This window comes from Engystomops pustulosus, chromosome 5, assembly GCF_040894005.1.
Source record: "Engystomops pustulosus chromosome 5, aEngPut4.maternal, whole genome shotgun sequence".
Taxonomy (NCBI): Eukaryota; Metazoa; Chordata; class Amphibia; order Anura; family Leptodactylidae; genus Engystomops; species Engystomops pustulosus.
This window is the reverse complement of record NC_092415.1, coordinates 70,828,623-70,950,421: the sequence shown is the minus strand read 5'-3', so window position 1 is coordinate 70,950,421 and position 121,799 is coordinate 70,828,623. Positions and strand designations below refer to the sequence as shown.

General features: G+C 41.1%; 2 protein-coding genes across 13 annotated transcripts; one reads left to right on the top strand and one right to left on the bottom strand.

Annotated features, from left to right (window-relative positions):
• Positions 1 to 35,168: 35,168 nt before the first annotated feature.
• Positions 35,169 to 90,714, bottom strand: C5H18orf63 (chromosome 5 C18orf63 homolog). Of its 12 annotated transcripts, none has more exons than XM_072152331.1 (13): positions 90,460 to 90,714; positions 89,423 to 89,557; positions 85,368 to 85,446; positions 82,657 to 82,710; positions 79,340 to 79,451; positions 77,017 to 77,058; positions 75,438 to 75,514; positions 71,614 to 71,693; positions 53,950 to 54,046; positions 50,184 to 50,269; positions 48,468 to 48,651; positions 41,755 to 41,844; positions 35,169 to 35,489 (listed from the first exon to the last, which is right to left on the bottom strand). In XM_072152331.1, exons 2-13 carry the CDS (start codon positions 89,542 to 89,544, stop codon positions 35,367 to 35,369), a joined length of 1,146 nt encoding a protein of 381 aa, XP_072008432.1. In that variant the 5' UTR covers positions 89,545 to 89,557; positions 90,460 to 90,714; the 3' UTR covers positions 35,169 to 35,366. The 12 variants fall into 12 exon arrangements, with proteins under 12 accessions (XP_072008432.1, XP_072008430.1, XP_072008429.1 ...); XM_072152329.1 differs by having other exon boundaries at positions 89,423 to 89,589; positions 90,469 to 90,714; XM_072152328.1 differs by having other exon boundaries at positions 90,469 to 90,714.
• Positions 90,715 to 90,832: 118 nt separating this feature from the next.
• Positions 90,833 to 113,291, top strand: CYB5A (cytochrome b5 type A). Its single transcript, XM_072152342.1, has 5 exons — positions 90,833 to 91,046; positions 104,361 to 104,489; positions 106,140 to 106,169; positions 107,479 to 107,513; positions 110,884 to 113,291. Exons 1-5 carry the CDS (start codon positions 90,933 to 90,935, stop codon positions 110,963 to 110,965), a joined length of 390 nt encoding a protein of 129 aa, XP_072008443.1. The 5' UTR covers positions 90,833 to 90,932; the 3' UTR covers positions 110,966 to 113,291.
• The last annotated feature ends 8,508 nt before the right edge of the window (positions 113,292 to 121,799 follow it).

The following is a 121,799-nucleotide window of genomic DNA, read 5'->3' as shown; positions in this document are numbered from 1 at the left end:
CACGCTACACTAGGCATCATGTTACACAAATTAGGGGGTGTTCCGGAGCTCATTCCGACCCCGCGCCAGATTTATCATGCAAAGTCAGACATGTGTGTCGCAAGCCCTATGTTAAAGGTGTACAGCAAAAAATTTGATGAACTCTGTCGGGGCAGTGCAGGGAAGCACCAGATTTGTGATTTATGGTGCATGTTCTTCATGAATCTGGCCAACTCTGCACTATACACAGGCAAACCCACTTTTAGTGCAGTTTGCGCTACTCTTAGTAAATGTTCCCCATTGTACTTTGGAAGGAAAAAATTATCAATACATTAAAAATTATGGCCACACAAACGTAGCACAAATGTTTGATACATATTTTGTTTGATTCAGTTAATATGGGGGGGGGGGCTGGTTGACCTCTGATACTTTCTGGAAAATAATATCTTAAAAATGATAACCACAAACGAAAATTTCTTCTGCACAAACCTAGCACAAACGTTTGACACCGAGTTTGTTAGATTCGAACAAGGTAGGGCGGAACAACTTCACTGCCTTTAACCTCTTCACAATCAATTTACTCTCTCCATTAGGACCAGGCTTTTTTTATTTTTTACATTTTTTCATTGTCCTCCTAATTCCATACTTTTAAAATTATTATGTTTCCTTCACTTACTGTGTCAGTGGTTGCATTTTTGCAGGACTGGTTGTTTTTTAATGGTCCCATATTTAAGGCCACATGGAACTTATTGAATAACATATAGGAGGAGGGCCAAAAACCAGCCATTCAGGTGTAGCCATCGCTTGGCATAAATAACATTGTTTTATAAAAAAAAATGATAATTGCATTTTTATTAAAGGCCATAACTTTTTTAATTGTATGAAGATGGAGAAATTATACAATTTTTGGGTATATTAGACTTATTTCGGGTTATTTATCATGCGCGCTGCTCCGGCCTCTTGATGTATCTGGCAGGGTCCTGCGTACCGTTTATCTGGCATAGAAATAAGTGCAGCCAACAAATTTTCATTCGTAAATTCGCGGGTTGCAGAGAGTGTGCAGATGCGGGGACACGAACACTCTGCATCGGCCCACTCTCCGCTGGCCACTCCCACCGCCCCCAGATGGCCATGTCCCCCTGGTGTGAAGGTGACTGATTGGGGAAAGCTAGTATTTGTGATTATTTCAGGGCATTATTTCACTGATATGGCACAGAAGCCCTGATGAATATCCCCCATTATCTCTTGTATATTTTTTGGAGAAGTGGAAGGAGTAAAAATTATTTTGCTGCTGGGGATGGGATTCCTTGCATTATATAGCTCTTATTTCCTGCTAATCCGCAGTGCTGTAGTTTAATCAATTACAGTGTGAGAGCTGCTGTTCAGCTGGGAAGCAGGAACTACATGTCTCATATATGGATATACAGTAATGCAAGGAATTCTGTCCCAAGCACTCAGCGCGGTCAGCTAGTTACCCTGGGCCGGTCTGTGAACATGGATTAGGTAAAACAGCACTTAGTTGTGACTTTCAGCATTTAAATTGTCTACATTGGGTGCATTAATAGCTTACTTTACCATAAGGCAGTGGAAAAAGTTGTCCTGGTCTAATGCATTATATTTTGTATAATGCCAAGGGTATGGCCCAATGTGTGTGCAACACTTTCCTGGGAAAGAGATGGCACTATGGGAAGGAGCTAGGCGAGCTAACAATGTGGTTCTAGAAAACCTTGGGTTCTGATTCTGACCTACATGACTTGCTTTTTTGCTTTACGTAAATGTATAATATGCACAATTTATACTTTCTATGTATGGGTTTCTTATAAAAGCCATACCACACACATAGTCAGATTAAGAAAGCACATTGTAGCACTGTAATCAAAATGTATAAATGGGTATCCTCATATTAGTTGGCTAAACTAATCGTAAAAGTGTCTAAATTCTGTCTAAAACCGCTTGTACTACATCATGCCGCTGCTTTACAGTACAGTAAAGAACAATATGTACGCTTTGCTGAGCTTGCATAAACCACAGGAGCTACAAAAAAATTCAGCAGCCCCCAAAAGTTAAATTGTCAGTCAATTACATTTAGCTCTTTTAACATATCAGTGTCATCGATTTCTTCAGTTGAGTGAATGGATTGCACTTACACTGTAATTAAGAGTGCCTTATGATGGTTCACAATGTGCTTTGGCATTAAAAATTAAGTGATCCACAAAGCATTTAACTAGGCTCCATTGATTCAGTCATTTACTATTTCGAAGTTGATAGGAAATTCCGCATAATGAATTTATCAAAACTAATGTTGCTCATTCATGGGATATTAATATTTAACTTCATTAAACATTAAAGTAAATTAACCTAATTAAACATTTGTGTGTGCCTATAATTTGATCCCTTTCTAATGATGAGTTGTCTGTGTTCTATCTTCATATAAATAACCTAAAATTATGTTGTGATTATCATTATCTGCAATTCACTGATACCAAGCCACATCGATCAGATGCCAGAGGAAGCTAGCTGAATCCCCATGTTGACCTTGGAGCCTGGCAGCAAACTGTGCACCAATACAGCTTTCTCTGCAGAGGATTTCAGCTACAGCAACTACAGCAGTCCCTGATAGGGTAACCTTTTGGGGTCAACAATAGCAGTTATGTTGCATATCTCTTCTAAACATGCCAATGTAATTTCATGTATGCAGAATAAACCACCTGGGATCTTAACTCTTAAAAAAACGGCCAACATAAAAATTTGACATCCGGTGGCGTATGAAGAAGGCTGGCACTGATCTCGGCAGTTAACCTGTTAGCTTAACAATACTGCACATGGCACTACCTTATCTTGGATGGTTGATCGGCTACTGCCTGGGACATCGGTGGAGGGTGCCAATCGGTTGCCATGAGGCTCCTATGGCTGTGATCTGGCCTTCTCTATTACAGTCTGCTGGAGGAAAACTGTAATAGAAAGGCAGAATATTCATGACATACTGCAATACACCTGTATTTTTATGATAAGTTACCCTAGGTTTTACGTACCTTAGGGGGTTCAAATAATAGTAAAAAAGAGAGTTTAAAATAATGTAAAAAATTCCAATCACACCCCTTTCTCTAGAATGCATATCCCAAAATATCTAATCTATCAAAATATAAACAACTATTCCTTGTGTCTTTTCTATATAGGCTTTTATCTGATACTGATACCGAGGACCATCTCCTATCTTACATGTCGACCTGGGAAAAGGAGCTGGGGGAGAATTTTGCCAAGGAATCATGGGAGAAATCCCTTATTCTCACCCACAAAATGTCTGTGTCTGGTAAAATTCAAGAAACAAACTACAAGATCCTTACCCGTTGGTATAGGACCCCAGTTCGCCTCCACAACATGTTCCCATCAGCCTCGCCAACCTGCTGGCGTTGCCTCTCCGCCCTGGGTACTATGCGCCACGTTTGGTGGGATTGTAAGGTTGTGGCCTCCATCTGGTCTGCCGTTTGGGATCTTTATAAGGATATGTGTGGAGCCTCTGGGGATCTCTCACCCGCAATGGCGCTACTCTCAATGCTACCAGGTCGCCTACGCGACATTAAGAAAGGTATCTTAAGGCATCTCTTGGTGGCCTTCAGGTTAGTGATCCCCAGACTATGGAAATCTACAATCCCCCCTACCCGCTTGATGTGGGTTGAGGAAGTAGACCGTATCTGTCGCATGGAACAACTCCGCGCGTCGGACGGCAACCGGATGGAGACCTACTTCTCCACCTGGTCGAAATGGACACAGTGGAGGAACTCAGACTCATGTGCCACATGGCTTACGGGTAACCTTTGATAGTTGAAGTATTTTCCATATCATCACTCTCCCGATACACGTATATCTCTTTCAAAGACCCCGCTGAGCCAGGGGGGCTTCCTTACCCCCCCTTCCCCAACTTCCCTTCCTCCCCCTTACATCCTCCCCTAATCTCCCTTTCCTCCAGTTGTTCTTACTACTTGTTTTTGTAATAAGGTACCTTAAGTGCCTACGCCTGCGTTATTTGTCAATATACAAAGCTACACCTTGGGGCTGCGTCCCGAATATTTAGACCGCTATGTAGGTCTCTGGGCACTTGTACTTTGTTTTTACTGTTCATATTACTGTCACTTTTTTCACATCTGTGTTTTTACTCAATAAACTCTTATTGAACCATAAACAACTATTCCTAGCGGCAAACCCCATAAACCAATTGTTCGATTATACACTTTTACCGCCAATAAAAATTCTAATAAAAGGTGATGGAAAGTTTGTCAAAATTATCAAAATGGTATTAATGAAAACATACTCTTATCCTGCAAACAATGACACCTTACACAGCTCCGTACACAAGTATGAAAAATATATGGGTGTTGCAAGGTGTTTTTACAGCATTTTTTTGCATTTTTAAAGTTAAGACACAAATATACCACCGTATACAAAGTATAAGTCGACCCAAACATAAGCCGAGGTACCTAATTTTTCCACACAAAGCTGGGCAAACCTATTTTGAATCGAGTATAAGTTTAGGGTGGGAAATTTGTCACAGCCTCCACCCAGTATATAGCTATTCAGCCCCCAATATATCCCTAGTCATCCCCCTACCCCCAGTATATATTCAGTACTATTCGTTTTTGTGCTAGGATGATTTTACTTGTGGAACTTGTATTTAGCTGGGTTAATATTTCTTCAATATATATCCACAACAGGCCCATGGGCCATTTTTAACCCTTAAGTGCTTATTAAAATTTAACTTTTAATTCCTTATCTAAAATTAAACAGATTGTGTGCTCTCTTGTTGACTCAGTATTTTGTTTATAGGTCTATTTTTCTCCTGTCAGGTTGGAATTTGGGCTGTCTTAGTTAGTGTAATCCTCTGTTGCTCAGTTTGGCATTCAGGCACACATTCAGCAGTCTGACATAGGATGTTTTTAGGGTTGGGGAAGATTTAGGATTGGGGTAGGGTAATTCACATCATTCATTCCACCAATTCTCCCATTCCCCCTTTGCCTCTTCTATTCCCTTTAAAGAGTCCGTATTTTTGCCGGTCCTCTATGTCTATAACTCAGCTAGTGCACTGGTCGGCTGGTCTCGTTCCCTGGATTAAAACCTAGCATCGCCCCCCCCCCCCCCGACATGTTTCGCCACTTAATGTGGCGTCCTCAGGGGTTCGGGGCAATAGCGGACTCGGTTGCCGTCTGTGTGCCTTTTAAATGTTTTTTTAGTGACGTTGCTTAGTGGGTGTGCGCATTTCCTCCAATCACTGTCTCCGATTTGTGTGCCTCCCCTTGTTTGCTATTGGTTGAATTCTGATTCAACCATTGATTGAATTGCTATTGATTGAATTCTGATTCACTGCGCATGCGTTGATCTCAATGCGCGTGTTTGGAGTGTGTCGCAATCTCAGATCGGCGCGCTTCATCCCTCTCTCAGTATGCGCATGCGCAGATGTTCTTTACCGCCGATGTAGGGCTTGTCTCCATCTATTTCTCTGCTGTGTGCAGTTGTGAGTTTAAACGGATCCTTCTTTCAATCTATTTGTAGGTGGTCTGCCTATATTGTTAAGCGTGTGTGACTTATGGTGAGATTTTTAGGAAGAGTATAGTTTGGTGTTTTTGCCCTACGTTCACTTCTATATATTGGAATGTTGATACTCGTTGTTTACTCCTATTTGCTGGGGAGAATAGACTCAGAAGGAGAACAGAGGAAGTGAGTAGGGGGAGGGGGCTACATACGTTGTACTGTGTTGTGGGACAGATTGGAGGGTGCATCATATCTCCCTTCTTCGGGGTGTTCATTCATATGTTCTTTTATGTGTGTTTTTAGAGGTCTCATATTTCCTTTTTCTCGGGTTATGCGCATATTATTGGTTTCCTTTTTGTTCAGTTGTTTATGCGTTTTTAATTCTATTGATGACCATAATAGTCATTATTTCAAAATTAAGGCAGCCGAGTATTGTGTTGATACTGAGTCTTTCTTTTAATTTTTGTTGTTTAAACTACTTTTGATTCTTTTCGGGATTAGATGTCCCTTCTGTTTTGATTATAATTCTCTTGGGGATTTTTTGTGTTCCTCATATGGCAGGTTCCTAATTTTGATTGAGTGTTGGCTTTCTTCAGCCTCTTAGGGTTTGGTTTCATTATTTTTGTTCTTGATGTTTTTGTGTCTTTTTTCTGTTATTCACAGGTTGGTTTATAGGAAGGGTGCGAAGGTAAAACCCTCATTTAAGCCTTTTGGGCTCAGTGTGTGAAGTCGATAGATCCAGCGGGCTTCGATTTGTTTTAGTTGGTTGTCTATGTTTCCCCGTCTTGGACCTACCTTCAGTTGGTCAATGCCCCAAAATTTGAGCTGTTTTAGGTCGCCGTTGTGTGCCATTTTCATGTGTTTTGTTAATGTGGTTTCTTTATCGGTGCGTATGGTGCTGAGGTGAGATTAAATTCTTCTCCTTAATTCTTGTACAGTTTTTCCCACGTAGAGTTTAGGGCATTTGCATTGTGCTATGTATATTACCCCTGTTGATTTACAATTTATATATTTCCTTATCTCATAGGTATTTTGTCCCTCCGCATCTGTGAATGTTTTTTTCTTTAACATGTGTTGGCATAATGTGCACCCTCCACATGGATATGACCCAGTGATTTTGGGTTGGATTTTATTTAAGTTGGTCACATTTCTCTCTTGAAAGTGGCTGTGTACTAGCATTTCTTTGAGGTTCCTCCCCCTCCTGTATGTTATGCTGGGGTGTGGTGTTATTATTTCTTTTATATCTTCGTCCGTTGTTAATAAGGGTCAGTATTTTTTGAAAATGTCTTGTATTTGTTCTGTTTGTCCATCAAACGTTCCAATACACTTTATCAGGTTTTTTTTCCTTTCGAGGTGGTTGATTAGACAGGAGTATCTCCCTACTGGTTGATTTTGCCCTGTTGTATGCCCTGTGTAGGACTTTTTTGGGGTATCCTCTCTTAATGAATCGTGTGTATAGTAGTTCCTTAGTGAATTCTTCTTCATTGGAGCAATTTCTTCTAGCGCAACGGTATTGGCCTACCGGTATTCCTCTTTTGAGGGGCTCAGGGTGCCAGCTTTGCCAGTCTAAGAGGCTGTTAGTTGATGTTTCTTTTCTGTATATGGTTGTTTGAAGGTGACCATCTGCATCGACATGTATCCTAAGGTCCAGAAATATGGTTTTTATGTATCTCAGGTGTAAATCGCATGCCTATCTGGTTTTGATTTAGTTCCTGGACGAATTTGCGGAAGATGTCCTCATCCCCCTCCCATAGGATGAGGACGTTGTCTATAAATCTTCCCCAATAGAGTATCCTATTGGTGAAGTGTGAATATTTGTCTGTGAAAACTATAGTCTCTTCCCACCACCCCAAAAATAAATTTGCGTAAGTGGGTGCGCAATTTGTGCCCATGGCAGTGCCTTTCACCAGCAGGTAAAATAGTCAAACAAAAAATAGTTGTGTGTGAGGAGGAACCGAAGTAGTGTAATGGTGAACTGATTGTGTTTACGGTATTGTGTGCCCTTCATATTTAAATAATATTCCACTGCTTGAATTCCAAGTTCATGTTGAATGTTGCTATATAGTGATGTCAAGGATCGCCAGATAGGTATGTGGTGTTACTGTTATGTCTTGTAATTTGGATTTTACATCCTTTGTATCTTTCAGGTAAGAGGGTAGAGCTGTGACAAATGGTCTGAGTATTATGTCGGTGTACTCACTGATGCCCTGGGTGAGGTTATTAGTGCCGGAGACTATCGGTCTGCCTGGAATTGGGAATTTGTTTATGCACCTTTGGTACAGCATAAAACGTTGCGATAGTCGGTTTTGGATTTAGAAGATATTTAAATTCATCCTTGGATATGAGTTTCTCCTGTAGGGCTTCCAGTAAAATTTGAGTTAATGTTGGATCACCTGAGATCCTCTTGTATGTTGTTTGGTCTGATAGTAGTCTGTTGGCCATGTCTAGGTAGTCTTTCTTATCCATCAGTACTGTGTTTCCCCCTTTATCAGATGGTTTCAGTATCGTGTTATCCAAATTCATAAGTTTTTGTAGTGCTTTTCGTTCCAGTCTTGTTAAATTCGAGGAGATACATGTTCTATCTGGCTTTATATCTTCGAGATCTCTTGTGGTCATATTGACAAAGGCCTCTATTAGGGAATATTTGGAGAAGAGGGGGGTATTTTTCGATTTTGGTTTTAGATTGGTTAGTGGTGGTGTAATTTCCCTTGGGGTCATTTGCTTTTCTAGTTCTAGATCTATTAGTGTCTGTATTGCTCTTGCATCTCTTTTCCTGTTCATTCTCCACTTCTGTTTCTGACTGATTAAAGTGTTTGTGTAATGCTAATTTCCTCGCAAATAGATTTACATCTTTGATCCAGGTGAACCTATCGAAAATTGGTATTGGGGTAAAGGAAAGGCCTTTTCTCAGCACTTGTAGGTCAGTTTCGTTTAGTTCATATGTTGACAGATTAATGACTAGTTTATCCTGTTCATTTATCTGGAAAATGTCCCTTTCTATTTCCCCATGAATCCCCATTTCTCTCTGTCTCGGGGTGACATGGTGTTTGTTCCTCCTCCTAAAAAAGGTGAGGGGACTTGAGGAGTTATTGGTATTTGATTTCTGTTTTGTACTGGTTGTACTGTGTTTTGGATTTGTGTCACTGGTGTCGTACTTGCTGATTGGATTACCTGTCCAATGGTGGGGTCTGTTGTGGTATTGTTTATGGTATTCGGAAATTGATGTTGTATTACTGGATTTGTTTGGCATATTTGCCCATTGTTGAGGCTCATCTGGGATGTTGTCAGAGTTTGTTATTCCAGGTGCTGATGAGTAAGAAGAAGTGGAGAAGATAGGAAATAGGTTTTGGTTTGTACATTGTTGTGGTGTATTACTCTGTACCGTACTTATGGATGCTGTTTTTTTGTTTGGTTGTTGTTGAGTTGGCTTTTTGTAATAGTTCTTAGTTTTACGTTTGACCCCACTCTTCCCTCTCTTCCCCTGTGTCGTATCCCTATCGTCTGAAGCTGAGAGCTCTGATTCAGATAGGTCGGTGTAGTAATTCTGTCGTATGTTAGTTGTTAAGTTCGTACGTTTGTAGATCTGTCCAGTTTCGAAATCGTTATTATCTCGCACGTATTTGCGATGTTTTCTCTCTTTTATCTCGTTAGTTAGTATTGTCAAATTCTTTTGTAGTTTTTCCTCTAAGCTTTTGAATTCAGGATGCGTTTTGAATGTTTGAATGGCGAAACATGTCGGGGGGCGACGCTAGGTTTTAATCCAGGGAACGAGACCAGCCGACCAGAGTTATAGACTTAGAGGAACGGCAAAAATACGGACTCTTTAAAGGGAATAGAAGAGGCAAAGGGGGAATGGGAGAATTGGTGGAATGAATGATGTGAATTACCCTACCCCAATCCTAAATCTTCCCCAACCCTAAAAACATCCTATGTCAGACTGCTGAATGTGTGCCTGAATTCCAAACTGAGCAACAGAGGATTACACTAACTAAGACAGCCCGAATTCCAACCTGACAGGAGAAAAATAGACCTATGAACAGGCTGATCCCGGACCCCTGATCATTTTAAAACAAAATACTGAGTCAACAAGAGAGCACACAATTTGTTTAATTTTAGATAAGGAATTAAAAGTTACATTTTAATAAGCACTTAAGGGTTAAAAATGGCCCATGGGCCTGTTGTGGATATATGTGCTAGGATAACACACTATCGGATAAAATGATGTATCTGACACATTAAAAACTGTTGTGTGACCTATGACAGTAAGCACAAGAAACAAAACCCATGAAATCCTGCCATGATGTTGGTAACAGGCTGATAGTATAACTTAAGCTGGCTCTGAATGTGGAGAGTGGCCTATGGTCGGCCTCCTGGAAAGGAGGTGCGCTGATGCTGTGGTCCACTCTAGGAAGAGAGGTTGACTAATACTTGGTGGTATGAATGACTTCTCAACTTCCCGCTTGGGCATGGCCAAAAGTGATAATGATGAAGCGGAAAAGGAAGGGGTTTTAATTTGGGTTAAGTATTTTTTTTACCTCCTTGTTTGTTTATTAATTTATTAGTTTCTATATTTAATTTCCCCCCTCCCTTTCTTCGTCCTGCCTTCTCTTTTTTGTCCATCCCATGGTGTTCTCCACCTCTCCCTATTGTCCTCTTGGTTGCATGCTCTAGAAGACGAGTGCTTCTGGAAGATGAGGCTGTGGTATTATGGGCAGGAATTTATTAGGCCTCTTATCTTATAGATGACTTGTTTAAGATATAGATTTGCCTGGGCAGTAATGACAGCTACACAGCTTGGAGATTTGTGTAATTTGTTAGTACATTTTGAAATATGGATGTGAATATTTTTATTATTTAATTTGTGGAATTATAAATAAAGCTTAGAAATAAATTTCCCCCATGGTGGTTTTTTTTTTGTTATCAGAAGTGTCTGATGTAAAACTGTTCTAGTTGCCAATGGCGACCAATCAGAGATAAGCTGCTGTGGGAAAATGAATGCTGAGCTCTGAGTGGTTGCTAAGAGCAACTACAACAGTTCCTTTCTCAGACACGTCTGATAAATCTCCACCGTATGTTTATTTTGGAGTCTTGACAAATAATAATTGTCCTATAGGTGTTTGGGTGGATATGAAGTAGGGTGGTCCAAGTCCAATACTAGACTAACAAACTATACTTAGGGAGTCGTTTGTGTTCTTAGATATATAAACACATTTATTGGCCCTATAACCCAGTAGACAATTAATTAATTTATTATATTATGAGTCACCATTAGAAAGTATTCATGTTAATTAACGTAATGTCTATTATCATGTTCTGCATTTTTCTATTTTTAAACATGGCAATGTTTAGGATTTGAGTTGAACATTAGATGTGGTGAGTTGTAATGTACAATGTGCGTTATATAAGACATAAGTTTCATATCTATCTCTACAGATGATGATATTCTTAGCTGTAATAAACTTGAATAAACTTTTTCTTACCTTGCATCTCACTGTACAAAAATGTGAGTAATGTGCAATATATTTGCTAAAAATACAAAAAGAATGTTAACTGACAGAAAATGTCAAATTTCCTTTTGACTTTAAAATATAGTTTTATAAATCTCATCCATTTGTTATGCAGAGGACACTTCAGCCCTCATGAAGTTTTCAGGGCTTGTCTTAACATCCATTTATCAACTTTCCTTTATACAGGTTTACAGCTTGAGGTCTAGGGAAGAGCTAATTTTTTGATATATAGCAAAAAGCTTTGGATCTTATTTTAACAATTTGGAGATTATTCATCGAGTTTATGTGACATGTGAACTGCAGAACGGTGTGAACTTTAAAGCTGAACTCAGCAATAAGCTAGCATTTGCGATTATTTCAGGGATTCTACACCAGAGGCCCTGATAAATATGCCCCAATGTGTTGTAACTGTCCTCTATCTTTGCAGGATTACTCATTACTGATGGATTACTGATTCTGAGAAACCGCCTATATATTAATTATACTCTTAGGATACTCTTAGGATGACAACTTCTATAGTGGGTTTAGTGTACAAGTATGTCTCCAGTGTAGTTCCCTTCCTTACCACATTTACATCAAGAAATAAATGGACGGTACAAAGATCTCTCCAAAGATCTTTTTATACCTAAGCCTGTAGTCAGGACAAGGGGTCAACCATCGCCATGGACAAGGGTTCTTTACTGTAAGAGCAGTGAGACTGTGGAATTCTCTGTCGCAGAAGGTTGTTATGGTGGATTCTTTGTACAAAGGTATGGATGCCTTTCATGAGAGCAAAAATATCACGGGTTATGGGAAAAAACATTTATTTAATTCTTATAGGTTCAACTTGATGGACTTTTCCAACAACATTATATACTATGATACTTCATAGCCTTCATATTCATGATATAAACTGAGATACTCACCTTCCCCTGTTCCCCTGCAGCTCTCCTTTTCTGCCTTCTCTGCCGTGAAATGGCAGGCACAATAAAGTTATTTTGTGTATTTGTGCCTGGTGGTATGCAGCAGCAGCAGAGGCTCACAGGTGATGCAGGTGATGATGTTCCCTGCATCAATGTTGCATTCAACTCTGCATCCTGAGGAGGAAGCCTGGTATACCCGAAAATATGAAAATGTCTTGCTCAATTCAGGACATTTGGGAGGTAGGAGTGTTAAAGTGCAGTTCATACTTGAAGAAACAGCAATTTTCAATTTTCTAGATTATGTAGACAATGGTCCAGTCGCGATCCCGTGGCGCGTTGTCCAATGAGGATTCGGGTCTGTCGGGATTCACTAGGGTCGTGCGCCCGATATCCAGCAGGTGTTGCTGCTGCACCGAGGTCCGCCAGAGTTCACCTTCTTCTTCCCGGTGCATGTAAGTGCGTGATCTTGCGACACAAATCGTTTTTTAAATTCTGCGTTTTTTCCGAATCTGTCTGGTTGCCCGACCGCCATGCCCCCGATATCTGTCGCGTGCAAGCCGACGAAAGTGCGGTGTTCAGACCCTTAGCAAATGAGATCCAATGTTCACACACTTCAGATGAAGCAACTGTTAATTCAACTTTGTGTTCATTGATATACTTTAATCATTCACAAATATATGAGTATAATATAGTATAATGAAAACTAAAAAGTTTTCCATTAACATCCATTCCCCCTAGACTTCAAAGTATGGAAAATAACATTCTGTCACATTTCAATTATTTATAGTGAAAATAGAGCTTCTACACTGTTTTCACCATTATTAATTACAGAAAGTGTAATGGAACCTGCTGAACACAGATGTGACTTAACAACATATTAATGATGTACTATGTTTCTTTATACTTTTTCTAGGCTGGGGACACAGTAACTGGAATCCCATGTCTACCTTGCCTGAAATAGCTTTATATAAATCCATACATGTCATAGTATATGCCTGCAGGAGATGTAGTGAAGTTTTGATCCCTTAAGGAATGTTTGTAGCGTTCAGAATCACTGAAAAGATTAACTTCTTTACTAAGAAAAATAATGAATACTATCTGCCTCAGATGACATTCTGGAATGAAAGCAATCATAGGGTAAAAGAGGAGCCAGGATGGAAGGCACTCAAATGGTTTGGAACAATCATGGGTTGACCGTGCCCAGATCCAAACCTGTATAGATCATTGGGCCTTTATCAACTATCATATTACACTTTAATGTTACAACCCTTCACTGGAGCAGAACTGGCATTGGAAAACATGGGGTGTCAGCTTAAACTAACAGCTGGAATTCCTGTGTAACACCTGCAGTCGGAGTTACTCCAATTTTTGTGTTAACTGTTAAATGCTGTGGTCAGTGTGACTGCAGCATTTAAACTGCTTGCAGGTCTGTTTCCCCCATGATTGCCACCTTGCACCATTCCCAGTGGGTGCCAACCAGTGATATGGTAACCCCAGGGTCCGATCTAGGAGCTCGGGATTGTCCATAGCAAAAGCCGTAAGTATCATTTAAAAATGCATCTTTGACTGCAAAAAACAAGCCCACACATGGCAACATTAATGGAAAAACATATTTTTTATAGCTTACAAAAGTGTGCAATCTAACAAACTAAAAACCTCTACATGCAGTATGTTTGTGTGTTGTGTGTGCATATACTGTATGTGTTTATATATGCTGTATATTGTATAGTATGCATGTGTCTATTTGCTGTATGTGTACATATGCTCTATATGTGAGCGCACATGTGATGTGTATAAGCTGAATGTCTATGTATATGATGCATGGGTGTATATGATACTGTATTTATGTGTATATATGTTGTTATGTTTAATCCGATATTTATTGAAGAATTAATTTCTATTAAATATATTTGAGCAGGAAGAACCACTAATAAATTTTAAGAATAAATAATCATAAGTATGTGTAAAGGGAAGTGTCTATTCATGTACATAGGTATTTGTGTATATATATATATATATATATATATATATATATATATATATGTATAAAATGTCCCTCTGTCATATTCCATTCCCCTGGGAAAGAACACAGCTGCTTTCTTACTCAGGATGTGGTGAGGGCAATCTCACATATCTGTATCCTTGGACAGCAGGATGTCAACCCCCTTTTATTATGGGAATGTCACTCAAACTCTCCAGGGCCAGTTATCTAGAGATGCTTCACACCTCTATGCCAGTATGGGAATCCAGGACCTCTGTTATTCCTACCTGAGGGGGTCTGGATGGGTGACTAAATACACATCCTGTATTGGAAATACAGGATAGGAAGGGTTATACATCTGTTGTCCACCATCTTGGGGGAAGGGACAGAGGAGAGACTTATAAGGGGATGATAGTGGAGGACAGAGGAAGAAATCTTCCATGGAGACCAGCTAGGAAAGGAAGAAGGAAAATCTTCCCTACAGACCAACTAGGAAAGGAGAAAGAATCTGCCCTGAATACCAGCAAGGAAGGGAGAAGGAGCTAGGAGGATCATCCCACAGACTATATCACCTTCCCGGATTGGGCTAAGTACCTGTATCTCTGTACCCCTGCTTCCCTGTTTCCAACTATTAACCAATCTCTGTACCCCTGCCATCTATTAACTTATCTCTATACCCCTGCTTTCCTGTCAATCTCCCTGTCCCCCTTCGTTCTCTGTGATAATAGGGATAGTTAGGTGTAAGGATTATTATATTGTGTGTGTGTTTATATGCATTGTGGTGGGTTGGATTCTGTGGATTTGTGGGTATTGTGAGTAACATTGTATACTTCTAGTGTGTTAATAAATATTATTAGTATTAACCCTGAGTGTGGTAAATTATAGTGTACAATACAGAGACTAGAAACAGAAGATATAGAATATAGTAAACAGTACAAGGAGGAAAGTAGTGATATTAATCGTTATATTGCAAAACAAGTTATAGAACTACCAGCCTCCTACAACATTGGCGAGCCAGGCCCGACTGTTAATTAATTTGTTCTTATGTGTTCATTAAGTTTAGCTGTTTTATACTGTGAACTAAGATAGGTAGAAGCACGGACAGGTGACATTGGTACACGGTGTAGTGTCGTGTTATACTGTGTGCAAGGCCTTGAAGTTCGGACAGGTAACACAGCTGTGCTTGAGAGGACAAGGAAGAATTAATAACAGAGAACCTATTTTAATTTTTTTTGTGTACTGTTGTATGATTATTAATAATTTTCTGTTTTCTTTGCAAATCTGTGTGAGGCTCTTTGACAAGGAGTAGTTGGAAGAGAAATCCATCAGGGTGTCGTTCCACTGCATCAATGTTGGTGTTCATCTTGTACGGTTGAAGTCCAGCTGGTCGGGAAAAGGCGTTCCGGAAGATAAAGGACCTTTTTCAAGCAGCGCAGACAAAGAGGACAGCACCAACAGCGGAGATGGCCATGGAACAAGTAAGTATGGATCTTTCCACACTGTTGAAGTTGGCTAAGAATAGTAAATTTAACCCAGAGCCGCCCACATCATACAAGTCAGCTGAAACGCTGTGGTCTGATTTGTTAGAACAAATGCAGAATTATGACAAGGAATATATGAAGAAGCAGTCAATATTAAATAAGGCTACTAAACGGCTCCACATGCTGGCGAAACTTATTTATGTTTATAATGAGACGCTGTGGAGGCCAGAACATGGTGTTTTGGTGTCAAGTAATAAATGCCCAGAATCTCACTGCAAATGTTGTGTCTATAACGCTAAGCAGGTTTGTGCTTTACAGACACAACTGGCAGAGAGTGTGAATCTGGAGTCAAAACTGATAGAAATTGGAAAGCACAATGCGGATATTGAGGCACAGTTGACTCAGTCCTATACTGAGGTCAAGAGATTTAAGGATCAGGCAGCATCTACAGATGTAGTGATTGCTAAGCTCAATGATGAACTTGCAGCCCGGTCTCAACTGATATCTAGCTTGCAAAACATCATTAGTAATTTTTCCAAAATTGTGCCAGCCTTGTCTTATACCTTAAAGTCAAGGCTAGAGTCCTCAGAAGTTTTGCCCTCTGCAGGGCAAAAAGGGGGGAGTAGAGCTGGCAACAGATTAAACATCCCCAACAGTGATCCTAGCCAGAAAGGTAAAGGTAAAGCATTGCTTTCTGGTATAGTAAGGACCTGCAAAAGTAGGATTGTCAGAAGTGCATCCCTAGCTATGGAGAAGTTTAGAAGATGTAGAGACAATCCAAACTGTCCTAAGCCATGCATGAAATGTATTACATGTTTTTCTTGTGGTGGCTTAGGTCATATAGCTAAGGATTGTAAATTGGCAAATAGTGAAAGGCAGAAGAAACACTGCTTTGTGAAATGTTTTAAATGTGGCAGCTTTGGTCATTTTGCTAGACATTGCTCGTGTGCAAGTAGCTGTAAGGTGTCTAGCAACATCACCATAGAAAATTCATCAGTGTGGCACAAAGAAAATGGTTATAAAAGGGTTTCTTCCCAGCCACATGTGCCCCACCATGTGCTGATGATTCAAAGTGACCAATTAAAACTGGGGAGGATAATCACAAGTAGGCCCTAAATTACATTCTGTGGTCCTGTCTATGTGGTGTCTGTTTGTGATTACCTGTTGTCTTTGGTTTTATGTGTAACCTGTATGTGTAATGTTTGTTTTCCTGTGATAGATCCTTATATGTAAACTGCACCCTGTAGGCACATTGTATGCCGAGGGATTCAGGGGGATGTAGGCCTCAGACAATTTAAAGACCAATTGAAATGTTAAAGTTAAACTGCAACAACTCTGCTAGAATACTATGAAATGATCTGCAGCCTAGTAAAACTGGAAAGCTTATATAAATTAGCAGTTTGAAGGTACATACTGATGGACTAGATCAGATGTATTAAATAGAGGGATCTTCTTCCATACAATTATTTATGTTAATCATTATGGGAACAGTTGTGTACAGGAGGTGGCATAACACTACTTTGTCGTCTATGCACAATGGGTATTAGATACTGTAATGGTAATGGCAGATACTAATATGTAATGGAGTGGATTCTCCAATGGTTGTTGTATGGTAGGGACCCCTATGACTGAGGTATACTGTGGGTGAGATAAAAATCCTGGTGGGAAGTGTCCCAGAGGCAGATACATTAACTTTAGCACCAATATAGATGGTTTGTTTAAATTGCTGTTACAGACATTGAGGAGGGTGCTGGACGTTTACACAGTGGATTTATCTTGTCAAATGTAAACCAATTTGGAACCTAGTATGACAGGAAGAAACTAACTGCTCAAAAGGAGGAGAACTCCTCCCAGGAGGCCATTGTTACTTTTATTTATTTGTAGGTATTGATGTAGCAGATATGAAGGAAAGAACATCAATTAACCCTGAAAAGTGTGTGGATATCTGTCCAAATGAAAATCAAGGACTTTGACCAGATAAAGATTGCAGGGATTGTCCATGCCATGGAAAAAAGGCTCTGCGGTGTCCTGCTCGGAGAGACTGTTTGGATACAGCTCCAAAGCAACTTTGTTCTTTGATATGTTAATTTGCCCAATGACAGTGATTCTTCTATTCCTGGTCTCTGTTATGTATAATGGACTATTTTCAAGTTAAAATTAGAGAGGACTGATCAACGCTCACAACAGAGACAGAAAGAGCATCATGGACTCATAAGAGGGCAGACGTTAAGATAACTTGATGACTACAGACTACAGTCCTTACCCTAATCGAGTTAATTTTTATATTTTAATGATGGGAATTTGTGTGTTTTGTGGATAAGGGTGACACAATATTTAGAGTATGCCTGTGTTATTAATATGTGTAGAGACCTTAGGGACAGGTAAGGTATCCCTACACTACGGTGAGTAATTGCCTTTTAACCTTACATATGGTATGATTAATAACAGGATGTATTGAATGTCAGGTATTGGGGACATGGGAGGCAATGCCCCTCCCCACAATTTGACCTTAGGTTCTGAGACATCGCCTCCCATTCTAGTCTGCTGTTTTGCCTTGGTAAAGATCCAGGTTTTCTGTCCATGGATACCACTTCAATCAAGGTTCTTCATTGTTCTTCGTTTAATACCTCTGATGAAAAGTTGCTGCCTGTGTGACAGATTGGATGATGACTCTACATGACCATAACACCAGATCAAGGGTGGTGCTGCATGTGCTAAATGGCCTTTCTCTCAAACCTGCCTGTGGGAAGTATTAAAGAAGTCCTATATTGCTCAGGATGACAATTGAGATTGGCTACAGCAGGAGACTGGCAACACAGACAAGGTCAACCAAAGAGACTCATACCATAGTAAAGGACTGTGATTCAGAGAGGAAGAGACAAGAAGCAGATGACGTTCTCTGTGGGCAGAGGATACTGGGTTACGGTGACGGGCAGGAAGGTGGCTCTGTGGGAAAGTGATGTCTTGGTACCTAAATGCAAAATTATACTTCATTCCTCCTGAATCATTACCAGGGATAAATATGGTTGAATAGGCAAATACGGTTCAACACAACACTTCCCTCAAATTTTAATTGTCGAGTCCCCGACAACAGGGCGATTGTAAAGGGAAGTGTCTATTCATGTACATAGGTATTTGTGTATATATATATATATATATATATATATATATATATATGTATAAAATGTCCCTCTGTCATATTCCATTCCCCTGGGAAAGAACACACCTGCTTTCTTACTCAGGATGTGGTGAGGGCAATCTCACATATCTGTATCCTTGGACAGCAGGATGTCAACCCCCTTTTATTATGGGAATGTCACTCAAACTCTCCAGGGCCAGTTATCTAGAGATGCTTCACACCTCTATGCCAGTATGGGAATCCAGGACCTCTGTTATTCCTACCTGAGGGGGTCTGGATGGGTGACTAAATACACATCCTGTATTGGAAATACAGGATAGGAAGGGTTATACATCTGTTGTCCACCATCTTGGGGGAAGGGACAGAGGAGAGACTTATAAGGGGATGATAGTGGAGGACAGAGGAAGAAATCTTCCATGGAGACCAGCTAGGAAAGGAAGAAGGAAAATCTTCCCTACAGACCAACTAGGAAAGGAGAAAGAATCTGCCCTGAATACCAGCAAGGAAGGGAGAAGGAGCTAGGAGGATCATCCCACAGACTATATCACCTTCCCGGATTGGGCTAAGTACCTGTATCTCTGTACCCCTGCTTCCCTGTTTCCAACTATTAACCAATCTCTGTACCCCTGCCATCTATTAACTTATCTCTATACCCCTGCTTTCCTGTCAATCTCCCTGTCCCCCTTCGTTCTCTGTGATAATAGGGATAGTTAGGTGTAAGGATTATTATATTGTGTGTGTGTTTATATGCATTGTGGTGGGTTGGATTCTGTGGATTTGTGGGTATTGTGAGTAACATTGTATACTTCTAGTGTGTTAATAAATATTATTAGTATTAACCCTGAGTGTGGTAAATTATAGTGTACAATACAGAGACTAGAAACAGAAGATATAGAATATAGTAAACAGTACAAGGAGGAAAGTAGTGATATTAATCGTTATATTGCAAAACAAGTTATAGAACTACCAGCCTCCTACAACAGTATGTATATGCTGTATGTAGTTTCCTGCTCAGGTTTGTATATACTGTGGCACATTTAGTAAGGGCTTAGCGCCGGTTTTCTGTCTGACTATGCACGTTCTTTCTAGTGGAAATTGCTTGCACAGGAATATAAGAAGTGTTTGCACCACAAATGTGTCGCATGTGACCATTTTGTGACGCAGCTGTACTAGGCATGCGACACAAATTAGGGGGTGTTTCGGTGCTCAGTCGGATCGTGCGCCAGATTCGTCATGCAAAGGCTGCCACATGCCCTATGTTAAAGGTGCACCACAAAAAAGTTGGTGAACTATGTCGGCCAGTGCAGGGAAGCAACAGATTCATGATTTCTGGCACATGTTCTTAATGAATCTGGTGCACCGAGCAATATACACGGGCAGTGCACTTTTAGTGCAGTCTCCTACGTTCTTAGTAAATGTGCGTCACTGTGTGCGATTGTATGTGCGAGTATACAAATATGTATACTTTTTAAGGAGGAATGGGGCCCCATTCAGATGTCTGTTATGGAGTCCGGCCTCTCCTAGTCTTGCCCCTGTAAATATACTGTGTATATACGCATGAAACATGCACACATTATACAGTAGTATATACACACATGGTATTTATACATCATATATTTAGACATACAGTATAAACACATTTTGCATATACATACATATAACATTTATGCACACACATACATACAGCAAGTACACACACTAATATATATATGCCAGGCCCCCTGACACTGCAGGCCCCATAGCAGCTGCTATCGTTGCTATCCCTGTAGTTTCGTCCCTGGTCTCTTTAATTCTTTGGCAAGCTGGAGAGTAGGTTCAAATACTGTCTGCCCCCCCCCCCAATTTTTTTAAAAATAACATTAAATAATTGAGAGACACTGTGTCAGGGGAAGCGCTCAGAGATTAAGAACTACCATACAGTGGTGGCCAAAATTGCACCCCTGCAATTCAGTCAGATAATAATTTTTTTATCCAAACTATGATTGCAATCAGAAATGCTTTGGTATTATTATCTTCATTTAATTTGGTTAATGTACCCTAGGTGGTCTAAGAATTAGTGAAAAATAAGAAAAAAAAGGTTTAAAAAAGAAAAAAAAATTTATAAAATATAAAAAATTCAAATCACCCCCCTTTCCCTAGAACTGATATAAAACATAATAAACAGTAAAAATCACAGACACATTAGGTATCGCCGCGTCCCAAAATGCCCGATCTACCAAAATATAAAAACAGTTACGGACGGTGGTGACCTCTGAGACGGGAAATGGCGCCCAAATGTCCGAAATGCGACTTTTACACCTTTTTACATCAAATAAAAAATGGAATAAAAAATGATCAAAATGTCGCACAGACCTCAAAATGGTAGCAATGCAAACGTCGGCTCATTTCGCAAAAAATGACACCCCACACAGCTCTGTGCGCCAAAGTATGAAAATGTTATTAGCTTCAGAAGATGACAACATTTTTTTTTCTTTTTTGTACACATTCGTTTAATTTTTGAAAATGTATTAAAACACAATAAAACCTGTATAAATTTAGTATCACTGCGATCTCACCGAACCAAAGAATAAAGTAGGCATGTTATTTGGAGCAAAGAGTGAAAGTCGTAAAAACTGAGCCCACAAAACGTGAGGCAAGTGCAGTTTTTTTTTTAATTTTTCCACATTTGGAATTTTTTTTCAGCTTCACAGTACACGGCATGTTAAAATAAATAACATTACGGGAAAGTAAAATTTGTTACGCACAAAATAAGCCCTCACACAGGTCTGTACACGTAAAAATGAAAAAGTTATGGATTTTTGAAGGTGGAGAGCGAGAAATGAGCGAAAAAACCCTGCGTCCTTAAGGGGTTAAAGCCCATGGCATTGTGGCTAACCTCCCTAGGTGTGGACGGAAAAGAAAAATTTACGCGAGATTTCAACGTAAGATTGTGCGGATGGTGGATAAAGAACCTCGACCCCATCCAAACAAGTTCGAGCTGCCCTGCAGTCCGAGGGTACAACAATGTCAACCCGTACTATCCGTCGGAATGAAAAGGGACTGTGTGGTAGGATACCCAGGAAGACCCCACTTGTTACACAGAAACATAAAAAAGCCAGGCTGGAGTTTGCCAAAACTTACCTGAGAAATCCTAAAATGTTTTGGGAGAATGTTCTCTGGTCAGATGAGACAAAAGTAGAGCTTTTTGGGAAAAAGCATCAACATATAGTTTACAGGAAAAAAAGAGGCCTTCAAAGAAAAGAACACGGTCCCTACAGTAAAACATGGCGGAGGTTCCTCTGCTGCCTCTCGCACTGGACTGCTTGACCGTGTGCATGACATTATGAAGTCAGAAGACTACCAACACATTTTGCAGCATAATGTAAGGCCCACTGTGAGAAAGCTTGGTCTCCCTCAGAGGTCATGGGTCTTCCAGCAGGGCAATGACCCAAAACACACTTCAAAAAGCACTAGAAAATGGTTTGAGAGAAAGGATTGGAGACTTCTAAAGTGGCCAACAATGAGTCCAGACCTGAATCCCATAGAACACCTGTGGAGGGATCTCAAAATGGCAGTTTGGAGAAGGCACCCATAAAATCTCAGGGACCTGGAGCAGTTTGCCAAATAAGAATGGTCTAAAAATCCAGCAGAGCATTATAAGAAACTCATTAATGGAAGCGGTTGTTCACAGTTATTTTGTTTAAAGGTTGTGCTACCAAGTATTAGGCTGAGGGTGACAATACTTTTGTCTGGCCCATTTTTGGAGTTTTGTGTAAAATGATCAATTATTTGACTTTATTTTCATTACAAGCAAAATAAATGAAGATATTAATACCAAAGAATTTGTGATTGCAATCATTTTATAGAAGAAAAGGAGAAATACCTGACAGAATTGCAGGGGTACCAATACACCACATATGGACAGGTGATGTTATATCCCCGATGACGTGGTTCCTGCTCTTCAGACAGCTCAACACATCTATTAAAAGTCTGACCAGACAGATTGTAATAGAGGCAGTCCCCTACTTAAGGACACCCGACTTACAGACAACCCATAGTTACAGACGGACCCCTCTGACCTCTGGTGAAGCTTTCTGAATGCTTTACTATAGTCCCAGACTGCAATGATCAGCTGTAAGGTGTCTGTAATGAAGCTTTATTGATAATCCTTGGTCCCATTACAGCAAAAAATGTTTAAACTCCAATTGTCACTGGGGCCAAATTTTTTTTTGTCTGGATCTACAATTATAAAATATACAGTTTCGACTTACATACAAATTCAACTTAAGAACAAACCTCCGGACCCTATCTTGTACGTAACCCGGGGACTGCCTGTATAGAATTACTAATTACAGCTATGGGAGCTTCAATAGGCTCCCAGCTGTCATCGCATCTACAATGACATCGAGGGGGTGCCAACCCACAGCAAACCTTGTTCTGTGAGCCCTCTCCATTCTCCCATTCAAGACTGGCCGATGTGAAGGGGTTAACACCAAAACTGAGTGGCCAATGAAAATGGCTTATTTTTAATGGGAAAATACATTCAAATTGTTCTGTGGATCAGATACACAAGTACAAATAGGCAATACCTACAGAGAACTGTGTACATTGCACATTTTTGATTGGTTCTAAGTACTAGTTGTGCTTTAATGATTCATATTTCCAGGAATAATTCAAATCAAGTGCACTTTCATGCTCAGGTTTGCACAAAGCTAGTATAAATACCATTAAAGTCAATTAATTTTGTACATTGCAGACACAACATGTCACTGTAGCTTTATACCACATTGTCACGAAAATGTACTATCAGCAAGTGGAGCAAATTAAAATAAAGATTTTCTGTCTGAAGGGAGGCATTGGGGAGAAAGAAAGAAGATAAAAATGCAGAAATGTCTACAGCCATAATAAAACTTGTCAGATGTCTGCATTATGGCCCCTGGAGTAATGGAATTATGCCTTCATATTGTTGTTTTCTCTTTCCATGTCCTGCCGACTGAAGAATCTAGTAAATGTACAAAACTTTTTATTATGTGTGAAGATCAAGCAGGAGTAAATGCAGTCCTACCAGGCAATCTCAAGATACATACATAGTATATTTAAGGAATTCCTTTTTTCATTATGCACAAATACCTGTGGTTTTGTATTATCCACATATACTAAATTTTCAATACACTGGTTTACAATGAACATATACTCCCCTGGAACCAATGCACCCAGATGAGGCATTCCACAATATTCTTCCTGTCAGATTTATATGGAATTAGTCACAAAATCATGTATGACATCATATGAAATTCAATAGTAAAGGCGTAATGATAGATATAAATTATTGGATGAGATTTATCAGAAGTGGAATTTTTAAAGTGAGACCACGTTGTAGTAATTTGTGATCTGCTCAATGTTTGATCAATCTTTTAGGCTTCCGTACTTCTGCCCTGTGGTGTCTCTCCCCCTTATCTCCACTGAAATTTCTATGAGTTTTTGGAACTTTTTAAAAAGTCACATGTCAAGAAAGAGAAAAAGGTGCAGGCTCTGAGCTTACCCATGACCCCTGCCTACATGCCAGACCCTGCACTAAACCACAGGTGGCAACAGATCAATGTCCCCTACTCTGAGACAAACAAATGGAGAAACAGACAGACTGAACAGCAAAGTCAGGATAATTGGGACCAAACCAAGACGGTGAAGTACCAAATCATTTAACAACGATAAATCAGGAACGTAGCAGGGGTTGGAATACACAGCAATATCACAAAAAGTGTAAGAAGCCCAGTATAACTAGCACCTGAGTGAGGAGCAGTTATATGTATAGTTCCTAGACGGCGTGACTTCTGCTGGTTGGCTTGGCCATCCATCACTCAAAGCCCCACTGACAGACATACTCAGCTAGAAGATGAGCAACAGGAATGCTTTGCTCACAGCAGAGCAAAAGACCTCTGTGAAACAGCTAAAAAGTAGTTTAAACAGAACAGGTTCTGACATCACATGCTAACCATGTCTTCATTACCACCAATATTTTCAAAGTGGAATGAGCAGTGTAAAAATACAAAATAACAAAAGATGTCATATTTATCAGCAAAATCCGGAATGGAGCTGGATCATGTGAAAAATAGCAAATTTCGCTGGGATAATAAACCAGATTGTTTATTGGCTTTGTTTTTATATCAGCCAGACACAGATAGAGTTGACTGTAGTAGTGTTTAATTTTTGTGTGTGCGGCCACACCTTAATAATATTGGGTGCTAGTGGATTAGGGTACCCACCCTTAACTAAAATAAGTCAAAAATATAATCAAATCACAGTTATTAACAAAAATACAGCATTTCACAAATATTATTCCAACCTGTCTCTTTCAGTCCTGGTGTAAACAATTTCGGTTGCCTCGGGACCCAACCCTTGATCTTCTGACTTTAGGGTCGGGAAAGACATTTTGTTCTCCTTTCTGAAAACTGTAAAACTACAAGCTACAAACTGTTAAGGTCTTTATCCAGGGAGTGCTGCTATCTTTTTTTCTGTTGTATAATGTCTATAAATCCGTGGAACCAGGATACGCGCACTCATATCGCCTCATTTGTTATATCCAGTGCTTCTTAGCTAGTTGTGTATATTGTACAAGCCATTTTTGTAATATGGACATATGAGGGCTTATTTTTTTTTTTTGCAGGGTGAGAAGCACTTTTCACATAATTGAGCTATAGCCATCACAAAGTATGTGATTTTATTAACTCTTATTGTGCGCAGGGAAAGAAATTCTCAATTCTTGTTTGGGATTTTTCCTTTTTTTTGCCATTCACTAAAAAAATAATATGTTATCTATGGATCTATGGGTCAATATGAATGCAGAAATACTTCATGTATATTGTTTTTTTATATTGTGCCCGATTTTATGGAATAAAAAACAATATTGAGAAAGCAGAAGTGACACAAAACTGGTGGAGACACTTCATAAATACATGTGCAAGCAGTTTGCACAGGTACTGTGCAGCCAGTTTTATAAATCTGTTGGCATTTCCTTGGCTGTAAGCCATAATCATCAACATTAAGAAACACTTGAAAAAGTTCACTCTGTTTGTAATAACTCAATATAATATAGGAGTTTCACTGTTTGAAATGAACAACTGAATAAAATGACTTTTTGCTTTTATTCTATCTTATCAAGAAACACTTGTATTAGTTGGTCTTGTTTAATGCTCTAAATTTAATGCTCCCCGACTTTTCGATGTGAAGACACGCCCCTTTTCAAGGTTCATCCCTTTTCCACAAGCCGGAAAATTGGCTAAATTGGTGTAAAACCCTGAATAAATGGTTTTAGACAATTTTGATACTAAACAGGATTTGTAATTTTTTCCCACTAACTTCTCCTGTAGGCTAAGTAGAATTCCAGATTCCCAAACCTTATTTCAACTATTCTTTTGTAAACTGCTCAGGCTGTAAAAGTCCAGAATGGACAATTGATTATAATTCTATTTTTCTGACACCAGTGCCAGTCACATTCTTAAATGTAATACAGCAAAAATATTAACCGGAATAAGCGGAGAAAGTTTTTTTTTTTTAACATTCACATCTAAATACCTGTTTGGTAATTAAACAAAGTATGGGAAATGTGTTCTGTCTGACTAGCAGATAGTGGAGCCTTTATTTCACTTATTTATTTCTTTCACATGCGTTGCTAAGTTGCTGACAATGGTTCTAGTACAGGAGCTGCAGCTCATGCATACTAATGAGCTGGACTGTATCTTTGTTCATTACAGGCCAGACAACACTCATTAAACATTCTGTAAGGATTTATTTTATTTGCCAAACTCTCACTCATTCGTTTGCTGACACTGCTTGGCAATTGTAGTTTCTACTTCTATTGCTTATTTATTGCTTAGATTCTAGTAAAAAAAAAGTGAATTCCATCTTAGCCTTATTATTAATTATAAACCTTCTGCAAAGACATACAAAATGAATAAAGTAAAATAAGAAACAATATAAACAACAACAAAAAAAGGCTATATTGTAGAAAAGTAAAACATTTCCTATACTTTACATGCTATAGATCACTATGGATCACCTCACATAAACCATTTAACATTAACTGGGACCATTGGGTAGGTTTGGGGCTCTGGGACAAGATTTGGAGTTTGTGAAAGCTCTGATCTCATGGAACCCTCACTGGTGCCTCATACCGGTCACAGTAGAATTTCACCAAATACGGAAGGATCTCAAAAAGTAGCTGCCGTGCTAGAGCCCTATGTTAGCCTGGGTTGGCCAGGTCCTCTCACTTGTAGACATCGAGGCCGGGAGCATTCCTAGAGCCTTGGTCCAGCTACTTTTTTAAAGACTCCCAGTCTTGGCAGATATTTAGGACAAACCCCGGGCCATGGCGAAAAAGACTCCAGGAAGTTGGATAGGGTGTTCTCAAACTCCAGGTCTCACCATGGAGCCCCAAACTAGTCCCATTTCTCTTGTCAAGATGCAGATTTGGCGCAAATCAGCAGCTGTGACCAATGTGAGACATTTTGATGCTAGAAAAATTAACGCAACTACAGTGTTCCATGATAAGTGTAAGATATATTAATTTTATAAACTGCCCTGGGAAAATGAAAAGCTTAGCCTCAGATTGGTTGCCATGAGCAACTAGAACAGTTTTGCTCTCAGACAATTCTGAGAAATCTCTTGCACTGTTCTTGTGCCTCAATGTGCTTATGTAATCTACATTGTCTATGTAAGCTGCATTGGACCATTAAACACAATTACACATGCTGCAAAAAAGAAAGAATCTTAAAAAATAGAGTGGTATTGTAGAAAAACTCAGAGTCATCATGGGCATTAGTTTATTTCCCTTGAGCAATAAAGCCATTATTTTTAAAAGCAATACATTACTTAAAGTATAAAAAAATGAAAGAAATGTTTTACAATAAGTATAAATACATTACTAGCGTATGTCAGAGGACATGACATGGAGAAAATGTGATGATGGGAAGACGATGGGAAGTCAAGGATTCTCATATTCTCTGGACTGTATTGTATCAAATAATGCTAGGAGATCATTGAGTTCTCAGGTAACACTGCATTAGATGCTGGTACTTGTTAGGCTAATTGCAATGGTGTATCGTGAATACTTTCCATGCAGAATTTTGGTACGGAAATTCTACTGCGTATAACAGTATATACTGTGAGGAAAGTGAGGGGGAAAGTCATTGACTGCAGAGATATGTCCCATAGGTTTCTTTCTTATGTGTTTTAGGCTCCATAGAAGGAAGCAGGTTTTGGTGTTGGTTGTACCAAAGAAAACCTGTGTTTTTGTTTGCCGAGCTGAGGTGGATAGTTCCAAGCCGCAATTTTTAATTTTTTTTTCCAAAAAGGCAGTGCCAGCCCTTCACAAATATGTAGAACAGAAGGTGGGCCAGTCCTTGAGCTTATCGGTTCCCTCCAAGGTGCACGGCGGTGCAGACGTGTGGAGCTGTAACTACGGTCAGGGCCAGTCATGTCCTTTATGGCCCACTGGATGAATGTGCTTCCCACCCAGCCACACCAACAACTTTAACAAGAGACGCCGCTTTCTCCTCCACGTTGTCAAACTGCTGCTCCTGCGCCAGTGTGCCCCTCCTCCTTCTCCACCACCACCTCAGCCACCACAAGTCTAAGTGCTCCTCCATCATACCACATGTGCGGGGCATAGCAGTGTCATGCAGTTCTACACCTGGTTTGCCTGGGCGAACAAAGTCACACAGGGGAGGAACTGCTCCTCATTATGCAAGAAGATATCAATGTGTGCCTTTCTCCACGACAACTGAAAATCGGAACCATAGTGACAGACAAAGGAAGCAACATGGTGTCCACGCTGCACCGAGGAGGGATGGCCCATGCGCTCTGCATGGCGCACGTGTTCAACAGGTTCCTCTAGGTTCCAGGAAACTGTGCATGCACTTCAGCCATTCTTACAAAGCCAAGCACACCCTCCTCAAGTTGCAGCGTCAGAAAGGCCTTCACCAAAATAGTCTGATATGCGATGTTGCCACGCATTGGAATTCCAGCTTCCATATGTTAGACCTAAGCGGACCAGAGTACGCCCCTGTTTAACTTTGATGTCAGCAACTGGCAGCTCATGCGTGACACCTGCCGATTGCTCACTTTATTTGTCAGTCGCCAGGACTGCGGGATGAATAATGTCATTCCACTGCTTCATGTCCTGGAACTCATGCTGCAAAATCTGTCAGGTAAGGGCACTGGAGAAGTGGAGACTACATCTCATGGCCACATGAGGAGGAGGACATTGGAGCACAAGCAGAGTCTGGTGAAATCAGGGGTTTTTCCACTTAGGTGACAAGAGAGGAGGAGCAGGAGCATCCGGAGGAGGTAGAAGACGAGGCAGATGACCCAGAAGCACAGTGGCAGTATACAGTGGAGATGGAGGCTGGGAGTCCATCAGAGGGATGACTTTTCGCTCTCCACCCTCTTGGATAAACGCTCAAAAATGGTTGACTTTTTTCCAGCTGCCGAGAGAGAGGAACAACTGGCGTACTATAGAGAAATACTGCAAGGACAGTTGGCCGCTGCCTTTGTGTGCCATTGTCTATCCTCTTTCAGGTCTCACTGAGGGATTCCTGGCAGTGATCGCTCACGTACTACTGTGTAACAAATTCTACATCCTAGTGATGGTTTTATTATTCCATGCCGTGTACTGGGAAGCTGAAAAAAAAAGTGGTGAAATTGAGAAAAAAAAACCACATTCACGGAGATACCAAATTTCTATAGGTTTTAATATATTTTAGTAGATTTAAAAAATGTAAATCTTTTGTACAAAAAAAAAAGAACAATGGCGCACATTTGCTAAGAACAGAGCAAACTGCAACAATAGGGAAAGGGGCATGATTTGAACTTTTATTTTTTTTACTATCTTTTAAACTTTTTACATTTTTTTTTACTATTTTTTAGTATAGTAGTATATGTGAATTTTGCAACTGCTCCTCGCTCCTCAATGATGTCACAGCCAAGATCACAGACGATCACAGCCAAGATGGTGAAATAGGGTTAACACCCGCGATTGGTAACTGCACCGATTGGGGGTGTTAGTGGTCGGTGTTTGCGGCATTATGCAGATATTAAGCTTGTAGAATCTTTATTCTGTCTACAAATTCTGTAATTCTGCTATCAATATACTGCTTTCGACTCTTGCATTAACCAGGTGTGTCCCCCTCTATCTACTATTACCTCCATCCCCATTCCTGAATTACCTCTAGGGGGATACAGGCAGTCCCCGGGTTACATACAAGATAGGGTCTGTAGGTTTGTTCTTAAGTTGAATTTGTATGTAAGTCGGAACTGTATCTTATCATTGTAATCCCAGCCAGAACTTTTTTGGTCTCTGTGACAATTGGATTTTAAAAATGTTGGGTTGTCATAAGAATCAATATTAACAATAAAGCTTCATTACAGACACAATTGATAACTGTTACAGCTGATTATTGTAGCCTAGGACTAAAGTACAATAAATTACCAATATACAGAGGTCCGTTTGTAACTAGGGGTTGTATGTAAGTCGAGTGTTCTTAAGTAGGGGACCGCCTGTATATCATATGCTGGTGTTTAGTGTGGCGGCTTATGATAAAGGCCCCACCCTCCTGGACACATCCGGAGGCTGTAGCCTCCTGATGTATCTGGTGGCTGTACAATTGTGTATACACTTATTTACTAACTATCTCACTTGTTGCACGTGTTTTGCTTTTTAAACCCTGCTGTATTGGTAATGAAAATTGAATCCAGAATTTGCCCTTTAGTTACCTGTAATATAAAACACATGTAGACGACTTGATTAAAAGGCTCTGACCTTAATTACGTCTGAAATATAGACAGAGGGATTACCAGTCTGTCTACTGGAACAAAACATAGAAAAATGCAAAACAGGAACTAGACTTTGCTGCTATTACTTTACAAGTGGGAGAAATTCCTATAAAATAACAAAACAGCTATGGGGTAAGGACTACTCATGGAGCACTGACATAGTAGCATGTTCAATATGCAGCCAATCAGTGGCGTAACTAGGAGTGGCAGGGCCCCATAGCAGGCTTCGGCATGGGGCCCCCCTTCCCACTAAAAATTTTTACATATATGTATACTCACACATGCAAGTTACAATCACACATTTGTACACTTACGCACATATGCTCATATAGAGCATTTGCACACACATACAGTGACATATACAAACACACAGCATATATACACACATACAGTATATGCAGACGCCATACACCATATACACATCACAGATGCAGCATATATACATCACATATATGTTATATACATATTATGATGTACACAGTGCAGCATAATATGGATATAATGATGCGCATTCTTCACTCTTTAGTGTGTCAGGTCGGGTGGTGGGGCCCCCTGACACTGTGGGCCCCATTGCGGTTGCTATCGCTGCTACCACTGTAGTTACGCCCCTGCAGCCAATCTTGTAAAGGTTGGTTCACAAACATGAATATATACAGTATATTTATGGGGATCTAACACATCCACAGTATCATCTTGAAAATTACATTCATTACAAAGCAATTAAGTACCCTTAACAATAAAGTTGGCAAAGGAAGCTCAGATTCACAGTATACCATACTCTGCAACAAAATGACCCTGAAAAAATGGTAAAACAAAAAGAACAACAAACTTTTAATACTGGGGTCTATAGGAAACAGTCAAAAACAACTTGTTTCAGCTGCATTTTTGCGCAAGTGGCTTTAAAACTATGCATTGTGAACGTTGAAAGTAGAGATTACTCGTCCAAGCTTGATGCTCGTTCAAGCATTAGCGTACTCGCAACTGCTCGTTGCTCGGACGAATATTTCGCCAGCTCGGGAAAATGGCATCTTCCGCCGTTTTGATATTGGGGTCCAGAAACAGAGCCAATCGCAAGCCAGGAGACTCTGCAGTACACCCAGCATCACGTGGTACACTTACATGTCGATAGCAGTGGTTGGCTGGCCTGATCAGGTGACCCTGGAATATACTAGCCACTACCCGCAGTGCTCGGATCATTCTCTGCCTGGATGCCGTTATGGAGCTGCTGCTGGTCAGGGATAGCGTTAGGGTGTTCTATAAGATTAGTGTTAGGCAGGAGTGATTCTACAAGAACCCAACAGCCCTTGTTAGGGCTACAATAGCATAATTTTTTTTTTTTATTTGCTTGTGGCTGGGCTTGCTGCCACTAGTAGTGCATATTGTGACAAATTTGCAGGGAGACTTGCGAACGTTATTTTTGGCTCTTTGTGACACACATATCCATTTCAAACAGCTAAGTGAGACAATTTATTGGGCATTTGATTGAATTAGTCACAGTCTGGCGATTTTTTTTTTTTTTGTCAAAAGTAAAAGTGAAAGTCACAGCACAAAATCTTTTTGTGTGCTGTTAGTGGTGCAAATGCAATTTCATCTAGCTTAGTCTGCGTGCTACTTTTTAGCAAGCTAGTCTCCAGAAATCCCAATCCACATTCTCTCTGCCGGTGAAGCGTACTGTACGTCACGTGTGGCATAATCAAATACGGTCTTTTGTTCACATCAATACCAGAACATTTAAAAAAATTGTCTGTGTTGGTTAGAAACTAGCCATAGCAATCATCTTCTGAGGTTGCTGTCTGATTTCTTCTGCACGTTTTGTTCTTCTATAAATAAAAAAAAAAAACAAACATAAAAAAGTGACCTCCACGTGTCGTCTCGATAGCTGCCTCCACATGTCGTCTCCATAGCAGCCTCCAGACGCTGTCTCCATAGCAGCCTCCACATGCTGTCTCCATAGCTGCCTCCACACGTTGTCTCCATAGCAGCCTCCACATGTCTCCATAGCTGCCTCCAAAAGTCATCTCCATAGCTGCCTCCACCTGTCGTCCCCTTAGCAAACGAGCTGTGTCAGGCTAATTTTTCTAATGTGTGTCACCAGAAAAGTTATGGAACTTGATCACTCTGTCGCCGCCATGCTGTGTTATCGACTAAATATACCGTCAACCTTTTGTTCACATAGGAAATCATTTCAGCGTCTCTTGCTCACCTTCTTTTGGTTCCTCTCTGCCGCCATAACCAGACAAAATACTGATACGTACAGAGCTACACGTTATCCTTGGTTTGAAGCCTGAGTCCATTTTGGGTATGTCGCCATGCCACTCTCTGGCCTGCTGCTGCTGCCTCCATATGCAGTCCCCTATAGTGTCAGGGACAATTATTGCGTGTTTTGGATGCTATCTCGCCTCACTCGGTCACTCTGTCATCGCCATGCTGTTGCCCATAATTTTGGCATAATGGTGCGATTAGACAGCCGCAGAGGCAACCATGCATGCTGCCCCTGCTGTTTCCTGTCCATTTCCGTGGTGTTTCCATCATTTTCTTGAAAAATGCTCGAGTCTCCCATTGACTTCAATGGGGTTCGTTATTTGAAACGAGCACTCGAGTATCAGAAAAAGTTTGACTCGAATAACGAGCACTCGAGCATTTTAGTGCTTGGTCATCTCTAGTTGAAAGCCCCACCCAAATGTATAGCAGTGATTGACAAGCTACAGATTTAACAGCCACAGCATGGGTGTTTTTTTCATAGCATACTGATACTTCCAGTGGCAGATAAAGGCAGCCATAGGCCCTGGGCTATATAAAGATTCTGGGCCCCAAACCAGCCTTCAGTTGGCAATGCAAAAGCACAGGATGGGGCTCAGACAGATCACATATGCATTTCCAAATAAACACATGTCATTGGTAACAAACGCCCAGTGTTTTGCATGTAAATTATGGTGTCTTGTGTCATGTGTTTCAATGGAAATACATTTGCAATATGTCTGAGCCCTGGGCTTTACATTGCATTTCTAAACACAAAGTCCTCACTATAATCTTATACGGCACCACATTAACCATCCAGCATCTGGTTCATCAGAGGACTGTCTAGTTCTACTCTACACTGGTCTAAAGGCCAAAATATTAAAACATCTCTCCCAGTGCGATTTGACTGCATCAGAAATGCATTTGCATTTTCACTGAAAAACATGTGTACTGGAATGAGCACCATTATTTACATACAAACACTGGGTGATCATTCTAGAACAGATGTTTCAGTGAAAATGCATATGCATAATGACAAAGATCCTCCCTTTGTAATTTCTGATGCAGTCAAAACGCATCAAAAAATGCAATGCGTGAACCTGGCCTCAGGTTTTCACATGCAGTTTATGAAGCAAAAAGCAGGTGTGGATTATAATGGGCGAGAAAAATAACAGAAAGCTGTTACTCTTTTTAAAACTGCATCAGAAAACCTGAGCGTGCGGATGCACACTAAGGCTGCCCTCACATAATAACTTGCCACTGTGTTTATGAAATGCATGGGTCAAAACTAGAGATGAGCGAGTATACTCGTCCGAGCTTGATGCTCGTTCGAGTATTAAGGTACTCGAAACGGCTCGTTGCTCGGACGAGTATTTCCCCTGCTCGAGATCGAGCATTTAATTAAAAAAACACAGTGAAGAACAATGAAGAATAGAATAAAAACAGTGAACACAGTGAACACAGGATCATTTAAGTGAAAAACACAGTGAAGAACACAGTGAAGAATAGATTACAGATGTTCGGCACATCTGCTTACTTGTCGGGAGATACACGCGGAACGGTACAAACAAAATAGTATATGAAGAACAATATATATGTGTGAAGAACACATTGAAGAACACGGTGAGCAGGACGGAGACACCAGTGAGCAGCACAGAGACATCGGGGGAACAGCAGCACGGAGACATCGGGGGAACAGCAGCACGGAGACACCGGGGAGCAGCAGCACGGAGACACCGGGGAGCAGCAGCACGGAGACACCGGGGGAACAGCAGCACGGAGACATCGGGGAAACAGCAGCACGGAGACACCGGGGCAGCACGGAGACATGGGTCAGCACTGAGACATCGGGGCAGGGGCAGAACGGAGACACCGGGGAAGCACGGAGACACTGGGGCAGCACGGAGACATCGGGGCAGCACGGAGACATCAGGGCAGGGGCAGAACGGAGACACTGGGGCAGCACGGAGACACTGGGGCAGCACGGAGACATCGGGGCAGCACGGAGACATCAGGGCAGGGGCAGAACGAAGACACTGGGCAGCATGGAGACACTGGGGCAGCACGGAGACATCGGGGCAGGGGCAGCACGGAGACATCGGGGCAGGGGCAGCACGGAGACATCGGGGCAGGGGCAGCACGGAGACATCGGGGCAGCGGCAGCACGGAGACATCGGGGCAGCGGCAGCACGGAGACATTGGGGAGCGGCAGCACAGAGACACCGGGGAGCAGCAGCAACAGTCCTATGCTACATGCACAAGAACATGCTTTTCGGAGGTGTACAAGCCATTGTTGCAACAGCTTGCTCGTGTCCCCATATCTTTCTATGGGGTCCACATGGCTATATAGTTTCTACAGTCCCATGTGTGAGCTAAATGCCCGAGACACAAATTATACAGCAGGTCCTATTCCTGAGTTTGTGGCTCAGGAAGTCTTCGGCACATGAGAAGAGCTCACCTCCTTATTACACATGGGTAGGAAACAACAGCCCTCGTTCATGTGCAGGTAACCTGAGGTTCTAAATTAGAGGACTGAAGGGGAGAGGATGCCGGGACTGTACTACAGGAATTAGCACAATCATTTAAGGAAGTAAAAAGGTAATAACTAAGACCAGAAAACGTGGCATTTAATTGGAACAGGAAAACAAGAACAAATAAGGTTAAGATACCTCTACATTATAACTAGAAATAAACATTTCAATATTAAGAGCTCTGAAGAAAACAGCTTCAAAATTGTGTGTCCAATATAGATGGCAATACTAGAATACAATAATAATAATAATAGGTATTATACAACTGAATAGAAACTTAGGATTGCTGAATAAACTGCATAATCTTTGCCACAAGTTGTTCTTTTCTCTCTCTGGTCCTCGTGGGGATATCATGCTGCTTGAGCCAGTCCTGGAGATCAGCATTATTTAGCTTAAATAGCTACAAAACAACATGTGTCATTAATGTTTTACAAATAAGTGATAGTGATCATTTTCAACTAAAACAGTAAAAATTGCAGTGGATCTGCACAAACCACTTTTTCTACTTTTTAGCTAGTGTCTCATTAACAAAGACTAGGACCTGACGTGAAAAGCAACCTGAACCACCTTACCTTAAAGGGAACCTGTCACTGCTGTTTGAAAAAAATGAGCATTAGACAGGTTCCCATACAGCCTTATGGCTTAAGGGCACCCTTTTTTAACTAAGTTGATCGATGGTCACAAGTGGAGAAAATGGTAACCAGGCAGAGAATCCAGCGAGTCGGACTGGGCGTAAACTCACGCTTGAGTCTAGCAGCCGCCTCCTCAGCACGTCATAAGTTCCTCCTCATTCCAGTCCCCCTTTCTGATATGTCACTTGGGTTTGTCTTGTCCAAATCTTGCGCATGCGCATAAGTTGCTTGAAGCTGTGATGCGCAGTGAGTGTCTGAGCGGTCCCCGCCCTCCACCGCCTCACTGCGCATACAGAACGGGAAAAGCTGCGCACATGCAGTGAGGCGGTGGAGGGCGCAGACCGCTCAGACGCTCACTGCGCATGACAGCAGCAAGTGCTTATGTTCATGTGCAAGATTTCTGATACCGTACAGAACTGTTTAAGGTGTCATTTTTTGCAGAACTTGATGACATTTTAATTCCATTACATTTTGTGGACTGTATGACCTTTTAAAATTTTTTTTATGTCTTGCAATATTGTGAAAAAATGGGGTTTCAGATATTTGGGTGCTATTTTCATTTATGGGGTATATCGAACAATACACACACCAAATATAAAAACACTTAAAAGGATGTAAACCAATGTTACATCACATCTGGGCACCCACAGAGAAACTCCCCTATACCCTACCTAAGCCGGTTCCACAGTTGCGGGTGTGATGCGATGAACTTGCATCACACTCGCAACACGTGCTGCCCGGGTCCCACTGCGCATACAGAACGGGAAAAGCTGCGCACATGCAGTGAGGCGGTGGAGGGCGCAGACCGCTCAGACGCTCACTGCGCATGACAGCAGCAAGTGCTTATGTTCATGTGCAAGATTTCTGATACCGTACAGAACTGTTTAAGGTGTCATTTTTTGCAGAACTTGATGACATTTTAATTCCATTACATTTTGTGGACTGTATGACCTTTTAAAAATTTTTTTTTTTATGTCTTGCAATATTGTGAAAAAATGGGGTTTCAGATATTTGGGTGCTATTTTCAATTATGGGGTATATCGAACAATACACACACCAAATATAAAAACACTTAAAAGGATGTAAACCAATGTTACATCACAGCTGGGCACCCCCAGAGAAACTCCCCTATACCCTACCTAAGCCGGTTCCACAGTTGCGGGTGTGATGCGATGAACTTGCATCACACTCGCAACACGTGCTGCCCGGGTCCCACGGCCCGAACGCTGCAAACCAGGAGTGAATTAACATGCTGAGTTCAGTCCCGGTTTGTAGCATTCGGCCCTGCGATACGGGCAGCACGCGTTGGGAGTGTGATGCGAGTTCATTGCATCACACTCGCAAGTGTGGAAGCGGCCTTAATGAGCATAATCAGTAAACCTATAGATGGGTAATACATACCATCAGCCATGTAAAAACTAAATATTGCGCAGACCCCAAAAGTAATAGTAAATATTGTCTAGCAAACCAGTAAGAAAAAGTGACCCTGATCAACACGAAAAAACAAAGGGGAATGGCAAACCGTGGTAGATATCAAAGTTACATCAAGTAAGTGGGGAAAGGCAGGGAGGGGGGAGACAAACCCATGCGTTTCGTCACCAATGTGGCTTCCTCCAATGTATCAAGTATTGGTGTGTCCAAGTATGAATAGTGAAACATATCAGCTGTGATGGTCACGCTACATTGCAGGTGAGCGATATTTTCAATCTTGGAGAGGAAGGGGTGGTCTCTACTTCATTTGGGGGTGATAGATTCACCAGTCTGCACTTTATTACATGTATCATCACAAGTTGCGATTATGTGCATAGTCTCCGTTGCACTGGTCCTGCTCCTGCAGTCCCATTCCCAGGCCTATATTTACCACTTCGCGCTCCTGCTCTGGATCCATCTGGGCCGCACACGCGTCCCCGCTCCGAGGGCTCACCTGCGCCAGCTCTTCAAGACTTAAAGGGCCAGCGTCCTCCTAAAGGTTAATCTGGCTCAGCCTTATAATCAGGGACATCCCTTCCTGCTTTTCCAGATCTTCAGCATCATTTCCTGCTAAGTGAAAGCCCTCCAGTGTTTCCTGTGATTCCAGTGTTCCTCTATGTTCCTGTGATTCCAGTGTTCCTCCGTGTTCCTGTTATTCCCGTGCCTGCTGTGTTCCTGTCATCTGTTCCCTGCGCTCCTCTACTGTGTGCCAGCTCCTGTGTCCTTCAAAGCTGTTCTACTGTCTTCCCAGGCTTGGACTGTGTCCTGCATCCCTCCACTACCTTGGCTGCCACCGCGGGCCTAGTCGCACCCCTGGAATGTCCTGGTGGCCCCCGCCACAGCATGACCATCCAGCTTTGTAGCAGGCTTTGGTGAAGACCAGGTGCCACTTAAACTCCGGTCCCGGGTGTTGGCTAATACCGTCATCTCCCGCGGTAGTCCAGAGGGTTCACCACTCCAGTACCCTTTTGCCTGTGACAGTCGCCTACTCCAGAATTGTACCTTCAGAGCTTTGTGACATCAGTTCATTACTTCTTTCAGAGTTTTTGAGATAAAACGGCTCCCTGTAGTATTTTAGGTTGAAACATAGAGGTGGAGCGTACTTCTCCCATAATAATGTATATCCAGCAGCATAATGATCGCAATCACAGAGGTTGCGACTGTGACTGAGGATGGAAAGAGCCTGCAGCCTGCGAGCCGGTGGGTCCATGACAGGGGAAGATATTCAATTGTATGCATGTCTTACACACATACAATTGAATATAAGAGCACACAGGCATGTATGTACATTCTGCCTGCGTATACTTTGTTACATCATATAGTGTATGCTGGTAAAGCACACATACTTGTCTCTGCCCATGCAACTAAATTGGACAACACTAGATGAAGAGGAAGCAAGAGCGTGGTAGGTAAGTACTTACATTTATTTATTAAATGACGACGGGCCCTGTGACTGCTGCTGGATAATTTATTAGTGAGTGGAGGCTGCTGCTGGAGATCTTATTAATCAGGGGAGGCGGCTGTTGGACATTTCGTTGAGTGGAGGTTGCTGCTAGACATTTCATCGAGTGGAGGCTGCTGCTGGTCATTTCATTGTGGGGAGGCTACTGCTGTTGCTCATTTCATTGCGGGGAGGCTGCTGGTGGACATTTCATCGATTGGAGGCTACTGCTGGACATTTTATTGAGGGGATGCTGCTGCTGGACATTGCATTGAGTGGAGGCTTCTGCAGGACATCTTATTAATGACGGGGGTTGCAAGACAGAATTTTAATATGGGAGGCTACTGCCGGACACCACGTAGTAGGTGTAGGAATATGGTGCTGCAAGTATAATTCTGTGTAGCATATATGTGTATATTCAAGTGTAATGTTTAGGACAGAGTGGTGGCACAATTTTAGTTATACGGGGGCCAGATCCAAAGTTGCATTGGGGTTCACTGGTGTCTTATGTGTATATCAGTTTGCTCAGCTTCTCCCTACCGACCGACTTTTCATCGGGTTTCCCGATCGCGGGGATCGCGTTGGGCATTGTGTCGCACGCGATTGTTTTGTGTTCGATCGCGTCGGCAACACAAATCAAGGGGCGGGCCGTCGGACAATTCGGCGGATTCGGACTATGCACGGGATTTAACAATTCAAATTGTGTCGCAAGACATGCACTCACATACACCGGGAAGAAGAAGGTGAACTCCGGCAGATCTGAGTGGGGAAGCGACACATGCAGGATCTTGGGCACACGATCTTGATGAATCGCGGCAGATGCACCTCGGGGATCGCGCAGGGACTGGGTAAGTAATTGTGCCCCAATGCCTACAGATTGAACTGCATCATAAGCTCCCACTGCTGAGAGCTTGGTGACGTAACTGGCTCTCTGGCTGGGCTGGAGGAGGGAAGAGACGGGCAGAAAGGACTGCAAATGGTAATACATATTGAATTTTTAGGTTTTTTTATTATAATTTTTTTTTTTACTTTTTTTATTTTTATTTTTACTATTTTTCAGACTCCCTAGGGTACTTTAACCCTAGGTTGTCTGATCGCTGCTATCATATACTGCCATACTACAGTATAGCAGTATATGGGGATTTTCTCTACTCATTCATTACAATGTGCTATCAGCACATTGTAATGAAGGGGTTAAAACTAAATAGCCTCGGGTCTTCCGAAGACCCGAGGCTACCATGGAGACGGATCGCCGCTCCCCGATGACGTCACAGGGAACGACGATCCTAGGCAAGATGGCAGCTTCCATGTGCCACCATCTTTTTGAGTCTGCAGGCAGCTTTGCCGGCAGCGATCGCTGTGATAACACCCGCGATCGGTGCTAGCAAGACCGGTAAGTCTTTGCTGCAATATGCAAGATTTATCAAGCTGTCTGAAAGTCAGAATATTTCTAGTTGTCCAGCTCAGCTTTCATTTTACCAGTGCTCATGAATATTTTACAGGGGAGCTGTGATATTCTGATATTGAGACAGCTTGATAAATCTGCCCCATTATAATGCACAAATAAGCCATACCTCTCCTTCATACAACTTACTAAAATTCTTATGAATGACAGAAAGTTCCATTATTGAACTGCCATTACAATGACACACATTTTACATTATGTAAAAGTGACCTTTGTATTAGTACATATTTTAGAGGATATTTCGAATTTTCATGTAATGTTTGCATTTTATCATATTTTGCTACATTAAGCTGGTGGTGTGTATTAAATAAAACATTATTTTATACATGTTAGGCTACATTCACACGATGTATGCGCGCCATACTGTCGTACGGCGGTCATACATCAGCCCTGGGGAGTAACTCCATAGAGTAACATGAGGCCCTGCACCGTATTCCGTCAAAAGATAGGACGTGTCCTATCTTTCTACCGGCTATGGAACGGTACGATGCCGCACATGTGCTGCACCGTACTGCTCCCGTACGGCACAAAGAGGCCATTTAAGTGTATGGGGAACGTATATACGCCGTGTATACCCTAGCCATATATATGTAGCCTATACAGTACGTCCCCCATACGTTCATGTGAATATAGCCTTAGGGTTCATTACATGCGACCTCAAATTCTCGCCTGCATATACGTCCCCAAAGACGGCAATGGCGCCACCATTCCGCGCCGCACACCAGAAAAAGATAGAACATGCTCTATCTTTTCCCCAGTGTGCGGCCGGGCACCGCTGTTTTCTATGGAGGGAGGAGGGGTCACCTCCTCTCCAGCACACGGCGGTATGCCCACATGGTGGGCATACCACGTGTGAATGCACCCTTAGGATGTGTTTTCAGAAATAATTCTTTTATAGAAGTAGGAGCTTTTTACTGTGTGTGTTATATATATTTTTAAACACATTTGTGGATTGCAACCAAATATTACATGGTTTCTGATTTATCATTTTTATCATTATTATTTTTGGAATGTTAATTATTGTTAATGTTGTGTGTTGTGGTATATATAAATCTTCTCACTTTGACTTACATCTTTATCTATGTGTAAACCTCAACTTCAATATGAGTTTTATGTATATTTTCATTGCATTTTCAAAGCATTTTTTAAAATAATTTGTGTTTGTCACAAAGTTGCATGATAGTGGTACAGACTGTCAACTGTTAACCAAGACTTTCAAAAATATATAGGTTTTTAAGGGGGCCTTTACGTTTAAATCTGTTTAATTGCTATATTTTGCCTGTGACTGTCTTAAAATTTGTAGCAGTTTTTTATTTAGATTTTATTTTCATTTTCGTGATATTTTGATGATTTAATCAAGTGGACATAGACTATGGGTTATCTATCTCTTCACATGTTTATCTACTGCATTTAGGAGGTGTGAAGCAAAATATTTTCTGTTTAGAGCACATTTTTGCCATCAAATTAAATTTTTATCCATTTTTTTAATATCAAAATAAAAAGAAAATCTAAATTGCATGAAGCCTATGTCTATAAATAAAGATTATTATTTGTACTCATCAAAATTGCTCTGGACAATCATGCAACAAAAATTTAGAAATGCCTGCACAGAAAGGGTTAAAGTAGTAGCATAAAAACTGTATCACCCTGTATGTACCTTGTTATCTCTTGCATGCTGTTCTACATCCACTTTCATTCCAGTTTTATTTATTTTACATTTCTTAAGAGGAACCACCATTTTTTCTTCCTGTGAATACATTTGAATTAGAAAGAAAACATGCACATATATATTGCAATAAAGCAAGCCAAAATAAGCAATTCTCTAATTTACACTCATTAGCTATGTGCAGCCGTTGGTCAGCTAGCAGGCGAGTAGCTAGCAGTTACCTGTTCTCTCTGACTGTCTTTGCTGGGATGGTTGCCATGGCTAGATGGAGGAGACTAGGGTGGGTGAGTGTTATTGGGAGGGGCACTTGCACATGCACGCTACTTATCAGTAGCAGGAGAATATAAGTCCCAGCAGCATGTAAAAAGCTTCAGGTCCTGCAGTGATGTCATAATCATGTGACTGATAACATGCTTCAAGTCATCCAATTAAATACCAGGAACGGTATGTTGCAGAGCTGTTTGTGTTAGTAGAAATGTGTATGTATAGCTCAAACATTACAATCTTCTGTATTACAATAAAAAACACTATCAACAGAGCTCAAAGGTTTGCATTTTCTGTGCTTGGTTGCAATTGGTTCTGCATTTCTGATAAATCTCCCCTAAGTGTTTTTTAACACGTAACTCCAAAACAAACTTGTAGGATGATTAGATTGTGAGCCCCATTGGGACCAATTTGACAAGTTTTGTGCAGTGCTGTGTAATCTGTGTGCGCCATATAAATAAAGAATTATTATTATTATTATAATTATTATGTTACACACGTAGCTTGTTCCAAATCGCATCCATTTCAGGCAAAACGCAAATGCGATCAGGCCAAGCTCAAAACGCAAGTCAACCACACTATGTAAACTAAGACTAAATGTGGAGACTGCTAGTTTAGTGATTTAAATTATCTCCCCAGAAATATTACTTACAAATGTGTAAAAATAGGGAACTTTGTAGTTAACGTTAGAAAACACTGACAGTACACTGCTGCTGTCACCTGCTCGTCTAAAGTTGTGCACTGTTCAGGGGAAAGAATGGGGGGGGGGGCAGAGCTGTGCTGTCAGCCAACCAGCATTAGACATCGTGCCACATACTAACTAAAATATATAAAATATTTAATAATATGCCCTGTCACAAATAGGGGTCCGCTGACCCCCATCCTATAATGTGGGAGCAGCTTTAAAATTGCCTACTCCCAACCGCATGCAATTACAATGCATGTGTTTTTATAGGAGCGGTTCAGTCAGCGGTCCCTGGCCGGATAATTACTGTGCATGCGCGGTAACTATTCTCTGGTTTCTATGGGAGCACGTAGTTGCGCCGCTCGCATAGACAAATTTAGATGGGCAGCGGCTTAACGGCGACGGTACGCGTGCCAACAGAAACGGCTTTGCGTGCTGTCTGTTCCATGCGTGCCATAGGTTCACCATCGCTGCTCTATATGGTTAGAATTTTTGAACACTGTTACCTATCTAAGGGATTATGAGACTGTTTTTCCCCACATGTTTTACTTCATTTTAGTGCTTTATTTTGGCTGATAAGTTTTGAGTTTATTTAGAAAAAAAGAAAAAATGATGAATTTTTTAAAAAAGTTGCAAACATTTTCGAAATTCGAAATCAAAGCGTTTTCAGGCAGATAGATTTATCACTTAAATAAGTTGCTGAATAACACTTCCCATATGTCTACTTTACATTTTCTATATTTTACAAAAAGAAGACAGATGTAATTAGCAAATAATATAAATTTTATTCAAATTCACAATACATGATAAAAACACTTAAAATACCCAAAAAATGGGTAAAAAACTCTAAAAAAATCCCCTAAAAAAATCCCCTGAGGAAGCCCGTATAGCGGGCGATACGTGTGGGGCATTCCTACCTCCTCTCCCCCAGGACCCAGATTATTGGTAATATTATTCTACAATATTTTCTTGATTTATGCACTTTATCTATCTATTTGTTCACTTGCACTTTAGCTACCAATTGTCTTAATGGCACATTTAGCACTTTAGCTACCATGCAGCACTCTGTGAAACTTGATATACTTTGTACATAAGAATGTTTATAAATCATGAAATATTCCTTTATTGTAAAATCATGAATTTTGGTGATACCTGTTCATATACCTGGGGGTCCTGGGTTTTTTACCCATTTTTAGGGTATTTTAAGTGTTTTTATCATGTATTGTGAATTTGAATAAAATTTATATTATTTGCTAATTACATCTGTCTTCTTTTTGTAAAATATAGTTACTAAATTACAGATGTAGCATAAAATAATCTCGCTCTACACCCCACACTCTTAGTATATATACTTTACATTTTCATAATTTTGGAAATGTCTGGATAATATATATCGATGTGATGCGGCTTACAAATCAAATATCGCTTTTCCGTATTTTAAGAATTGACTATTTTGGGGATAATTACTGTTTTGAATAAAATTTTAAATATTTAGCTTTAAAAAACCCCAATACAATTAACCCATTCTCAAACTATCAGAAACAGCTTTTAGGAAGATTGTAAACCCCTTGAGATCTTCATAGTAATTAAATTACAATGGAGGTGAAATTTAGAAATTTTGTCGGTTATATTTAGCCCTAAATTTACACATTTCCAAATGATAAAGGAGAAAACCCATCTTACAATTTGTACAGAGACCCCCCACATGTGGCCGTTACTTGTTTTATGAGTGCACAGCGAGGCGCAGAAGGGAAGTAGGGCCGTGGAGCTGCCATGATTTTAGTTTTCTCATTAGCCCCTTTTGTAGGCTATAAAACATAAAAATAAAATTTAGCTTTTTTGTTAATGGGGTGTTACAGCATTTTTTGCTGCGGTATCCCCTATTGTTGAAAATGTATGAGCTTTTTTTTGAGGGCAGGAGTAGCAAAGTATCAATTCTGTACTGAAATTTTTCCTTTTTTTGGTGTTCACTGTATAACCTAGTAGTCACGTTATCTTTATTCTATAAGTCAATACAATTATGGGGATATCATACTTGAATATTTTTTCTTATGTTTTACTAAATTTGCCAAATAAAACCCTTATCTGAGGAAAAATCTATCATTTCTTCATTGCCGTCTTCCAAGTGGCATAACATTTTTCCTTTTTTGTCTTTGGAACTGGTTGATGGCTTGTTTTTTGTGGGACATGTTGTACTTTGCAACACTATCATTCTGGAGTACATATGTTTTTTTAATCACTTTTTATTGCAATTTTTGTGGGATTAAATAGGTAAAAATAATAATTTTTGTCAGTTTTTTAACAGTTTATTTTTACAGCGTTCATCATGTGGGTTCAATAATTACTTACTTTTATTCTACGTGTTGTTATGGACGCGGTCAGAATATTTGTAGTTGCCCATGGCAACCAATCACAGCTCCCCTTTAAAATATTCATGAGCACTGGTAAAATGAAAGCTGAGCTGTGATTCGTTGCCATGAGCAACTACAAATATTCTGACTTTCAGACAGCTTGATAAATCTGCCCCTATAGGTCTCTTTATATGCTATGGGTCTTATGGGCATTTGTATTGATTTATTAATTTATTTTTTATTAAATAACATTAAAAAAAAACTTTTTTACTAGTTACACCATGGGACATGAACTAGCAATCATCTCATTGCCTGTTCACGATAATACCCTGCAATACTGATGTATTGCAGGGTATTAGCTGTGTCAGCCTATACACATGCATAGACTGGCACTGTGCCTTTAAGATGACATCATAGATGCCATCTTACAGGTACTGCCTGCAGACAGCCCTGGAGTCCTGATGGGACCTCAGGGCTGCCATAGGAATGATCCGCACCCCTGATTGTGGGGCAGAGACCCCTTACAGGCAGTTGTAATGCCGCAGTCGCGCTGACTGCTGCAATGACCGCGGGTGTTACACTGGGGTGTTGACTGTTAGTTACATCCCGTGTATCCCAATGCCAGCTCGGCTGTGATCTCGAGCTGAGTCGGCATCAGCTCAGCATCCAATATATCAGACGCTGATCGTTAATGCCCAGTGCTCTGCGTCCAAAATATCGCCAAGGGGTTAACACATGTGTTTGTTAACGTTGTGTTGACGCATGTGTTAGGGTTTTGTGAACACAATGTTAACAGCTATGTAACCAGGCAAATCTCCTCTTCTTAGCTGTTCTGAAACGCAAGCGTTACTACCACGTGTGAACGCACTTTCACTCTGTGTGTGTGTGTGTGTATATACACATACTGTGATGCCGCCATGTGTTTATCTTTTTATTCCTATGTAGGTGTTTTATGGTGTAGTTGGACATGTTTCAATATATCTTTTTCTTTGTGATGTAGTAGCTCCTGTATAATGCAGCGCTCCAGTGCTCTCCCCTGCCTTGCTCTGCACTAGATCTCTGTGCAAGTAGTAACACTGATTCTATATCCTGATTGGCTGAGCTGTTTGTGCATATTCACGTGAATGTCCTGAGTGCTATTGGCCTCATTGCCCATAGCTGATGTCACAACCAGGAAGTCCCGCGCATTTCAGGAAAAAATGAGTGTATTATAGAAAGCCTCATATATCTTAATAAATTGTAATTATAAATTGTGTACCCAATAAAAATGTATGATCTGTTTTTGATTGTGGGGACAGGCATCTAGCCTGAGCTATTGTTAAGAGTTGTACTCTACAAAAGCCACATGGAAACAATGGGACACATTTTCTTACTTGTCCTGCGCGAGCCCACTCCATACACCGTACCTAACCCAGATCCATAATAGTATGGTGCACGCCAAGAAGGCATTAAAGACTAGAAGAGGGTACTGCTTTGAGTACATATTTTTGAAAAAAATATGTGACAAAATCTATGATTAGTGTTCTACTTTATCAAATATTAACATTTCTGAGTAGATCCCAGCACTGTGAATAGAAAGATATGTTTATTGGGAGCTCTGCTCCTTTAGTTTAATTATAAAATGAACCTTATTCAAATTAAGTACAAGTACTACATGTTCATCATCACAGCCCCTCTGGTCTCCAGGGCCTCTGGCTGCTACACTCCCAGCACTTGTGACCCGCCTCCATGCTCCATCCTCCCACTCTGTGCCGGGAATATTGTGGCAGCACGGACCTTTGCAACGGGGTGAGGGAGTGATTTGGGGGGATTGTACTAGCCAGAGTATTAGATCCTGGAGGGGCTCTGTTGATGACCCTGAAAGCACCTTTGCTTCATTTGAACAAAATTAATTTAAGTAAGCTACGGGAGCAAATCTCCTAATAAACATATTTGTATTCACACTGCTGAGATCTACGCTGCTGGAAACTTGATGATAACATTTCCTTTAAAGGAAACCTACCATTTGACTTGACACATTATGAACCAAACATAACTTGAGAATGTTGTAGCTACACTGATGCAGGAACATACCTTGTTTAATCCCTGAGTTGAGTGGTTTTGCTGATAAAACAATTTTAAAATTATGATAATGAATCTGTCTCGCTTCTGTGGGTGGGCTCAGTGCTTTTCCTAGCACATTAGTTATGCACTGCTCACAGGATGATGTAATCCCTGAGTTACATCAATTTCTGCACCATCCCTCAGCTGATGTGTATGAGTGATCCAGCTCAGGTTGATTAGTCATGTCTTGACTGAGCTACACGTGTAATGACAAGCTCCGTGTATACTGTGTTTATATTATGAATATTATGATTATTTTTTCTTCAATAAAACCACTCAACTCAGGGATTAACCAAGATATGATCCTGCATCACTGTAGCTACAGCAGTCTCAAGGTATGTTTGGTTCTTGCTGTATGAAATCAAATGGTAGGTTTCCTTTAGGGAATCAGGCATATTTATGGACACAGCATTTTTGTTTTTTATTGTTGCATTCTGAGCCACATTTAGTTTCATTTTTTTCAATGTAATAATTTTGAGGTTCTAATAACTTATTGCCTTACCATAATTTGTATTTGCATCACAATGATCACCAGAGCTGTTTAAGGGCATAATTTTTACTGTATGTACTGTTTGATTTTTCATTTTGTGTAAAAAAACATTTTACATGGGAACTTGTTTTTTTCAGTTCCACTATGGGCATATGTGATCTCATGATTGCTACAATTATAGTTTGCTACTTATTGCTACTTATTGAAGTTTGCATAATGCTCATCGTCCTTCAATAGCAGAACCAAAGAGTAAACAAGGCAGATCCCAGAGTTCTCATTTGTCTTCTGCCTGCAATGAAATTACACTAGCACCGTGTAGCTGTGATACACCCTGTGACAAACATTTAAATGCTGTGGTCTCAATTCACATATAACTGGTTAAATGGCCATAATAATTGACCCTGATTTCATAGAGCAGTATGGGCTATGCAGATTACTATATGGCTGTGTGGAAAAATTATATAATATAGTAAATAAAATATTTATTCCTTATTTTTGCATGCACAGACTCACAAAAACATATCAAAATAGAGGATTGTTCAACATATTCACATTAATGTTCGTCCGAACACTCAGTGCATGTAGCATTGTCACCCCTACTTATAGTGCTATTCACTTCTTCTTTCAGTGTTGAGTGGCAAAATACAATGTTTAAATTTCTTAAGCAATCCATTTTAGAACGCTACAAAATGTATTTATTTTCAATTATGTAAATATTTTTTCTCAACCTGGGTTAAAACATTTTTCTATTTGGTGTTCAGGTGCCCCCTTGTGGCTGCATTCAGTAGCTTTTATACAGAATTAGTTTTACCTGTGCTACGGGTCTTGTCAATTCATTAGTTGGATAAACTGGAGCATTAGTGATGTTTACTTGAAAACCACATAGATGAGGCATTTTAGAATTTAGGTCATCAATAAAGGTATTCAGAACTCTAGACACTTCTGCCCTTGGATAAAACTGAAAAGGCTGGCTTCTCAGGCAAACTAAAGGATATCTGTAGCTTTAAGTTAAGGTTGTATTGAAACACATATGGCAATTATATATAAATAAGAGACAATCAACAATATGTCAACAGTCAAAAGTCCTATAAATAAATGCGCATTCACAAAATAAGTTGGAACTATCCTACAAAGCTGGAGCTGGCTCTGCTATCAGCTGACCAGAAGGAGAGTTGGAAAGGCCAGACACCAGCTTATCTGACATTTGATTACCTAATGTATACGGGCAGTCCCCTACTTAAGGACACCCGACTTACAGAAAACCTCTAGTTACAGACGGACCCCTCTGCCCACTGTGACCTCTGATGAAGCTCTCTGGATGCTTTACTTTAGTCCCAGACTGCAATAATCAGCTGTAAGGTGTCTGTAATGAAGCTTTATTGATAATTCTTGGTCCCATTACAGCAAAAAACTTTGAAACTCTATTTGTCACTAGGGCAAAAAAAAAATTTGTCTGCAACTACAATTATAAAATATACAGTTTCGACTTACACACAAATTCAACTTAAGAACAAACCTATAGAACCTATCTTGTACGTAACCCGGGGACTGCCTGTACTAAGGACAGGTAATTTTTTATTGAAGTTCTACAGTTCTGGCTGTGAAGATCACCATCACTGAGAAATGAGAAAGGACAGCCTTGACAAGACAATTTATTTAGTACTCATAGGAGCCAAAATAGGTGCTTCAGTCTACATACACACATTCCCCTGATGAAGCAAGGTGAAACATATGTCGGGTGGTGTCCATCCTTGGTCCGTATATAACTGGTGTATGTGTCCCTTGTCCTCTCTTATTCCTCTGGGCAATGTGCAATACTTGTTTGTAAGCAAATACATTGACTTGTTCTGAGGACAAGACCTTAATTAATCTAATAAAGTGTTATTTTATTCTCACTACATTTTGGTGTTTGTTTATAAGAGTGTAATAAGAAGTATGGTAATATGGTAACAGGAACTGTTTATAATATAATTACTTCAGGTGGCAATGAGATTAATTCTGTCTCTGTATTTAATGTAATACATTTAGCGTTTTAGAAAAAAAAATAGTGTGGGTTTTTTTTAAAACCTCACCCATTTACCTTTTTAAAAAATCGCTACAGTCATATGTAAATGAACAGAGAAGAGTCATATTTTGCCTGAGCATGGTTAAGATAAAAATCTCATTCAAATTGCATGAGACAGGCATGTAGAAGGCATACAAGAAGAAGGTTGTGAATTGCATCTGAAGCTCAGTCTCCTGTCTTTGTCTTTAACCGCTTGTATTTCTGGTTCTCTAGTCCAATAAGATTAGATAAGATTCTTATCTGGCTGAACAAGCAGGGGCAACTATAGCTATTGGAACTATTAGGTAAATTAGTTTGAGGTAGCACGATCTGTAAAATGACCCTCTGACCAGAAAAGGTCCTGTAATCCTGGTCTATAGCCTGTCTATAGAGATCCCTTCTGCTTCTTAGGATTGCTGCTTAACTATGTTTTAAATATGTCAATTACATGTATAAATATGACAATGATCCAATATAGGATACGTGAAAAGTTTCTCTGCAATAAACTTGAAATAAACACTGCAGTATATCACATCACCTTCAGACATGTGTGGAAGCTCATACCCATACTGAGTAAAGATAAAAATGTTTCAGTGTTAAAATATATTCACAACTCATTTGCCTATACAGTTCACATTATACATCCATGGAACTTATAAAACATACTAGCCATTAGGCGGGTCTGTGGACCAATGTAATTTTTAATTACAGAGAGGGTTTGCTTCTAGGCTAAAAACAGGACATTTCAAGCTTAGGGAAGTTTTTAAAATTATCTTAATATACATGTAAGCAGAGGTCGCACTAACATTTTTCCAGAAGGGTAAAAATACTCCTCTCACCATTTTTGAGGAGTATTTTTACCCGAGGAGGAGTATGAAGATTTCGGTAATACACAGCGCACACGACACGACACGACACTCACTACACTCACACAGCGCGCACACTACACTCACACAGCGCGCACACTACACTCACACAGCGCGCACACTACACTCGCACAGCGCGCACACTACACTCGCACAGCGCGCACACTACACTCGCACTGCGCGCACTACACTCACACAGCGCGCACTACACTCACACAGCGCGCACTACACTCACACAGCGCACACTACACTCACACAGCGCGCACACTACACTCGCACAGCGCGCACACTACACTCGCACAGCGCGCACACTACACTCGCACAGCGCGCACACTACACTCGCACTGCGCGCACTACACTCACACAGCGCGCACTACACTCACACAGCGCGCACTACACTCACACAGCGCGCACTACACTCACACAGCGCGCACACTACACTCACACAGCGCGCACACTACACTCACACAGCGCGCACACTACACTCACACAGCGCGCACACTACACTCACACAGCGCGCACACTACACTCACACAGCGCACACTACACTCGCACTGCGCGCACACTACACTCGCACTGCGCACACTACACTCGCACAGCGTGCACACTACACTCGCACTGCGCGCACTACACTCACACAGCGCGCACTACACTCACACAGCGCGCACTACACTCACACAGCGCACACTACACTCACACAGCGCGCACACTACACTCACACAGCGCGCACACTACACTCACACAGCGCGCACACTACACTCACACAGCGCGTACACTACACTCACACAGCGCGCACACTACACTCACACAGCGCGCACTACACTCACACAGCGCGCACACTACACTTACACAGCGCGCACACTACACTCACACAGCGCGCACATTACACTCACACAGCGCGCACACTACACTCACACAGCGCGCACACTACACTCACACAGCGCGCACACTACACTCACACAGCGCGCACACCACACTCACACAGCGCGCACACTACACTCACACAGCGCGCACACTACACTCACACAGCGCGCACACTACACTCACACAGCGCGCACACTACACTCACACAGCGCGCACACTACACTCACACAGCGCGCACACTACACTCACACAGCGCGCACACTACACTCACACAGCGCGCACACTACACTCACACAGCGCACACTACACTCACACAGCGCGCACACTACACTCGCACTGCGCACACTACACTCGCACAGCGCGCACACTACACTCGCACTGCGCGCACTACACTCACACAGCGCGCACTACACTCACACAGCGCGCACTACACTCACACAGCGCGCACACTACACTCACACAGCGCGCACACTACACTCACACAGCGCGTACACTACACTCACACAGCGCGCACACTACACTCACACAGCGCGCACTACACTCACACAGCGCGCACACTACACTCACACAGCGCGCACACTACACTCACACAGCGCGCACATTACACTCACACAGCGCGCACACTACACTCACACAGCGCGCACACTACACTCACACAGCGCGCACACTACACTCACACAGCGCGCACACCACACTCACACAGCGCGCACACTACACTCACACAGTGCGCACACTACACTCACACAGCGCACACTACACTCACACAGCGCGCACACTACACTTACACAGCGCGCACACTACACTCACACAGCGCGCACACTACACTCACACAGCGCGCACACTACACTCTCACAGCGCGCACACTACACTCACACAGCGCGCACACTACACTCACACAGCGCGCACACTACACTCACACAGCGCGCACATTACACTCACACAGCGCGCACACTACACTCACACAGCGCACTCTACACTCACACAGCGCGCACACTACACTCACACAGCGCGCACACTACACTCACACAGCGCGCACCCTACACTCACACAGCGCGCACCCTACACTCACACAGCGCGCACACTACACTCACACAGCGCGCACTACACTCACACAGCGCGCACTACACTCACACAGCGCACACTACACTCACACAGCGCACACTACACTCACACAGCGCACACTACACTCACACAGCGCACACTACACTCACACAGCGCACACTTCACACTGCGCACACTGCACACACACAGCGCACACTGCACACACACAGCGCACACTACACTCACACAGCGCACACTACACTCACACAGCGCACACTACACTCACACAGCGCACACTACACTCACACAGCGCACACTACACTCACACAGCGCACACTACACACACAGCGCACACTACACACACAGCGCACACTACACTCACACAGCACACACTACACTCACACAGCGCACACTACACTCACACAGCGCACACTACACTCACACAGCGCACACTACACTCACACAGCGCACACTACACTCATACAGCACACACTACACTCACACGGCCTTAAGTCCCGTCGGGATCACATAAATGCAGGCAGCTGCGGGCAGGTAGGGAGATGCAGCAGGACAGGGAGCAGCAGCCCCGCTGTCCACAGGTATCGCGGGGCCTGCGCTCTCGCTCCCGAGCTCTGATGACACAGATCACTGTGTCACGTGTCCCGCTGAGCGGCCCGGCGCGCGCTGTGATCGCGCTACAGACATTTACCTCTTTTGCAGCGCGCGCCGGGCCGCTCAGCCTGCGCGCTACAGGGAATAATTGCCAAGCGTAACTATACGCATGGCAATTATTTTGGGGGGTAATGGCGCCTCATCACGCGTCTATGACGCGTGGTGAGGCGTTAATGCGACCTCTGCATGTAAGTTTACTTGAAATTGCCAAAATTATGTCCACCACAAAGCCTTGCAACAACTTAGGGTCCCTGTGAACTAGGGAGCCCAAACAAGGACCAAACACGCTAGACAAAAGTTAAACTCAGCACAACAGTAAGCAAGGTCCAGGAAGAATACATAAGTAATTGGAGGACCACCATAGAGACATCCCAGAAGCTGATCATCTAACAGATTGGCCTGCAGAACCTGGAGAAACATCCGGAACATAGAGATTGACTGATCCTGAATTGCTACAGGCTGCCCACAATCTGACCATCGAGTTCGGGCGGCATAGACAGACATATGTTTTTGGAAAAGCAGACTGTGCAAACTGTGTCAGGACCACTTCAAATACTCAGCAGTGAGAATCAGTGCCTCAGGAGATTCTCAGATCTCCTCCTGGACTTCAGGTCCATGTATGAGGAAGAGAAAATCTCATCTTGCTGGGGGAAGAAGAGACCACAATGGCCATAGCGTCACAGTTCAGCAGTGCCTACCATAGGCAGATTGACATGTGGTATACCATTGTTGATGTTTATGTATTTATATGACAAAAATTGTTACTGAGTATTTGATTTATTTTTTTTAAAAAGTTACAATCTTACCAATGTTTTCCAATAATTTTGGAAATCTTTGTAGGATTTAAATGGACTTTCTGCTGGGATGTCACGACTGAAGTTTACAATGTTGCCCATCTTCATACTGTTACATACAGAAAAATAAGTTAAATCACATAAAAAGGTGTATGAGAATCCAGTGAATGTGGCAGGAATACCACTCTAGAAATATAGTCATAAGGTAGTCAGATTGGGTTGGCTATATAAGGGAACCAGTAGTAGTGTCTTTTGTCAATCACCCCTTGAAGTTGGAGGTTGTACATACTCGATACCCGCTATGGAACGGCAACTCGGATCTGATTTATGTCTGATATATGTCTATTAACCCCTTACCGACATGTGACATAGTATTACGTCACATGCCGGGTGTGGGTGCCTCTCCATAGCCAGTAAGTCTTTGCTGCATGTTGCAGCAAAGGCTTACCGGTAACACTGCGATCGATGTTGGGTGTTTTCCCGCTGATCGCCGCCGGCAAAGCTGCCAGTGACTTCAAAAAGATGGCGGCGCATGGGCCATTATCATTTTAGAAATTCCAAAAATTCCAAAAAGTATCCAAAGCACCAGCGTTCAGGACATCCTATTGGAGCTATATACAATATGAGGAAAGATATGTCTAAAATACTTTATCTTTAACCCCTTAAGGACGCAGGGTATTTTCGCTAATTTCTCGCTCTCCATCTTCAAAAATCCATAACTTTTTCATTTTTCCGTCTACAGACCTGTGTGAGGGCTTATTTTGTGCGTAACAAATTTTACTTTCCCATGATGTTATTTATTATTCCATGCCATGTAGTGGGAAGCCGCAAAAAAATTCCAAATGTGGAAAAATTGAAAAAAACTGCATGTGCGTCATGTTCTTGTGGGCTCAGTTTTTACGACTTTCACTCTGCGCTCCAAATAACACCTCTACTTTATTCTTTGGTTCGGTGCGATCGCGGTGATACCAAATTTATACAGGTTTTATTGCGTTTTAATACATTTTCAAAAATTAAACGAATGTGTACAAAAAAGAAAAAACATTTTTTGCCATCTTCTGACGCGAATAACTTTTTCATACTTTGGCGCATGGAGCTGTGTGAGGTGTCATTTTTTGCGAAATGAGCCGACGTTCTCATTGCTACCATTTTGAGGACTGCGACATTTTGATCATTTTTTATTACATTTTTTGTCATCTAAAAAAGGTGTAAAAGTCGCATTTTGGACATTTGGGCGCCATTTGCCGTTCCGGAGGTCACCTCCGTCAATAACCATTTTTATATTTTGATAGATCGGGCATTTTGGGACGCGGCGATACCTAATGTGTCTGTGATTTTTACTATTTATTATATTTTATATCAGTTCTAGGGAAAGGGGGGTGATTTGAACTTTTAATATTTTATTATTTTTTTACATTTTTTAAACTTTTTTTTCTTTTTTTTCCCACTTTTTCTTAGACCCTCTAGGGCAGTGATTTTCAACCAGTGTGCCGTGGCACACTGGTGTGCCGCGACACATGGTCGGGTGTGCCACGGGGAAAGTTCCCTAAACTATGGTGCCCCCTGTGTTTTGTTTCCCGGCAATGCGGAGCGATGTAAAATGAGAAATACTATAGTCATGAGGCTGGAGTACTACAAGTACCAGCTCATATGCTGTATATATGAGCTGGCACTTGTACTCTGGCCTCATGGCCATAGTACTTCTCATTGAACCCCTTTATTTTGCAGTATATGAGCCACATAATAATCAGCACCATACACTAAAAACAGGGAGAAACTGAGAACTGTTGATAAAGAGGTTTCACACTCATTTACTGAGTGAGTAAAATAAATTTAGAATCTATATTATTAACTATATGTATAATATGACTGTTTTAGTGTCATTTTGTGTTATTTTGGTTGTTGGTGCACCCCAGGATTTTCTAAGTATAAAAAGTGTGCCGCGGCTCAAAAAAGGTTGAAAATCACTGCTCTAGGGTACATTAACCCTAGATGGTCTGATCGCTCCTGCCATATACTGCAATACTACTGTATCGCAGTATATGGCATTTCTGCTCACTATACATTACAATGAGCCACATGGCAGAAGCCATGTATCCTCGGGTCAAACGAAGACCCGAGGCTACCATGGCAACCGATCGCCGCCCCCCGATGATGTTCGGGGGAGCGGCGATCGGAGGTAAGATGGCGGCGCCCATGGGCCGCCAAATTTAAAGTGCCGCCGGCCGTGAAGAGAAGGTTAACCCCTTAAGGACGCAGCCATTTTACAGCTTAAGGCTCAGCCCGATTTTTTGGATTCTGACTTGCTTCGCTTTATATGGTTATAACTTTTGAACACTGTTACTTATCAAAACGATTCTGAGATTGTTTTTTCCCCACATGTTGTACTTCATTTTAGTGGTAAATTTTGGCAGATAAGTTTTGCGTTTATTTACAAAAAAAAGAAAATATGATGAATTTTTTGAAAAATTTGCCATTTTCGAAATTCTAATTCATCACGTTTTCAGGCAGATAGATTTACCAGCTAAATAAGTTGCTGAATAACATTTCCCATTTGTCTACTTTACATTTTCATAATTTCTGAAATATCTGGATAATTTATTTTGACGTCACGCGGCTTACAAATAGAATATCGCTTTTCCGGATTTTCAGAATTGACTATTTTGGGGATAAATACCGTTTTGAATGAAATTTTACATATTTAGCATCAAAACCCCCTATATAATCTACCCATTTTCAAATCTGCACCCCTCAAGCTATCAGAAACAGCTTTTACGAAGATTGTTAACCCCTTGAGATCTTCATAGTAATTGAATCAAAATGGAGGTGAAATTTAGAATGGTCATATTGTTCCCTTATACGTTCATTTAGCACCAAAATTTACACCAAATTTACCACATTTCCAAAAGATAAAAAGAGAAAACCCACCATACAATTTGTTCTGCAATTTCTCCTGAGTACAAAGACCCCCCACATGTGGCCGTTACTTGTTTTATGGGGGCACAGCGAGGCGCAGAAGGGAAGGAGGGCGCTGCAGCTGCCAGGATTTTAGTTTCCTCATTGGCCCCTTTTGAAGGCTATAAAATTTTCGCTTTTTCGTTATTGGGGCCATGTGACGGCATTTTTTTTGCGGGATGAGATGCTTTTTCCATTGTTACCATTTTGGGGTTGGTATCACCTATTGTTGAAAATTTAGGAACTTTTTTTGAGGGCAGGAGTAGAAAAGCATCAATTCTGTACTGGATTTTTGACTTTTTTTTTTTTGGTGTTCACCGTATAGACTAATAGTCATGTTATCTTTATTCTATGGGTTGATACGATTACGGGGATACCAGACATGAATATATTTTCTTACGTTTTACTAAATTTGTCAAACAAAACCCTAATGTGGGGAAAAATCTATAATTTTTGTATTGCCGTCTTCCAAGTGGCATAACTTTGTTACGTTTTTGGCTACGGAGCTGGTTGATGGCTTGTTTTTTGCGGGACATGTTGTACTTTGCACCAGTATCATGTCTGAGTACATATGGTTTTTTGGTCGCATTTTATATCATTTTTTGTGGGATTGAAAAGGTAAAAATCATAATTTTTGGAGGGTTTATAACAGTTTTTTTTTACGGCGTTTATCGTGGGGGTTCAATAATGATTTACTTTTATTCTACGGGTTGTTACGGACGCGGTGATACTATATATGTGGGGTTTGTGTTATGATTTAGACTTTTTTTTTGAGTTATATGTCTCTTTATATGTTTTGGGGGTTTGGGGCATTTTTAGTGATTTATGACTTTATTTTTTTATTGAATAACTTTTTTTTTTACTTTTTCACTGTTATACCATGGGATATGAACAAGCAATCTTCTGATTGCTTCTTCATGATAATATTCTGCAATACTCATGTATTGCAGAGTATTATCAGTGTCAGCCTATGCACTTGCATAGGCTGGCACTTTGCCAGTAAGATGACGTCACAGACGCCATCTTACTGGCAATTCTTGCTAGTAACTCTGGGGTCCAGATCGGACCCCAGAGTTACCATAGCAACGATCGGCGCCCCCCGAAAACGGTTCGGGGGGGCCGATCGTGGGGGAAAGACCCCCCAGATACTTGTTAGATGCCGCGGTCGCGCTGACCGCGGCATCTAACGGGTTAAGCACCCGCGATCGGAGACAACTCCGATCGCGGGTGTTACACTGGGGTGCCGGCTATTAGTTACAGCCGGCACCCCGTGTTTCCCGATGCCGGTTCGGCTCTGATCCAGAGCCGAGCCGGCATAGGAGCCGTGGCGGATATATCCGCCACTGAGCGCTAAGTCACTGCGCTCCGTGGCGGATATATCCGCCGCGGAGCGTGAAGGGGTTAACACCCGCGATCGGTGCAAGCACCGACCGCGGGTGATAGCGATGGGTCTTTGCTGCGATATGCAGCACAGCCCATCTCTGTATGAAGAAGGCTCAGCCCGTGAGCCTTCTTCATACAACCTTCACAACTCCATGGCAGATATATCCGTCACGGAGCGTGAAGGGGTTAATACAAATCATAAAAAACATAAAAACATAAACAAAACCAGTATATGTAGCTACATACAGATGATAAATAAATTACCCAATCAACAATAAAAAGGAATATGCAGTCTAAGATATTTCTTATGAGATCTTATTCCGTTGTAGGTAACTGTTCACATTCCAATTATCAAAAATTTTTAAAAATCACATAGCATAAAATAAACAATATTCTCCACTTATTGCACTGATAGTGTTTTCAAGTAATTTGCACTCTGGATAATGTATTCACACTTGTAGTATAACGTTCCTGTAAGCAGTATCATAACACGTTTTTTTTAACTTTTTGAAAAAATGTTGTAGTGTGCAATCTGCACTTTCAACAGGTGAATTGCAACCTTGTCCTGTACTGGTAGGAACAGAATGATATTCACACAATACTCTGTTGTTGAGATATGGTGCAATATGTTGTTGCGCATGCGTGGAAGGGATCCGAAGAAATCAAGACATCCACCATCAGGACACTCTCATGGGTAACATGTAGAATCCGTGTCCCACAACTGCCTTCTCTGTTGCCACAATGTGACTTGCGTCTTATTCTTTTGCTGCCTGTTTATTGCCATTCCCCAATAGGTGTGGAGTAATCCGGATGACTCCACGAGCCACAGCTTCCTTTTCCTCCACATAGGGTTGGTAGTCCTCGAGACTACCTTAGATAGATTTAGAAACTAGAATTAGGTCTACTTAGACCTCGGGGCGACACTTGGTCGCTACCACCGCAAAATTTAGAGACCTTTTGTTAGTCAACTTGGGTTAGATCTTAACTTTTTTGTTTACTTTGTTAACTTTGTCTGTTGTGTCCTATAAGTTAGTAACTTCTGAGGCTACGCGAAGCAAACACAGGACGACTCGATAAACGTTTTCCTAACTTTTAGTTCTTAATACACATACCTTAGAAAACCCCTGTTTGTTGTGTCTTACGTTTGCCCCTCCCCTCACTGTATTTCTCCTAGCGTTGCAGCCCCACTGTAATTCCCACGTCCCACCCACATATAGCATTACATCAATACATGTCCCATATCTCCTTCTGCACATTCAATGTAAGAAGCCTAAGTGCTCCGGATAAAAGAGGCCAAATCCTCTACCGCCTACACCGTAAACACATAATGATAGCTATGCTACAAGAGACACACTTTTGTGCACTGCACATGCCCAATGTCCCACAAATTACTACTCAACTTCGTTCCATAGCCCCCACCTGGACCGCAAGGCTGGAGGGGTTTCAATACGTTTACATCAATCCCTGCAACACACAATTCTAGCATCAGCTACAGATCCAAATGGCATATATCTCTTTTTGAAATTGTCGTATGGTAACAAAGTGTATACCTTCGCTAATATCTATTTTCCTAACCAGGGACAAGTCCACTTTGGCATCTCCACGCTAAAGAGACTGTCGGAGTTCGCCGACGGTTCACCGATCTCCTATGATGCCACACTAGACTCAACAACCAGTAAGTCCGCCACCTCACTGGGCCAGCTGAATAGGGTAAGGAGATTGCTAAAAGACATGCACTTGATTGATGTCTGGAGACTCCTGCATCCACACGATAGGGACTATTCGTACAACTCCCTAGCGCACAATAGCTACCACAGGATAGATTATCTATTCCTCTCCCACTACCTCCTTGACCTATCACCTAAGTGTTCCATAGACAATTTCCTGTGGTCGGACCATGCGCCAGTAATGGGCTCCATATGATATCGGCCTCTACACAACGCATCAACACGTGGAGACTCAATGAAAATCTATTAAACAACGCCCTATGCGTCGCAGATATCAAAAATACTATACACACATTTATTTCAGATAATGATATCCAAAACTCCAACGTCTCCCTCTGATGTGGGAGAAGCTTAAAAGGTAATATAAGGGGTGTTCTGATGTCTCATGGCTCACGCCTCAAAAAAGCCTGCACACATGAACTCCAATCGTCATTAATTGAACTAGCGCGACTTGAAACCAATAATAAATTCTCCTGTCTGATCCGATTAAGGCAGAATTATCGGCTATAAGACAAAAAATATTAGCGATCTTAGATCAGAAAACCCAATGTGCGTGCAATCATCTACGAAGAGCTACTAGGAGTATGGGGACAAATGTGGCGCATGGCTCACAAGGGCTTTACACCCGAAGGCCCCACGCACACATGTCCTTTCTATCACCTCTACAGATAAAGGCATAATTCACTCACCGCAAGGCATAGTCGATGAAATCCGAAACTTCTATGATCGCTTATACAATTTAGACCATAATAAACAACAATTAGCGCAACACAAAACTGCGAGCATCGAGGAATACCTGTCAATGTACGGACCAAAACCCATATCACAGGAGAGGTCTGAGTCTCTGGACCGGGACTTTACAGAACACGAGATAAACAGGGTCATAAAGGATCTGAAATCTGGAAAGAATCCCGGCCCGGATGGCTTCACGTCACGGTTTTCTAAAATGTTCAGAGAGGAGATCACACCAATACTCCTACAGGTGTTTAATGCAGCAGCAAATGGCACTCCCTTCCTGGCTCAATCCCTACAAGCAATTGCAACATCCCCCACCGGGGCCTGGCCTTAAAGGGGAGGCCTGGAGACAGCCGGGGCCCGCTGTACCGGAGTGGCTGGCGGTTGCGGCCTAAGCACGCTATTGTCACAGTGCTTGGTACGGGGGAACCGGAGGGCTGTCCTACAGCCTGGCAGGTCTCCAGCAGGGTGGTGTTGGCAAGAAATGATGATGGAGCGGCTGCTATAGCGGATCTCCCTGGGGCAACCCCTTAATGTCCCGAGTGTGAGTCTCTGGGTGATGGACAGGGTGCCGGTGATGATGGTAGTTGTAGTAGCAGGGACCAGACGGAGACAGAAGTTGAAGAAAACAACTTACAGTTCGTTTATTGCAACCGGCAGGAACTGCAGAAAACGTGCCTTTAACAGGTGGAGTACTGGAGAGGGAGGGAGCCACAGGATGTATTTCACCAGCCTGGATGTAGGAGCAGGCTGGGAGGCAGCTGTGTCCTTAGAGGAGGCTTCAGCTCGGTCCTGGAACTCTTCAGGTATCACCCTTGAAGGTAGGAATGATACCCCTTTTCCTCACTACACTAACTCTAGTCTAATGCTCCACTTCAGGCAGGGGCTAGGCTCTTCCTGCACTGGTCTGGTATGCTAGAGACTCTGAGCTACTGCTCAGCTAACTACTCTCTGCTTGCGTCCTGCAGACCCAGAGGGCCTGACTAGGACCGGTCTCTCTCCTGAGAGAGATTTCTCTCTAAGACCTCTAGAACATTCTTGGCCAGGGGGGTTTATTACCTCCCTTTGGTCAGGTGGTGGCTGCTCCTCCAATTACCTCTCAGTGCACAAAGACAGGATGTAACACAGACATTGGTTGATATAATTACATCACAAATTAACATCTGCCTTGCCAGGCAGGATTAACCACTGCAATTTCCCCTTGATCCTATAAGGACCATGTAGTGTAATGTGGTGTTACCTACAGGTGGGACGTATTCGCAAGCACTACCTCGCCATTGCATCGGCGAGGGTGTTGCATACCCCGGGGGCAATTGAAAGAGCCGCCCTCGGCTCGACTACAGATGTTTTGGGGCACAGAGGGGGCTAAGGGCACTTCTAGGAAGTGCAGGCTATGTGAGGTGTAGGGACAAACCGCCCATGGTCCTGGAGACAGGCACCTGGGTTGGTGTCGGACTAAGACAAAAATATAGCTGTATGACAGTTGGTCGCTGACGCCATTAAACCGAACTGTACAGTAGGAAAGGTGTGGTGTCATGTCCTGTAATCCACTCCTTGCACCAAGGCCTGTATATTTGTTTGATCAACGCTTCTTCCCTGGCGGCAATTATATGGTGTCTATCTGCATTGCGTTAGCATATGCGACACAAGTACCTCCTGACTGGCATCCTTACCCATGTATGGGTGGCATCTAGGTGCTAACTCTGTAACACCCCCGGTCCCCTAAAGACCCGCAGTTTACGGACTACCCCCACGTGCAAACCTCAGTTTGAGGGATCAGGTAGCGGTCAGTGTTTTACATAGAAGACGGTCCGACACAGCCACACTACAACCTGAAAAGCCTATAAAAGGGTTAATGCAGACTACTGGCATATCTTCTGACAGTGTGCAAACAGGTAAATTCACATTGGCTTAGCAGCCCAATGGGTACACATCTTATAACATAACGTTACAGATAGATAGGCTACTCAGGGTAGCAAGATAGCAAATGTCTCTTTTCCTGCAAAGAAAAGGCATGGAAGTGCAAACATAATGTCCGTACCTAAAAAGAAGGCATTAAGTGGAATATGATAGTCAATAGACACAGCAACTTTTCCTTGGAATTGGCCACAAGTCTCTCAGAAGGTCTTTAATGACAAAGTCCATCTTCTGGGTACAGCCCTTGATGTGGGGAAAAGTGCAATGGAAGAAGCAAAGGGTCTCCTCTATATGCAGAGGGACAGAGTCCTTTGAAGAAATCTCTGCTGTGGCAGAGGAAGGGGTGCTATCATAGCACAAGACAGTGTATAATCTCTTGACCGAGATAAATAAGGGTAAGAGTCTCAGGAAAGTCTCTGGCTCTTTGGGGCAAGGACAGAAATATACACAATATGTACATAGTACCTGGAGAGGGCTACAGCCCTTAAGGGTTAATCTTGCTGCTCAAGAGCAATGGCTGCAGGCATGGGAGCAGGAACTGCAGCAGGGACATCATCAGCCTGGATGAAGAAAGCAGTGTTGCAATCCATCACCTGAAGACATCTGGTGGTAGACACTGGAACTGCTGACATGGAACACCCAGAAGCTGGAGCTGGAACAGCAGGGAGGTCATCTGCGGCGGCAGGCATCTCAGCAAAGGAAGGAGACAGGCACTTCTCTGGCTGACCTTCTGTAGCTGGGGGCGCTGTGGAGCGCATGATGATGACCGCAGGAGCTGTAACTTCTTCACTGCTGACAGCTGAAGGATTGTTGTTCCTGGACTGACCTGTAGCTCTTGGGGGCGCTGTTGCGCTGGCGGTGGTAACCTCTGTAGCTGGCAGGGCGTTCTCACCGGACAGCCTGGGCCTCTTAGCAGGTGGTCCTGGATACTCCGCAGGACGGTCAGCAGCATTAGATAAGGGGTCAGGCCCCTTTAAGAGAGTCCCTTTTGTAGCCGGGCCTCCTATGGGGAGATGTTGACCCTCTGCAGGGAGGCCGGACTGTACCCCAGCCGGGGCTAAGGGAGATATAGTCACAGTCACTGTGATATAGGCCCTGGGGGCCATGGTACTCACATCCGCGGTGGTCCTCAGGAGGTCCGGAATCGGAGGAGGCAGCCGCTGTGGAGAATCCGCCATTGAAGACTGCATGCAGGAGACAGCAGTAAGCGGTGCAGCAGAGGAAGGGGCCCGAGGCTCGCGGGCAGGCCATGCGACACTTTGTTCTTCATCTCGGAGGCTGTGAGGCATGTCAGCAGGACAGGAGACAGCACGTGGAGAAATCCAAGATGGCCGATTAACCTCTCTGATGCTGGATGGCGGCTGCTCTGACTCTGATGTACCTCGTGGGCTCTCACTGGCGTTGCAGCGCGGGAGAGTTTCGCGCCAGAGGGCGGAGCTTGAGTCTTTCCCGCCAGGAGTTGTGGCGGGCTGAATTTTCTGCTGCGCCACAGCGCGCTGAGGCAGGATTCGCGCCATACGCGCAGGGGGCGGAGCTTAGCGATGTCTCTGGGTTTCCCGCCAGTGAAAGTTTTGGCGGGCTGGAATTACTTGATGCGCCACAGTTTCGTGAGGTAAAATCTTCAGCCGCGGCAGCGCCGGATGTAGCAGAGCTGGTACAGTTCTTGCAGGGATTAACCTCTTGAGTGCTGGAGCGGCACTCGACAGCACGTGGCAGCATTAACACAGTTCAATCCAGAAACACACAATCACTTGGGCCTAAACCCGGATGGCAGCAGGGTTAGGCAGCACAGTCTTTTCAATAAAGGAAAGTCTTTAATGCCGGAATAAGGCACAGAAGTATCAATCCTGTTCGTGACGCCACTTGCAACATCCCCCACCGGGGCCTAGCCCTTGAGGTGAGGCCTGGAGACAGCCGGGGCCCGCTGTACCGGAGTGGCTGGCGGTTGCGGCCTAAGCACGCTATTGTCACGGTGCTTGGTACGGGGGAACCGGAGGGCTGTCCTACAGCCTGGCAGGTCTCCAGCAGGGTGGTGTTGGCAAGAAATGATGATGGAGCGGCTGCTATAGCGGATCTCCCTGGGGCAACCCCTTAATGTCCCGAGTGTGAGTCTCTGGGTGATGGACAGGGTGCCGGTGATGATGGTAGTTGTAGTAGCAGGGACCAGACGGAGACAGAAGTTGAAGAAAACAACTTACAGTTCGTTTATTGCAACCGGCAGGAACTGCAGAAAACGTGCCTTTAACAGGTGGAGTACTGGAGAGGTATTTGGAGGGAGCCACAGGATGTATTTCACCAGCCTGGATGTAGGAGCAGGCTGGGAGGCAGCTGTGTCCTTAGAGGAGGCTTCAGCTCGGTCCTGGAACTCTTCAGGTATCACCCTTGAAGGTAGGAATGATACCCCTTTTCCTCACTACACAAACTCTAGTCTAATGCTCCACTTCAGGCAGGGGCTAGGCTCTTCCTGCACTGGTCTGGTATGCTAGAGACTCTGAGCTACTGCTCAGCTAACTACTCTCTGCTTGCGTCCTGCAGACCCAGAGGGCCTGACTAGGACCGGTCTCTCTCCTGAGAGAGATTTCTCTCTAAGACCTCTAGAACATTCTTGGCCAGGGGGGTTTATTACCTCCCTTTGGTCAGGTGGTGGCTGCTCCTCCAATTACCTCTCAGTGCACAAAGACAGGATGTAACACAGACATTGGTTGATATAATTACATCACAAATTAACATCTGCCTTGCCAGGCAGGATTAACCACTGCAATTTCCCCTTGATCCTATAAGGACCATGTAGTGTAATGTGGTGTTACCTACAGGTGGGACGTATTCGCAAGCACTACCTCGCCATTGCATCGGCGAGGGTGTTGCACAATCATTACAGTCTTACCCAATCCGGGAAAATCACTGTCTACATTTGGGGACTTTAGACCTATGTGGACATAAAACTGCTCGCAAAAATGATGGCCTTTCGTCTTCAGACCCATATCCCAAATCTCATACATCAAGACCCAGTGGGCTTTGTGCCAGGGAGGGAGGCCAAAGACAATACGGTAAAAACCATTTCTCTAATGGCGAGAGTGCGCACGAACGGTAACAAACTATTCCTTCTTAAGATAGACGCAGAGAAGGCGTTCGACAGGGTGAGGTGGGAGTTCCTGGTAGCGGTGCTCAGACAAATAGGTTTAGGCCCCAAGCAACATTCCCCTTTAGATGGGCCACTAAATCCATACACTACCTAGGCACACATATCCCCGCTGACATTACCACACTTTTTAATCTCAATTAAACCCATGCTACGGACTATCGAAGGAGACCTAGAGAAATGGGCACAACTTCCCCTGTCATGGTTTGGGAGGATTAATGTCCTCAAAATGGATGTGCTTCCTCGCCTCCTATATCTCTTCCAAACCATTCCTATCCCCCTTCCCATTTACTACGTCAATAAACTCAGACGCATGACTCAACATTTTGTCTGGCGTAGCTCCAGACCTCGCATCAGACATGCTACACTAACGTTACACAAACTTGATGGAGGTGCAGGGCTCCCAGATTTCTTCGGTTATTATAAGGTGACCATCACCACCTATGTCCTAGACATCATCCAAAAGCGCTCCTCGAAACTCTGGGTAGAGATGGAACTAGATCATAGCACTCGGAGCATTCTGGTGGCCCACATGACATCCTCACAAAGGCCTCTCACCACTACTAACACTCCTCCTAACATCATGGCGCAAATTTGCACACACTTCAGGATTAATAAAGTCTCCAGGCCCACTCACTCCGTTACTTGGCAATCCTGTTATCGCTCCACACACTGTCATACACTAGCTCCTCATATTTTCCCAGATTAAAGGACATCATAACGGAAACAGGAATCAGACCTCAGATTGAGGTGACGACCCTACTTGGTGTCCCATCAACCAGATGGCTCCTTTACTTTCAGATCCGTAACTATGTTTCTTCACTGGGAGAGTTGGGGAGTTTGCTGACTAACTCTACATTCGAAGACCTCTGTCTCTCCTCCTCTGCACCTCCACATGCAATCTCCTTGGTCTATTCTATGCTGACACATGTGGACGTGGCAGATTCCCGTCCAGGATGTGCAAGTGCCTGGGAAGGGGAACTTAACACATCATTTACCCCTGCGCAGTGGCAGAAGGCGCTAACCTTGACACACAAGTCATCAGTTTCTTGCCGCATGCAAGAACGAAACTATAAAATCCTGACCCAGTGGTATAGGACACCAGTACGGTTACATGAAATGTTCCCATCTGTCCCAGACACTTGCTGGCATTGTGGTACTGGGATGGGTACCATGCTCCATATCTGGTGGGAATGTGAACCCATACAAGAGCTCTGGCGGGCCATCTTTGACCTCTACAACAGCATCATTTGCAAGGGAAAGATTGCTCCCACCCATGAATTGGCGCTTCTGTCCATGTAGTCCGGAACTGTTTCAAAATACAAAAAAAAACCTACTACGCCACTTCCTTATGGCCATGCGACAAATAATCCCCAGATTATGGAGATCTACTGAGGCTCCCATCAGACTACAATGGATAGAAGCGCTGGATTCAATTAGGCGCATGGAGGAATTAAAGGCCAGTGATGAGAGCAGCTATGAGCACTTCAATAACATTTGGTCCGCTTGAATTGACTACAGATCCACCCCTGCTCTACATGATTGGTTGACCAGAGGCGGGAACCCTCATGAATCTTAGAGTAGATTTGGAGTGGAAAATACTTGCTTCTTTGCTCCGCAGGACCCTCCCCTACCCTTGTAGTATGCCTCTCTTAAACCCCACTTCCCCCTCGTATTCTGTCTTTTTTTTTATCTGTAAACCACCTCCAAATTTCTCAACTCCCTTAGGCAGGATGCAATGCCATTTTGTTATGTTTCTTGTAACAATTAGTTTACCTGTGGCCTTGTGCCACATGCACTTTCCTCTTAATACAAATACTCTGATAATTTGAATGTATACACAAGATCACAAAGGTCACAAGATATGTAATACTTTATTGTATGCGATAACATGATGATATGATCAATAAAGTTTGATGTTGAACCATAAAACCTATACAAATTTGGTATCCACGTAATCGTACCGACCTGAGGTGGGGAGTGTGTAAAAACAAGTGACACAACTGATCTGCGATGCTCCCTAAATCGGATAAATAGGGGTCTGATGGTTTTTCCAATATAGAATCGTCTACAGGGGCAAAAAATAACATAAACCACATAGTCAGTCTTACAACTTATAAATTGTTTAACTGTGGTAGTGATAGCTCCTATCTGAAGAGCTTTTGCTCTTAAATGATATCTGCAAAAATTACAATGGTGACACGCGAAATTACCTTTTGGAGTCCCTCTCTCCAGCCAAGTATTGCCTCCATCATTGAATTTACTTCTAACTAGCAAGTTTCTCATTGTAGGGTTGCGTCTAAAGGTGACTATGGGTCTATTCTCCGTCAATTTTTTCAAATCAGGATCCCTCTCAAGTATGGCCCAATTTTTTGGGACAGCTTTACGTATATTATCTCCATTGGGACTAAAAGCAAAAGTGAACCTATCTTTGTTCTTCTTCTTATTTCTAGTCCTGTGTAGGAGCTGGTGTCTGTCTAACTGTGCTGCTTTTTCATATGCTGCACCAATTGTCTCTAAATTCTGTTGTATATATATCGAAATTGATATGTCATGCGAATCCTCTTTATTTTCATTTAACAATGCAGATAGTGTGTTGTTAAATGAAAATAAAGAGGATAATCCATGTATTAAGTATATAAACACATATTTAAGATACATCGACGATGTGTTCATGGCTTGGTCCGGTACCCAGAAAGATTTTTTTGAGTTTGTTGAGTTTTTAAACAGTGAAGACAGAATGAACATGCTCTTTACGTGCAATTTTGGGGATAAACAACTTAATTTTTTGGACGTCCAATTGGACATTGTCGATGATTGTATTAGAGTAAGCAGTTATTTCAAACCAACATCAACAAATGCCTTACTCCATTATAAGAGTGCCCACCCTGACTCCGTGAAAAAGGCAGTACCTTACGGCCAATTCGTTCGTCTCAGACGTATAAACGACTCTGATGAGTCATTTCAAAGGCAGTCTATCGAGTTGAGAGATAGGCTTAGACTTAGAGGATATCCGGATGAGATAATTGGTGCAGCATATGAAAAAGCAGTGCAGTTAGACAGACACCAGCTCCTACACAGGACTAGAAATAAGAAGAAGAACAAAGATAGGTTCATCTTTGCTTTTGAGTTTAGTCCCAATGGAGATAATATAAAGTAAAGCTATCCCAAAAAATTGGGCCATACTTGAGAGGCATCCTGATTTTAAAAAATTGACAGAGAATAGACCCATAGGCACCTTTAGACGCAACCCTACAATGAGAAACTTGCTAGTTAGACGATTCTATGTTGGAAAAACCATCAGACCCCTATTTATCCGATTTAGGGAGCATCGCAGATCAGTTGTGTCAGGAAAAGGCTCACAAAGGTTTATACAACATATGCGTGAAACACATGCGAGCGATGTGAACACGCTTTCCTTTGCACGGATTGAACGAGTAACCTGTAGTGCCAATGGAGGAGATAGGAACAGAGAACTGCTCCGTTGCGAGGTGGAGCCTCCGCACGGAGGCAGAAGGTCCGAATGGGTTAAATGACATGGCAGTTTTCCTCTAACTAAAAAATGAAGTATATTTCACAATTGCTTTATATGTACCATTAGGTGAAACTACATTCTTCTTCATTGTTCTTTACAGTGGATATTAGAAATAATATGGTTGTTTTTATTTGGTTGATTGGGTTTTTACCTACTTTGTGTGGACGGTGATCGCAGCCATCTCGAGCGACGAGGGAGGTGGTTATTTCCCTTCCCAGCTGACTCGATCACATGAGACCGTCCACACACGCCCCTCAGTCACATGACACTGTTGATTGTATGACGTCAGCGGCTGAGCATTTAACTTCTTACAGCCACAGGCGTCTCTCATACGGCTTGACAAAGCGCAGGAGTGCTCGAAACGGCCCATTGCCGTGAGTTATGTCCTGCAACACCTCTCTGTCCTATGAGATGTAAATAAACGAAGAGTTCTTGGGTGAGTGCCGCTTGTTTTTTATATTTTTTCTACTATTTGAAGTTTCCAAGGTGTTGAGTACCATTTATGCCTTTCTTCTATGTCTGCATTCACATTCAACTTACTTTCAAGTGAAATAGAGCACCATGGAAACCCTTAGAATATTTTGATTTATTTTTCCATCTGTCATCACATATTGTATACTCTAGGGAGCATTCTAAGACTGACAAGTTCAAAGAAGTAGCCATTCCATACACTGTCCTTCCTTTTTCCAGTTGGATCATAAAGAGACTGTAAGAAGAATATTTTAATTTCTTGTGTGGCCTTGGCTAACCTCTTAACATCACAGGCCTCTTCTTTAACATCAGCCTTTATTAGACAGGATTTTTTCATGGGGAATCTTACGCTCCCTGACACATGTAGAAGGTGCCCTTTGCCAGGAGAAGGCTTCTGTAATAGCCAGCTAGGCCTTAATCCCTTCCCGCCGCAGCCCTTTTTCGTTTTTGCGTTTTCATTTTTCACTCCCCACATTCAAAAATTTTTCCATGTACAGAGCTGTGTGACGGCTTATTTTCTGGTATTTAATATTCCATGTCGTGTACTGGGAGGCGGGAAAAAAATTCCAAATGCAGTGAAATTGGTAAAAAAACGCATTTGTGTCGTATTCTTGTGGGCTTGGATTTTACGGATTTCACTATGCACCCCAAATGACATGTCTACTTTATTCTTTGGATCGGTACGATTATGGGGACACCAAATTTGTATAGGTTTTATAATGTGTTCATACATTTAAAAAAATTAAAACCTCCTGTACAAAATTTTTGGGGGGGATTTTGCCATCTTCTGGCGCTAATAACTTTTTGATACTTCGGTGTTTGGAGCTGTGGGTGGTGCCGTTTTTTGCGGATTTTGATGACCTTTACAATGTTATCACTTTTAGGACTGTACAACCTTTTGATCACTTTTTATAGAATTTTTTATTTTTTTTTAAATGGCAAAAAAGTGCCATTTTCGACTTTGGGCACGATTTTCCATTACGGGGTTAAACGCAGTGAAAAACCGTTATCATATTTTGATAGATCGGGCACTTTCGGACGCGGTGATACCTAATGTGTTTATGATTTTTACTGTTTATTTATATTTATATCAGTTCTAGGGAAAGGGGGGTGATTTGAATTTTTAGGTTTTTTTATTCTAATTTTTTTATTTTAACTTTTTTTTTATTTTTACTATTTTTCAGACTTCCTAGGGTACTTTAACCCTAGGGTGTCTGTACGATCCTATCATATACTGCCATACTACAGTATGGCAGTATATGGGGATTTTACTACTCATACAATACAATGTGCTGATAGCACATTGTAATGAATGGGTTAACCCGAAGCTACCATAGCAACGAATCGCCGCTCCCCGATGACGTCATGGGGAGCGACAATCCATGGAAAGATGGCGGCGCCCGCGCACCGCACTTTTGCCGGCGACAATCAGCAGTAAAACACCCGCGATCGGTGCCGGCATCGATCGCGGGTGTTATTGGTAAGCCTTTGCTGCAATATGCAGCAAAGACTTACCGGCTATGGAGAGGGCTCGGCCCACGAGCCCTCTCCATGTACCGGGACCCGACATGTGACGTAATAGTACGTCACATGTCGGGAAGGGGTTAACCATACAGTCACTTGCCTCCTAGGCTAACATCATTGCCCAATACTTCATTAGGACCTGTTGAGCAGCCGCACATGTGTTTAGAGATTATTGTTGAACCCAAAATGTAAATTGGTCTTTCACAGGATCAATAAACTGTTTAACATTGCCAGCTGGATTGTTTTAAAAAAAAAAAATTCTATGGACAACCGCTTTAATTACACTTTACCTTGGTAGGACGTAGCACCAATTACTTGAAAAGTTTTTCTTTATTACAGTTGATTCAGGGGGAACATCAAAATCACACAGCTAGATAAAAAGAGAGTAAAAAACTTTGTAAAAAAATGTGTAAATCATTTAATAATAAGAAGAGTTAGCCGCAAAGGAGGTTTATTTTTATCATTATAAAAATTCTAAAATAAGTACTCCGAATTCTAAAGGCTGCACTTCAACCTTTACTGCTATTACCAGTTTTCCTAAAAATATTTATAACCTAGTTGATCTGTGGTGGTTCTAGGTGTTGGAACCCTAGCTATGGGATATTTTGTAAATATTTATGATGTATAAACAGTGGGGCAGATATATTATAGTACAGGCAGTCCCCGGGTTACGTACAAGATAGGGACTGTAGGTTTGTTCTTAAGTTGAATTTGTATGTAAGTCGAAACTGTATATTTTATCATTGTAGTTCCCGACAATTTTTTTTTTTTGCCCCAGTGACAATTGGAGTTTCAAATTTTTTTGCTGTAATAGGACCAAGAATTATCAATAAAGCTTCATTACAGACAATTTTAAGCTGATTATTGCAATCTGGGACTATTTTAAAGCATCCAGAGAGCTTCACCAGAGGTCACAGTGGGCAGAGGGGTCCGTCTGTAACTATGGGTTGTCTGTAAGTCGGGTGTCCTTAAGTAGGGGACCGCCTGTAAAGCCATATCAATCCTTCCAAAATCTTGATCAGTCCTAGTTTTAGAATAAAGCTTTCCAACTCACTCAAAATGCCTTTTGACTTTTGGCTACTTTTTGTATGAATCTGTATCTGTAATATGATGTTCTTACACGGAATAGTATACTAAACTAAGTAACCTGTGTGAAAAAAAATGTGGCAGCGCCTCATGCATTCAAAGTGAATTTCGGTGTAAGACAAATAGACTACAGAGCTTTTTAACCCCTAGGCGCACCAGGACGTTATAGTACGTCCCGGTGGCTAGATACTTAGCGCACCAGGACGCACTATAACGTCCTGCTTCTGGCACCGGCTCACGAACGGAGCCGGTACCAGAAGCAGCGGCTGTCAGCTGTCTAGTACAGCTGACAGCCTGCGCTAACACCCGCGATCGGAGCCGACTCCGATCGCGGGTGTTAACCCCTTACACGCCGCGGTCAAGCATGACCGCGGCGTGTAAGGGTCTTCCCCCTATGGATCGGATCCCCCGTGCCGCTTACCGGGGGATCCGATCCTCTCCTGGGCAGCTCCGAGGACTGGCATGTGCCCCGGAGCTGCCCGGTTTCCATGGCAGCCAGAACCCTTCCGGGTCTGACTGCAAACTGTCTGAGCATGCGCAAGCATGCTTAGACAGTTTACACTGCTCTACAATAAAATAGTATTGTAGAGCAGTGTATTGAACTTAAACCAGTGATCAGAGTATCACTGGTTTAAGTTCAAGTATGTAGAAGTAAAATTATGCAAAAACACTTAACACTACACATTATAATAAATAAAAAATAAATACATAAAAATATAAGCCCCTAAAATGTCACTTTCCCATAAAAACACTTAATAAAGTATAAAAAACATAAAAACACAAAAAAACCCCGCATGTTTGGTATTGCCGCGTCCGTAACAATCTGCATAATAAAACAGAATCATTACTGGACCCGCACGGTAAACGCCGGAGGAAAAAAACGCAAAAAAGTTCCGAAAAAAAGATAATTTTTAATTAATACCCTATAAAAAATGCTCTAAAGAGTGATTTAAAAAATTTTATGCACTCTAAAATAAGCCCACTAAAAAGAACAACTGTTCTCGCAAAAAATAAGCCCCTAAACAGATTTGTCAGCCAAAATATAAAAAAGTTATGCATATGAATAGATGGTGATGCTAAAATGAATAAGATTTTCTCCAAATTAGTTTTTATTCAGTACAATTGAATAAAATACACAAAACCCCCACATATTTGGTATCCCTGCGTCCGTAAAAATCTGCATAATAAAACAGAATCGTTATTAGATCCGCAAAGTGAACCCCGTAAAAAACAACCTAAAAAAACTCTCTCTGAAAAAAAGATGATTTTTTATTAATGCCCTTTAAAAATGCTCTAAAAAGTGATTTAAAAAAGTTACGCAATCTAAAATAAGACCACTAAAAAGAACAATCCTTCTCGCAAAAAATAAGCCCTTAAACAGATTTGTGAGGTGAAAAATAAAAAAGTTATGCATATGAAAGACGGTGATGCTAAAATTAACAACAATTTTGCCAAATTACTTTTTATTCAGTAAAAATGGGAAAAAATAAAAAATATATATAAATGAAGTATTTTTGTAATCGTGGCGACCCATAGAATAAAAATAATATACTATTTTTATGGTATGGTTAACGGCCAAAAAAAAACACATAAAAATGTTCCTAAAAATTGACGATTTTCATTTCCTCCACCAACAAAGCTTTAATTAAATCTCACCAATTAGCTATAGATGCCCCAAAATTATGTACCAGAAAAGTGCATCTCATGTGGCAAAAGAAATAAGCCCCTATAGGTCCTCAATAAAAAAAGAAAAAAATTATAGCCTGTACAATGTGACATAGCAAATCGGATCTGGATGGCGCCTCCTTCCCTCCTATGCCCAGGCGTGCGCCCATACAGCAGGTTACCACCACATATAGGGTATCGGTGTACTCGGGAGAAATTGGGTAACAAACTTTGTGGAGCCTTTTTTCATTTAATCCATTGTAAATGTTTAATTTTCCACCCAAAATGAGTGTATTGTGAAAAAATATTACAATTTTCAGACTGCACCTCCGTTTTGTTTTAACCCCTATAAAACACCTAAAGGGTTAACAAACTTCTTAAAAGTGGTTTTTCATACGTTGAGGGGTGTAGTTTCCACAATGGGGTAATTTATGAGTCTAGCTATTATTTAGGCCTCTCAGTGTCAATTAGAAGTTGAGCAGGTCCATCTAAATACGGGTTTTGGTGATTTTACAAAAAATGTGAAAAATGATACCTAAATTCTGAGCCTCATAACATTCTAGTAAAATATGTGGAATCTTAAAAAAACCATGCCAACATAAAGCAGACATTTGGGAAATGTAAGTTATGAATTTATTTGGGTGCTATGACTATCTGCATCAAAAGTAGAGAATTTAGAACGTTGAAAATATAGAATTTTTCCAATTTTTTGCCAAATTTTGTTTTTTTTCATAACTAAACGCAAAAGATTTCATCCAAATTTTTAAACTAATTTGAAGTACAATGTGTCACGAGAAAACAATCTCAAAATCCCCTAGATTTCTCATAGCGTTCCAAAGCTATAACCACTTATAGTGACACAGGTCAGATTTGAAAAATGGGTCCGCGTCCTTTAGGCCAAAAGATGCTGTGTCCCGTAGGGGTTAAGTATAATGGTTAGATTAATTCTTTATTAAACTTTCCCATCCCTGAAGGCGTTTAGTGCAAAAGTATCTTATAAATGCTAAGTATTTTATATGCTGATTTATTAATGGAGGAATCCCTTCAATTCATTTGATTAATGCTAGGTTTCTAGGAGTTGTATTTTGCATCAAATATCTAAGTGCAGTGAGGGCAAACAGGAGGCTAAGGGCCATAGTGCCAGAGACTAGCAGTAGATTTAGTTGTGGATAGATGATAAATAAATTGTGTTATTTAGAACTGTATATGTAGATAACTTTTTTATACTTTAAAACAGATGCAGAAGCAGCAAAGTGCATTGTTTACCATAACAAAATACAGCTCCATCATTGCTAACAAAAGGAAAGTCAAATACTAAATCAAAAGTCTTATAGGACCATGAATAAATAAACTTGAAAATTACCTGACAAGGTGCCAGGCGAACAGTGTGCACTTGTACAGTGATAACTAGTTGATTCTCCAAGACATTGATGGAAATCGCTAGAGTAAACATAAATACATTTATACAGAAAGTCATGAGGATAATTACAAGCAAAATTACAGGTTAAAGTTGCAATTAATAAGAAATGAATTACAAGTTGAAGAAATTCTCTGAAATGTTATCATTATTATAAGACTGGTAGATGACCCATACCAATCAACACCACTCATGCAGTTATGGAGATCCTAGGCCCCTCACTTCTCAAGTGTTCATTACTTGTTATAGAGTCAGTGATTATTACACTGGTCATGATATCTTAATTAAAGCAAGTATTTTGTTCAGTATATGATGCATATGATAGTTATGGAGGAGTATCTGATTGTGATAAATAACTTCTATGTAAGTATGAATACTTATCGCAATGCACACCATTTAGCTAGGTGAAGAGAAATTCTCCATTTGTGATGTAAATGTGCACCTTATTGCATTTATGTCAATGACTCTAAACTCTAGACTTTAAACCCAAACTGGTGTTAAATTCATTAGGAGTGCGACAAAAATGGTACTGAGAGACTGATTGGAGACAGCATTCACAGTTTACTGCAACAAAATCCAAAAGTAGCAGAATATACACAGATTTATCAAAAGTGTTGTAAGGGAAGACAAAGACAGGGAACAAGACAGTCTTATGCTGCTCCAGTCTGCTGCTGGATGATTAATCTGTTGTAATTTAAGACAGTCTAGTTCAGTGATGGTGAACCTTTTAGAGACCGAGTGCCTAAACTACAACCAAAATCCACTTATTTACCATGAAGTGCCAACATGGCATTTCAAGCAGTAACTTATTGCTACCTGTTCTTAAACATCATTCAATTGCATTGGATTTCCTCAGGCCACCAATGCAGTTGAAAGAAGGTGGGCAAATTCAGACCATCATTGTAGCTTCTCTCCAGGAAGAATAGTGGGTCCAGCAGGATTACCTCCAAAGACAGTGCAGTTCAGTCATCACCTTCTCACTTTTCCAGAAGTTTCCAACCGCCAGTGAAGTGTTGCTTTAAAATAGCACAGAGAGCAGCATTCCTTAAGTTGCTTGGGACTGCAGGAAGATTTTGTGGATGTGGTCTTGTCTGGTGAAATTGGGGCAATGGCCTGAGTGCCCACAGAAAGGGCTCCGAGTGCCACCTCTGGCACCCGTGCCATAGGTTCACCACCACTGGTCTAGTTGTACTTTGCACCTCATATTAATTGGCTTAGGTTACAACAGATAGCTGCCCCTTAATTCAGGCTCATTAGCATTATTTTTGTCGCACAGACTTTGTTTGTATTCTGCCTGGCCTCCCATAATAGTGCTATGTTCTATTAAAGCAAATTTTCTGTTTGTTTTTCTAGCCTTGTATTTTGAAACCATACCAATGCCCCCATTCCCGAACCCCCAGGTACATAGTACTCATGGCATGTGTTCCACCAGTCACTCCTTGATACACTAATACATTTTATTAATAAAAGAACACATAAATACTTTCACTCCTCTTTATACTCATGATTATCACAATAAACGTACAAACTGCGTCTTGTTTTCCTGACTTTGTTAAAAAATCAGCTCCTATAAAAAGAAAAAAATTATTTTTACATGACAATATTCTGGTAAGTAATTTGTAATATACAGAAAAACAAAAGTGCTGTTCAACTTCCAGGCAAAATAGTTCCAAAAATATCATTAAATTAAAACATGGTTTTATTTTTGGATCTATTTTGCCTGAACAAATGGACAGCACTGTTATTTTTTCTGGATTTCACACTGATCCCGGCTTAGAAATCCTTGCAGCGGCTATTTGTTGACTGGATATTTCTTTGTTTGGTAATTTGTAATATAGCTGAAGAGCTATGATCGGCCTTGATAACTTCAGGTTACCAATTCTCTGCATGGGACACATATTATAATAAGTGGTTATGAAACAACTAGTTTCAAATTAGGTTGTAAATGTGTTTATGTAGAAGTCAGGCGCATTAACTAAGCAGAAAATCGGTGTCAATTCCATCTCAAAATCCGCTATCAGGCTCTATAACTCATATTTCACCGACATTCATTCCAATTTGGAATGTGGGGTGTGTTGGTTCTCGTTTCCACTAGTGGAAAATGCCTCCCCTTGACTTTGTGCAATTCTGGTGTGCAATTGTAAGTGCAATAAAGACCAAGATAGTTGGGTTTACCCCAGTGTGTGACTCAATGTGACCCTCATGCATATGCATTACAGTTTTCTTTTTTTTTTAAATTTTGAAATATAGGGAATGTTCGGTCTTGTTTCCACAAGTAGACAATGACACTTGTCAAAAGACAACCCTATGGTCTCTCATCAGGGCTGTTTCTACCACCATGCGGGACAAGTGACCGCCTGGAGCATTGACCATGTGGCCAGGTGGAGGTCTCCATATTGCACAATAATCAATAGCATTGGGGTCTTTAAGATGCCAATGCGATTGATAATTACTGCGCAGCAGTGCTTCATCTGTGAGCTCCTGTGTAGCGCACTCACTGATCTGATCCTGCAGATGATGGCATCATCACACTGTAGGAGTCATCAGCAAAAGAGAAGAGGAAGCCGTAGGAGAGTGGGGAAGTTAAAGGGGTATTTCAGGAATAAGTATAATTCACATTCAAATGGGTCATTAAATTATACACTACATTGTAATTAGTTGTTTAAAAGTTTGTTCCCCTTAGCAGAAAAATTCTGTTGACATACACTGGAATGAAGAATTAAAATACTACTGGCCCTTTAATCAGTCCATTGATTTTGTCTCTGTGGAGGAGACACAGAACAGAAGATGGCCGCTGGTCACATGTCCACATCACATGTCCTGCACTTGCCTGGGCAGGTCATATGAACATCGCTAAGTTTGGCTGTAGTCGGTTGGTTGCAGTGCATCCAGTGTGGTCAGTGTTGTAGTGAGAACCATCTCAGTGACGTAACGTGCAGTGATGGCAGTTATACATCATTACTATGGTAACAGAGCAGGACAGTCTGTTAGATCATCACTAGGAGCAGAACCTGAGATAGTGGTGCTATCATGGGACTTGTAGTTTCCAGTGGTGGCTATCTTGGTGATAACTCTATCTACTTTAGAAGGTCATAACATTTGTGAATCATTAAAGCAAACTATTTAAGCTCCATTTTGTGACATCAAGGTTTGTTGTACTCACCTATTTATAGCATTATAGCATTGTAGCAGACGTTCATATTCCGGGAATACCCCTTTATGTGATTTTATTAATTTAAAAAGGTACAGTGTATGTATACATTCACTGTCTGTGTTAGGACACAGTGAGTGTATAGTGATTGTGACAGGTTCTTTAAAAAAAAAAATATTCCTGATACGCATGTTGCTTTGTTAAAGCCTTAGTTCTTAAATAGAACATGTCATTAGGACGATCATTTTTTTCTTGATAAGTTTCCAATAGCCTCTGGTATGTTGATTTTCGATCTAAACAAGTCCACAGCTTTTTAATTGTTTCTGTAACTTTACCCGGCTCCCTGCCAGCAGTGTGTAGTGAGCCTAGGAGAGTGGAGGGCAGTTAAAATGAGAATTACTTGACGTAAGCAGGGGAGGGAGCAGGGGAGAGACTGAAGGAGGGCAATGAGTGAGGAGGAGGGGAGGAGGCATTGAGAAGAAGATGACTTGTGCCGTTTAAACTTCCTGATGACAGAAAACTATGTATAGAATAGGCAGATATAAACATATGGTTACAGGGTGCTCAAGAGGAAAAGATGTATGTGGCACCTTCAAGGAAAGTAATCATATAATAATATAATATAACTGTTGTTCATCAGCAAGTATCCAAAGTAAATTTATACATAGGAATAACAAATAATTTATCAGCCTTTCACCATAAATTAGAAGATGTCCAGCCTTATTCCAGTTGGGAGCAAGCCGCATTGTGATTGTGTAAAACAGACAAGTCTGAAGCATAGAAGGATTAACTCTTTCAGGCCTCTCAATCTAAGATAAGCATAGAAACGGATGATCAATTGCTGCTGTGCTACAAGAATGAACTGCAACAATTAATATAGCATCAATTCATTTGTAAAGCATAAAACATGTCTTCTCTGTATTTTAAGGTCTGTAGTAAAAAATCTGCGGTGCTATGCATTATATCAAATCTAGACCTATAAAGAACTACAAAGCTGACAAAATCTAATATATAAAGCTGAATGTGTGTGTGTATGTATGTCCGCTAAAGAAATCTGCACTGTCACTTTACATTCACCAAAGTTTGCACAGCCACTCTCTGTGACTCAGGGAACGTCATAGACGTTTTCAACCTGTGCGTTCCAAAATACACTCAATAACCACCATACACAGTAACCATTGGCTGTTGCTGTGGCAGTTGGAAGATAAGTCGTGATTGGTTGCTATTCTGTAACAGGTCATTAATATGACCTCTGAGATTTGATTGGTTATAGGCAATGAGTACAAGACAGCTTATGTGTGAGGTAAGATGGATAGGGATACAGAGATAGGGGTTTTTTTATCAGAAATATCTGAGGTAAAACTGTTCCAGTTGCACATGGAAACCCATCAGAGATCAGCTGCGATTTTTTGTAAACAGCTGTGGGAAAATGAAAATTGAGCACTGACTGGTTGCCATGGGAAACTAGAACAGTTCTGCTCTCAGACACTTCTGATAAATCCCCCCATAGACAAAGTGACAGAAAGAGACAATCAGAGACAAATACAGAGACAGTCACAGAGCCAGACAGTCAGAGAAAGAGACAGACAGAGAAAGTCAGAGATGGACACAGACGGAGACAAAGACAGATGGAGACAGAAGCAGTTGGGGACAGAGGTAGTCGGAGACAGAGGTAGAGGTAGTCGGAGACAGAGGTAGTCGGAGACAGAGACAGTCGGAGACAGCAACAGTCAGAGACAGAGACAGTAAGAGACAGAAACAGTAAGAGACAGAGACAGTAAGAGACAGAGACAGTAAGAGAAAGACAGAGCCAGTTAGAGACGGAGACAGTCAGAGAAAAGCAGAGTCAGAGACAGACAAAGATAGTCAGAGACAGATACAGTTGGAGACAGAGACAGACAGACAAAGTCACAGACAGTCAAAGAAAACTGGAGTCATAGACAGTCAGCTACAGACAGAGACAGTCAGTGACAGAGATAGTCAGAGGCAGAGACAGAGAAAGTCAGAAACAGTCAGAGACAGAGAAAGTTAGAGAAAACTAAAGTCAGAGACAGTCAGAAACAGAAACACTCAGAGACAGTCAGAGACACTAAGAGATAAACGGTCACAGATACAGACAGATACAGTTAGAGACAGTCAGAGAGAGATGGATACATATAAAATATTTTTTTTTATATTTGTAAACCCATTCTATTATGTTATAGCTAAGAGCAGCTATCCCAGGCAACACAAGGAGCTACAGCTAGTATGTTTATTAACCCCTTCCCGACGCGCGCCGTACTAGTACGGCGCGCGCCGGGTCCCGGTGCATGGAGAGGGCTCCCGGGCCGAGCCCTCTCCATAGCCGGTAAGTCTTTGCTGCATATTGCAGCAAAGGCTTACCGGTAACACCCGCGATCGGTGCTAGCACCGATCGCGGGTGTTCTCACCTCGATCGCCGCTGCTCCCCGATGACGTCACGGGGAGCGGCGATCAGTCGCCATGGTAACCTCGGGTGTTCCGAATACCCGAGGCTACTTCGTTTTAACCCATGCATTACAATGTGCTAATTGCACATTGTAATGCATGGGGAGTAAAATCCACATATACTGCCATACTGTAGTATGGCAGTATATGATAGGATCGATCAGACTACCTAGGGTTAGAGTACCCTAGGGAGTCTGAAAAATAGTAAAAGTAAAAATAAAAAAAAGTTTAAAAAAAAAAAATTATAATAAATAAACCTAAAAATTCAAATCACCCCCCTTTCCCTAGAACTGATATAAAAATAAATAAACAGTAAAAATCATAAATACATTAGGTATCGCCGCGTCCGAAAATGCCCGATCTATCAAAATATGATAATGTTTTTTCACTACGTTTAACCCCGTAACGGAAAATAGCGTCCAAAGTCGAAAATGGCATTTTTTTGCCATTTTGAAAAATATAAAAAAATTAATAAAAAGTGATCAAAAGGTCGCACAGTCCCAAAAATTATAGTAATGAAAACACCATCAAAATTCGCAAAAAATGACACCACCCACAGCTCCGTACACCAAAGTATGAAAAAGTTATTGGCCCCAGAAGATGGCAAAATAAAAAAAAAATATTTTGTACAGGAGGTTTTAATTTTTTTAAATGTATGAAAACATTATAAAACCTATACAAATTTGGTATCCACATGATCGTACCGACCCAAAGAATAAAGTAGACATGTCATTTGGGACGCAGAGTGAAAGCTGTAAAATCCAAGCCCACAAGAAAACGTCACAAATGTGGTTTTTCACCATTTTCACTGCATTTGGAATTTTTTTCCTGCTTCCCAGTACACGCCATAGAATATTAAATACCGTCACTATGAAGTGCAATTTGTTACGCAGAAAATAAGCCATAACACAGCTCTTTATGTGGAAAAATAAAAAAGTTATAGATTTTTGAAGTTGGTGAGTGAAAAATGGAAGTGAAAAAACTAAAAAAGGCCAAGTCGTTAAGGGGTTAAAGCAATATTTAAAAGAGTTTAACTAAATATTGAAATATATATTGAAATATCCATAAAATTTGTCCTCCAGTTGACAAAGAGATAATGGAACAGAAAGTTGACAGCTCCATTTTCTAAATTGTGGTCAGACCAGGTTAATGCAGATCAGATTCCATTCAAGGGAGAAAAGCTGTAGTACATGGGCTAAACATGTGGGCTGTAAAAAACAAAAGGTCACTTAGGTTACTGGTCCCTACTGCACTGCAGTTTCTGGGTATCTCCAGGCATACCAGAAAACACCAGTAGAGCCTTCTCAGTCACTGTCTTGGTGTTGCCCATGGGGTTGAGTGATCAAGGACTGGAGACATCGGCATTGGAAATTTTTTTCCTCTCTGGAATTTTTAAAGAGCTTTCTTGTCTAGTACTTATATCTCCAATGAAAAATTCACAACATCTGTTTAAAAGGGAGACTTTTTGCTAGCAAGAGGTCTAAAATCTTAAAGTGAAAACAGTTTTTACCATATTTCCATATAATGCAAGGCTGTGGATTTACTTACTTGAAGTTGCTTTTCGGCAACTATCTGAAGTTTTCCGGTTTTGAAGAAAGTTATCTACGTAAGCAGTACAAAAATATTCATTGATTTTATGTCAATATTTTGGTGGCAGAAAATATTTTCTCAATGTTATACAATACACTATATGAATAAAAAGAGACAAGGTGCTGATTTTTCTTCTAGAGATCCAGTTGATGTAAATAATCATCCAGAAATTGCTCCTAATATCAGCTGGTTCTCTGTTGCCACGATTATCATTATTATATTATATTTAAGAAAGGATGGAGTGTGTCATGTGATTTTTCCCATCAACTTCCTTCTCTCTGCAAGATAATTTAAGGGGTTGGCCACTCTTTACATAAGTTATCCATGTGCTTTAATGTCTTGTGGATAATCCACGAATGTTCATCAATGATTCAGCAGTCCTACTACATGTATTGTGTGCAGACCCTATGTTCTTGTTTCTTTACAACTTTTACAACTGTGAGCTCTGCTGAATAGGAGGAGCTGCATCAGGAGACTATGATTCATCCTTCTCCCTACCCCTTCACTCCAGTTTGTCAGTGTGGACAGATTGAGAGAAGAGAGAGAGGGTGACATCACATGGATGACTTGGAGCAGTGAGAGAGACGGCAGCTGTGTGTGTAAGATGAGGGCAGCATGCTGAGAACATGGAAAGACTGCATCTTTCCATGGAGGCAAAGACACAGGTATATATACATGCAGAGACATGTCTAATAGAGGATATTTATTGAAAAATGTCCAACCACTTTAAAGATGTGTCATGGCTTGGTCTACCAGCATGACAATTCCCCATAATAGACAACAAGGGCAACAAAGGAGTGACTCCATGTGAAGGTCCTGGAGTGGCCTAACAAGTCTCCAGACCTGAATGCTATCAAAAATCTATGGAGGACAGCCCTAAATCCTGAAAGATCTGGATAAGATCTTTATGGAGGAGTGGGCTAAAATCCCTGCTCCAGTGTCTGCAATCTTTACAGGACCTCTTTAATTTTTTGGATAATAACTCTCACAGTTTAAGTGTACCCACAGTAAAAGTGACACACCTCTCCATTCTTTTTAAGTGGGAGAATTCTCTACATTGAAACTCTATCAAATACATACACAAAACACATATTTTGCTGCTCCACTTATTAAAAGGGTAAAGAAATAAAAATATCCCAAAAATCAGGGGAAGGGAATAATAATAAGGATATTTTCATGGGTTCAGGCGAATCAAAGAATTTTTAAAAATGTTTCTATATCACATATGACAGCATAATTGAGAAATAAAGTAGGAAGACTTCATGGAAGGCACACCGAGACGTATCCCAAAACCAACCATTACAGTACATGGTTCTAGTCACTACCAATCTCTCTTCTCTGCATCAGTAACATTACATGGAGGGCACATAACTAATGGAGACTAAAATTAACTAGAGACTGGTCCTAGAACTGGATGCGGTACCTTAAGAGGTAGTGCCAAGTCATGTTATCCCTGGTTTGTTTTTGTGAATGTAGACGTTCATAGGGTCAAATCTTTTTTTGTGTATTTTTTTTCTGCAAGAATGATATGTTGGTCATCATTACTGTTGGGATGGAGATTTTCCATGGGACCTTCCCAAGTGAAGTTTTCTACTTGGAGCTCCCAGGAGAGGGCCAACAGGGTGCCATAAGACTGCTCTCAGCTGTGAAAACCTTTCAGCTTTTTTATTGAATGGGTCTAAAGGTTGACAATATCATCAAGACAGTGTTTTGCAATAGCTACATCAATTTCATGTCTATCACAGATGGCTGTGGCTTCTTCCTCAGGGATAATTATAGAAAAAAATATTTTTTAAAAAACAATTTTTCTGTAACAGTTCTACGCTAACAAACCTTTAAAGGAAACCTACCATGAGGAATCCACTATCAGAAGTAGATATCCTGGTAGATTCTTCCTGCCTGCCTATGTCCTAATCTGTAATTTAGTAATTCTGGAACCTTACTGAACTTGTTAAAAAACAACTGTGACTATTGGCTACTGTGTGGGGTCAGGCATGATAACTATATTCGCTACTTTGCAGTCACTGTTACTCTAATGTTTACAATGGGGGTGCTGTTACTATATTGGTTGGTTACTATGAAAGCACTGTTACTATATTGGCTACTTTTGGGGCACTGTGACTATATTGGCTACTGTGGTGTCGCCATTACATTAGTGGATACAGTGCACTGGTTCTATATTGGCTATTGTGGGAGGACTGTTACTATATTTGTTATTGTGGGGGCATAATAGTGATCTCCATGAGAGCAGCAGAAAAGTATTACGTTTCTGTTAAGAATCTGCTAAAATGGTTTGTGTTGCTAAATCTGCAGTTTAGCAGATGAATAGTGGCTGGGAGACGCTGACATGGCAGCCATGTAGAAGATAAGAAGAAGTATTATCAAAGATGTCATTTGTCAACAGATTTACAGTAAGTGCTGGTGGTACACATGATCACACATTTCTGAAGCATTTCCTCTCTTCTGTGACTCTTATTATCTTCTCCTATAGGTGGAGCTATATGAGGACAGCCTTATACCACGTCAGATTTATTTTACTGCATTACGATTTATCAAAGTGTTTGATGCTGTATAAGACTGCCTGTCTCACTCTAGTGCTGTAAGAATTACAATTAAAAGGAAAAAAGAGGAAACTGCAGGAGAGTATGAATAAAAGAATTACAGCTTACAGACATGATGACCAGTATCTCCCTAAAATCTTCTGGCAATGGCGATGCTACAATATGATCAAACAGCAATAACAAACTTCTGAAAAATATAAATGTTAATGGAAACCTTGAGAAAACCATTTTAAAAACTACTATTAACGCATTTTACTATTTTATTTTCATACTATTTGCAAGATTTGATTTAGATAAATATTAATATATTACAAAACATCAATTGGCAAGACTTTACCCTTTGTACTGTATAAATGCTAGCTTACACTTTAATGAAAAGTCAATGCAAGTATTTTAGAACTCCCTTAAATTTCCTATAAATGTAGTAATATGGTCACTTAGAAGTATAGGACTGCTGCTCTTGGATACGCCCACCAATGCTGGAGTGAAAGCTCAAAGAAACAAATAGTTTTTGCAAATGAAATGGCCTTACTGCAAGTCCCACAGCCGTCCTGGGGTAATGAATGCTGAATTCAGGTGGTCAGACATGACTCAAGAGTGCATACCTTTCCAGAGGTGGTGGTTGTAGCAAAGGATGTCTTTCTTATTTCTAAGGGACATCAAAACTACATTTATGGGAAACTATCTTCACACAGGAACATTTTTAATAACAAGCAATTGAAGAAATGTAAATGAACAAATTAATAAAATTAAATGTGAATTCCAAGATGGAAATACCTCTTTAAGTGTGAAATTGGTAAATATTGGCTATTTATACCACAATCAAAAACAACATAATTATCAAAACCCTATTTTGTATTAAACAATACACCTATTATGAATAGGCTTCATGTCTGAGGCTCAGTTACAATCTATAACACCCTATCAGATCTTTAACATGCTTCTGACAATTTAGGCCTCATGCACAGGAATGTACATCCAAGGCCGAGGCGTAGCACACAGTCGGCTGGAGAAGGGGGCGCTCCTTTCCCCTCCCCACTCATAGGGAGCCATGCAACCTTGCTATATTTCCGACAAAAGATAGACCCTGCTCTATCTTTTTTTCAGCGACGGCATAGTATGGTGACACATGTTTGTGTTCACCTTACCGTGCTGTGCACAATGCACTTCTATGGCGGCCTTTGCTACTATGCTGCTGTTTTTACAGCACGAATACACACACCACATATATATACAGTAATTCTTAACCGGTTAAGGACCGGGCCCTTTCCCGTTTTTTCATTTCCATTTTTCACTACCCACCTTCAAAAATCTATAACTTTTTTATTTTTACACGTAAAAAGCTATGTGACGGCTTGTTTTTTGCATAACAAATTGCACTTCATAGTGATCGCATTGAATATTCCATGTAATGTACTGGGAAGCGGGAAAAAAATTCCAAATGCAGTGAAAATGGTGAAAAAACGCATTTGTGTCGTATTCTTGTGGGCTTGGATATTACGTCTTTCACTTCACGCCACAAATGACGCATCTAATTTATTCTTTGGGTCAATACGATTACAGGGATACCAAATTTATATAGGTTTTATAATGTTTTCATACATTTACAAAAATTAAAACCTCATGTACAAAAACTTTTTCATACTTCGTTGTATGGAGTTGAGGGTGGTGTCATCTTTTGCGACTTTTGATGATGTTTTCAATGATATTATTTTTAGGACTGTATGACCTTTTGATCACTTTTTATAGAATTTTTAATTTTTTTTTAAATGGCAAAAAAGTGCCAGTTTTGACTTTGGACGCGATTTTCCGTTACGGGGTTAAACGCAGTGAAAAAACGTTATCATATTTTGATAGATCAGGCATTTTCGGATGCGTCGATACCTAATGTGTTTATGATTTTTACTGTTTATTTATATTTATATCAGTTCTAGGGAAAGGGGGGTGATTTGAATTTTTAGGTTTTTTTATTATAATTTTTTTTTTTACTTTTTTTTTATTTTTACTATTTTACAGAATCCCTAGGGTACTTTAACCCTAGGTTGTCTGATCGATCCTACCATATACTGCCATACTACAGTATGGCAGTATATGGGGATTTTACTCCTCATACATTACAATGTGCTGATAGCACATTGTAATGAATGGGTTAACCCGAAGTAGCTTCTGGTCTTCGTAAGACCCGAAGCTACCATGGCGACGGATCGCCGCTCCCCGATGACGTCACGGGGAGCGGCGATCCTCGGAAAGATGGCGGCGATCAGCAAGAAAACACCCGCGATCGGTGTCCGCACCGATCGCGGGTGTTACCGGTAAGCCTTTGCTGCAATATGCAGCAGAGACTTACCGGCTACAGAGAGGGCTCGGCCCGTGAGCCCTCTCCATGCATCGGAACGCGGCGGTCGCGAACCGGTTAAAAGGAACCAGGCACCTAATTTTCACTAAAAAAAGGTTGTTGAACGGGAAGTTACACATACATTGCAAAGTTGCCTTTTTTAGTCTTTTTTGAGCATTTGCATTACAATATACAGGCGGTCCCCTACTTAAGGACTTACAGACAACCCATAGTTACAGACAGACCCTCTGACCTCTGGTGAAGCTCTCTGAATGCTTTACTATAGTCCCAGACTGCAATAATCAGCTGTAAGGTGTCTGTAATGAAGCTTTATTGATAATCCTTGGTCCCATTACAGCAAAAAAACTCCAATTGTCACTGGGGCCAAATTATAAAATATACAGTTTCGACTTACATACAAATTCAACTTAAGAACAAACCTCCGGACCCTATCTTGTACATAACCCGGGGACTGCCTGTAATTTCCTGTTTTATCCTACCTGGTTTCCTGACAAAATCTTATGGTGAGTGCCAGGGTATGCTTTGGTTTGGATGCATTAAAACAAAAACATGTGACTTGTCTGTGCCGCTCAATCACTCCTCAGTTCTCACCCCCCACCTTTGTGCTCCTGTACAGCTCCTCCCTCCCCCATTAATTTCAGATCACCAGGCCGTGAGCCATTGTACAGGATACGACCACTGTGTGCTCAACGCACCATGATCAGGTGCCATAGACCTCTATGGGGGCCATGAAATGGACGCAAATTTATGAGGCCATATCACCTGTGCCCATACGGACGTTTTCAAGCTTACACAATCAGCTGTATATCCTGTGGACCCACCCTAAATGTTTAAGATGTAAATATAGCGTAAGGCCCTTTTCAGATGATTGTATATGGTGACTGTAAACTAGCATACAGCCACTATAGGAGTACAATGTTATGGCACGGTACAGTGAGCACACACGTGTGTCACCATACTGTGCCGCCCCCAGAAAAAAGATAATGGGGCTTATTTACTAAGGGTCCGCGGAGCGTATTTTCGTCAGGTTTCCCGTCGATTTCCGTTTTACGTCGATTTGCCCTGGGATGTTACCGCACTCGATCGGATTTTGGCGCATCGGCTTACACGCGACAGAAATGGTGGGGGGGTGACAGATTCGGACAATGCACAGGATTTTACATTTAGAATTGTGTCGCAAGATATGCACTGACATGCACCAAGAAGAAGAAGGTGAACTTTGGCGGACCTGGGCATGGAAGAAACATATGCAGGAAATTGGACGCACGACCTTAGTGAATCGCGGTAGACCCGAATCCTCGTTGGACAACGCACCGCAGGATCGCAACATGACCGGGTAAGTAAATCTGCCCCAATGTATGCTCTATCTTTTGCCATACGTATGGCCCGACAGCATGCCTCCCTATGGAAAGGGGAGGGGTAAAGAAAGCTCACCTCTCCACCTATCCAGCCAAATGTATGCTACACACCAACAACTGCAGCCCACAGCTGGGGATCATTTGGGCCAAGGTCACAAGAGGAGTATGACGCACAAGCAGTGGCTGACCAGTGCCCAGGCATCTGCTCCTCACACATCCCACTGCCTACAGTACCAAAACAGCTGTGAACTATTAGTGCTGCGGGCAATTAGGAAGTGTTAATAACAGAAGTGCAGGGACCAGGCACACCCATCACTCCTTCAGTCAGCACCTTCATCTTCCCTCAATCAACTTCTAATACCTGGGAAATTAACCATGTGCTCTACTGATTCCTGGGTCAATGGTTGGGGAACAATTCTGAAATATAAAGACTGCAAAATCAAAGTTACCTGCAAAGTTTTACTTGTTTTTCTCTAATATCAGTTTGTGATATTCCAACGTTCATTACCATTCTAACTGCACAAAGTTTTTTCAGGTCCGGCAAGTCCCAGAAAAATATTGATTCTGCCATCCGGACGCTCAAACTGTCCCCAAAAAAAAAAGCAATACATATTCCCTATAATATATAAAACCAAATTGTCAAGACTTTATGTTATTCAGAGCTTACATTTTGATGGTATAGTAATACAGTATACTTCCGAAGACCTGAGGCTGTCTGGATTTAACCCATTCATTACTATGTACTAATTGCACATTGTGATGTATGAGGATAAAAATCCCCATATACTGCCATACCGAAGTATGCGTAGTAACGCATGCGTTAACATTGCGTTTACAAACGTAAACGGTAATGTAATTACCTCACATCAGCTGTTGTACATGCGTTTCAAACGCAATGAAAACGCAACCAAAACGCAATGTGTGAACGCGCCCTTAGGCGCATGCATTAACATCACGTTAACAATTGTAAATAGTAATGTAATTAGGCAAATCAACCTCTCCTCAGCTGTTGTAATGCATTTTAAACGCAATGAAAACACAACCAAAGCGCAACGTGTGAACGCACCCTCAGGGTGCTGTCACACGATGCGTTCTTGGACAGTTCTTAGACTGAAAACGAATGTGTTTTTGTATGTTTACCATGCGTTTGTCTGGTTTTAATCCTGGCAAACCAGCCAAATGCATGGTAAACATACAAGAACGCAGGCGTTGTTAGTCCATTTAGAAACAGTCCAAGAACGCACTTGTGGCACATTTTGTGTCAAGGAGTCTTTGGTTAAAAACACTTTGTGAATATTTCCTACGCCTACTCCACATACAAGTTTTTTTATTTTTCACCTACTTTTTAAGTGTAAAATATTTTCCAGTAACGATACAATTATGTAAAAATGCATAACTTGTGTAACTCCATCACACATTTAGGCTAGAAAATATATTTTCTCCCTTCCTTTCAAAAGAAAAAAAATCAGTGTGAACATTCCCTTACAAGACATACCACCAATTTTACTGGATAAAAAAATAAATCACAGGGTTTTCGAGGAGACTAAAACGGACACAAAAGTATTGTGCTTGAAGTACTATTCCAGGTGGCAACGTCCCAGCTGAACCTTCCTCTCAGCCTGTCCCTGTACACAGAGAATGAACTTCAGTCTGAACTCAAGTGCCCGAACAATGTGAGGAGAGGAGCAGCTGACAGGACGCTGTCACCTCACATACACACAGGCTGCTCTGCTGTGAAACTTTCCCGCCCTAACAGCAACCAATTAGCAGCCTGCAAACATTCCTCCCATCCAATAGACATCTGCCTCTGCCTGCTCTGAGTGGAGCCTGCTTTGGTCCAATGGGAGGACGCCTGAGGCTAAGGGCGGGAGCTGCTGTCCTCAGGGCAGGAAGCAGCAGTGAGCAGTACACAGTGGTGAGGCTGTAGGCGCTCAGTGCAATTCTCTGTCCTGTCACATCATGGCTGACAAGAAGTATTACACTCTAGATGAGATCCAGAAGCACAATCACAGCAAGAGCACCTGGATCATCATCCACAATAAGGTGTACGACGTCACCAGGTTCCTGGAGGAGGTGAGTGAGTCTTATGTGGTGGAGAAGGAGGATGTGTGGGCTCCTGACATAGTGTACAGTGACCACTGATAGACGGCTCCTCCTGTAGTACCAGGCTGTGCTTACAGGAGGATGTCTGCAGACACAACTGCACTGATATCAGCACAACATGTATGTGCATCCTCTAGTTACCTACATCCTTGTCTCTCTCCATTGAGCTCAGAGCAGGAGAAGTTCCCTGCAAGGTGCAGACTCTGCAATGTGTGAATATGGACCTATTATTGTAAGAACACGGCACATATGACTATTGCACTGGTCATGTTCCCACAGACAATGCGTTGTTTAGGGACCCAACTTTGGGGCACAGTTGCAAGGGTGTAGTTAGCTACCATAAGTATATATCCGAATAAGGGGCTTGTGGGTGCACACCTTTTCATCTAAAACCTAAAGTGCACTGCACCTAAACCTGAAGAAGAGGACCATGAAATTCTGTAGTAAAGAACCTGTGTTCTTCAGGTTTTGTTATTCTCCTGTGCACAGGATTGCTGTGGACTATTGATTGCAGCGCATGTGTTATCTGAGTGTGAGATCTGCTCATGCACCGACGATGTTAATAATAAGAGACTGTCCCGGCCGCAATATGTACAGATATAGGACCTTCTCTGGCCGGCAGTCGGCTCATGTTCAGACCTTGTGCATGAAGACCCCCATAGAGAAAAACAGCACCATATTACACATCCTTTTTCGGCTGTTACTAGCGGATGTGTAATGGAAGGTCCAGAACTTCGATTTTACGTTTCCATTATTCTCTACTTCAACAGAAAGTGTAAGATAAAGCCCAGATGCCAGTGTGAACTGGGCCCAATATACTTGCTTTCACTGTAGATTTTGCAGATAAAAGGCTTATAGACTTTCTAAAATGTGCTAAACTGGTTTGGTTAGTATTCAGACTGGCATTTGATTCTTGTAGCCCACCGAACAGAGGGTGCGTTCACACATTCAGTTTTTTCAGATGCAGTTTTTGAAGCCAAAAGCAGGTGTGGATCATAATGGGTGAGAACATAACATTGAGAGAAGCTTCTGCTCCTCTTCTTTTCACTCCACTCCTGGTTTGGACATCAAAAACTGCAGCTGAAAAACGAAATGTGTGGCACACGTGGCATTTGAACCCGTTTTTAATTCATTAAAAAAACGCATCACTAAAAACGGGTTCAAAACACCACGTTTGCCAACACCCTTAGGCCACTTTTACATGAAAACAGCCGTATGCAAACTAATTCGTACCATTGCAGTACGGGTTGCATACGTTCCCATAGCTTTCAATGGGCAATATATCCATCCATTTTGATGGACATAATGCACACCATGCCGTACCGTACCTGGGGGAAAGATAGAGCAGGTTCTATCTTCTCCTGTAAGTATGGCCGTGTGGAGGAGGGGAGGAGTGAGCAGCGCTCACCCGTCCAGCGCGCTGCCATGTGCTCATACGGGCTTCAGCCGGACCAGGCAATGCGACTTAGCTTTAGTCCAATTGAATAATAAGCTGATTTGCAGGAACCTGGTGCGACCACTACAAAATAGTGGACAACAACTGATGTGTGGGGATGTTGAGACCTATTCTATGGATGAGTTGTAAATAATTGTAGCCCAGAAACCCCCTGACTAAAGATCCGGTTAGGCTCTGTTCACATTCTGTCAGAGACCTACATTTTCCAGGGAAGCTGTCTACTTATGAAGGCATTAGCACAATGTAAACAGAGCCTTATGTATAGTTTTCATCTTTCGAATACATTACTAATAATTACTAAATTCTCTCTGCTATATGTTGTATAATACACCAGAATTGATCTTTAATGCGTTTCCTTCTGTGTGAAAGGACTATATATATTCTGATTAGATAATCTAGATCCTTGCACTTTGCTTTATATTTCATCATAAAAAAATACTACCAGCAGGTTTATTCCTTCGTGAAGGCACACACACACACCTTGGATTCAGGTTTAATAGGACACAAATGTCCCTGTAACGTGAATTTGACCAGGGTTCAATGTACTTCATGTCTAAATTCATTTGAGTCTAACTTCAAAGTTTAATCTGATGTGACCATGACTTGCATCAGTTCATGGTGAGTAAACACTGAATCCTGTGCAAAGGTGATGTTGGCTCACTCAGCAGGGTTATAGGCGAGGCCTGCAGGGTAGGAGCCAGATTCTCCTGTTCACAGATTATCATGGCGAGGTTATAAAAGACTTGGGTATAAAAGAAAAGTGAACCTCAGCTAAGAAGAAAGGGAGAAGTAGCATAGGGAGGAACATAATCATTTTCTCATAGTAACGCCACTGTATGTGTGAACAGCAATTTCTTTCTTTCACACAAATGTATGCTACACCTTCATATGGACATAGCTTATGTTTGGCTGGAGAGATAGAGGGGTGAGCGTTTCCCTCTCCGATCATTAGGGAGGCGTCCTGCCAGACCGTATGTCCGACAGTAGATAGAACACGCTCTATTTTTTTTCTGGAAACTGCACGGTATGGTGACTTATATGTTGTGCTCCCTGTAATGCACTTTTATGGTGGCCATATGCTATCTCTACTTTGTTTTCTTTCATGCCTCCACATTCAATAACTGATGGGGTCCCCAGAGAACCACTGCTATGGGCACGCCAATAGCGCGTTCCATCTCCAACATTTTTTTTGGCTTGTTTTGAAAGCATTTAAGACAATCCCTTTGTCACAAACTTGAGTTTCTGTATGTCTAAGGCTGGAAACTAACTATTTGGTCAAAACAAAAGTTCATCTCAATACTTCGTTATATATCTTTTGTTGGCAATAGGTCTTCACACGGTTGGCACACAATGTTGCTGTTATGCTGGCCCATTCCTCCATGCAGATCCCCTCTAGAGCCGTGATGTTTTGGGGCTGTCGCTCGGAGATCTGGAGACTAGCTAGGCCACCTTGAGATACTTCTTACAAAGCTGCAGCCCTAGTGGTGTGTTTAGGTTCATTGTCATGCTGAAAGACCCAGCCACATTACATCTCAAATGGCCTTGCTGATGGAAGGAGGTTTGCCCTCAAAATCTCACGATATATATTCCTATTTTTTTCATGTACATAGATCAGTCGTCCTGGTCCCTTTGCAGAGAAACAGCCCCAAAGCATTAAACAGCCCCCCCCCCCCACCTGCCTTCACTGAAGGTATGTTGTTATTTGGATGCAACTCAGCATTCGCTCCTCCAAACATGACAAGTTGTATTTCTACCAAAGAGTTCTACTTTGGTTTCGTCTGACCATTTGACATTCTCCCAATACTCTTCCGGAACATCCAAATGCTCTCTATCAAACTTCAGATGTGTCCAGATATGTGCTGACTTAGGATATATTCATAGCATAGCACGGCAGGGCTTACCCCTCCCTTCTCTGCTCCGTGCACCCATTGCCGGCCCATGGGGAACTGCTTGGAGCCGTATATACGTTCCCCAACAGTCGTGTGAATGTAGCCTTAAGTAGGGGGACACATCTGGCACTGCAGGATTTGAGTCCCTGGCGGCGTAGTGAGTTACTGTACAGTAGCCTTTGTTGCATTGGTCCCAGCTTTCTGCAGGTCATTCACTAGGTCCCCCATGTGTGGTCCGGGAACTTTTGCTTACCGTTCTTGTGATCGTTTTGTGCTCTTTTGTGGAGCCCCTGAATGAGAGAGATTATCAGTGGTCTTGTATGTCTTCCACTTATTGCTCCCACAGTTGATTTCCTCACACCAGGCTGGTGAAACTACAATTTTGTTTTTGGTGTCCTTCGACAGCTCTTTTGTCTTCACCATAGTTGAGTTTGGAGTGTGACTTTTTGAGCTTGCGGACAGGTGTCTTTTGTACTGATAACAAGTTCAAACAGGTGACATTACTACAGGTGATGAGTGGAGCAGAGATTGCATTAATGCCTCACATAGACACATGATGAGGCGCCGTTACTCCCCTGAATAATTGCCAAGCACAAAAGTACGCTTGGCAATTATCCCCTGTAGTGCGTGGACTGAGCGGTCCGGCGCCGACACTGCTCAGTACATAGTACATTATTGGTAGCATCTAGAATGGAGCTGCTCCGGGTAGCAGTGATGTCATGGGAGGGGGTGAAGCCTCTGGCAAAGGGGTGTGTCTTTCTACACAGTCTCCTCACTGTGCAGGAAGTGGAGCTGTAATGGCTGCCTGCAAGCAGAACTTGTAGGGTTACTGTGTGTATACATGTGTATGGAGGTGAGGGGGCTTGACAAGAGTGGATATGATGGTTGTTGTAAGGTCAGGGAAAACATGTATGTTACATTGGACAGCATGTCTGGTGGGTGCTGAGGTGTATGTTACATGGGACTGCATGTCTAGCGAGTGCTGAGGTGGCATGAGGTGTATGTTACATAGGACTGCATGTCTGGCAGGGGTTGAGGTGGTAGCAGATGACATCCCCTCACCGAGAGATTGCGTTAATGTCTATACAAATGTCACCGACACATGTATATGCAGTTATGCACCTGACAGTTTTTTTAAAGAGTAAAAATTTGCTTGAGCACTCACATTTTTCCAGAAGGGTAATAATACTCCTCTCACAATTTTTGAGGAGTATTTTTAGCTGAAGAGGAGTATGACATTTTCACTAATACAAATTAATAGCTTCTAGGCGTATATGGTGTAAATAGATTGATTTCTTGTATAAATAGACATCGACGCCAGTTTTCTGTGATTAAATAGCCAATTGAGACAACTCTAGTAATTTTAAATTGTGTGTTAAGTAAAGGCAAACAACCTTTTTTTCATCTCCTGAGAAATTTCAACCTGCATGGCGATTAGGGCTGATGCACCACATAAAACCTATACGAATTTCCCCGTAATCGTACCGACCCAAATAATAAAGTAGACATGTCATTTGGTGCGCACAGTGAAATCCGTAAAATCCAAGCCCACAAGAATACGGCACAAATGCGTTTTTTTTTTTTTTTACCAATTTCACTGCATTTGGAATTTTTTTCACGCTTCCCAGTACAGGCATGGAATATTAAATAACAACATTTTGAAGTGTAATTTGTTATGCAGAAAATAAGCCATAACACAGCTCTGTACATGAAAAAAAAGTTATAGATTTTTGAAGGTGGGGAGTGAAAACGCAAAAACGAAAAAGGGCTGCGGCGTTAAGGGGTAAAACGGGGGCACACTTATAGGAAGCACATTATATAATAGTGAAATAAATTTTATATATAAGTTCTTTGTTTATATCTGTATCGGTGCACAGTATGGCGGGTGTATATCTATTTCAGTGCACATATTGTCCGGCCCGCAGCACAGGATGGGGTTGATCTCATCCTTGGGGAAGGCACATCTCATGTTGTAGCCAAAGGAGAACATCCCCCGCGCCATCCTTCCGCATCTGTCTGAGCCCGGCCGGGAAGCAGCCGTACTTGTGCCAATACTCGTCCCCAGGACGACCTCGCTGCCCTCGCCGTCAGTGGAGAAATGAAGCCCTGCCGAGTTGGAGCACGAGCAGCCCCAGCACCGCCGGCCACCAGCGCATCCCTGGCTGGAAACTTCCGGGGTCCATCTTGGCCACATGCCTCCTCTCTTGCTTGGAGCTGCAGCACTGCACCATCCGCAGCTCCATGGGGTCTGGGCCATAAGCCCCAGGTTGAGGCTGCCGTAGATGCCGGACAGGGAAAGCAGCACAGCGAGGATTATGCCCTGCAACCACCCTGGGAGCGGCGGCTTTTTTTGTTCCAGCACCCGCAAGTCCAGTCCCGGGTGCAGTGCACTATAACGGATAATTGACAAGCGTAATTTTACGTTTGGCTTTTATTTTGGGGAGTTATGGCGCCCGATAATGCGTCTATGATGCTTGGAGAGGCGTTAATGCGACCTCTGCGCCTCAGCGTTTTCTTCTCTCTTTTTTTTCCTGCTTCCCAGTACATGACATGGAATATTAAATATAGTCACTATGAAACGCAATATGTTTCACAGAAAACAAGCCCTCACACAGCTGTTTACGAGGATAAACAGGGTACTTTCGCTCATTTCTCAATCTCCATCTTCAAAAATCCATAACCTTTTCATTTTTCCGTGTACAGAGCTGTGTGAGGGCCTATTTTGTGCGTAACAAATTCTACTTTCCCATGATGTTATTTATTATTCTATGTCAGATACTGGGCAGCCGGTGAAAAATTCCAAATGTGGAAAAATTGAAAAAAAAACGCACGTGCGTCACGTTCTTGTGGGCTTCGTTTTTATGACTTTCACTCTTCGCTCCAAATAACACCTCTACTTTATTCTTTGGTTCGGTGCGATCGCGGTGATACCAAATATATATATAGGTTTTATTGCGTTTTAATACATTTTCAAAAATTAAACGAATGTGTACAAAAAAGAAAATTTTGCCATCTTCTGATGCTAATAACTTTTTCATACTTTGGGATACAGAGCTGGGGGGGTGTAATTTTTTGCGAAATGAGTCGAAGTTTTAATTACTACCACTTTGAGGACTGTGCGACATTTTGATAATTTTTTTTATTACATTTTTTTATGTCATGTTTTCATTATTTCAGACATTTGGGCGCCATTTCCCGTCTCGGAGATCACCGCTGGCCATAACCGTTTTTATATTTTGCTAGATCAGGCATTTTGGGACGCGGCTATACCTAATGTGTCTGTGATTTTTACTGTTTATTATATTTTATATCAGTTCTAGGGAAAGGGGGGTGATTTGAACTTTTAATATTTTATTAATTTTTTTTTACATTTTTAAACTTTTTTTTTTTTTTTTTTCCACTTTCTTAGACCATTAACCCTAGATGGTCCGATCGTTCCTACCATATAGTGCAATACTACAGTATCGCAGTATATGGAGTTTTTGCAGGTCAGTCATGACAATGAGCCACTGGCTCATTGTAACAAATGTGCAGAAGCCATTCAGCCTCGGGTCTCACGAAGACCTGAGGCTACCATGGCAACCGATCGATGACGTTCGGGGGAGTGACAATTGGAGTTAAGATGCTTTCAGTGTCGCCGGCGACTTTGTCGGTGGCAAACAACAGGTTGACCCATGATCGGTGCAAGCACCAACCACTGGTGTTAGCGATGGGTCTTTGCTGCGATATGCAGCAAAGCCCATCTCTGTATGAAAAGGGCTCAGCCCGTGAGCCCTCTTCATACACTCTTCATAGCTCCGTGGCGGATATATCCGTACCGTACCAATCTATTGCATTGTATTACATCTTTAAGTAAAATGTTGCTTGGCCCTGCAGAAATATTAGGCCCCCAGCTTCTTTATCAACTTATCAGCAACTTGTGATCACATTGTGGGGGTGGCATTCCCTCTGACCAGCTTTTTAGACAACACAGGCCTCCCAGTATCAAAGTTCACATATAGTTTAGTTTTGTAAGCCAAATGCTCTTTTACCCTTGACAAATAGTCTTAAAGTCCTATTCAGTCCTAGATTGCCCTGCAATGCGCTGTTCAATGTCCATTACCAGTAGTACGTGTGGATGATGAAAGTAATGCTGTGTGTGGAGCATGCCCTCATATTCGTGCCAGATATAACATATTAGCTTCAAGGGTGAAAAGGATATTCAACATCATTTACTATGTGGTCATGTTTTCCTTCATATGTATATTTTTTTTGTTCTTTATAAAAGTTTCATGTACACATTTTCATGTGTTTAAAAAAAAAAATAGCACATTCTCTGAACTTTTCACACGGCAGTGTACAATCCATCATCTGTAAATGCATGGGCTTATGTCGATGGCTGGCAAACTAAACTGAAAGCCCTGACAAACACTAATAAGAGAGGCCAGATAAAGGGAAACCCTACAAAATAGTGGGGCTTAGCTTCCAGTAGGACAATGACCATAAACAAAGTCCTAACCTAAATGCTATTGGGAATCTGTGTCTTGATGTAAAATTTAAAACCACACGATGTTTCCTTATGAATGCAAAAACCACTCACACAAAGAAGAACGGCGCAAGGGGAGCAACATGGTAAAAGTTCGAAAAAAAAAAAACACAACGTTCAAAACAGTACAAAATGTGTTCCTCTGCTTCTACGTCCTCTACAGAAAAATTACAAAAAGCATGTACCATTCTGATGCACAATCACAGAACTCACACTATGTCCAATAGATTCCCAACATTATGCCGGAGGGAGGTCTATTGGATATATAAATTAAATACATTAACACCTGATGGCCTTAATGAAGTAAACGAGACAATTCTGTGATGAAATGTTCACCTCACCCAGCGCAGACGACAAGGGAGCTCTTCCCCATAGGAAGACAGCTGTCTCCACCTATAAGTGTGTAAAATTCATAAGTTTGACCTTTCTAGGCTTCCGTACTTTTTGATCCGAGCACTATCAGACTCTTCTTGATGCCGGTAGATGTCATGTTTCCATAGATACCAAAACCACTTGTAGTCTGACCCTTCCAGGCAGCCGTAGATGTAGTCCTGAAACATCGGACACATACAGATATCAGAGGTTGGCATTAAAGCCCCAAAAAATACTCAAAAACATCATGATATGTGTTAGAAAATGTGTATTCTCATGTTTAGGATGTATATTTTACAGCTATTGTTTTTACATTTACTTACGCTATAATATATACAAAAAAAGAAAAACCGGGAAAAACATCTGGGAGTTGTGCCCTAAATGCACAACCCCATAAGGTTAGTCGTTTGAGCATACAACTGTATCCATTTACCACAAGGATAATACACCACAGGAGAGCCCCTTGTGTTTCTCTTTTTCCACCATTTCTTTTAGTCAGGTACCGATGTTATCCTTTTTCAAATCCAGCGTTCTGAAACAACGTTATTTAGGTAACGATTATGTCCTATTCAGATGTCGGCATTCCGAAATGGCGTCTCCTCGGGATGATTCCACGGTAGCGGATGGTTTCTGTGCTGTTACTAACTCCTCCGACTGGGGAGCCCAGCTTCCTCGCCATCAGTTCAGCTTCCTTTCTGTCCTCGCCTGTTTGTCGCTCGGGATGAGAAGAAGATGTGCAATAGGTTTCTAATTTTTCTTAAAATAATTCTTTATTAGCATACTCACAAACATGGAAGTTTTAAAAAGGCCTTATACATAAAAAACACACGCTCGGTAGATTGTGCCCGACTCCGAGTTTAGCCTAGGATGGCTTCTTCCGGGGCTGTTCACGTATCTTTGAGGATGAAGGCAGATTAGCTGCTTACTATAGTTAGTCTTGCTATACTGTTAGGTGAAAAATGTATACTTCTGGTAACCCTGTATGATGTGATAAGTGAAGATGGTAGTTGCAAAAGCACCTTGTGAATGGATTGCTTACTCTGATATATTATCATTATTGTTTGTGATATCCATTTTTTCGTTTTTCGTTCTTTCAACAGACTGGCAAATAATTGCAAAAGTATGTTTCTCTTTACACTTCACAAATGCTTGATACATTGTGTTGCTGCCAGTCACATTAAATATCAAAAAAATCTACCATCTAAATAAAGCATGATAAATCACGGACACTTACTCCAGGCACAGTGTGTGCTATCTTCTCATATTTGTTATCCATGGTCTCTTTCCTTCTAAAATAAACTTCATCTAAAATTGCTAATGAGCCTGAAGGGCTCTGGGGGTATGTAATTAGAACCCCTCTGTACTGTAGCTTACACGGTACATGACTTTCCCCTCCCAGTGTGTGCTGGAAATACCACACAGAGCTCTGGTGGCTCATTGGCATAATTTAAAAAGGAGGCCATGGATAACAAATAGAAGACGATTACCACGGTCACAGTGCCCAGATCTATGGGTAAGTGTCCTTGGTCTATTATGCTTGATATTGATGGTAGATTTCCTTTACGTTTGTGACTGTAACTGTTAAAAATGAGGAAAACTCACTGGTTATAAACAGTATACAAAATGAGCTACTGGTAGTTGAAACCTTAAAAGTGTTGTGTGGGGTCACACACGAGTTATATATATGCTACTTTTTTTTTTTAAGTCTTTTTTTTTTTTTTTTGTTGAATGCAATGTATACTGTGCAGGCAGAGGGAAATATGATGTCTCCACCTGCCAGTAGCAGTCTATGGACATGTTTAGCGTTCGTGTATACACCAGAAAAGCTCCCGAGTGTCCAAAAAAACGGAATGTAAATAAAGCCTTAGAAAGGATGTCACACGTATGACTTGTGTGATCCACACTACACATAGTCCTGTAATATACTCACATATTTTGTATATTTTTCGGGGTGCCTGGCTGATAACGGTGACCAACCTGTTTCAAGAATATGTTTTTTTTAAATATTATATAAAACAGCAAATCTTGTCTTTTTTTTATACATATATATAAAGTCTTGAACCTTTGCTCTGTGACACATTTATCTGCAGTTCAAGGGTGAAGTGAGCACATGCACCACGGCTGTGAAAGCTGTGAGTTATTTGTCTGTAGTTTAGCTGAGTCACGCTCCCTGGCAGTGGAGCACGTACAATCTCTAGTGCTTTCTATAAGGCTCCTTACAAATGGTGAGGGTTGTGGAATCGCTGGTCAGAAAAGGCTCTGTATTGATATTTGCACACAATGAATCTTGCCAGGTAGTTTACACCCTGTCTTTGTGCCTATACACTGCACACAGCAAATATTTATGACCAGATTACCTCCTCTATTGTCTTGCATTCACTACAGTTCTAATGCCAATGTATTTTTTTACAGTGATTAGCAGAAAGTTCTGGAGTCTTATTTGTTTTGCTATTCTTGACCTGAAATTGTACTTTTAAATGGGATTAGTCCTATCAGTTTTCTGTATAAACCAGCTGTTGTATTAGCAGCTCCTTCTCTGGTGTTTCCACATAATCCAATCCGAGCCAATATTTCTCCTGACCCCTGCATGAGTTCTCCATAATGTGAGAGGAGCTGCCAGGAACCTCTATGGACAACTTATCTCCGTCCAACAGTTCAACCAAGGACAAACTTCATACACCTTAGATATCTGTCCAGTTCAGGACTAGTTACAGCAACTTCAAGTCAATGGCAACTGAGCTGCAGGATTGTGGCAAATAGATAGGGTTGGACCTGACTGAGAGAGAACAACAAACATGACAGAAATATTGTAAATATTTACAGAATGCAATTTGGAAACTGGCAGACCGCTTCCCCCATGTGATGAATATGTAGCAACCACTGTCCTGCCCATCCCTATATTTGTGGGGACGTTTAGCTGAAGTTTAGGCAGAGTACTGTGCTATTTGGTTCTATATGCTGAATGCAGTAATGTTAACGTTATCCCTTTAAAGGTAACCTTTTACCAGGGACCTCATTTTCAGTTGCAAAAGCCCATCACACCTGCAGTGCAAATACGTCTATCAGCCTTTTCTAAGCATTTGCATTACAATATAAATGTGTGTTATAACTTGCCTTACACCCTAACATAATCCTCTGTCAAGTTGGGGTTGGGCTTTGGTTTGGATGCATTTTAAAAAACAACAAGTGACAGCCCCCTCCCCAGCTCACAACAGCTCACTCCCCAGCTCTCAGCCCCCACCTTTATGCTCCTGTACAGCTACTCCCTCTCCCAATGATGTCAGCTCACGGGCTGTGACCTCTGTGAAGGAGCAGAAAGGAGGAGCTGTACAGGTCACATGTTAATTTTTGAAATGCATCCAAACAAAAGACCAACCCCTAGGACTGTGATGGCTAACCTATGGCACTGGTGCCAGAGGTGGCACTCGGAGCCCTTTCTGTGGGCACTCAGGCCATCACCAGAGATGACTCCAGGCATCTTCCTGCAGTCCCAGACAGCCCAGGACTTGCTGTGCACAGAGCTATTTTAAAGTGACAGTGCTACCTGGGACTATTTTCTGCTTTATTGGTGTCCTCAGGGGCTGGTATCAATGAAAACTGTGACAGAGAAGGGAGTATAAATCACAAATTAAATTTCTGTGTAGGCACTTTGCGATAAATAAGCGGGTCTTTGTTGTAGTTTGGGCACTCGGTCTCTAAAAGGTTTGCCATCACTGCCCTAGGACTTCAGAGGATTCTGTCAGGGTGCAAGGTAAGTTATAACACACAATTATATTGTAATGCAAATACTTAGAGAAGGCAGAAAGGCTTATTTGTACTGCAGATGTGATGGGCTTCTGCAACCTGTCTTTAGTGAAAATGAGGTCCCTGGGGACAGGTTCCCTTTAACGCATTATGAGGTACATGTATGCAGCCAACACCCACCGCTTGCACCAATTGCGAGTGTACATGCCACCAACAAATCCGCTTGATTTCAATTTTTTAAAATCTAATAAAACCTATATAAATTTGGTATTTCTATATCATAACGATCCAAGGAAGAGATTAGAGGTGTCATTTGGAGCATTCAGTGAAAGCTGTAAAAATTAGCTTTTTACCAGCTTCCCAGTCACTGGCATGGAATATGAAGTGCCGTCACTAGGGCATGTCACCCATTGGTACCTGACATGCCCTGCTCCCCATTTATAAAAGGTTTTGAAACATTTTTAGGCAGTTTTCGAACTTGTTTGAAGAAAAAGGTACATGACCTCCATGAAGGGGGCGTGGCTTGGTGGGTACACCAGAAAATTCAGTCGCAACCGAGGCCAACTATTAATTTGCCTAAAGTAGATTTCACAGTCATAAACTACTCCAGATACATCGCCCAGCATGATTTATCTGGCAAAGAATAAGACTTTAGATAATCTCCCCCCACGATCTTCTGTTGGCAGAAGTGTTTCTGGAATGGCAAAATTTCCACCAGAGAGAAAAGGATTTGAGTGGCGTCACCACATGGCTAACGGACTTTCAGCACATGATAATAAGTGCTCTGCCCCTTTAATATATGATGTGGATGTATGGAAATCTGCATAAGATGATTACTGTAATAATGGACCAAGGGAAAACAAAGCCCTCATCTAGAAGAGAATAATAGCTGCACTGTGTGTTTTCAAGCTGTTCGGGAGCTGTGTAGTAACATAACCATTTATAATTGTGGGACATGTACATAGTGCACCGAATGGAGTCATCGAAGCAGAACAATATCATCACTACAGTTTCACGAGTCCAAAGTCAGACGCTGCGGATGGTCACAGGCTGAACAATTCTCTTAATGACATTGGAATATAGTTATTGTTATATCTTTGTGTCTAAAACCGCACAAAATTTAGGTACCCCTAAAACCCTTACACCTTCTTTACTGGTAGTATGATTGTCTGTAGCAAATAAATGAAAGGTTATGTTCATTATCTATTGGTATATTAGTGTCCCATCCTAAACTGTTTTTTTTGTGACCTCCTTTAGAGAAGTACATGACCAAGTTAATTGTGACGTGTTGATTTCAGCATCCTGGCGGTGAAGAGGTTCTCCGGGAACAGGCTGGAGGAGATGCAACAGAGACTTTCGAGGACATCGGACATTCTACAGATGCCAGGAACATGTCAAAAGAATTTATAATAGGCGAACTTCATCCTGTGAGTGATCTTTAGACATGTGAAAATGTTCTAGAATAAGAACTGAAAGATATCATCAAGTAATTTATGCTTTTGAATTTTTATGGAAAAGGGAAAATTAATGTCTAGTTTATCAGTGTCTACCTACGGGTTCTTATCTGCATGGATTTCCTCAGGTCTTGCTGCCTTGTTTCTTGTCACTACTTTAATAAGAGTATAGCTATGTTCTGTAACTACAGTTAAGCCAAAATTTCTGCATGAGGTGAGAGATGGTATGAGACACCAATTCCTGTGTCTTCATTGGCTCGGTGTGGCTGCGATGTCCCCTCTGCTCATGTAGATACACACATGTCCATCGTAGAAGGTCAATACTGCCAAACCATTAGTGAGAGAAAATGATGATTTTCTAATAATGATCTGATCTTAGATACTGAGGTCAATGAATGTAAAACAATATATTTAACCCTATCACGACTCTTGACGTAATAGCACGCCACGAGTCGGCCGCGGGTGCATGGAGATGGCTCACGGGCTGAGCCCTCTCCATAGCCGGTAAGTCTTTAAGTCGGTAAGTGCTAGCACATTGCCGACGGCTTCAAAAAGATTGTCTCTCCCCATGATGTCATCAGGGAGCGCCGATCCGTCACCATGACAGCCTCAGGCCAGCAGATTGTAATGAATGAGGAGGAAAATCCCCATATAGTGCCATACAGTGGCATGGCAGTATAAGGTAGGATCAATTGGACAACCTAGGGTTAAAGTACCCTAGGGAGTCTGAAAAATAGTAAAAGTAAAAATTAAAAAAAATATATTTTATAATAAAACCTAAAAATTCAAATCACCCCCCTTTCCCTAGAACTCATATAAATAGTGAAAATCACAAGCATATTGGGTATCGCCCTGGCCGAAAATGCCTGATCTATCAAAATATAATAAAGTTTTTTCACAGCATTTAACCCGTAACAGAAAATGGCGCCCAAAGTAAAAAATGGCACTTTTTTTCCATTTTGAAAAATATTTTTAAAAAATTCAAAATGATCAAAAGATTGTACAGTCCTAAAAATGGTAGCATTGAAAACTTTATCAGAAGTCGCAAAAAATGACACCACCCACAGCTCTGTACACTGAAGTATGAAAAAGTTATTAGCGCCAGAAGATGGCAAAATAAATAAAAAAAAATTTCTACATGCATTTTTAATTTTCGTGAATGTATGAAAACATTCTAAAACCTATACAAATTTGGTATCCGCGTAATTGCACCGACCCAAAGAACAAAGTAGACATGTCATTTGGGGCGCACAGTGAAAGCTGTAAAATTCAAGCCCACAAGAAAACGGTGGAAATGCGTTTTTTCCCTGCATTTTAAATTTTTTTCCAGTGCACGACATGGACATACCTTCACTATGAAAAATGGAAATGAAAAAACAGATCCTTAAAGGGTTAATGTGCTGCACATTTCACTTCATATTGTACTGCAGTTTACAGTTGTGGAATTGTGGTTGTTTCTCACTCTGACTCTTCAGAAGGTCAATAATGTTGGACCTTGCTTTACATGTGGACAAGACATGAACCAATTTCTGAAGAAAATCTAATTACTTAATGATCTAGATAAATAGCAAAATTTTGTTAACATTAAATGGTTTTTTTTTTTGTTTTTTTTTCACCCAACAGGATGATTTATCTAAGATCCAGAAACCAACGGTGAGTTTTGCTTTTTAACAGGTGGTTCTGCTGTATTAATAGGGTACTGAAATTGTGTCATTAAACAAAAAAAATCCCTACTTATGCTGTGCACTCAGAAAAAAGATGCACACAGATAAAGGTTGCATCTAGGCTATAGTCGTTCAAAAGGTTCCTTTTCCTGTCCCTGTTCTTCATGGCATCCCATGTAGGATCTGTTTTTTTTTTTTTTTTTTGATCCATGGAAGAAAAATCGGGTCTTGTTGGGTGTGTCTAAGCCACAACAGTAGACCACGTATTACTCATTCACAAATTGTAGACATTACATAGCCATATCAATAAGGCCTGATGTGTGTTACTGAAGCTGTACAGTGGCAGACATCACCCATAGGCTCACATGTAGGAAAACATCTAAAGAAAAAATATATATTAAAAGAAAAAGGAGTAAAGATCACTGCATATAATGTTATGAGTAAAAAAAATACATGGGTGCTTGGGCCTAATCCCCAGGTATCTATGGGGAAAAGATAAAATGGAGAGGCGTAATAAATAGTTCAGCTACACAACCACTTTAAAATGTCAGGAGAATTCTATGCTAATAATTGATCATTTCAGAAGTAAAAATGAGATATAAAATTCATACCACATAACACAATGCAGGTTCCATTGGTAGTTCAGGTCACTATGAGCTGATGTAGAGCCTTTACACACCCTAAAAAGGGGGGTATCTGATAACCGCTCTACTACAAAATGTGCCCATAGATGTGTTCCATAGATAGGATTGGTAAAAATAATTCTTCTCTAGTCTAGTAATATAGGCACAGATAAAGGAATAATGTCAGCTTAGTCTGATGGGTCTAACCCAAATAATCAGTATATCGGCTAGATATCAATGTCACAATACAAATTTTATTACTATACTCCATATTAAAAATATATATACAGTCCACACAAATGCCAAAAGGAAATGGCCTCCCAACCGATCATAGGCAACAGCAGCGACCCACCAAGCCAGGATTTTTTGACATTTCCCTTTGTCTGATGAGCAGCAAAATGTGAAGCGAGGTCATGCCTAAGCTTATTTTTCTTATTGCCTTATTTTCTTTAATGGGAACCTGTCATCAGGATTGTCAGTTTTACATGATGACAGGTTCCAATAGTCTTTGGTATGTTGATTTATTAATGAAACTATTAAAAAGTAGTGGAATTATTCAACACAACAAAGCTGTGTAAAAATTAAACACAATTAAAAAAAAAAAAAATTGAACCAACATAACCATGTTACTGTTGAGCTGTATGTTCCCTGATTTTACCTGCTTTCTTTCTTTAGGAAACCTTTATCACCACTGCGGAGTCTGAATCAAGGTATTGGCACATTTTAATATATATGATTGTATAATTGACTAATATAAAGAATCTGTGAAACCCAATTTATGTTCCCAATGTATATTAGTCTTTTTCTCACTTTTTTTTAATCTTTGTAACCGCCTCTCTTATGAATCATGCCTGATAAGATGGAACACAAGAGAGACAAAAGAAACACAAACGCCTTAATAAGGCAGCAGTTGGATTTCATACTGTTTTTGGCAGTGGTGAGGGAATATTGTTAAGGCTTTGTACACAGCATTGGACACACATGTAGAGCAGTGGGTGCAGAAAGTATTCATAGTGCTTTGAATTTTTCACTGTTTTATTGCATGCAATTGGTAAGTTCAAAAAAGTTCTTTTTTTTGCTCATTAATGGACAGTCTTCAACCTATCTTGAGAGAAAAAAACTGAAATGTAGATATTTCTGCTAATTTATCAAACATGAAAATCTTAAAATTCACATGGTCATAAGTATTCGGACCATTTTCTATGAAACTCCTAGTTAACTTACAAGCTGTTCATTTCTTTCTGATCCTCCTTGAGATGTTTCTACTCCTTCATTGGAGTTCAGCTGTGTGTAATTAAACTGATTGGACTTGATTAGGAAAGGTACACACCTGTGTATATATAAGACCTCCCAGTGCATGTCAGAACACATGAGAATCATGAGTCTAGGGAATTACCCAAGGAACTCGGAGACCGTATTGTGGCACAGATGTTACAAAACAATTTCTGCAGCACTCAAGGTTCCTAAGAGCACAATGGCCTCCATAATCCTTAAATGGAAGAAGTTTGTGACGACCACAACTCTTCCTCGATCTGGCTATCCAGGCAAACTAAGCAATCGTGGGAGAAGAGTCTTGGTGAGAGAGGTAAAGAAGAACCCCAAGATTACTGTGGCTAAACTCAAGAGATGCAGTAAGGAGATGGGAGAAAGTTCTACCAAGTATCAATGCAGCCCTCCGCCAGTTGGGCTTCGTGGCAGAGTGTGCCGATGAAAACCTCTCCTCGGTGCTAGACATATGAAAACCACAAACCATTTGCAAAAAAAAAAACAATGACTCCCAGAATATGAGAAATAAGATTCTCTGGTCTGATGAGATGAAGATTGAACTTTTTGGTGTTAATTCTATGTGGTATGTATAGAGGAAACCAGGCACTGCTTATTACCTGCCAAATACAATACCAACCGTAAAACATGGTGGTGGCAGCATCATGCTACGGGGGTGTTTCAGCTGCAGGGATAGGATGACAATTGCAATTGAAGGAAAGTTGAATGCGGCCAAGTACAAAGATGTCCTGGATGAAAACCTCTTTTAATGCTCTGGACCTCAGACTGGGCCAAAGGTTCACCTTCCAACAAGACAATGACTCTTAGTACACAGCTAAAATAACAAAGCACTGGGTTCAGAACAACTCTGTGACCGTTCTTTACTGCCCCAGTCAGAGCCCTGACCTAAACCCAATTGAGCATCTGTGAAGAGGCTTGAAAACTTTCACCATCTAACCTGAGGGAACTGGAGATGATCTGTAAGGAAGAATGCCAGAGGATCCCCAAATCCAGGTGTGACAAACTTGTTGCATCATTCCCAAGACGACTCATGGCTGTACTAGCCCAAAAGGTGCTTCTACTCAATACTAAGCAAAGGGGCTGAATACTTATGACTGTGTGATATTTCAGTTTTTCTTGTTTAATATTAAACATTTCAGTTTTTACTGCCAAGAGGGGGAGTAGAGTGTACATTAATGAGCAAAAAAGAAAGAGTGAAACATTTAGAGGGGTCTGAATACTTTATGTACCCACTGTACATGTACATGTGACAACAAAAGACATAGTATACCTTTTTGGCAAGTTAAGTGAAACTCTGGTTTGTCTTTAATGACACGTTGCCATAGCACTAGGCTAACTATTGCCCACACTGTTTTTAAGTAAAAAATGCATAGCTCTTATCCCCAGAAAATGAACTTTGTAAGCCAACTTGACTCCCTGCCAGAAAGGGCATCGCATCACAAGGGGGGGGGGGGTATGTTAATCATATGAGCCACTGCGTGACTCGGCCTCTGGCATTTCCATCATTCTCTCCTCAATACGGCAGAGCCAAGGATGACGTCAGCCGAAGGGAGGAAGAGTGAGATTTTGGAGACGTGGGCTAAGCCACACTGTGAACTATAAGGATTGGAAGTATGCTTGTTTTTAGCTTAAAACAGTGAGGTCCAAAGTTAGCATAGTGCTATGGGAACCTATCATATGTATCATGGGAATCGGTCAGCAGAGTTTCACTAATAAACCTAAGTTAAAAGAAGTCTACAAGCAGTCTTGACCACTCAAGGCTGCAGACTGTGTTAAGTAGCAGCCCTGAACAGCTGTGTAACTATGTCTTTGTGTGTGTTGATAGTAGCAGCAATGCAGTAATATTTCATGATTGTAGCCGGATCTGGTGCAAAACATCTTCACAACACACAGCAGGACCCCTCCCTTTGCTTTGAGTCACTGCTGTAGCAGGTTTCTGTTTCAATACTACAGCAGTTACTTGGGGGGGGGGGTGCTGTGTTCAGTGAAGAGATCTCACAAATGGAGTCCTTCGAATTCAGCTACAGTCATGAAATATTAATTTTTTACAGTCCGGCTACTACTAACAGCACACTCATAGCACTGGTTTAGCGCACCCAGTACATTGCATGGGATCTTAAATGATGAGACTATAAGTACAATTTGTAATACTGAACACAAGCCTTTAAACCGTAAGCAGGTAGTAAATGGTAGCATTTTATATATCATTTTGCTTTTAGGGTAATTTATCCCCATAAGACTTTCCGGTCATTTGAACAACAAAACCAAAGCACATTACTTTATTCTTTTGCCTTACAAAAGAGGTCTTTTGTATTGATGAACTTTATGAAAGATCCGAACTCCCCCCCCCCCCCCCCCCCACCCCACTGATGCTGCTCCCTGCAGCCTCTGGCACTACCACTACAGAGTGGATGGAACTGTTCTTCTGGTTTCCTCCACTGCACCTATTTCAAGAATGGATAGAGCCTCATGTACATTTCTATAGGCATTCAAAAATAGTTGAGTAATTCTGCGGTCTGTAAGGGTTACAAGAATGACATGCCATTCTGCATTTAGTATTTGCAGATCCAAATGGTAGAACGATCCTAAACATTCATTGAAGGGGACAGGAGGCTTGGGTGGATTACCATGTAATTATATAATTGCGTGCTAGACAGCTGAGACAGTGCAGCTTTTACTGTTAGGAGTTGCTTGCCACGTATAACCTGCTTAGCTGGTATGGAAACCAATAAAATGGGTTAACAATAAATAGTGCTTGAGTTAATTGTGTGTTTTGTTGTCTTGTTTCCCCTCTAGTTGGTGGAGTAACTGGATTATCCCAGGAATATCCGCTCTTATTGTTTCCTTGATGTATCGTTTCTATATGGCAGAAGAGTAAATATCATCCCCAGGAATTCCTGAACAGTATCTGGTCCAGACCCGACAGTATGAGCATCCTTTTATGATAGCGAATTATGTTTTTGATCTTTCTATGTTCATAACAAGTCAGTCCCCAAGCCCCCCAAAATATTTTTATATTCAGTTTTTTAAATGGACACCTTCAATGATATAAGATGGACTTGAGGGAAATGGAAACTCCTCGTGAACTGGGGCGCATCATATATTGTCTGCTGGATTCTGTAGTATTACAAGGTATGTAGTGGCACAAAGTTCCTCCCACATATAGGGTTAAATTGGGAGCCCCCAAGCTCTCTGGAAATAGTCCAATAAGGCCTTAAGCAAAGCAGGAAGGTACAAGTGTGCACCAGCTCCAAAGAAGTTGCAGGTTGTCAACTATACACGTTGTTCCTTACTTGTTCCTTCCTCAGTAGTATATACTTACATACAGTGTATACTACATACTTACCTTGAAGTACTACAGAACCCAGTGCGTGTGTTTACTTTTAACATGCATTCATGGAAGAATCACCTTATCACATCGGCTGCAACTGGAAACAGATAAATCCGCCAGCGATGGTGTGTGATAATACTGTGCCTGCCATTGAGCTAATAATAAACTACACAATGTGTCTGCTACTAAACCTAATATATGTTTAGCAGACTCCGACATTTCAGTGCTTTACCTAGATATTGGGCTCGGGTACTCAAGGTTTGTTTACTTCACCATTCTGTTGACAATCCTTATACATGTGAATTGAGACCAATTATTTATACAGATCTTCAAAAAGGCCACGCACTGTGGATCTATATCTGCCACTGGGACCGGTCTCCCCAATAACGCACTGGACTATTGTTCACATGCTTTTAAATTTTGTTTTTATATTTGTGTGTTCATATGGCAACAAAATTTATCAACACATATGCTTATACTAGTAAAGCCAATGAATAAAAGACAATTTCCAGCTGTGTCCAGGGTAATGGTGTAGCAGGTCTATATTCACACTAATATGAAACATTTCATTAATATGAAATGAATATGCCATAGGCTATTGGAACCTTTAGGTAAAAATAACCTTGCTGATGACTGGTTCCCTTTAAGTACTGTGCTTTGGCCTATCATACTCCGGTAGTAGGGTTCATGACAGGGGAACAAAGGGGAGACTGTCAGAAATGTATACTGTGTATCACCATAAAGATTCTGCAGACTGTGAAATTTTTCAGACCCACTCTTTTTTTCATAGTGTCTTGTACACCCAGCAATTGTAATAAATCGGCTCATTCCTGCATGGCATTGGGTGAGCGTGTATTTTGGGGTTAATATTTACCTTTTCTGTCACATTGTTATTGATTGATTGTTGTGGTAAAATAAACGTACAAGGTAAAAAAAAAATTTTCCCCCAAAGTTAAGACCTCGGTATATAAAACGTTATATTGGGCCGTCCGAGAGCAATATAAATTGTTATGCATTTTATTCCCAACATTTAATGTGAAATGTTTTCCTTCCTTTTATTACTTATTATTTTAATGATGGGAATTGTGTGTATAATCTGCATGTAGCATCCATTGAGACCGAGTGACCAATAGTGTTACTGGTTATCAGTATGTATACATATTACCTTCTGTGTCACACTAATCTCCACCCTTGTACACATAAGTCTATTCATTTAGTGAATACTTGTTTGCCCCCTAAGATGAAAACTGTTACCAGGAGCACATCTCATATTCTGGTACTGTCAGAATTCGATTCTATAGGGACAGACATCGGAGAAAAGTGGAATGGTAACACCCAATTGTCAATTTATCCATACATGTAATGGGTGAGAAACAGGAATATAAGACCGCCAGCAATGTCATGTTATGTCATGGGGAATGCGAGAAGACGCGTCAGGTGAGCCTGCAGGGCCACAATTCTGAGCTGCTGTGTTTCATGATCATTTGAGAGGTCAGTGCTCTCAAAAGTAATCAAAATATAATGAAAATAGTAAATGTGTATCTGGTGCCTTATGTAGTTATACTAAGTGTATTGTTACACAGTGATTTGATATTTACTTGCATTAAAAATCACGTAAAAGGAAGTTTTTCATGATAAAATATGCACTTAATTAAATTCAGCAAAAATACAAGTTTGTATTCTGTTTTTATAATCCTCTCTTGCGCCATTGCCTAAATGTCTAGGATAAACCTGGAAATGTGTCATAAGATTTGTAGGATACTTTCACGTTTACATCTTATTTGTAAAGTGCATTGAAGATTGTATACAAGTTATACTTTTGCATGAGAAGAAATTGAATACTACTTGTTAATAAAGACAGAACCTTTTTAAACCTGTTGTGTTTGTGTTATGCTTTATTTCTTTGTTTTCACATTTAATTTCAGTTCCCACTTTTTTTCATGTCTTTAAATGTAGGCAATGTTTTTTTTTCTATTACAAATAAATAACATTTTTGACAAACGAGAGTGTGAACAGCTACTTTAAACGTGTTTTAACACCATTTTGCACATTCCTGACACAGCAAATTTTTTAAAATATGACGTTTTACTTTATGTAGTTAGTTGAAGAATTTGGATGATATGCCTTGTGCGTCTGCCTAAAGAAAAAAATGGAGATTTGGTTAAAATTCAGAAAAATGCAGTATTTTTGCATTGAAAATATTTGGGCTTTTCAGACAGTCATACCACCAAAATAATATGATGGCTTACATTTCCTGAATGTCTACTTTATGTTGGTATGGTTTTTTTTTTTTTTATGCGTCCTTTCATTTTTGTAGGATGTTAGAATGCTTAGAGCCTGTCACCACATTTGCACATATACAGCCAGTGACATGTTCCTATAGAGCTCTGTTAACTGACTGACCCCCTGACTATATTGATTCATCCACATTAGTCACCTTTTATCTAATATTACCTGGCATCGGAGGGGGCGTGTCCTGCTAAGACGTCCCCTCCTATCTAATTCTCCCCATCGCTTATTCCTCCTTACTGGTCATAGTTCATGTCATGTGACCAGAGTGACATCTCAGCCTCTAAATAATTAAAGCTAATTTGCATATCAGAAAACAGTCTGTAATTAAGGTACAGTGCCCCACAGGCAGCTAATTTAAGGTGATATGGGGAGGACTTGTAACCCTTTTATCAGCAGGCATTGTTAGTCAGGGTGGTCAAAATCTGGTGACAGGTCCTCCTATAAGTGCGATTTTTCATGTTTTCATAAATATTGGCAAGACTCGCGTATTGAGGTTTTCAGCTTTCAAGTGAGGCCTTGAGTGATAGAAGCCTGAATAAAAGTAAAATCCTATAAATCGCCTCATTAACGAAACAAAACCCCTTAACGTACGTAAAGCTAACTTTAAGAAGTTTTTTTAACCCTTTAAGTGTTTCACAGGGGTTAAAACAAAATGGAGGTGCAATTTTGAAAATTTCATTTGGCTAAATTTTGGCAGAAATTTTTTATTTTTTTGTATTTGTGGGTAGAGATGGGCAAATTTATAAAAATTTGATTCAACACGGTTGGCCAACACATGCTGATTCAACACGCATGCTGTGTGCGGGTGCATGGTGAGGGCTCACGGGCTGAGCCTTCTCCATAGCCGGTAAGTCTGCTGCATATTGCAGCAACTCTTACTGGTAACACCCATGATCGGGTGTTACCGGTTAAAATCATAAACAAATTGGCTATCGCCGCTTCAGAAAATGCCGATCTATTAAAATTTAATAACCTTTTTTTCACTGCGTTTAACCCCGTAACGGAAAATAACACCCAAAGTCGGAAATGGCACTTTTTTGTCATTTTGAAAAATATAAAAAAATTTAATAAGTGATCAAAAGGTTGAACAATTTTTAAAATGATAGCAATGAAAATGTCATCAAAAGTCACAAAAATTGACACCACCCACAGCTCTGTACACCAAAGTATAAAAAATTTATTGGCGCCAGAAGATGGCAAAATAAATTTTTATTGTTTTACAGGAGCTTTTAATTTTTGTAAATGTATAAAAACATAAAACCTATCCAAATTTGATATCCCTACCGCCACACTGTGAGGGACACTACCGCCATACATTGAGGAATACAGCCAAATGGTGAGGAACACTACCGCCATACATTGAGGAATACAGCCAAATGGTGAGGAACACTACCGCCATACAACGGGGAATACAGCCACACTGTGAGGGACACTACTGCGAGGAATACAGCCATACAGTGAGGAACACTGCTGCCACACAGTGAGAAATACAGCCAAATGGTGAGGAACACTACCGCCATACATTGAGGAATACAGCCAAACGGTGAAGAACACTACCGCCATACATTGAGGAATACAGCCAAACGGTGAAGAACACTACCGCCATACATTGAGGAATATAGCCACATAGTGACTTGCGGCTATTTGTTAATCGAGGAAATTTTTAAAAAATGTAAAAAAAATTTGATGCCACGAATCACTGTAAACTTCGGACTCATGACGAATGTAATTTTTCCTGAAATTCTAAACAGATTTAAAATCGTTAGAATTGATTCACCCATCTCTACTTGGTGGATGAGATGCACTTTACAGATACTTAATGCAATCTGATCAATAAGATATAGAACCCCCCCCTTAAAATTAACTCTTTGTGAGCAGATGAAATCCTCTCCTTTGTTTTTTTTGGCAGTTTACAATAATATGTTATCTTTATTCTATGGGTCACTACAAATATGGTGATCTCTCATTTAAATTGTACTTTTTTTACTTTTCCAAATTTTACTAAATAAAAACTCATTTGTTTCAGGGATATGACTTCTCTATTTTTTTGTGGACTTTGCTGGTTGGCGGATTATTATTTAATAGATGATTTATTCTTTTGTATCATTTAGGGCCACGTAGCATTTTTTGCATTTCCAAAATGTTTTATTAAAGGAAATCTACCACTGGGAATATAAAAACTGAGGTATTCTTGAAGGAATCTGCCTTTCTGTCTACTACGCCCTACACTGTCTTTACCTAATCTTTTCCCCCCAACTATAAACTTGTCTATTGTGCTAATAAACTTCAGAGGTTACTACGAAGGCTACACCACACCCCTGTAGTCTCTGAAGTATCACTCCTCGCAGTGCTCTTCAGTTATGTTCAGCCTGTTCTCACGTATGCGCAGTAACTTCTGGCTCACTGAGAAAACCCAGAAGTTACTGCACATGCATGGGTTCAGGCTTGAATACCCAAAGAGCACAGCGGGTAGCGAATGAGAATTGGGTAAAGTAGCTATAAAGTGCAGTACTTGGTTGACATGTAGAAATTCAGAGGGAACTGGCTTATATGAGGCCTGAAACTCTGCCAGAGTAAGAAAATGGGCATTAGTGCAAAACTTTTTCAGAATCACCAGATCATTTTGAATCCACTCGCAGAAGGTTTGAGGTTCATGGCCTGGCAAAAGCATAGGGTTGTGAAGAATATTAACTAAGGGAGAAGGACAGGTTGAAGCTTAAACTGAAATCTAGTGCTCCACTAGGGCAATGGTTGCATATCTCCCCCCTAGTCAAGTCGGAGCGGAACTGTACAATAAATCTAAATCAAAATTTAACCCGCTCGGTGAACTACGTAAAAAAAAAAAAAAAACTCGAAAAACTTCCCATAATATACCATTTTCCATCAAACACCATCACAAAAAATGTTCTAAAAAGTGATCAAAAAAAGTTACGTTCCCTAATATGATACGACTGAAAAGAACAACTGTTTTCGCAAAAAATAAGCCCTCAACCAGATCTGACAACAGAAAAATACAGAAGATATGGCCCTGAAAAGTTGTCAATAGTATAAACAATGCGATTTTCTCCATTATTGGTTTTGCTCAGGAAAATTGAGCAAAAATAAGAAAAACTATATAAATGAGGTATCACCGCAATCGTAGTGAACCAGAGAATAAAGATAAAATATTATTTTTACGTTGCAGTGAGCGGTGGAAAAAAATGCTAAAAATCCAAAATAAAAATTGATGATTTTGTTTGTGTCCCCCTTGAAATAGTTAATAAAATCTCATGAATAAGCTGTAGACTCCCAAAATAAATTATCTATACATTGCATCTCATCCCGTACATAATAAGCCCTCATATGATCGCATTACCCCAAAAAAAATAAATTTATAGGTCGTACAATGTGACAATACAAATCTGCTGTGAATGGCGCCTCCATTCATTCTATACTCGGCCGTGCGCCCGTACAGAAGTTTACCACCACATATGGGGTATCAGTAAACTCGGGAGGAATTGGGCATCAAGCGTTGCAGTGCGTTTCATCATTTAATTTATTCTGAAAATGTCAGTTTTGGCCTAAATGAATGTATTTTCCAAAAAAATTCTATAGTTTCTAAATCGCAGGTCCATATTTTTTAACCCATGTGAAACACTTAAAGGGTTAATAGACTTAATAGAAGTTGTTTTACATATGTTGAGGGGTGAAGTTTATATAGTGGGGTAATTTATGGGGTTTTACTATTATTTAGGCCTCTCAAAGTCACTTGGAAGCTGAGTTTTCCCTCAAAATGTGAGTTTTGGCAATTTTCATGAAAATAAGAAAAATCGCAACTAAAGTTCTGCACCTCATAACATCCTAGAAAAATTACCGGAAGCATAAAATATCATCCCAACATAAAGCAGATATTCTGTAAATGTTAATTATCAAACTTTTTGGGTAGTTTTACATGCTGTCTGGAAAGCAGAACATTTCAAACTTGGAAAATGAAGAATTTTTACAAACTTTTGCCAAATTTTCACTTTTTTTCAGAACGAAACGCAAAACTTATCACTTAAATTTTATAACTAACATAAAGTACAATGTGTCAGGAGAAAACATTCTCAAAATCACCCGGATATGTTGAAGCGTTCCGAAGTTATAACCAATTATCGTGAGACATGTCAGATTTGAAAAATCGAGTCTGGTCATTGAGCTGAAAACTAGTGTCGGTGATAAGGGGTTAACCGCAATACACAATAACGTAGCTTACACCTACTATTTCACGTGGTAGGTTTCCTTTAAGTAAAGAAATGTGTGGTATGAGTATAAAGAAAATGTTCTTATAATGTAACGCTGATTGGCCACATAAGCCCTGGGCTTTCCCTGATTTTAAGTCTTTTAATAGTTTGGGAGACTTTTTCTGTAATGGGGCTGTAGTGGGAATGAACAGCTGAATCAGTGAGAGTATGTAGATGGAGATAAGATAGGGAGACCTCTAGAGCGGGACAGGCAGTATAAGTCTGAGAATAGAGAGAACTATAGAAATGATAGAACTCTTGATATATTCTATAGGGATGGAAGGTTAATTTGCCCGGTGAATCTCGAATAGAGAAAATTGTATTAATGGATTTCCTTTGAGGTAGTTTACATACTAGCATTTTATCCATCCTGTTTGCAAAATCATAAATCGTAGCCTGCGTCCATCTCGGGGCTTTTTCCTTACGAGTTGTTAAAACAATTTGTAGTTGGAGTTTAGTCTCATAAGTTTGTCTATAAAATTATAGCGAGGGAGAAGATTGATTGGCTTGTAATCTAGTCCTAGCAACTTCCTCTCTAAATCAGATTGGATTTTCATCTGTTCTTTTTTATGGTGGGCTGCTGAGCTCATTAAAATAATGGGTAACCCAGGTGCCTCCAATGGGCATATTATGATGATTGTTACCTTGAAAATATTGTTTGAGATTCTGATCAACCTGAGATTTAACAGAAAGATCGTACACCCTTGCTTCATTTAGTCGCTATCGATATAAAGAAATTGGTATAGTAAGTTTAAGAATAGATAAAACTACATTATAATCTAACCACGCAGATGGGACATGTCTTGAATAGAGGGAGCCATGAGGGAGATTTAATCTAGATAAGATCAATATGTGAGCAGGTGAAAAATAGGCGTATCTTTTCACCCATTGATGAGATTCTCTTCAAGTATCTTCCAATTGGTACGACCAGAATAAATAAGATAGGCGTCTTCTGTCTCCAGAGGTCAATTCAGATCTACCTGGAGATGATCTATCAAGGTTGGTGTTGACGGTAAAATTTAAGTCACCAGATCAGGGCCTGATTAGACAGTGTGGAGAGTCGCGAACAGCTTAGGTGAAATGTACACAATTGTTCACTTTGGGGAATGTAGCCATTAACAATACATAGATTGACACCCTGCAATAAGATAATGAAACAACTCTCATTGTTTACAATAATAATACTGGGATCAATAGGGAAAGAGATTTCACAAAGCACTGCAACCCCTCTAATTTTCCTGATATGAGATGACAAAAAGTCTCTTATGCTTACCATGAAAATAGGAGGGAGAAGAGGTTGTAGAGAAGTGCAACTCTTGAAGACAAATGATGTTTGGTTATGTACGCCTCTCAACTGGGGAGTTAAAACCCATCAGATTATGCAATATTATCTTACACCTTGTACATTCAAATAGTACAGCAAAGATAGGGCACAGAAACATAATAAATAAATTCAATTACAGGCAGTCCCCGGGTTATGTACAAGATAGGCTCTTTAGGTTTGTTCTTAAGTTGAATTTGTATTTAAGTCGGAACTGTATACTTTATAATTGTAGGTCCAGGCAAAAAAATTTGGGGTCTCTGTGACAATTAGATTTTAAAAATGTTGGGTTGTCATAAGAACCAGGATTAACAATAAATCTTAGTTACAGACAACTGTGATAACTGTTATAGCTGTTTACTGTAGCCCTGGGATAAAGTAGAGTAACTTGCCAACATCCAGAGGTCCGTTTGTAACTAGGGGTCGTCTGTAAGTCGAGTGTTCTTAAGTAGGGGACTGCCTGTAGTTTGGAAGTACACACTGAGACTATTGAAGTAGCTTCCAAGATTACGATCTCCACTGGGGGATGGGATGGAAACAAGAAGGAGGGGAAGTGGAAAGACATATACAATCAAAGGCAGGATAAAACAAAAACCATAAAAGTCCAAACATTTCGGAGATAGGAATGTCGGAATTGGCAGGTTTAATATAGGGCCTTCTATATTTAAGCCAGACAATTTCAACATTCTCCATGTGGGGGCAGCAAAAATCCTGAAATCTCACGCAGCTGAGAAGGAAAAATGTACATCCCCATGAAATAGAACCTGCAGTGAGATCAATAGCTTGAAAAAAAAATAACAGCAATAATAGCCTGCAGAAATCAAAAATGTATCCAAAAGCAGTAACATTAATAGGCGTGAGATGGGTCTCCTGCCGTTCTCTGGTCAAGCATTGCAGTTGTCAGCGCCAAAGCTGGTGCGTTAGTAATAGGTTAAAACATTCAGTGGACTTCAAAAGAGTTAAAAACTCATTATGCAAACAAAAAGCTGGTATGTAGGTACTCTCTTTACAATAAACGTTTTAGTGTCATTTCTGGAAGCGCGCCATACTATCTCAGTGAGCCGCTGGAGCTCAAAGGCTCCTATTTACAGGTGTTAACCATGTAAATGCCTCTGGCAAAGCTGCCGGAGGCATTTAAATCCCGGCGGCACATGAGGGCAGAGATCAGTAACTATGATAGTTGGGAGCCAGTCGGATCTCTACGCATCTGCCAGAGGCAGAGCACTAGACATCACTAGCAAAGCTGCCATATACTGAAATACTGCAGTATTTCAGTATATGGTGGAAGCAATCAGGCATCCGATGGTTAAAGTATTTTTGGAGGTCTGAAAATTTAAAAAAAGTTAAAAAATATAAACTAAAAGTTTAAATCACCCCTTTTCATAGAACTGATATAAAAATAAACAGTAATAATAATAAAAAACATGTTAGGTCTAACAGTTCTCAAAATGTTAGCACTGAAAACGTCATCTCATCTCGCAAAAAATGACACCTCAAACAGCTTAGTTATTTGCGTCAGAAGACGGCAAAAAGAAGAATTTTTTTTTTGTACAGAATGTTTAAATGTTTCTGAATGTATTAAAATACAATAAAACCTATATGAATGTAGTAGCCCTGTGTTCATACCGACCCAAAGAATAAAGTAGACATGCCATTTGGGGCACACAGTGCAAGCCTTAAAATCTAAGCTCACAAGAAAATGTCCCAAATGCGTTTTTCCACCAATCTCACTGCATTTGGAATTTTTTCACATGGCGTGGGATATTAAATACTGTCACTATCAAGTGCAATATGTTATGGAGAAAACAAGCCCTCACACAGAGCTTTACAAAAAAACATAAAAAAGTTACAGATTTTTGAACGTGGGGAGTGAAAAATGGAAATGCAAAAGCATTAAAGGGTGGTTAAGGGGTTAGAAAACTGATTTTATTATCCAATTGCTATAAAACTTAAAGTCCGAGGCATCACTTTTTCGCAAAACACATGAAAATTTAATGAAAAGGGAAAATTACATCTTACCCAGCTCTTTGTGCTGAAGTAGGAAAAAGTTATTAGCATCAGAACATGGCTAAAATATGAATCCTGTAATGACACAACACATCTTTGTTTTCCTTTTTTTGGTCAACTGCACTGCATTTGGATTTTTTTCCAACTTCCCAGTCCATGCCATGGAATATTAAATACTGACACTAGGAAGTACAATTTTCCCCTCATTTAAGAAGCCCTCATACAACTCTGTACACGGTACATTAAAAAGGGAAAACATGAAATTTACACCACACAATAAATGCACAAACACAATGCACAAAAAACAATGGAAGTTGCTTGTATACGTCCTCCAACAGAATAGTGAGTATGTATAACATGCATAATTTAGTTTTCTATTTTTTTCTTGTTTTTTTGTGACTTTTTGGAGGTGCAGTGATGAGCTCATGCTCAAGACAACCTCCCTTTATAGTTCCCTAAGTTATCACTCAACTACAGATACTACATATATACTCGAGTA

Bases quoted from the DNA above. Each gene is read 5' to 3' on its own strand.
- C5H18orf63 (XM_072152331.1), bottom strand. From the start codon at position 89,544: ATGGCAGAATCAATATTTTTCTGGGACTTGCCGGACCTGAAAAAACTT. The intron at 85,447-89,422 runs GTAACTTTGATT...TATATTTTTCAG, and splicing joins AAACAAGTAAAACTTTGCAG to AAGTTTGTTATTGCTGTTTG. The intron at 48,652-50,183 runs GTATCCTATATT...TTAAAGCTACAG, and splicing joins ATTGCAGAGAAACTTTTCAC to ATATCCTTTAGTTTGCCTGA.
- CYB5A (XM_072152342.1), top strand. From the start codon at position 90,933: ATGGCTGACAAGAAGTATTACACTCTAGATGAGATCCAGAAGCACAAT. The intron at 106,170-107,478 runs GTGAGTTTTGCT...TTCTTTCTTTAG, and splicing joins CTAAGATCCAGAAACCAACG to GAAACCTTTATCACCACTGC. The intron at 107,514-110,883 runs GTATTGGCACAT...TTTCCCCTCTAG, and splicing joins ACTGCGGAGTCTGAATCAAG to TTGGTGGAGTAACTGGATTA.